The 102,640-nt window shown below is 42.3% G+C and overlaps 1 protein-coding gene across 3 annotated transcripts; it reads left to right on the forward strand.

Annotated features, from left to right (window-relative positions):
* Window positions 1-10,501: 10,501 nt before the first annotated feature.
* osbpl10a (oxysterol binding protein-like 10a) lies at window positions 10,502-102,158 on the forward strand. Of its 3 annotated transcripts, none has more exons than XM_080786758.1 (13): window positions 10,502-11,068; window positions 32,296-32,471; window positions 41,254-41,333; window positions 44,413-44,475; window positions 49,239-49,442; window positions 64,590-64,833; window positions 72,017-72,144; window positions 90,272-90,424; window positions 90,915-91,431; window positions 96,900-97,086; window positions 98,594-98,776; window positions 99,658-99,811; window positions 100,733-102,158. In XM_080786758.1, the coding sequence occupies exons 1-13, from the start codon at window positions 10,788-10,790 to the stop codon at window positions 100,775-100,777; spliced, it is 2,415 nt and encodes an 804-aa protein (XP_080642884.1). In that variant the 5' UTR covers window positions 10,502-10,787; the 3' UTR covers window positions 100,778-102,158. The 3 variants fall into 3 exon arrangements, with proteins under 3 accessions (XP_080642884.1, XP_080642885.1, XP_080642886.1); XM_080786759.1 differs by having other exon boundaries at window positions 90,275-90,424; XM_080786760.1 differs by lacking the exons at window positions 99,658-99,811; window positions 100,733-102,158 and having other exon boundaries at window positions 96,900-97,149; window positions 98,594-98,720.
* The last annotated feature ends 482 nt before the right edge of the window (window positions 102,159-102,640 follow it).

Genomic DNA, 102,640 nt, shown 5'->3' on the forward strand with positions numbered 1-102,640 from the left:
GTATTAGTCAGTGCTGTGGCGTGCTGGAGGCTGTGAGTGAACATGATAATATTCAATATTCACTCATTTACACAGATTCTGACATGTTTAAAGAATCCCACTTTGTCTTGCTCACCCTTGCACTCCATGCCTCTATTCTTCCTCTTTCTCTGTCTTACACTTTCACTATCTCTGACTTGTAGACACACCCTAGGCTGAGTGTGACACAAGTTCACACAACGCGCACTCGCACGCACAAACAAACACACACACACACACACACACACACACACACACACACACACACACACACACACACACACACACACACACACACACACGGTGCTGACCTTGTCAGTATGCTGGGTCAATAACCCTGCTCAGTCCATTAGGTACTTATTGGCTAGCGTGTTGTGAATAATGCAGTTTGTGCCATCCAGCTTCCTCACCAGATGCCATATCTTCTCTGGGCAAAACAATTCTGCAACTCTTAATGTGTCCTGATTTGACCTTTAAGTTGAGTTGTACTGACATTTAGAGCACATTGTGTTTTTTTTGTTTTGTTTTTTTGGCCAAAAGAAATAACTACATTTGATACATTTCTTCAGACTGCAATGGAGAGAGAGAGAGAGAGAGAGAGAGAGAGACACACACACACACACGCACGCACGCACGCACGCACGCACGCGCGCACGCACGCACGCGCGCACGCACGCACGCACGCACGCACGCGCGCACACACACACACACACACACACACACACACACACACACACACACACACACACACACACACACACACACAATATGGAGCCATTTTGTTTTAGTGCATATTAATAAGCAGATCAAATGTTCTCAAAACAAAACACTAGTGGTAATCTCTGTTCATGTTGCCAAGAACAATTAGATCAAGTCTAATCTGATCCAGCTGTTAACTTTAAATGCAGCATCAGGTCAACCTGTCTGTTTGTCCACTGAAACTGGTATTTACTCTGAGGGATCAGGTCAACCTGCAGTCTGTTTGTCCACTGAAACTGGTATTTACTCTGAGGGAAGAGAGGCAAAGTGAAATATTATAATTTAATCATATTACTGTATTTATTTATGAACACATCCAGCATAAACACTGATAGTAAATGAAGTATAGGCTAAGTAAGGCTACAAGCTTCTCTCTCCATGCTCTCTGTTTTATTAGTCCCAGTTATAAAGGACAAGGCTGGTAAAGTTAGTAGCGTTGTTGACAATTACAGACCTATAGCTTTATGCTTTGAAGGAAATTGTAAACAAATATAGAGGGCAAAACTCAACAGTCCTTATGTATTTTATTGATGTGTCGAGAGCCTTTGATCGTATTAATCATAGAAAGCTTTTTATCAAGCTAAGCCTAAGAGGGGTAACTGGGGGCATAGTTAGGATCTTGGCCTATTTGTATGCCAACCAAACCATGAGAGTCAAGTGGGGCAATAGTGAATCAGGCCCATTTGAGGTCACCAATGGGTTCAGACATGGAGGAATTTTGTCGCCTATTATTTTTAATTTATATATGGATGATCTGTCGAAACAGTTGAATGCTTGTAACACTGGTTGTATGCTGGGTAATGATCTTGTCAATCATTTGTATGCAGGTGATTTAGTCACATACTGAGCCCAAGTAGCGCTGGACTACAGCAGCTGCTCGACATATGTACTGAGTATGGCATCGAAAATGATATCAAATATAATGCCAGTAAGAGTGTTGTTCTTATTTGTAGAACAAAATAGGACAAAAGTCAAACATTTCCTGATTTTAAACTATCTTTTAACACTCTCTGTGTCTGTAGTAAAGTCAACATTTTATTACAGAACAGTTGACAGATGATGATGATATACACATGTGTCGTAGGATGTATGCACAGGCGAACACCCTTGCATGCAAGTTCAGTTAAGATTACTCTATTTAGAGCTTACTGTACACCACTCTACACTGCCCACTTGTGGTCAAGCTACAAAAAAGCAAGTATTCAGAAACTTCAAGTAGCATATAATGATGCCATGAGAATTTTACTCAAAAAGCCTAGATGGTGCAGTGCAAGTGAAATGTTTGTGGCTGCAAGAGTCAATACTTTTCAAGCTGTTCTCCGGAACTTAATGCATAGAGCATGTATCGCTTGGATGAGTCTGTGAATAGCATCATCGTCAGTATAAATAACCCTAAAATAATAAAGTTGCACTAGATACTCCTCTAGCCTTAGAAAGCATTGGCTTAAAAGCCTTTATTTATAACTGTCACAAATGCCTGTCTAACATGTACAATGCACATTTGGACTGTTTTTTTATTGGATGTATATTGTATTTTGTGTGTTTCTTATGGACCCTGAGTCTGCAATAAAGGCATTCATTCATTCATTAATTCATTCTTGTCTTAAAGGATGTACTGTATTGTATTATTGGGTAAGACTTTCAACGTCTATAATGCACACATACTTGAATAAAGGATTATAATCTGGTTCTTGAAGTACAGTACTTTAAGATATATCTAAAATACACTTTCATGTCCAACAAGTGTTGTTCAACAAAAATGTGTCACTTTGTACAAAGACAGGTTTTCAGTTGAGAGTTACATGAAGATGCAGAGTTGTAGACTAAATGCAATTTGAGAGGCAGTTTCTTCCGCAGTTTAGGTGACATATGGAGGGACATTCTTGGTCCTCTTTTAACAGCAGATTTACCCAAACATCACTGTTCACAGGGGGATACAAGTCAAGATATGGAGATTGCAATGAAACACATTTCTAAAATCAATAGGAAGCAAGCAAGTGTAAGGAGGCAAAAGATTATCTGATATAATGCTTGACAGCTAACAGTCTGGCCGCTGAGCTGAGTTCTGGACCAATTTAACATTAACAATATCTTTCACTAATAGTCTGAATGGAAGTCAGAGAAAGGTAATAAAATGAACAAACTATTACATAACTTGCACCTACTAGCTCGAATACAACATGTTTTTGGACTGAGGGCTTAACCACGTATAACCACAAGCCCTATTTTATCTTTCATCATTTTTTTTCATTCATCAAGAGTGTTGTGTACTCAACTGTATCTACGAGCTCACAATTTAAGATATGCAATTTCTTTCTATTTAGATTTTATTTTAAACTTTCACCTAATGGCATGCCCAAAAAAGGGAAGCCATGTTGAAAGTAGATAATATTGTTTACCTAACGGCCCTGATTCTCCAGGAGCTACATGAACCTCATGGTTGTATGAGTGATGTCATCCAGCTGGAACTGCTTCCTGCAGTAGTGAATTACCAAGCTGTTCCCTGGATTCTGTCTCAAGTGGCTTTTTGGAAGCATGATTGGGTCTGGTAGTAGAATCTATTACACGAGGCGAGCAGCAGGGGGTGTGCATCCCACCTAGGCCCCATTGCAGTCTGTGGGGGAGGATTGGTTGTCAAAACCCACTCCTTGGATCGTCCCACACAGGTAGAAGAAGCACCAGAAGGCACACATGGAGGGCAGCACATCGACATCATTAGGACAGAGTTGTACCACACCTTCTGCTCTCCTCTGTAGTGAACAATGTCTGTTGTCAAAACAACATCTGTAATCGATAATTGTCCTCATGAGGTTGCGCCAATAATCTATACAGATTATAATCTGATTTATTGCCAGGCATGGAGATTGACAGTTTGTGTCTTCTATTCCAAGCTCTGCTCTACAGGTTTAAACTTAAGGCTTTCAGGTTCACAGGATAAGTACCATCAGTGAGAATCCATTCTATGGGTGGAATGGAGGAGCATTACATCTTTATTGTGAGATGAGGAGCACATGTTACCTTGAAACTTCAGCCCTTCCACCCTCCTCCTCATTCCTGAACAAATTCACAACAGTTAAAATCCTGTGAGGTGTATAACAAACATTTCAAATTGTGCCATACAAATAAATATCCATCCACAACTAATTCACTTATATACTTATATTTAAGTATCAGATTTCTTTATTTTTGTGTCATGCACCAAAGGCGCCCAGCCCACATGGACTTACAGGACACACCATATCATTGCATTCAATATTGCATTGTGTACAATAAACAGATATGTTTTGTTAATATTCCTTTTTTTTCTTTTTTTTCCACAAACAAAACATTCTGCCTTATTTCCCACGCCCTGCATAAAAAGTCTGCCAAAGCAAAAGTACCTTTCCTAAAACAAAATTCCAGTTTTTCATAGTCCTCCAACCAGAAAAAGTCAGCACAGATGGTTGTCATTTTACAAAATAATACATGTCTTAATTCGTCATATAATGGGCAGTAAAACAAAAGATGAATTTCATTTTCAATTTCTTTTAAATCACACACTAGACAGACTCTGTCCTCCTCAGGAGTACCAATGAATCTACCCGTTTCTAAAGCTAATGGTAAGGTCCCAGAATGCAGCTGTGCACAAAAAGATCTCTGACTTTTGGATATATTTTGTGTAAGGCTGGCTAATGGTCAAGTTTCATAGGATCAAGGTCAGCTACCAGGTTCTCTTTGTGATATATTATGTTTAATCACAGTGCGAACATTTGGGAAATCTACATGCTCAAAACGACAACCATCTAGACTCACTCTACACATTTGCCTCAAGAACTAATAATGTCTGTCTGACTAGATTGTCGGTCGGTCATTTGAAAAACACATTTTTCAGTGGGTAATTATTGGACCAAACTTATCAAAACGGATGTACCGGTACCTAAATTAAGATTGAAGAGATTGACCAACACATCAAAAGGGCTTGGCTCAGCACATAAATAGACCAAAGTCAACAAACAACTGTCGTGCCAATCATCACATAACTTACAAGATATATGAGACATATCTGAAACATAACCTGAAAATGTTATCACAAAGTCACACTGCACATCAGTAAGATGCCTGATGGAATGTGACCACACTGGAATCCGTTTCCTTCAAAAAACAACATCCAAAGGTATGGTATGGTTGCACTGACATATCAAACAAACAACAACATGCAAAGGTATGGTATGGTTGCACTGATATCAAACAAAAGTCAAGAATCAATTTCCATCTGTCAAGCAGTGGTGGAAAAATACTCAATTGTTATACTTCAGTAAAAGTATCAATACTGCGCAATGTACCAAAAGTATTTTGACTTGTGTCTTAATCTGTGTTATACTTGATATGAGCAAAGTGCCAAAAGTGAAGAAAACCCCTCAAAATTGTACGTAGATATTTTTCTACCACTGCATTCAAGACACCCTGTGATTAAGTGATAGTCAGATTTGTTCTGACAGGTTATTCTGAGGAACGAACCCGCAGAACTCGCTTTCCTGCCAGTTATTATTGATACAATGCTACATTATGGAAATTGTGGTAGTCAGACTCAGTAATAAGAAAGACTTGCAGACCAAGAGGCTGTTCTTTTGAAGCTGTCTTTGATTGTTTACTTTGAGGCCTATAAGCCTCACGACATTTGAAAGACAGCCAATCAGAACACAAATGCAACACATGCAAATAGACATGCATAGCACAAAACTCTTCTGAGAGAAACTAGTTTTTCTCAAATTCCCTCACTTTATGCATTATTGTTTTAGTTGTACTTGTTTTAGTCCAAATCTGCCGGTTTCTTTTTGTATTTCCAACCAACCACCTATAATTCATTTCCGCTACTGAGATTTCACGTCATATAATGGTGCATTTATATAGCACCTTTATCCAAGGTGCTTTACATAGATTGTGCATTACATTCACCCAGTCACACACACATTCACACACCGATGGCGGCAGAAACCGTGCAAGGTACCAACCAGCACATCAGGAGCAATTAGGGGTTCAGTGTCTTGCTCAAGGACACTTCAACACTAACTCTGGGGGAGCCCGGGTTCGAACTGGCAACCTTGCGGTTACCATCCGGCCACTGAGCTACCGCCGCTCCCTTTATACTACAATGTGTGCAGATGTATGTACTTCACTACTGGCTCAATTCTTCATTTCAACTGATATGACACCTCGCTCTACCCTAGTGTACACCTAAGGTCCATATATAGTAAAGTACCAAGGTCCATCAGCAACTTGGCTTTTACAGATTGGCGTTTACAGATAGATAGAAATGTTGTTCTTTTTGTGCCCTGTCTGCACAAAAAGTCTGCCCTGCAGACTGCAGCTTTTTACAATAGAAGGAATCCTGAGGTCTGACCCCAGGAGAATATCTGAATAGCTGAATCAAAGCATCTCCTTCCGGTCATTGGTCAATGTTCAAACAGGCTGCTATCAGAAATGGTTTGTGAATGCAGAAGAAGAAAGCTGCCTCAGGCTAGCATTGGTACAATCCATCTGAATAGATTTAATAGAATAACAGACTCGTAGTGTGATTACAACTGTGCCAGTGACGACAGGAGTGGTGTGACGCAACGATCATGAGAAGGAGCTATTGGAAGCAGACTGGGTGGTGAAAAGAAAGAAGAGGGATCCCTGGTCAGGGCGCCTGTTCAGGGGGGGAGGAGGTAGCATGTACCTCCATGTGCGTTATGCCCCCCCCTAGTGAGACCCGTCACTGTCAGCTGGAAAGACGTTGGTTTGACGGCCCGGGTATCGGAGGAGACCCGATGCTTCCCCCCCCCCCCCCCCAATGACTGATTGTGGGGGTTAGCAGAGATGGTGTACTTGTAGAGAGGCTGGGGAATTTGGAATTGGCTTTACTAAATTGGGAATTGGGAAGGGGAGAAAATGTTTTGTTTTTTTTTATCTTGAAGGGACATGTTTTGCGCAATAGCATAGTCTTTTCATTATGTCTTCCCTATGATCTCTGACATTTATATTTTGTTTACCTCTCTGAGTGACTGATACTTAAGAGTGGTGAGCGGTCTAACCTATTCCTTATGTGTAACTGACTACACTTGACCACTGAAGGCTGTACTCTTGTGTAAAATCTGATGCTTTATTTGAACCTGTGACTTGATGACATTCATACTTGCCCTTGGGCTTCTGTTATAAAAGCTAAATAAAAATATTTTGAAAAGAAAGAAAGAAAGAAAGAAAGAATAGGAATATAGTTTAGCCCCATATACCCTAGCTTCCACAATTGTGGTCATGTCATAATAGGTGAATATTTGGCAAAGATTTCAGGAATATTCGCTGAAGATAGCCGATCCACAAGCTCACAATGTGTCACAACGCCACGTGTTTCTACTTTCAAGATTGGTTATTTTCACTGAAGAGATTTGATATAAGGAGGGAAAGATTTAGGACCAGACTCAAATAACTGATCTCTGAGGGACCCCGGTCAACAAAGTCTAAAGCTTATAATTTATACTTGATCAGTCTCATTTGCTCAAAATACTTTTATTTGTTTGTTTTTTCAGCAAGCATTTGTTTTGTTTCTTAGTAATAAACATGGAGGGAATGAGGTTGCCCGGAAGATATTTTGGGTCAAAGTGTACAAAGACCAAGGTCACAATCATGGTCAAGGTCTGACAAGGTCTGACAAAAATAACTCAATTAAGAATCAATATTTAATTAAACTTGTTGAGAATGATCAGTATAGGCTGTTCTGCACTGCAGAGATTATGTTTTTGGTTGAAAAGGTCATAAATCAAGGTCAAGATCAAGATGGGCAGATCTTCATGAAACTTGTTGGGAACGATCAGTAGGCTGCCTTATGTGATTGTCTCCACCAGGCCGAACGCATGTGGAGAGAGTATGTTTTGCACTCCGTGTGTGTGTGTGTGTGTGTGTGTGTGTGTGTGTGTGTGTGTCCGTCCGTCCGTCTGTGTACAGCTAATCTCCGGCACCGTTAACCCGGTCGATGCCAAATTTTGCACACACTCTCTGGATGCCAACATGAACCTCTGCCCCACATTTTCCAGAATGGCCTGTTATAGAGCCACCAGGAGGCCAACTTTTGAAAAACAAAAGCCGGATCTGTCCTATATTTCATATTCCATGATCCTAATTGGCTAACATTGGCTTTCAAAGTTTGCAAGATTGGCCCGTTTGGAACAAAAAGCCTCAAATCCTACTAGGTTTAGGAATATATCCCACCCTTTTCACATTGGCCTGTGGATTTTTGCAAAACACATTTTTGGAACAAAATGCCTCAAATAATCCAATTGCCATCCAAGGCGTAAGGAGAAATGGCACCCTTTTCACATTGGCCTATTATAGCGCCACCAGGAGGCCACAACCTGACCTGCCCTGTTGGAGACCTGTGCCCAGAGGGGCACTTTATCTAGTTCACTTTTGGGTCTTTCAAAGGTCAAGGTCACAGTTAAGATATAGGTACAAAATATGTTTGTGCTGTAGGGTTTGTTTAATGTACTGTACATTTGTGGATTAGGCCTTCAAAATGGAGCTTCATTCGAAAAGCCACAAAGTAAAATCCTCACTGTTCATTTAACTCTGGGTTCAAATAAAATGAATAGGTTTTTGCTGTGCCACATAGCAAAATTGGAATGTTCTCTCATAATGAAATGCAGCTGACCCTAGCATGAATTTAAGCAAACCATTGAGTCGCTCTCACCTGCTTATATTTGCCTGCTCTCTCGTAATAATCCTTGCTTTGTGCCGCAAAAGATAAGAGACAGGAATATTTGCTGCTGAGATTCATCAAGGCATTCGTTCCTTGGCTCAGCACAATATCAGCATCCTGATTATGAGTCCATTGACCAGATGACCATTCCTATTCTGGGTCCATTCGTCAAAAATAGCAGACGTACAAGCTCACATGACACTTTGCAACGTGAGTTTGTTAAAAGTGGACCTAGAATAGAGCACAGGGGGACCCCGGACAAATAGGAGCTTTAGTGGTTAATATTTCTTTGCTATCTTTCTTATGGATGACCTGATATTAACAATATATATTGTGTGTGTGTGTGTGTGTGTGTGTGGGTGTGTACGTACGTACGTGCATGCGTGCGTGTCTAAGACGCCCTCACATTTCCAGTCATCTCCAGAACGTTCCCCGCCTCTGCACCTGTCTTTAGTCCGTCCCAGAGTGTAGAGTAGGAGAGTAGTGACACGCTTTGATCTCACCGCAAAGCGGGTGCCTATGGGCTATAGATCTAAACATTGCTCCTATGGCTGGAACTATCCCATTGAGATAGACTGAGCACTTTCGCATTCCATTGTTATAATGGGAGTCAACACTAGTGTCGCCACTCTCGTATTATATTACTCTGGTCCGTCCACGGTCCACGTATGGTAGGTGTGGGATGACTTTGTGTGTTGGCAGAGCTCCCACAGTAGAGCATGCTGGATGGGAGCTCCCGCGGTGTCTGGCAGTGATTGACCAGCCTCATTCTCCTGCCAGTTACCCTTGGTAACCCCCCATCAGTGGACACTGCGGACAGTAACGAAGAACATTTTTTTTACTTGTACTTTACTTGGGTATTTGTATTTTTAGATGCTTACAATTTTCACACCACTGCATACTTTTACTCAAGTAGCTACTGGGTCTGAGTAGGCCTACTTTGTCCACTATACGGCCTCATACATACTAGATGCTTGTTGCTGCTGGTATACAACGCAGGCTGCTCCATCCTGCAGATCACACATCCAGTAAAAACGGCTGGGTTTCCGAGGCCAGAGTGGAATAGTATGAGAGTGGCGACACTATAGCGTTGACTCCCATTGTAACAATGGAATGCGGAAATGCTCATTCTATCTCAATGGGATAGTCCCATGCAGGATAGTTCCAATGTTTGGAACTATAGCCCATAGGCACCCGCTGTGCGGCGAGATCAAAGCGTGTCGCCACTCTCTTACTATTCCACTCTGCCCGAGGCTAACCATCCAGGGACTTCTGCAGGGCAGGTTTCCAGGGTCCAGCATAGCAGAAAGGAACTTGATATATGTCATGGGAGGTTGACAATTCCACACTGACACAGGCCATGCCATTCAGAGCCATCAGCCCTCCATGCATCCTTTGCTGTTGAACAAAATAAATAAATAAAACAATAACATCTTGCTAAGCAGGCCTACTTCACTCTCCATTAGCGTTCTTTGAATGATATTTTATTGCATTGTATTCTATCTGTTGTATAGGCTAGGCTGTATAGGTATGTCAGAGTCCATGCCAAAGGGAAATGTCCATTTTATGTCAAATGTAATGGATTATAAAGTTTTGTTCATCTTTATTCTCATAATAGTAGGCCTACTATACTATTATGTTTAATTGTATTAATTTTGGGGAAGTCTGGTGAATATGAAGAGAGCCGATTGTGTGCACTAATGGCCCAAATAATGATTGTTGGTAAATAAATACATTTTGAACACGTGCAAGGGCTGTGCAGTTTTTATGCTGTCATTGCTGTGCAATGCATTATTATATTTTTGTGGTGATGTAGCCTGTCTATAATAATAATAGACTAGGCCTACTACTACTACTACTACTGCTAGTAAAAGTAAAACATAATAATATCGATTCATATTATATTGTATTCTATTCTATAAGCTCGCGGGGGTGGCCGAGAGCGGAGTGGGAGTGCCTGAACTGAGCTGTGTGTGCTGCTCTCCTCACAGGAAAACGCTGAAGTGACACACACGACCGCAGTAACGGTGGGAAGAAGAAGTCCTTGACAGATAAACGGGGGAATATGCCAGCGCTGTCACGCATTGAGAGACGCTCAGAGTCAGACCACAGTAGGAACATGGATTCTACATATTTTATGCTCCTGATTTAGGTCAGCTGTCAGCAGACGCAAAAAACAAACAAAAAACAAACACGCACGCCACGCACACAGCCGCCCTGTTTACCACTTATGCGCTTGTGAAAAATCTTCGTGCCTGCCTGGCCGCTGCTGCTCCATCCACGCTGTCCCGTCTCCAGAATGGACAAGGCGCTCTGCAGTCCGCATCCCGGGACCACCACCACCAACAACAACAACCCCAGCCCCGGGTCCGTGTCCTCGGAAAGAGACCGGGGAAATCCTGCCTGGAGGGTCGGCGGCAGGACCCCCGGTTCTCACAGTCCCGGTTCGGCGTCGCTCGGCGGCTCGGGTCGGGGGACCGTGTTGGGGAACAGCATGAATTTGCAGCAAGCGCACACAAAACGTCAGCTGGAAGGAGTGCTGAGCAAATACACCAATCTGATTCAAGGCTGGCAGAACAGGTAAGCAGCTGTACGTGGAACGATCCGAGAAAACGACCACGTACACAGACAGTGTGTAATGCTCTTGGTGTCGTCCACAGTTAACAGTTTTTGTGAGTTATGCTCGAAATGTACCTGTTCGGCATGCTGTTAATAAATACTTCAATCAATCAAACAAACAGACTACAGTAGCCTAGATCATCATATATCGTCACATGAGATAGCCTATATGCATCGTGTTATTTGGCTCGTCCCCGACCCGTTGCACTTCTTCTGAGCACGTCACAAGTGTATGTGTGTGTGTGTGTGTGTGTGGGTTAGGGTTAGGGGGGGATCCATAGGGGGGGAATCCATAGGCTGCTGCACGAATTCTTATCGTGGGCCCTTCAGTGTTTACATCATGCACTGGATAGTATACATACAGTATGTGATTCTGGTATTGAGAAGCTTGTTGTGCAATGCACTAATGATGTTACTTTGCTCCTTGTGGAAAAGTGTCTTGTAGGGCCTATAGAAGCTAGGACAGGTTTCATCTGCATACATGATGTGATTTGTTGTGCAATACCATGCATCATTTATATGTTCCCTGTTATATATAATTAAGCAAGTTATAAATTGTATTGCACAACCTTTGGATATGTTCCAATACAGAGCTGTGTGTGTGTGTGTGTGTGTGTGTGTGTGTGTGTGGGTGGGTGTGTGGGGGGGGGGTCTTGAAGTCTTATTTAGCAATGCAGATGACTGCAATGTCTGCTTGTTGGTTTTGGGGCCATCTGTGAAACATCTGGGATAGTTTACCAAACTGTTTATTGAGGTTTGAAGTCCTCATTGTTGCCATTTCCTGCCAGCCACCAAATGTAGTTATTCAATCATGAATGATACAAACTTTGTGTATCTTTTGGAGGTCCATTGTACAGTATAAGCAAACAGCATGTTGACAACAAATAACCAAGGCACATTGACCACACACACACACACACACACACACACACACACACACACACACACACACACACACACACACACACACACACACACACAAGCTGTATTATGTTACTTCTGGAGATACTGATGAAATGGTTCTCTGTTTAGCATTCCAAAAACACATCCCTTGTCCTCAATGTCCTATATCTATCAGAAGTGTGGTACACAAAACCGCACACAGTTTGTGGCCTTGGTTTGGGAGAGAACCTCTGTGAGAGTCTGTCACATATTTACAGGATGTGACATTGTGAGTGCCTTTGCTGGTCATGGAGTGTTACTGAAGAAGAACTCAGATTTTCAGGAGACATTCAAACAACTTGGCCAGACTTTGGATGTTTCAACAGAGCTCTTTGACCAAGTGCAGCAGCTCACTTGTAGCTGGTACCTGTCTGGGACCCCCTCCAGTGACCTGAACGGGATCCGCTACCAGGTTTTCTCTGCCAGGAGAAGGGAGGCTGATTCCAGTCAACTTCCACCATGTAGAGAATGTCTATTTCTCCATGCCCAATGTGCCAATGCCAGACTCTAATATGGAGATGCTCTCTGCAGACTGACCCATCTGCACCAGATCCCATACAGAGTGGATGGACAACTGTTGATGGTGGAAAGTTAGCAATTCAATGGATGCACACAGCCCCTGTACCAGATGTAGACCTTGAGGTTTTGGCTTGTAAATGTGCACGAGTATGCAAGCTTCCTAATTGCAGTTGTCTCAGCAATGGGTTGAGATGTACAGACCTCTGCAAACTCCAGAACTGTACAAACCAAGCACCTGAGGAGGATTCAATGCCTATACAGTTGAACAGGACAGTTCTGATGAGGAAGAGGTTGCATAGTTTGGTGTTTTCAGTCTTTACGATAGAGGACGCTCTTCCACAACCTGTGCAACGTTAATCTAAACGGTTTCCGAATCAGAGGTAGACAGGAGAAAATGTGATCAAAACCAATCCAAGACATGTGTAGTATTATAGGACATATTAGGATCAAAAATGACCTTGACATTGACCTTTGAGGCTTTGACACATGACCCTGAACTTGAATTGCTTCAGTTACCTCTTAAATCAACTCAGCACCCCAGAAATGTAAAAAGGTGACAGATGCACAACGGAACGCTTGTTTCACCTGGCCGTTAAAGATACGTGTGCCATTCTTTGTTTGACATAACAGCGAGGAGAAGCTTCTGAAGCATGATGTCATATCTTTATCCATCTAGAGACCAGTGGTTCTATTTCCTGGTGAGCCCTCACAAATTATTAATGTATATTTGGCTGTGCATGGACACTCATCTGAAAATACTTTGTACCAGGGACCCTCATACAAGATTTGTGTCGTTAAAATGTTGCACGTAATATTTCACATAATTTTTTTTATCTGAGATGTAAAAACAAATTGCAAGAATACACTGCGATGCATTGTGAGCTTGTAGATCAGCTATTTTCAAACAGCCAAATGTGTATAGGTGTAAAGTGCTCAAACTGATTTTGATGCTGTGTGCCGCCCAGTATGAACTCATTTCGCTGGCAGTGCGACGTCCTGGAAACTCCACAAAGACCCCTGGTTGTCTTGGACGACACTGAACCACTGATATAGACAAAGCGGGTGGAATTGAACCTGATGTGACATAAGCTGGTATATTAGTCCCCACCTTCCCCAAGTAGGGCAGTGTCATGTTTCTTTCTTTTTTTTCCTTCTTTTTTCCCAGCGATGCATTGTAATCCTATCCTATCCATAAGTAATGTGATCTTATTTATACTTGGTTGTGCATCCTGTATTGTAGCACCAAAAATAGCAGATCTACAAGCTCACAACTTGTAGTGCTGTGGGGGGGGGGGGGTATTTTGTAGGGTTTGCACCCCTGAATACACCTTGACAATTCTGAAACATCCCCTTGGCATCACATTCACTTTATTATCATGATGAATGCTTGTGCCTTATTGAAAAAGTGCTTTTACTTCCCTGTGCCAAACGAGATCTTCATGTGCCAATATGAGATTGAAACGCAATTGTCCTGTTGTAGATACAATGTACAACATCTAGTACTGTACCTGCAGATGGCTTTAGTCCAGTTATGCTAATCGTTAGAGTGATTGACAGGCAGAGAGAGACACAATTGGGTATGGCCGAGAGCGAGACTGAGACAGAGACAGACTATTTATTGTGTATGGCAGATGGAGAGAGAGAGGGAGAGAGACTGAGGTTTTGTCATGGTCAGCTCAGCTTGGCTCAAACAAGCCATTTTTGCAGTACAGCAAAGTAGAGCAGCAGGTTTCTGTACGGTCACTCGCAGATTGTTTCCAAGGTGATAGCACACACTAATTTAGCCTGTTATGTTAGTAAGGCAGTAATGGGGAAATAACGTTTTCCCATTGCATATACAGTCAGCAAGATTATTTTTCAAATTGCGAGAAGAAAAATGCATTGGGTGTGTACTGCACAAGTCTGTCTTCAGCTATCCCTTAAATGCTGTGATCTGGTACTCAAACACAAGCTAAAGTACTATGCTCATAGTTTCAGCTCAATTCTTGGCGGGAACCCCTTTTGGTGTTTTAAGCATTATGTTATACTTTAGCTATTGAAAAATAGCACATCTACAAGCTCATGAACTTGTAGATCTGCAATTTTTTGAAAAATCTTGAATATATATATTATTTCAGAGCAAACGTTTTTAACGCAAATCTTTGCTTCGGGGGAGGGGGGCGGTCCCTGGAACAACATATTTTCAGATGGTGGTCGGTGGCCAATTACATATATTTTTCGGGGGTCCTTGACATGAAATAGTTTGAGAACCACTGACATACAGTAGAAAGTTTTCAGAAAACTACAGCAGTGCCCGTTTAGGGCATTACAGCCGCTCGTACTCTAACCTCAGGCTCAACACAGCACTTCCACCTGCCAATTGTGAAGTAAATCAGATGAGCTGGTATCGAGTTATGCTCACCCGCTGAAAGCGGGACAGTTCTGGAGAACCATCATCATTCTATCAATTTCCCACTTGACACTGCATTTCATTGGATGCTCTGCAATATACCCACCAACTGTGAAGTCGATCGGATAAACATTTTCTTTGAGGGGCGCCAGCCGCTCCAATGCATCCGATCATCCATCCATCTTCAACCGCTTATCCGGAGTCGGGTCGTGGGGGAAACATCTCCACCAGAGAGCTCCAGACTTCCCTCTCCAGAGCAAGTAACTTAATTCTGGGGAATCCCGAGGCATTCCCGGCAGAATTTGGAGATATAGGGCTCTATTTTCAGCCATGCTAAACACCTTATCCCTAAACTACTTAGCCTTTTTTTTTAGTGGTGTAAACACTCCAAGGAACAGCTATGTCCCTATGTCCACGTGTCCCTATGTTTAGAGTACCAGTAGGGGCAAAAGTGGCACTGTTGTGCTAGAAAAAGAGAGAGAGAGAGATAGTGTTGCACTGTTGCCTGCTAATTACAGAGCGAGAGAGGGGGGGGAGGGGTAGAGGGAGAGGGAGAGGTGTCTGCTAATTCCCCCACACAGTAACTCTGTCATTTCTCGACCGTTTCGGACGTGGGGCAGCTTGCCGGAACCGGGCTGGCACCCTGGGCGCGTTCCTGTGGGTCTGGAAGTTCCTGACCCGTTGCACTTCTTCTGAGCACGTCACATGTGTATGTGTGTGTGGGGGGGGGGGATCCCACACGGACCACTCAGTTCACACGGGTGTGATTTTTACTCTTTTGAATAGTTCAAATACCCAATCTACAAGCTCACAACGTGTCGATGTAGATGGCTATTTTAACTATTTAATTATGTTTTTCAAAATCCTTGGTCTGCCCGGGGGTCTCCTTCCAGCGGGACGTGCATCGAGGACCTCCCCTAGAGAGACTCTCGAGAGGCATCCTCCTAACCTGATGCCGAACCACCTAAGGCTACCTCCACATTGCGCGGACGGTCAGTTTGAAAGTGTCGCGAAGTTGTCGGCAGGAGACTCCCGACGAGAAGCTCCCGTCGCTTGCCGTTTGTTTGTTTAGGGCACTAAATTGTGATGTCAAACGCCATGTATAAATACATCTTGTGACATATACAGTATCCTAGGATATGTATCACTCCTTTCATACAACTAGATCACGAGTGCCTCGTGGAATAGCACATATAAGCACATATGGGCGACACATAATAGCACGCACACACGCACGTCACTTTCCCATTCAATGGTAGAAGAGCTGACTGTGTACACCGCAGATATCTTCTCTCCGCCTACAGGAAATACGTTGGCTGCTACCAGGGGACCTGTCTCTGAATGTGTCTATAATATAAAGTGGCAGTGAATCTGCAATGAATTAATGCCCCCGTCACGTCACGTGGCAGCCACAGTGGGCGCCCCACACTTCACACGAGTGGAGTCAGACATACATACAGACTAGGGATGGGTATCGTTAGGATTTTTGAGTCCGGTACCGATTCCAGTTCTGCTTATCGATTCCATTTACTAACGGTTCCCTATTTCGGTTCCAAAATACTGTAGGCCTACTTGATTATTTTTGGAAAACATCTTTGAGAAATGACCGTTACTGTGTTACCGTGTGGGGGTCCCCAGAACATCCAGACCCCCAGGAACGCGACCAGGGGGCCGGCCCGGTTCCGGCGAGCCTTCCTGCGTCCGTAAAGGTCGAGAAATGACGGAGGTAATGTGTTGCAGCTTTCCGTGCTCGGACAGACACAGGGACACGCATAGGGATACACATAGCAGCGTAATGGAGCGGAGGCACTGCTCAATAATTTAAATTATAGTTATGTTAAGCCTTTCATTTAAGACATGAATTGACCAACATCCTCTCCTTTATTTAACAGTGGAGCCATTTGTCGATACTGAGCTGCATGTTTTCTTTTTTTCATTATCTATCCTGTATTTACCTCTTACTACTACTGACAATAAATAAAAAATATATGCCTGAGACTCTGAACAGGGGCCTGTTCCACGAAACTTGGATGAACTAATCCAGGATTTAGGCCAAAACCAGGCTTTTAAAATCCTGGTCTTTACAGCCTGGTTTATTCCGTTCCACTAAAGCCAAGCAAGGCTTAGAATGGGCGGATTTAGCGAGCCAGGATCATAAAGCTGATACAAGGACTTCTAAAATAAATACTGCTGCTGTAATTAAAGAGAGAACATACTCTCAATACAATAGTGGATAGACTGAATGATTAACTACCCCAAAAATATAGTTTACATTTTACCACTACTATTAACTTAAAACAGATAATGATATTGTAGCATCGTGATATTTGGCCATAACTCCCTCCTCTGAGGGAGCTACCTTTGGGGAAGATGGTTGTTGTCCAGAAAGGGGCCAAACTGATGAACTGTGGGTCATGGGTTCAATAGTGGGTGAAACGTTACAATGGTAATATGTTGGAAAACAATGAGTAATGGTAATATTTAGTGGTTTTCACTTTTACAAAAATATAATATAATATAATATAATAATTCTTCTTAACCGTGCACTTGCACGACAGCAAACCTATTCTGGGGAACATTCACCAAAAGCAGCTGATCTACAAGCAGCCTATATATTTTGGTTATTTGATTTTATATAGTGCTTAAATTAGTCCTTTAATCAAATGCACACCGATGAAAATAAGGCAACATAAACCCATATTAATTGAATAAGTGTGGAAAACATAATTGGTTTGTGATCAGTTTGACTGCTTAATGAACAGTAAAGACATCAGGATTAGGTTAAACCTGGCTGTTAGCCTGGTCCGGAGCAGGCTAAATCCAAAGCATTATTTTCCATGGTAACTAATGTAGCATCACTTTCATGAAACCGAATCAAGCCTCAACATATCCAGGTTAACTGGTTAAATTAATCTGGCAAGATTAACCAGTTTTCATGAAACCGGTTAATCGCTGATCCAGGATTTAAAACAGGATATCTGTTAAATCCCGGTTTAATCTCTAATCCAAGTTTCGTGGAACGGGCCCCAGGTCTACAGTAAACAACAACAAGGATAGGATAAAAAGGGAAGAAAATTTATAAATACTGCGCACGTCTGTATAGGAACCCGTAGGGAGAACTGAAATGTATTTAATAACCCAAGCATGTTTGGTACCCGGTACCCAAGCATGTTCGGTTTGGTACCTGCTTGGTTCGGGACCCACCCAGAGACAGAGAGATTTGTGGAATATATAGTTTTTAGATGTACCCAGAGCAGCAGAGCTATGACATGAAATATGCACTTTAGAGACTATTTTGAGGATTAATGGTTTGCCTCTACATTATACCGCCTTTAGGCTCCCATACCCCACACAATTAATCGGCACATGCACCAGCACACACACACACACACACACACACACACACACACACACACACACACACACACGTTGGCATCACATGCGCCCTATTATCAGCATGATAAATGCTTGTGCCTTATTGAAAAGGTGCTGTGCTTCCCTGTGCCAAACACCTGCAGACCACCGCATCTACAGAGATCTTCATGTGGCATTAACCCTGTAAAACCCGGATTAATTTCTCCTTGCAAAAAAGAGATTTCAACCGTATTACTACTTTTTACTACTAGGACTTATCTTTTATAATTATGTATAAAAAAAGAAAAGAAAAAAGTTTTTTTTTTTTTTTGCAAAATTTATAATAATTATTAAAATAATAATAATAATTTACATTTGGGGGATATCTTTCACAATAATAATTAAAACATGTTCTAGAGTAGACATTCTAATGATCACAAAAAACCATATATTACGGTTATTTTAATTACTTTTATCAGGGTTAAAGGTCAAAGGTCATAGGTTAAAATTGTTCAAAATTCTGTCCATAGATTTTTAATTTGTGTGAATTTCAGCCTCTGTGGGGAGTATTTATATGCAAATATCATGACCAATGGCATTGCAATGAGAATCAATGATGACATTTAGGTGAAAAAATAACATTTAAAAATATATATTAATTAAAATATGTTGTATTATTATAACGCTGGGTGTTACTGGGTTAAGAGGTTGTAACAGATATGTTTGTATTGTCTATGAGGGTACACATGTATGCACATGTCTTATTTTTCATATCAGAAATGTTTTTTAGAATTGATAGTGATGTTGTTTCTGTCCTCGGAGTGTCGTGTAGTCATCAGCCTTGTCAGTTATTATTTTATTGTTTTTGTCTTTTTCTTTGAGTTATGTTTTGTCTCCTTTTATTGTAAGTCTCTTGTTTGTATGTTTTTTGCTATTTTTTGTCCGATCTGTAATTTTCTGGTTAATCACTACTGAAATGCTTTTAACAGCATTCAGTACTATTGTACGTGCAGATTGCTTTGGTCTAGAAAGCGAGATATACCATTGGGTATATTGTGGGTATATTGCAGAGAGAGAGAGAGAGACTCTGGAATTGACAGAGAGAGATAGAGCATTTACTTTGAAATTCTCTATTAGGAGTAATCCCTTGAGATGAACTATCTCGTTTTCAAGGGAGTCCACAGATGACAGATTTGTGTTTTTGTGTATTGCTTAAGAGAAAGAGATTGCCCAGAGACTGTTATCTTTGAGAGAGAGAGAGAGAGAGAGAGGTTTTGCCATGGTCAGCTCGGCTCAAAGTTGACATTTTAGCTGGAGTCAAACTAGAGCAGCAGGTTTCTCACAGATTGTTTCCAAGGTGATGACAGAGACATACTTAGCCTAGTCTTTGAGGCAGTAATGGGGAAAGTATGTTTTTCCATTGCAACATTCTTTTCAAATTGCGAGAAGAGATATGTTGTGTGTGTTTTATAGATGGTTCTAGAACGGTTAGTCCCGATACTTGATTCTGACTGGCTGGTTTTTGATTAGATGGTCCATGGACCACTGGTGGTCCTTGAGAGTGTTCCAGGTGGTCCTCAGCTAAATGATGGAGAGTTGGTAACCAAATGGACCCTTATTAGATATTTAACTCTTGAGAGTGTACAATGAAACCACATTTTACGCATTTATTTACAAACCCTGGCCGTGCGGACGTCTAAGCACCGCCCGCGCTCATAGGATTGTGAATGAGTGGCCTTGTAAAGACAGGAAGAGCCTCCTATTCCCTGGTCACTGAGAACAGCTGTTAGATAAGTCGCTATGCTACCATTTTTGACGTGATGTTCACAGACATATCAGCTAAATCTGCATTCAGAATATACATTGAATATGTTAGGTACCATGGGACTGACCTAACACATAAGTTGTTTTTCTCTATGTGTTTGTATGGCACAGCCTGGCTCGACTGGCTGAGTAAACAAGGAAGTGGCTCTCTCTGATGGCCGCAAAGTGTAACTATTTTTGTGAATTAGGCAGTTTTATAATGTTAGTATTACGATGTTTGTACAGTTTTAGAAAAACAACGAGGTCCGAGCTTACCGTGTATTTTATAATGTCTGAGAGGGTTGGAGAGCAATGGAGACACTCTGCTGCATGTCGTGTGTCACCTCTCAGCCATTATAAAATACAAGGTAACCTGAGACCTCTTGTGGCTTATAGTAGTACTACTAATCATGCCTTTGAGGTACATTTGTACAATCTATTCTGTACCCAGAGAAGGGGAATTCCACCCAAAACAAAACCGTTTTTCTGATGTTATTATATCCCCTACTGACTACTAGTACAATTCCGGGTCCTAGGACCGGAAGTCTCACGAGACGAGACAACACTTCGCCTGTGATTTGAGACCAAGCCCTCGTAATCAACAATACGCCAAGTCAGTGGACTGCATGCAGAGATGCTGTGGAACATATAGCTGCGAAGAAATGCATTTTTTAAACCGATTTAATAGGCGATAAATCGATTCACCTACCGCTCCCGTTCTAAGCTGTGGTGGGACTTGGGACCAATATGAAAAATATCAATTGTACTAGTCAGTACAGTTTTGGGCAGAATTCCCTATGTTCATATCCTGAACACTCACATTATACCTTTTGGCTCTATCTCTTAATTTTCTTTGGCTTCTGCTGTATTTATGGTGGTAGTCTGGGAGAGGATGGTCTTCGCCACTCATGATGATTCTATATTTAAGTCTCTCGAAGCAGCCTGCCAGCCAGGGAGTGAGTATTTTATGAAGGATGAATAATTTCTTGTGCAGCTGTGCATTGGGGAATGGATGGAGGAGCTGGTACGGCGTCTGTGCTCCATTGATCAAAGCATGTACTCGTCTGGGTCATGCACGGCTGCCTGTGGGTGTCTGATTTGGCAGAGTGTGGACCTACAGGATCCCTAGAGCTCTGCTTTTCCTCAGAAAACAACATACGTCACGATGGCCAATTTGGCTTTTTCTCAAGTCAAGTAGGCCTGTCACAAGTATTGCATTTGCCTTAAGTTTGATAGTAGGCTATATATATTATATGTATAATATTATTATTAGTTTGACAATTATTCTTCAAGTCGATTTTCATGATATCATTATAGGCAGCAATTTTAAATAAATAGCCAACATAGCTTGTAGATCGCTGTTTTAGCTTTTTTGAAATTGGGCTCAAGTGATTGAGCAATATTACATGAAGGGTTGTGCATGACCATCATTATTAGCATGACAGTGATGCAGTCAGGAATGAGGCGCTTGTGCTGAGTTTCTTTTATTTTTGTGTGGTGCAACCACTCCAAGGAACAGCAATGTCCGTGTTCACCTATGTGTCCGCCTATGTGTTGGTTCACCTATGTGACGTTAATGAGCACCAGTATGACTATGAGTACCAGTAGGGGCGCTGTTGTGCCAGAAACAGAGAGAGAGAGACAGTGCTGCACTGTTGCCTGCTAATATGAGAGAGAGAGAGAGAGAGAGAGAGAGAGTTGCACCACTCAGTTCACACGGGTGTGATTCTTTTTTAACGGACAGATTTATGTCTGTGAACTTCAAACTTGTACTGGCCGAGCGTATTGAGGAGCATCAGGTAAAGTCAAGGATGAACAGTCAGAGATTAAAATAGGTTGCATTTTGCATCCCGAAACGCAGTTTATATCAATCAAATCAATCAAACTTTATTGACAGCCGTAGCCAATGGAAGACACTAGCACTGCCACCCTATAGGCTTCTTCAGGAGAATCCTGAGAGCATCATTATAAGCCACCTTAAGCTTGCGCATACTCTCTTTTTTATTATTCACCCATAAGGGGGCTGTATACAGCGGGGTGCACTACGCTCTAAATAGATTCACCTTGACCTCAACTGAGCAATAGTGCAATTTCCTGGCTAACATATTAGCTTGGGCATACAGCATTCAGCATCATCTTCCATTTTATCAGTAATGATGTGCCCCAATATTTGGTGCATACAGAGAGGGTTTGATCCGACAAGTAGAACACTGGAAGATTTGCTGTTTCTGATCCTCCTTGGTCCTGCAAATCACTACCACACTCTTTTTGGCATTGTATTTGACATCATACGTAACCCCATATTCAGAACATATGTTCAGTAGCTGTTGGAACCCAGCACTACACAGGGATACAATGGCCAAATCATCGGCATACATAAAATGGTTGATCAAGGTGTTACCTATCATGCAGCCAGTCCTACACCCTCCCAGCAGCCTTGACAGGTCATCCATATACAGATTGAGGAGGGCGGGGGCCGTACCCCATTGCCTACACTGAAGGGGGAGGATAGGCTGTTCCCCCATTTTACCTGCATACTCTGCTTGGCATACCAGTATGCCAGGATGCGTGTACAAGTCTGTGCCGTATTTAGCCTTAAAGCCAAATTGATTGTCTGTGGTGTAGATAAAATCACTTGGTTGGTAGTAACCTTTCAAGAACTTTAGACAGTATACTGGCTGGGGCGATTGGTCTATAGTTGTCCATACTCCTTACCTTGCCAGCCTTGTCCTTAATGACAGGCACTAGAACCACTGTAAGCAAGGAGTCTGGCAGTACACCTACTACACCATGTGTTAGCAGTCCTGTAAAGCAGATGGACAGCAGCGCTGCTACTCTAGGGCTGGCCAACTTAAGATGCTCAGCAGAAATATTATCCATGCCAAGCTTTATTATCAGCTAGTTGCCTTATAGCTTGGCCTATGGGCCACCTTGGCTTCTTCATGGTGGCCAGCAACGTGCATGTTCCAGCCCGGCTTGATTTTATTAGCCCTTCTAGGGTGAGAAAGTAGGGGTCTACTGGCCTCAGAGAGAGCACTTAAAGTATTTACATACATAGCATTACAGTGAGAGGTCATTGCATAGTATAGCATCCATTGGTAGCTGAACTTGGCTTAAGAGAGCGTCTGTTCTCCCACAGTAAAATATTGCATCCTCAGCGGAAAGCTTTGCCCAGTCTATCTTAGCCACATATTCACCATTACTGTCATTAGTTAACTTGGGGAATGGGGAGCCTACCAGTGTCAAACGTCATTTCCAGGGGGCTTCATAGAGTATATTCATAGACCCAAGCGTTGCATGAGCATCAGCAGTATGCTTGAGCTGTGGGCTTCACTATAGTATGTAAAGCTGTCAGCAGGTAGAAGCTCTTGATTGGACAGGACAACATTATTATCTTGATTCTTTACAGAACCTAACCATATGCTTAGCAAAGTAAGAATCATTATCAGATATATCGGCATTCATGTCTCCCACAACATAGATGCGTGTGCACTGCTGATCAGAAATAAAATAGCTAATAAATAATAAAGTAAATTTACATATTCATCATCATTTTGTCTTGCCTCATATATAAATGTTCAAAATAATAAACTCTCTATTATTCAACTTTATCCTAACACCAATGCACCAGTCTGCTTCGAGTCGCACAACACTAAACACTGGGTCAAGCTTCTTTTGTGCCACAAGATGGCCACGCCCCCAGGAATCCTCCATCTTAACTTAAGATGCGCTGAGAGAGATCAGTAGTTGACTCTCCAGCGCCATGAAAGTTATCGTGAACAGAGTTCAGCCCCCCCAGCTCCTGTTTGGAGAGGAATGTCTCCTGCAGACATAAGATGTCACAGTTTTGCAGCAGGTTATCCACCTCTACACGTCGGGCTCTGTCCCCTATACTGTTGCCTATAGGCGCAGCCCATGAGAGTTATAGGATGTAACCCACATTAAAAAGTTAGGGGTTTAAAGCTGCAGCTTCGCGAATCGCTACTCTCACGGCACAACAGGTCATTTCTCCCCACTAGAGCATTGTTAGACGAGGCTCTGGGCACACAGGGCTCATACTAACGCCGGACATAGACAACGGCTGGCAATATATCGGGACTGAACATGTCAGACACTTTGCAGTTCGCAGTGATATGAAACGATTACTGCCGGTCGCTTCAATCTTCTGCCAAATTTCACAGTCAGATAGTTATTTATCAGGGGCGAATCTGGTGGCAAACCAGGGGGGCAGTCAGACAGATATTTTGTGAAGCCACTAAGGAAATGAAAGTTCATATAATGGCCTGTTGTGGCGCTGTCATTGGACCCAGAAAAACCCATAACCCCATAGAAGTCCATGTATTTGGACCCAACTTCACCTAGACTGTATTACCTTAATAAACATGGTCATGAATACTTTCTTCTTCCAGTCACTAGTTTAAAGTCTCATTTCTAATGTCATAATATTCTTTTTGGAAAATTATGGTCCCATTAATTAAAAAAATGACCATAAAGTCGCGTATGTTCTGAGGGGCGTGGCTACCGTTACAGTCTATGATAGGGATTCCCCTCCCACTCGAGTCAAAATAAAAACCAACGGAGAAGAAGGGGGGAAGTCCCGCCTCGTTGTCTGGGCCAGCCAATGGCCAGCTGGGCCAAAACGGATCTAGAAAGACTTCCATTGCAAGGACTGACAGGCTTCAATTTACGTTCATGTTAGACCCGGGGAACGCTTTGTCCATATTTTTTACAGTCTATGTGGAAAACACACTCACCCTCTTAGTCGTAATAACTGAAATGCTGCTCTCTGTGCCGGTGCCAATAATCCCCGTATTCTTCTGCTCACGTTTGCCCCGAGTTGACCCGGGAGTACGGCGGGGCTGTCGCTTCTTGGGCGATGGCTTTTTAGGGCCGTTGTTCACCACAAAACTCCATATCTGGGACCTAGGTGTGCGGGGCTGAGTGCTCCCTGCAGCCGCCTCATTCAGAGGTAGTATTGTCACCACCTCCAGCTGCCCGGGATCTGACAGCCTCTGCTCCTCTCCCTCCAGCAGGACTTCTGTAGCACGGCTAACGCTCTCCTCGAACGCTGTCACCCGGTGATTCACAGCCACAGTAGCCGTCGCCAGGTTCTCATTAACTGTCGCCTGTGCTTCAAAGTTCCTCCTCAGACCGGCTACTTCACTGCTTAGTTGCTCAACTCTTTGAAGTAGAGCATACTGCCAAAGCCAACTGGCGGGAACTTGTCCAAAAAGTGGGAGACAAACAGGGGCATGTTTTCCCCAAATTAATTAAACGGGCTCAGACATACTTTTACCTTTTTAGTGTCCTTGTCTCGACCAGTGTGGTTAATTTTGCGTAGCACGGGATGCACTACTGTACTACTGTACTGTTTTTGATTCTAGTTTATTTTGCTAGCTTTAGTTATAATAATCATTTCTTCTTCTGTTTTCTACTTGAATATAACCACATTATAACCATATAAAATTAAATGGGAGTTAAATGCAGCTATTTGTAAAAATATGACTCCTAACGTCGTTGAAGTGGGACTCATACAATGTCCCTGGGACTCATCTGAAAGACCATCCCTGCATCCCGGGACTCATTACATTGAAAACCTATTTACAAATTACAACACACAGTGGGCTATATTTCTTATCATGGTGGAGTATTATTTATAGACATGGGGCGGTTGTGAACTTACTCACAGAGTATAATGAGGAGCATCAGGTAAAGTCGAGGCTGAACAGTGGGCTATATTTCTTATCATGGTATATCATCAGTATTATTTATAGCAGGGGTTCTCAACGTTTTTGGCTAGGGACCCCCGGAAATGCTTTGGCCATGTCTCGCGACCCTCGTCCCACTCTCCTCCCCACCCCCCATACAAATTGACCTCTACAATAACCTTAATAATAGAGAAAATACATCATAAATAAATACTGAAACCAGATGTGTACTATGTAAACTCTTAATTTCCATTTTCCAGCCATTCAGAGGACCCCCCAAAATAAATTGGCGACCCCCCCGGGGGGGTCACGACTCACTGGTTGAGAACCCCTGATGTATAGACATGGGGCGGTTATGAACTAGTCTCACATAGCCAGACAAACCGATATCGATTTCGCGCTGCACTGTGGCGACATGGACATAAGGGGCGCTTATGCGGGCCCTTTGTCTAAGACAAATTTCTTCCTCGGGAGACAAATAATAAAGAACCTTGAACCTTGAACCTTGATACACCTTGGGGACTGTATTGAAACAATTCAGAGATTTAAAACTTTACTGCTTTGCAGAACAAGGCAGTCCTTCATAGTGGGACTTGTGATTGGCCCAATGTGGGCCAGGTCAGCTGGAAATGTGTCTGAACCTCACTTGTAGATAGGCTATTTTCAGCATGCAACCAAGTGGAAAATAACTTTTACCGGTACTTATACTGGATCTCTTGTCCACTAGTCCTTCCCTAACATTTTTGTCTAGTTTGTATTCGTTGACATCCGAAAGTTGTCAATAGTCTTAGTTTTAGTCATCATAGCTTAGTTCTCATTTAGTTTTTGTCATTTTTCGTCATATTTTCTGTCGACGAAATCAACACTGCTACCCTGGCTCTGTGCATTTCAAATCAAACCAATCCCACTCAGCTAAACCATCCAAGGTTACAAAGCACATTCTCTAATCCATATTACCTGCCAGTCACTGTTGTGATTCAGTTAGGTTGTCTTATTGCCTTTTATGTTGCTCCTGGCAGATCAGCGTCACATGGCAACATCCCAGGGAGAGTTGACTTGAATTGTGCTGACAAATGTTTTCATGCAGCAGTCAATGTTAAAACCATTAGGAAATGGCAACATCTGTTGCTGTGGACAATAACACTGCGCCATGCACATTTAACAGAGCTTTATTACAGAGGTGATGTTATTGATAGTAGATTATAGAAAGAAATGTGTCTTCATGGCCAAATGGTGTTTGTCAAAGTGGATCATACCGGAGTTGGATGAATGAGGGAGGTGTTGGGCTGTCAGAACCTGTGACTGTGAAGGATTGTGCTTTCCATGCCTGGAAACTTTGTGGTGTCATGGAAATTCTAACTAATGTATTAAGCACTTTCAACTTGGCGTCCCTATTTAGGGTACGTAATCTGCCTAGGCATAGATTTACACAGAAATGTCAAATTTCTTTTAAAAAAATTCCACATTTTAGAAACAATATCGACAATAGCCGATCTACAACATATTTTGACTATTCATCTTAAGTGTTTGGCTTACTGTAAGACAGTGGATAACTGATGTGAACTTGTTAGCTCATTCCCATAAGATTGAATCAGAATGTGGTGAATGAAACTGTTGGTTTATTGAAAGTTTCCAGAGAACTCAGACAAACAGAACATCAGCTGAGATCTACCAAAACACAGTTCACTGTCTTTTTATATTTAGTTGGTGGGCATTAATAACCTTACAGTATCTTTATTGGAACACATGGGACACGCGATGTGCCATTGTCGGCTGACCTGGTAGTCGACCTCTGACTGCCAAGCCTGACCTTATCTCTAGTACTTTTCATCATGACAGAGCAATATCCCCATTTCTTAGCACCACACAGAAAAGAATAGTCTGCTGCTCAGAACACAAACATTACACCACAAAATATTCGGACAAATTTATATACCACTATTTATTTACGTCACAGTGGTAAATTATACCAGAGATTTTTTTTTAATGTTAAGGTTAATCTATCTTAATTTAATTTTAATTTCTACTGAAACACACCTCTAGGGAAACAATAACTGTGTGTGTGTGTGTGTGTGTGTGTGTGTGTGTGTGTGTGTGTGTGTGTGTGTGTGTGTGTGTGTGTGTGTGTGTGTGTGTGTGTGTGTGTGTGTGTGTGTGTGTGTGTGTGTGTGTGTGTGTGTGTGTGTGTGTGTGTGTGTGTGTGTGTGTGTGGTGTCCATCTGTGCAATGTAGTACTAGGATTCCACTACACTCCAAGTAAGAGGTGAGAGGACAAACAAGGAAGTCAGTCGTTCACATCTGACATTTTCCCATGAACCCTCAGGATCTCCCTTGAGAGAGGGGGGTTGAGAGAGAGAGAGAGATAGAGAAAGAGAGAGGGGGGGTAGAGAGAGAGAGTAATTGATCTTCTCCTACATTACAACAACGGTGGGTGATTCATGTTGGCCAGTGTCAGGGAACTTTGTGCCTGAGTCAGTCCTTATCGCCTCTCTCTCTCTCTCTCTCTCTCTCTCTCTCTCTCTCTCTCTCTCTCACACACACTACAATAACTCTTTCCCCCCTCTCCCCCCTGACACACACACACACACACACACACACACACACACACACACACACACACACACACACACTGCATAGTTGGGGACTGTGGTCACCCTAGTGTCTGTGTTTCCTCTGTTCAACCTACATAGATCTACTGTACATATCAGTCTATGGACATTGGAATGTTTTATGTTGTTTTATATGTTGGATATGTTTTCCACCTTCACAAGAACCAGTTCTTTCTGCCTTCAGTAGTGCCATCCATCCATCACATTTAAACATTTTTAATCATGCATGATACACCGTCTTTATCCTGCACTTTGTATATTTGATTTGACTCTTCGTTCCTATTATTTTTGTTCCGTGTTCCTTTCTTCTCTCTTTCCCCATTTGTCTATTTCCATAACTCTAATGCTGTGAGCTTGCACACATAAATTGAGAAATAAAACCCACCCCTGTAATTGTGTGATGTGACTGACAATAAAATGTATTCTGATTCTGGACTACTACAAAATGTGATGGGATTTACAAAAATATAGTTCAGGTTAAGGAGGACAAAATAATCACAGTTTCGCAGAGAGCCGTAAATGTGAGAATTAGTCCTCCTTGACCTGATATTTGAGATGTGAGCCTCCTTTTTCATATTTTATTCATTGGTTTTTGATTTGGGGTTTAGAAAAGCACGCTCCTCTGAACACAGGTCTCAGCCAGGTTGGTTTGCCAACCCAGGCTTACCCTCTGTAAGTCGTTGGATGCAGCCGCTAGTACACAAGGAAAATTGAAAGCAGTTTTGGAGGTGTGATGTTGCATTAAAGATACTAGAGCGGTGCACTGGCCTACTTGGAACGATGCAGGTTGGAAATTCATGCCCCACCCAGTTATGATGTTCCCTTTTATGCCCATATATCAGTGTGATGGCGACATAGGGTTTATTTGGTCAGGAGCCCTGGCAGAGGCTTTTGTGCTGGTTCTGGACAACCGGCTATCCGACAGACTGTACACCACGTACTGCACTCCCTGTGGGGTGCGGCATGTGTCGAATTTGAAGTCGGTGGGGCGAACGGTTCTTGAGTTACGTGGATTACAGACATACAGGCGTACAGACACACAGAGACCGTTTTTGCCTAATTTGGTTGGTAAGAATCACGTTTTGGCAACAGTGACATTTGTGGTGCCCCCTATGGGTGGAAGTAAAATCCCTTTTGGCTCTGCGTTGTTTTGAATGGACTACTCCTGCAACGTCCACTATGCTGCTGGACTCGCTGGTGGGACTCTCAAGCGTCTGCTAATCCAAAACACTGCTGCCAGGCTTGTGACAGGCACGAAGTTAAGAGAGCACATCTCACCTGTCCTCGCCTCTCTCCATTGGCTCCCAGTGAAGCATAGAGTGACATTTAAGATTCTTCTGTTTGTGTTCAAAGCCCTTAACGGTCTTGCACCTGCACCTCATGTTGTGAAACGTTAGGACCAATCTTCCAGCTCCTGGTCACTCAGATCTGACAGTCTGTTGTATTTGAGGTCACCAGTCCACGCCGGTCTAACACAAGGCACCGAAGTTGTGGAACAAACTCCCCTTGAGTATTAAATCTGCCCCAACCTTTTCACTATTGATGCGCCGAAACTGAATACTGAATATAGGATTCAGGAAACAGGAGAAAATGTTTTGTAGAGCTACATGATAATGACAAAAGACATGATTACATTTTGATCACGTCATCACAGCAAATGGGTAGGTTACAAAAGGTAACCCTGGTTCTTTGACTATTCGGTTTCGGCTCTAAAATCAACCGAACCGAATACCGAATATGCATTTTTTGCCACTATCCGGCCGAATAGTTTCCGTGACCGAATATTTAGTGCATCCCTGCTCTTCACTGTAATGTAGAGGACTGCTAGGTTCACTTGTTGTCTTGTGTTCTTTATGTGGTTTGTGTGTGTTTGGTTATATATTCTAGTACTCCCTAATGTGACTGGCTGACAGTGTTCTTGTTGTCCTAGTTTAGTCTTCTTGTTTTGTCTTACTCTTTCCTCATGCTTCACCGTGGGCCAGTGTAATTACTCGATGGGGGGGTGCACTATAAGTATAAATACTGAACCTATAAACCTAGAGGCCCCTCAATGTGTGATACACATCTGGGGCAGATTACATCAGTTCATGATTTGTGGCTGTAGTTGCTAAACGGACCCTGCCCTCAAATGTTATAAAATGGGATTGTGTGGTTCGACGTGACCTGTTATAGCACCATCATGAGGCCGATTTGGAAAAATCGGGGGTGTCGGTTCTACCGTGACCTACCTAGGAGTGTGCATGCAAAGCTTGCGTCACAAACAAAATAGTATAGCTAATCGGAATGAAATCTGAAAAATCTGACCACATGATTGCTGCAGATATTGTGTAAATTGTGTGTGGGGTGGGGAGGTTCTTCCTTGGCCTTTGTCAGTGTGGGTACAAAATTTGTACGCTGAGCGGTCCAGCGTCGCTGGAGATTAGCTGTTCACAGACAGACAAACAAACAAACAGATTAAACAGATACTAAACTTAACTAAACTTAAGAGTAATAATAATTGAAGCACAACCTCATTTTCCAATGTACAGTGCGTCCTCGCAGGCGGCGAAAGTAGCCGATCTGTGTGAGGAAATGTGGCGCTCTCGCCCGGGGGGGAGGTGACAGCACAAACATGCGTATTGTGTATGGCAACCAAATGGTCAGCGACGTCCCTGATATGCATTGTTCTTCTCGAATCAGACACAGGGAGAATTGAGGAGGTTGTAATCAGTGAAACGCGTACGGATGGACTTTTTCTGGTGTCTGAGGTGTAATTATTCAGCCATGTATAACCACTGACTGGGTCAATACTGAAGCCTCTCTCATCACACATGGAAAAGGGCATTGATCTTTCACATGTCGAAATCCCTAGAATGGTGCTTCAGGAGGAGAGAAAAACAGAATAAAACATAGGCACGTCCATAATCCTATGATGTCTGTGTAGGTAAATGATACCATCCACAACAAAACTAACTGAACCATATAGGATACGGCCAAGCCCAATTAAGGCCTAACACCACTTCATAAAATATATTGTAGCCTACAGTATAACATTGTGTTGCATATACTTGGACTGCCTATTGAATAGGCCCTACCTACAGTATGCTTCAGTTTAGAATCATTGCACATTAACACTGTAAAGTTTAGAGAGCCAATATGTGAACGTGCTTGCATGGGTGCAATGCATGCAGTTATATTTACGCACGTGTCTTTGCATTGCAGAGCAGGACGTGAGAGGCGCAGGAATTCAATTGGGTTCAGTGATTGAATGTGCTTCAATAATGACACAGCACAACAGAGCAGGGTTTAATTTTCACGCTGCGTGTTCTGCACAAGATGGCCACGCTGATCGCCACCTTGACTGATCAGGAAATGAGCCTCAGAGAGGGTGATATAAATGAAGTGCAAGCTGAGAGTGGTTTAGAGGGGGATTTTCCGTGTTGACGGCGTTAATGAAGGTTATCCCACACATTGCCTCTTTGCACGCGATGGAAGACATTTAAGTGTGCCATATATTCCTGATGAAGCTCTCTCATTACCTTTCTCAGTCAAATTATTCATTCACCCACCTTCCTCTCTCATGTTCTTTCACACAGAAATGCACAGTCTGGAAAGGTTATGCAATTACAGCAACATTATAAGAAAGTTTCATCAGTGATAATGAACATGATAATGAGAACATAACACAAAATGATGACATTAATGCTGTTTTTCCTCTCTTCTGCCATACCTTCTTCTGTTTCCCTTTCACTCTCTTCCCTTCATTCTCTCTACATGTATCTCATCATACTATATCCTCTATTCCCCTCATCTCTCTCTCTCTCTCTCTCTCTCTCTCTCTCTCTCTCCATGTCTTGCTTTGTCCCCCTCCCCCCTTCTCTGCAGATACTTTGTTTTAGATCCAGAACTGGGACAGTTGCAGTATTTTGTCAATGAGCAGGGAAAGAGCCAGAAGCCCCGCGGTTCCCTGCCCCTGATTGGTGCCTCAGTAACCCAGAGCGACGAGGCTCCGCACATGTTTGTCGTAAACTCTGTCAACGGAGAGCTGTACAAACTCAGAGGTATGACCTCATGATGGCCTCGACTGCCCTTATTTGGCAACCGAGCAACACATGCTGAACATAACGCGTCACAGATGGACCAAATACAAAGATAACCATGTGTGTACTGTAAACACTGCAGTTATTATTACGCACTGCTGCTGATTATTGGCTGTTTTGGTTGCAGTAGCACAGTAATCCCAAAAGCAGCTTAAACAGCACTCTCACCTCTTTATGGAAAATGGATTACTAGAACGAATCACGTGCGTGCATGTGTGTGTGTGGAAAAGCCAGTGTTACTGAAAGTCTAAAAATATACCCTTTCAAAGGTACATTAACACTCTGGGATTGTGTCATTGATTCTTGGAGCATTGTGGAAGATTATGTGAGTCACAGTTGAGTCAGATTCTTGCTTTCATTACAACTGTAGATTAATGTTTTCCCCGTGCTGTGAATCTATTCGTGCGGATACAAACACTGCCGGGTCTGAATGAACCGCTGAAATGTGTGAATTTACTGGTTCCAGCCCACGGCCACGATGACTCTTGATTCACAAGATGGGGGTCCAATTATATTGGTGTAGCTTCCATGGATCTCAGACTTCATGTGGACAGTCTATTACAGTACTATGACCTACAGTAGGTCAGTTGTTTTTGCCGCCGTTGACTTCCATAATAGAATAGATGTTTTAAAACCTTTGTTTTATTTTTTTATAAGCGTGGAATAAAAAAAATCAGGAGATACTTCCATGGCCTCCTGGCAGCAAGAAATGTGCACGGTCAGTCGATCGGTCGGGTGGAGTGGTTTGCGAGTGGTTTAGAAATAGAATGTACAGTAGGCCTCATGATTACAGATGACCTATTTTGTGTCCAAAATTGTACAAGGCTATTACAGGGTTACTAAAATGGGAAGTAATTTGTAAGAGCTGGTCCCAGGCCGTCAGACTGGAGCTGGTCACTGTGCTACAGGCCTACTGCACCTTGGCACTGACCTGTATTCACTGAGGCAAGAAAGGTTCCTTGAACCTGCTTGAGTCTCTGGAATGTCCCTTACACTTACACTCCCAAAGCGGGATATCAGAATAACGTGGCCTATATTCCATGAATAACTCAGCCATCCGTGTATGAGCTAAGAGGAAAGAAAATAATCGCACAGAGATGGAGGTGGGAGGCATAGCCTCTAGGCACAGGGGAGGATTTGCACAGTTCACTGGAGAGGTATGACTTGTTGTTACTGACGGGAGCAAGTCAAAGAACTTCTAAGTGTCCTGGAGTCCCATTGAGGTATGGTGCATGCAAAAACACAGCTCTTTCCAAACCTTGTTTGTTAGGAACCTTTCTCACTTGTGGAGATTCTGGAAGTGGAGTATTTCTCAAACAGCACAGGGGTGGAACAAAGCCCCTTCACGGGGTCGGTTATTTAGATTAGTACCTAGGCTCAGATTTAACATTGGTTATTTGGTTACCATGGTGACCCCTAGAAAGGCCTTCCTCGTGGGGAAAGATAAAAGTTCAATGTTCAAGTGGCGGTCGGTATCCAGTTTACCTCTCAGTGTTGATACTGTCTGAAAACCAGCTTTTTCAGTTGTGGAAAAAGTATGGTCTGGTTGCACTCACCAACTTTGACAATGGTTTTGGACACCAAACAAAACTCAAGAATCAATTTACTTCAGTCTTCCTAGCAGTGGTGGAAAAAGTAACTGACTCACATGTTTTACTTAGGTAAAAGTATCAATCCTGCAATGTAGAAAGAAATACTGTTAAAACAAGTAAAAGTCCCGTAATCAAAATTAACTTGAGCAAAAGTGCAAAAGCTCATAAGGTACCAAATCAAATACCAAAAGTACTCATTATGCAGAATGTCCCGTTTCACAAGTTATCATATTATGTGTAAAATATATTTAAAATATATATTTTGTGCTGTATGCAAATTGCCAAAGTTTAAATATGCTTGTGGTAGCGTAAATGTACAATATTTGCCTCTGAAATGTAGTGGAGTAGAAGTAAATGTACAGAAATTTTGAAATACTCCAGTAGAGTAAAAGTACCTGGAAATCATACTTAAGTACAGTACTTAAATGTACTTTCCACTTTTTTTTTCACCCCTTCAAAGTTCAGACCACCAGTAGCTTAGTAACTCACTGTGTTACATTTCTGTGATTCAGAAGAAGCCTTTAGATTTGTAGACTGTGATCGTGACTCAGTTATTTGTTTCTGTGTGAAACTGTGGATCTAAAAATCACTATTCATCTCCGTTTTGACCGGGGACAGTTGTGAAGCTGAGGTGGATCGAGCCTGCTGAACATTGACTGAGCTGTCTATGCTATATCATCATGCATCATCCATAATGGCCAATCAGAAAGAATGCCTGTTGCCTGCTGCCACAAATTTACATCATATTTGGCGGACATTTGACCTAATTTCTCCTTTCATTGTCAATGGCAAATATTGAGACGTGTGGGGTCAAAAGCTGTATATAGGAGGGGCTAGCGCCCCTCAAAAATACAACTGCAGAATTGTATTATTACCTGGTGCAGTAAAAATGGTTGGCCTTGTATTTACTGTTGGTCAAGAGAAGAGAAGAGCAGGGAGAGGGACGAGAGGATTTAAATCATGGTGCCAGTCTATCTGGGGTCAGTATACAAGTATTTTCAAAGATTGATGAACATTTTCAAGCTGCTATTTTGTAATGTTGTTTTTAAGCCATTTTACAGTATGGGGGGGGGGGGGTTTCATGTCAATCAAGTCGCCTTAATTCAAGTTTAAAAACAAGAGGGTTGCGCAATGCGCACATCCAGTCCCTCGCTGGTGCTAAGCTGGACAAGATAAGATCCCAAGTCCGAGAGTGTGTCCACGGGCCAACTCAGCCCCAGCAACACCAAATGGATTTAGCTGGGCATTTCTTTCCTTTAAAAAAATAAATCAGTAGCCGTACTGAAATGAGAAACCTCAACTGAAAATGTTTAGTATGAAGACGGTGAAGAAGGAAGGGAGGTCTTCTGCTCCACAGTGCTCTTATTGCATATCGTTTTCTCTTATTGCTTAGTGCATTCCTTACCACCTGTATCGCTGCTTGCAGCTATAGAATTTTTCTTTTCCAGAAATGCTAAGAATGTTAGTTATATACCGTAGCATGTTATGTAGACAGATGCTACTGTAGATTTGATGTTTACCTGCTATTTGTTTCCTTAAAACACTACCTTGTTCTCTTTGCACTACCGTGTTCTTTTTGCACTATAATTATGTGACCATTTACTCAGTTGTTTGTTGTTACCGTGCCATTTTTGAGGGCCTCCTAGCTATGCCCAGCTTTCCGGGTTTGTGTGAACACAAACATTGGCTTGTGATTGGCTGTTCACCCCATAGCGATGATGTGATTGGCTGAGCAAAGTACATATTGAAGATAAAAGTGAGGGTAGGAAAGGGAAGACGGAAAAGTGAGGATGCAAATTGTGATTGGCCAGAATGGGATCATCTATGATGCTGTATGATAAGAGCGCCCCTCACTTCACACAGGTGTGTTTTTTTGTGATCTTGTGAGTCGTTCTGGACAAGATCGTCTTCTAAATGCCTAAACTGTAAATTGTAGATGTTCTCATCACTGTAATCAACAGCAGTGTGATTATGTGCTGATGATGGTGGTACTACAATTAACTAGTAATTAAGTGGTAGTAGTTATGTCTCTCTCTCTCTGTCCCATTCTCTTTATCTCCCTTTGTATAGCATTCAGCCACCATCCAAGAACCTCCTACTAGAATTAGTTTTTGGCATTTAAATGCAAATCATCGACCAGGAAAGGGAGTCTATCTACTGGTGAATGGACAGATGCAGAACAGGCCCTCGTTTGTACTTTCTCATTTATACCTTTTAATTGCGACAGAGGCATTCATCAAATGGAATTGAAGCTCACTTCCGAGTCTGTGTCGTCTTGTGATAGTTCTTTTTCTCGACACCAAATAGAAAATATGCTGAATGTTTACCTATTTCCGCTAACTGTTCGCCTATGACCTAGAATAGGGATAATTATTACTGTATATGAGGTACGTGTACTGTACTGTATGTATAGTAGTATTAGACCTGACGACGTGTCTGTGACACCTTATCGCTTTTAACCACTTTAACCATTATTTTAAACTTTACCTGTTGAAAAATAGCAGATCTACGAGCTTGTAGCTCTGCTATCGGGGAAATGAGGCGAAAATCTTTGAATACCTCTAGGAGGTCACTGGTACAAAATATTTTTAGATGGGTGTCGGCGGCCAATTACATATACTAGAATTTCACTCACTCACTTGCGCACTTCTCAATTGAAGTCCCCCCGGCCTCCACAGTCTACTGTGAAGTTGTGAACCCGTGGCACTGATACGAGGTCCATGTTGTACGGCGATAGGCGAGAGATGTCTTTTTCGAGTTGTTGCCGGCGTGTTGTTGCTGGCCGTCATGGGTCCTTATTAGTGTAGTCTAGTCAACACGACGTGGTGTTTTTGGACATTGATCGGGTTGGAAATCATCCCGGTCGCGTGGTTTATGTAACGCGTGTGTCACTGTGAAGGCCGTAGACTACAATGCGCCATTGGACTGGCCCCATGAAGTGAACGGAGTTGGCGTAACTCGGCAAAGTGGTGATGATTATGACGTAGGCTGGTGGTCTTGCGCAAGAATGTGTTCTTTCATAGAAATGGGTATTGTACTGTAAATATGACAGTTGCATGAATGCAAAGTACATAGTGCGTGATGTCTGGACAGGCATGCTGTTGGTGTTGTGCATGGTGAGATGTGTGCAAACGGTGTGGTTTGGTAGGAGAAGGCGGACAAAGGATGGGGTGTTGCGCTGGCTATTAGTGTGGCAGGATTTGTTGGGGTCCTTGACATGAAATAGTTTGAGAACCACTGACATAGAAAAACAGGCTTTTTTCAGAAAATGTCATGATTTAGAAGACATTTGTTAATTGAGCTTAAAACAAACAAAAAAAAGATGAAAGGAATTTGATGTCATGGAACCTTTAAGGAATAGTTCACCCAAGATATGTCTTTATTTCTATTGTTTACCTACCCAGTGGTGTTTGAAAGTTAAAATAATAATGAACACCACGAACGCCCGGGGGTATTTATGACCATTAAATCAGAGCGCCCAGTGATTTGCAGCAACGGAGCACATTTAGCGATGCACCAGGCACCATCTCGGATGTAGCTGAAGTAGCTAGATGTAGCCAAAACACCCGCGAGGCGATCGAAGGGAGGTATGATTAATTCTAACGCGACTAGCGATGGGACCGCGATGAGCCGTCAAAAACATAATCTTTGATTAGAATTTGACGGATTGATTTAGATCAAGAGTTATTCACGTTTTAAGATTTTCGGTCTCATCCACTAAAATGGGGGCTGAACATTTTGGATGATGTCCCAACCGGAAATGACATCGAATGTTGCCCAACAGGCACTCCCAGCCTGTAGAGCGATGCGCTCTGATGATATCAATACATTTTCGTCGTTTATGCCGCTCAGGGTGTTAAGTGTACCCGCGTCAGCATGTACATCACATGCACGTCAGATTAAAAAAATAATAAATAATAATAATCTCGTGTTTCTTGTGTTTGGCACACTGTGGTAAAGCTCGAGATATCTCGTGAATGGTACCGAATTTAGCCTGTGGGATTAATAAAGGTCTACATTACGTAGTAAATGCGTTGTTATTGGTGACTCACTGACTCCTGTTGGACTACACCATACAATGCAATCAGTGGCTTAGGATAGATAACCTTGTATGAAAAGGTATTAAATACACCTGTCCAAAATGTAATTTTAATGGCCCCTTTGTCCATAACAATATTACACTACCTTCCCCCCATCTTTTATTGCGGAGATAAAACCTGCCCACTGTGTTACTTGATGGCACAGCTTATTGGCATGCTCCCCATGTTCATAAATATTATGATGTGTTTTTTCATGAAGATTCTCTCCCTGCATTAGAGAACAGGACCAACATGGCTGACCTAAACCCTAATGAACCCGTTGCATTCGTTCAGAGATTTGTTGAGAGATATTATACAGAACCAACCCTTAAGGTCCCTGAACGCGGCCAGTGTTCAACCACCTTTACTGTTGGATTATAAAGCAATCCCAAAAAGTTTTAGTTTTATTATTCTGCCCCTTGTGATGTCATGTGGGTCAATACATCATCATCACTTAGCAATTACACTTGCAATTTCCCAGATTTGCGATTTTTGCCAGACACACAAAGTTTGTTGCCCAGCCTTGTGTGTCTGTGTGAGTGTGTACCACGGAAATGATTTGATTGGCTGAGCACAGAATGTGCTGTATGATGATGTATGATGATGAGAGCGCCCCTCACTTCACACAAGTGTGATTATTAGTGTGGACCAGACTATAGTTATTGTCACAATTTATTATTCTTCTGGAGTAACCTACCTAACTTCCGCTGTGATTGGACGAGCTTTGCATAACTTTTGTATTAGCTAATTGCCTGTTTTTGGTTACGTAACCAATCTGTTTTACAATCGTTTATAAAGACATAAATTCCCTTGCAGGGGCAGAAGACCAAACTATTCAAGCGTTATAGAAAATTTCAAATTACTTTTCAAGAGTCAAGGATTCACGTGACATTTTAATTGGCTGACAATATTAGTGGGAGTGGCCTATGTAAGTGACTGCGGCAATTTTTCTAAATTGCGACTTTTCTAGTTCTAATTACAATTGCTATTCAAAATTCTGTTCTGTGGTAGATAGTCGTGATATGCTAATGAAGTGATATGCTAATGAAGTGTGCCAGGTAGCATCTGCTCTCTCCACTCAGCTTGTAGCCTTTACCCTTTTGCACTGCAGTAATCTGACCCTATATATATCAGCATATTCATCACATACAAGTTAAACAGCACTACATGCTGTTCTCTCCTGATCATCAGTCTTTGTGGATCCATTCACGTTATGCATAATGATCAACAGACCTGGGGAACAAGGTAATATAATCTGAACCGACCTGGACCCATCCATCTTCAACCGCTTATCCAGAATCGGGTCGCAGGGGGCAACGGTTCCAATAGAGATTCCCTATCCAGAGCAACATTAGCAACTTCCTCGTGGGGGATCCCAAGGCGTTCCCAGGCCAGTGTGGAGATATAATATCCTTCTGGTCCTTGGTCTGCAATCGACCATAATAAATCATGGATGTGAACCCTCGGGTATTGTCAGATAATTTCAGTTGGGGTGGATCCGTGTCAATTTTAATTGGTTAACCACTTTAATTATGTCCATCAATTTTGCAGCCCCTTTGGTTTCCTTTATACAAGTAGGCTTCTTCATTCTGGAACATGACAATACGTATGCTTGTCTCTTGCATGGACACTTCTAGTCAATCCCCTCTCGTAAACTGCTTACCATTGAGTACCACAGAGATACTATACAAAACGTATAATAGGGATGTTGAAGGAGTGTGAATCCAGGCAGGGGGTCTTTGCAAATGACAGCTGGGTACAGGTGTTCCTGTATGAATACCTCCCCGACACCTGCTCCCCTCAGAGACAAAAGCAGCCGACCTCGGTGGTTGAGCACAGCGTGTGCACCGCACTCATCAAAGACCTTTCACTGAATGTCTCATTTTCTGTGAATTTCCTTATCTCTTAAGATTTTTATATAAGCTTTTATATATAAGTTCACACTGGTGCTGCACTGTAGATGTGGGCAACGTGGCAAGTATGAATATTTTCACCTATGGTGACGTAAGTCCTATCTCTAGTCTAAATAATGTCATGATGGAATAGATACAAATGTACCTCCTCCCGGAAATGATTAAGCGTTCAATCCATGTGTAGTTTTTCTTGTAGCAATATTGCCTTCAGGCACTTGAGGACAACGTTATATTCAGTTCCTAATTAATAAGGATTATGTCACTTCACTTCTCTCTTATGAGTTTCCATGGAGACGGGGTCTCTTGTGTTGCTGGATCTGTGTAACTCTACGAGGCGGCTGAGTCCTCAGGCAGTCCTTAAGTGTCCAATCTTGAAAATAAGTTTAGAAGATGTACCACAATGCTGTCTGGTATAATCGGTTTCATAATGGACGGAGATCTAACGCAGGCTCGTGCCATTGACTGAAACGTTAAAGGCCAACTAAAACAGTGATTTAGGATGCCGTAAAGCAGCTTTATAGATCAGGGCATTTCATTGCCTCCGGCAGCCCTTGACTTAACCGTACATATTTATGTCGGCTGACGTCTCTCGGACTGACTTGACCTTCGGTGATATCAGAGCTGTTGGCGAAAACCTATCTGAACTCATCATCAATCAGAGAAATGGATGGAATGGATAGTGTTGCCTGGAGCAAGCAGCCCTGGTCTATGTCTGGTTAAAGTACAGTTCTCTGTCAGTCCTCTTGCTTGGCCTGCTGTATGTGGATTAGAGAACCAAACAGTATTTTCACAAAACAATTTGGTCACAAAGTTTATTCACAGACTAATTTGTGTGTGTGTGTGTGTGTGTGTGTGTGTGTGTGTGTGTGTGTGTGTGTGTGTGTGTGTATGCGTGCGCTCATGCACGTGGATCTCAAATCAGACATGCCACAGGCATGTCTGTCAGGTTGTCAAGTCAGTTTATTTGTTTGGCACATTTAGTAGGTGGTAGACTCAATGTGCTTCACATTAAGAACACACGCACGCGCAGACAATATGTGATGTAATAATAGTGTTGTACTCGAGTGATATAGTGTTCTATACCGTAGTGGTATTTCTCATTGTTTGTATCATGTAAGGTTCCTTATATTGTGTTGTGTTGCATTGTGTGTCCCTGCAGCCTCTGATGCCAAGGAACAACAGTTTTGGATCAATCAACTCCAAGCCTGCGCCAGACGCCACTCTGACTGCAGTGCCAAGGTGTGTGCACGCACGCACGCACGCACGCACGCACACACGCACAGAGTTGACAGTTCAAAACACTGGCCACAGCCAGGAATGGTTCACTCAGGAAGGAAGGTGTTTGACATTTCACTGAAGATACATGTTTCTCTGTCTGTTTATAGATGCCATTGTGACGCTTGTGTAAACCCAAGTGAGGTTCAGTGAGTTGCATACTTGACCTAACCGGATCTCATTTTGTTTTCGTTTTAAGTTCTGCTGTAGAGACACTGTCTTCTTCACTCTAGCCATCTTAAAGTTTCCAGGCTTTCAGCTCAGATGTTTAAACCATATTTGCAACGTTTCATACACTCAACTCAAGCTTGTTGTTCTTTGTCATGCTAATATTTTGAAGACACGGTCACGCTAAGTAACCTCTTCCACTCAGCTGTGATCGGTGCAACCGAATTGCAACTGAATCCGTTTCAGTGGCGGTTTCAATTTGCAAACCAAACCACAGATTGGTGGCAGCCCGAAGCCCCATATTAATTCAAAGTTTGTTCCTAGAAATGTAATGGTAATACTGAAATGACAAGTGGGTCATTTAGCATAATCCTATCCTATAGCATAGCCTACAATAATTAAGTGTTCTCACTGTTCTGACCTCAATTTAATCTCAATTATTTTAAGTACTAGTAAGTACTAGGGGTGTAACGATATAGTAACATGCATCGAAAATCATTTTAATTTCAAGAATCTACCGGTATATCGAAATGGAAATTCAACATATCATATAATTTGACTTTGTATCGTATCGTTTTGAAATGCAAATAATCAGTATCAAATCATTTTGCAATGCAAATAATCAATTGTATTTAGCAATTTTAATTACTTTTCCATTCCATATAGCTACACTTGGTCTATCGATATTTGTGTGTGTTCTCTGTATGTGTTTATGTCAAGGGTTTGTCCATATGTGTTCAAATATAATGTCCAGCCAGAGAATCACTGCATGTGTTTACATTTACATTATATCCATAATAATAAATGTTTCCCTTAAAAAAACAGCTATATCAACAGGTTTCACACAGTATAAAAATATTCACTAAATGGTGTCAAATTAGATTATTGAAGCTAGTATCCTACTCATGTATATTGACAGATGCTGGACAGATACCTAATTAATGTAGTCTGTCTATTCAGACTTCATGGCCCTCATTTATCAATGCGGCGTACGTCCAAAAATGGGCGTACGCCGTAATCACCGCAACTTCCAGCATTTATGATTCCAGTGTGACTTTGAACTTGGGCATACGCCATACCAAATATCATGTTATGGCCTACAACAGCTCCCGACCTGTCGTAGGCTGGACCTGTTTTTCTGTCGTAGACAAGCGGAGCAGCATTGACTGACCAGCTGACAGGCTGTACAGGCATCTAAACATAATGTATTCACTCCTAAAATGTATATAAAACTAATAAATATTATACATGTGAAAAAATAAATAATTGTAAAGGCATGTCATATGAAATTGGTAGGATATTTCCAAGTGTACAAGCAATTAAAATCGCGCAATTAAAAACAATGTTGCAAGTTAGATGCTTATGCCATTTAAACAGTGTTTTGGATGAGCGCATACATGCAAGGATTTTGGAAGACCCTTGCTCAGCCTGTGCTGTCTATTTTCATGACATGGAGAGTTTGGAGACGCATTTGAGAGAATGCTGCAGGTGTCTCCCAACGTGGGTAGCCTACTGTAATCTACAGTAGGCCCATGTCTTTCTGGAGTTAGGTGCAATCTCCTCGTCTCGTCCTCGTTTAAGGATAAACCCGAGGCGACGCTCGCATGTCAACTGTGCCAATCGGGCGATCGATCGGCGTTAACGCCTTCCGTCACTCGCAAACGAGTGGCGGATGGCGGATGGCGTTACCGCCGTGAGATATAAGTTAACCCACGACCACACACCAGTTTATTCATATATTAATCAGTCACTCCATAAACGTTCATATAAATTGACAGCCACCACTGGCTATCTATCTGTCATGACTCGTGATTCACTCCTTTATTTTATTTTTTGCAAAACAGCAGCATGCTTGCGGCTGTGCGCGTCCAAACTTCCACATCTTTTCATGGCGATGGGATGTGATGGTGTTCAACAACGATGGGAATAGGCAATGCGTAGTCCTGCAGCTATTTATTATTTAATTCATGGTTCAGGTGTTCGTTCACTAATATATCTTTATGTATTTAATAGTTAGGCTTGCAGCCTTGCCAGTTGCGTGTGTGCGTGCATACGTCGTCTGTGTGTGGGACATGACAGTCAGCGAGGCGAGAGGTGTTTGACTTGGAAACACTTTTCTTAATTCTTATTGGCTTTCTATCTTCTTTCCCTATGTTGTTTGGTCGTATTCCAGTTATTCATGTCGCAAAAACGAGCCAGATTGATTTAATCCGTCACATTTATCAACGCTAAGACCGACATTTTGCAAGGATCAGCTGTTTACGATCACTTCATAAATGCCGTGCCGATGTGAACGTATTGGCAAAACCCACGCTCGACTTTAAGGCAGAATTAATTCCATTGAGAAATGAGGGCCCATGTGTGCTACGCTACCAACTGCACTGTAACTCCCAGAAATACTGGGTTTAGAAATGTGCAATATGTCATATGAATGCTTCAGCACCTCACCCACATTAGAGTTAGACACTAATAGGCTGCTTCCTTCTATGAGGAGACAGCACGACTGTACATTCTCCATTGGTATATCAGCTCATTTTGGAGAATGCCTTCTTTGGCTGTAACCATGGATACGTGGATACAAGCCATTTGACTGCTTTATCCCAGTGCTAATAGCCAAGTGAACACTATGATGTTGTATGTGTGTTGACTAGAGCAGTGGTTCTCAATTTCCAACCCTGCGACTCAATAAAAAAACAAACATGAAACCATAGTTTATTAAAACTCAATTTTCAGGTCGCTACACAGCCTTCAAATCTAGTCCTACTGCATGTTGTCGATCAGAGCAATGGTCAAAGAGTTATGGTAATTTGAAGTGTTAATAGTTCAATAGTAAATGTGTGTGTGTGTGTGTGTGTGTGTGTGTGTGTGTTTTCAGGTGAGGAAACTAAAGGGATCAGATGAACACCTCAGTGTGGAGAGAATGGGTCAGGATGGGCTGGTGAGTTACCGCACGCACGCACGCACGCACGCACGCACGCACGCACGCACACACACACACACACACACACACACACACACACACACACACACACACACACACACACACACACACACACGGCAGTGACTCAGTGGTAGAGTGGCTTCCCCAGAGTCCTCCTTGAGCAAGTGTCCTCCTTGAGCAAGATCACTGAACCCCCCCTAATTGCTCCCGATGTGCAGGTCAGTGTATGAATGTGTGTGGGAATGGGTGAATGTACTGCACAATCTGCACAAATGTAAAGCGATTTGGATAAAATCGCTAATATAAATGCACCATTTAGACACGCACAGAGCTGTACAGTTGGCTTCATGTACAGTACAATACAAACATACTGTACACCATGATCCGAAAAGGCAAAGCAAATAATATTGTTTGCTCTCCACACTTCAGCCGTTCGTATTAGTGTGTGTATTTTCTCACTGTTACTATTCAGTCGAGCAGCACTGTTTCATTTGTCTCAATAAAATGTGTACACTGCTTCATTACCAACCGGCTCCTCACTGCAACACACAAAAAGGAACAATTTTACCCAAGTAGAGCCTATACATCATCCAAAGATTTCCCAAAAATCTAAGCTATTTTAGAGAACATACTGTATTATGGGAAAATAGTATGTTTTGAGTTAACAAAAGTTTATTGTGAAAATATATTTCCAGGATACAAATTGTTTGACTGCCAAAGTTTGTATAATATAAGCTTGTGGGTATATTTTGAATAATGTATACTAGGTAAAGTATTTTTGAATACAGCTAGGCAGCTACTGTACTGTATATAACTTTTTCTGTTTTAACACAGGGCTATGCCATGACAACATTTATTACTGTATCACAGATTAATCCTTTTCTAAGCCTCAGGTCTCTGTGGTGACAGAGCTGCTTGGGTTCAGGGGTTAGCATTATCTGAGCAGGGACACTCGCAGCCCATTATGCAATGAACGTATACTGTATGATATGGAATGGAAAACTTTAATTTTATCCCTGAGACTGTTAAGCTGAAGGAAAGTGACTGAAAGTTGGCTAACCACAGTTTACAGATGTGGTTAAATGAGTTGATGGAGTAAACGCAAGTTCATCCGAGGTTGTGTTTCTCTGAGTTGAGTTTCTGCACTGAGTTAGTTGATACATTACCTATAGAGACCATTTATTGTCAAGCCGTATTTGAATAGAGGGTATGCACATAAAGTGAATGGTAAAGTGAGTGGCAAAGTGAGTTTAACGTTGTTTAACATCGTTTAATGCAATCAGATAGGACTTTAATGTTTGGATATATGGGCTGTCAAGGCCAGAAAGTAGTTTTTAGCCACTCAGTAGGCGTTCCGGTTATGATGATGATGTCACGCGCATACCCTCTATAAATTATACCATTCATACAATGGGTGTCCCATGAAAACCAGAAATTGCACATCAAGTGCATATCGGGTAAATCCCACAATCCCTATCAGAACATGCACGTAGAAATGTCAGCATTTGTATGTCAGTCGGTTTAACACAAGATATTATCCGACTTATTCATGCACTCAAGAATGTCCCTGCCCTCCTGCTCTATCCCTGTGAGACGTCTTCTCTCTGTTCCAGTTTGTTGAAGAGTCTGGAGCTTCTTTCTTTGACAAGTTTAGAGGACAAAGCATGAGTACAGTTTCTGTGTTCACTGCTAAATGTTGGTTTACTTTTCTGCTTACTCACGACTCGTACAGTAGCTTAAAGGTGATTCATATACTTTATTTTTCATTAATGTTTTTGATTTTGACTGAGAAGTGAGTGGGGAAAAAACCGAAACGCTGAAAGTAGCGATCCAGTCTGGGATTCTAGGCTGGTAAGAAGCAGCACAGGCTCATGTAGCCCTTCTAATCATAATGAAGACTAGCGTCACTATTCTGGGGGCGTGTCATAATAGGTGAACATTCTGCGAAAATACGTGAACAATCGATGAAAATAGGTCTATAACACAATCAGAGGGGCGGCAGTGGCTCAGGGGTAGAGTGTCCGTTAGAATGGCTGGATGGGAACCGTGAAGTTCCCAGTTCGATCCCGGGCTCCCCCAGAGTTGGTGTCCAAGTGTCCTTGAAGCAACACACTGAACCCCGAATTGCTCCTGATGTGCAGGTTGGTGCCTTGCATGGTTTCCACCGCCATCGGTGTATGAATGGGTTAATGTATTAAATGCACAATCTATGTAAAGTGCTATATAAATGCACCATTTACCAGTTTATATTATCTAAACAATGCCTAAAACAATGCCTTACGAGGGCCAAACTCATTTGGTCCTTTTCAATGTGTATAACAAATTATGCAGAAATGTGCCAAAACCACCAGTTATGAGCAGTCTTCTTCCATTAAAGCATGAGAAATTCAAGTGTCAGTGGGTGTTTCCCTGCTGCTAACAGGGCCTTTCAGTTAGATGCACTATCCTCTGTTTTTCTTTTTGTTATCCTGTTCTAGAATTTTTTCTAAAACAGTAACCTGGTTGTTTCTCTGTCGGAGAGCAGATCTGTGGGAGGGAGACGATTTGTTTCATCGATTGGATTTTTGTTTCCTGTGTCTATGTGTTCTTTACTCTACTCATGACCAGACCTACTGGTGTCAATGAACACTGGCCTAGAATAATAACAGGGCTAGATTTTCCTCCTATGACAGATGTATTTTAAAGAATGATAAAAAAAAAGAAAAATCCATATTGAGACACTTAAGAATCTTATTTTCTTATTATTCTTATTCAATTATCTAATCATCAAATTCACCCTAGTCATCCTCTCTTATCTTTCACTTACCCCTTTAAAGTGTCATGATTCACAGGCAAGTAAATAAAGACGGAACAAAATGGAGACCTATTGAATATCAATATTTGACCTATAAATAGCATGATAACATTTTAATGTAATTTCCCCCGGCTTCAGAGTGTACAGAGGGAGTGGGAGGATAGCAAATGAAATTGAGATTCTGTCTGATGGTGCAGCCAGTGTAGTGTGACTAGTGTTTAAATACACTGGCTTTATTCATTAAAAGTACTGGAAACACTTCAATGATCGTGGACAACCAAGGCTTCGAGATGAAGAGGCTTTACACTAGGCATAAGCAGAAAATAGACCTTGGGCTCCCTTATCCCTAAACGTATTTGCCATTTTTACTATTTTGAAAAACATAAAATAGTTCAACTAGCCGATCTACATCGAGACATTGTGAGCTTGTAGATCGGCTATTTTAACTATTTTAGAAGGTTTTTTAAATGGCAAATTAGTTTAGGGATAAGGGTTAAGGGGTGGCGCAAGATATAGCCCCTTGTTTGAAAAAAGTTTTAAATGGCAACTTTGAAGACTTCAGACACACAGTACCCTATAGTACTAGGATGCATTGGGAATTGTTATTGCGACTGTAGGTCGCATTTACTTTGAAAACCGGCATCTCCTGTCTGTCTGTCCGTCCGTCCGTCAGTTAGTTTCTTTAATTCAGCAGTCTATGACAGACTGTCTAAAGCAGGGGTTCCCAAACTTTTTTGGACCAGGTACCCCTTTTGGGGTAGATATTTTTCCAGGTACCCTCTCATCCTCGCAACACGGATAACAATATATTTACAACCACAAGCAGTGTTTCCTGCAGGAAAAAGCTTTGGCATGGTGCTGGGCACAGGCCGCAATTTTGATTAATTAATTAATTAATTTGATTAATTAATTAATAAGATTAATACATTAAGATTAATTTGTATTATTGCTATTGGAGACACTGGGGGGACACTGGGGGACACTGGGCAGGCACTGAGGAGGCACTGGGGAGACACTGGGGAGGCACTCAGGGGGACACTGGGGAGGCACTCAGGGGGACACTGTCTAAATGTAGACGTCTAAATGTAGACGTCTTCTCTTATGGGGGTCCCTGGCATATCTTTTCAAATGGGGGTCCCTGGCATATCTTTTCAAATGGGGGTCCACGGGCTAAGTAGTGTCAATTTGGGGGTCCTTGACATGAAAAAGTTTGGGAACCACTGCTTTAAACACTTTAGCACTTTATGAACATGAACAAAATAGATGGGTCCCCCCTGGAACTCCCTCAGGTACCCCTGGGGGTCCCCGGACCCCACTTTGGGAACCACTGGTCTAAAGCATTCAGTCACTGACTGGTTCAGACACATGTCTCCATTTTGTTTGTATGACTGGTTCAGACACATGTCTCCATTTTGTTTGTATGCCTGGCCTGCATTGTCGACAATCTGCTCAGCTGCCTGGAAAATTTCAAGGTGCTATCTATTTCACCTGTTTCATAAATGACCCATTTTATTTGTTTGGAGTTTTCTATCTCTGTGATGGATGACTCACTGGGCTTTGACTCAGTTATACCCCCCTCTACTCACCCGTTCTGTCCTTTGTGCCTCTTTCACTCAACCCATTTAGACCTGAGGACGCATCTGTGTCACCTTATTAGCTTTTAATCACCTTAACCATTATTTTTAAACTGTAGTTGTTAAAAAAATCGTGAAAATGTGGTGCAAATCTTTGATTATTCTTTCATAGCAAAGGTTTTTAACTCAAATCTTTGCTTCTGGGGTCCCTGAAACAACATATTTTGAGACGTGGGTCCGGCGGCCAAATTCATATAATATTTGGGGTCCTTGACATGAAATAGTCTGAGAATCACTGACATAGAAATATAGGCTTTTCTGTTTTAGAAGACATTTTGTAGAATCTGGTCACAGGTCTTAGTGGGCTAATCCTCCATCTCTCTCACCTATAGGGTTCGTCGTCCTCTGGTGGTCGTACCCGGAGTTTCTCCCTCCTTCCACACCTTCCTCCGTCGTCCTCGCCCGGATCCCAGAGACACTCTGCTCACCCGGCGGCCGCGCCCAGCAACATCGTCACCATCACGCACCACAAGTCTCCCGCAGCTGGCCGGCGAGCCAAGAACCAGTACCCAGGAAGTCTCTTGGAGGTCAAAGAGGTGAGTGGTGGTGTTGGCTGATGAAGTCACGTATGTTCACTCTCCACAAAAAGGCACATTTAAACGAGGTTTATTATTTTACGATTGCTTATTATCTGTTACTATTGAGGTCATCTTGTTATTCTGTTGTTGTATTTAATGTTATAGATTAATTGCAATTATGTATTTTCATGTATTTAATCTTGTGGAATGTATTGTAATTATGTATTTATGTATTTTTGTATGCATTTTATATTGAGGAAGATTAGCGGTCGCCCTGGCGTCAGCTAATGGGGATCCAATTATTTCACCGCTCAAAATAATTGTAAAATCCACCCCCATTTACCATTCAAGTCAATGGCAAAATAAACTAGAAATCTACTCTGTCGAGATGCCAATTTGCGCCTTGCACACAACAAGTAGGCCATGTATGGCCTACTTATGCACAAGCAGAGTGCGCCATGAGGTGCGCTCACCACTGCTGGTACGACTGCTGCTCTGAGTCCTATAAAGCTCTCTGCTGCTGTCTGGGTACGATTGCTGCTCTGAGTCATAGAGCTTTCTGCTATTCTAAATCCTTTAGATATACACATATACGTACATATATGTATGTATGTAGCCTACAGTATGTATATATGTATGTATGACGTATGTGGGTGTCCTCCAGTATGTGACACGTCATGTACTTGATAGTGGGTGCAGCAGATCAACTCATCAAAGGCGTCACTCACTTAGTTTATTAGTTTGTTTTTTCTTTCCATACAAAACATTCTTAGTTCATCAGTTTTTTCTTTTTCTTATTCTGGAAAAAAAAGGGTATAGACTGAAGCCTAGGCTTATTACGTCTACCCTTTTGTCCATTAAATTAAAATAATACAAATGTAAATATATATGTACATCCCTTTTACAGGTCCTCAAACAACATTTCTACTGAACAGTGCAACATTCATGTTTCTTTTCCTTTTCTTTTTTCTCTTCTTTATGAATAACAAGCAAAAACAAAAACAAAAAAAGAACAATATGCTAATAAAAGTCACAGTAGTAACATGAAGTAGTAGTTCCTTTACTCTGTATAGCTATTTAATACTTTTTTTTTTTAATACCTTCTTAAATTTATCCTTAGCTACACAGTCTTTCAATTCATCATCACATCTGTTCCACACCTTCACTCCCTTTATCGTTATACAATTACTTCTCACGTTGATCCTTTCTTTTTTTTGTTTAAACATACATTTACCTCTGAGTGAATAACAGCTCTCTCTCATTGTTTAATAAATAATTCATTGGTGGGGTGAATATAATCAACCCCATTTATGATCCTTATGACTTTTTTTTGCAGTAGGGTGATACAGTTTGTATTGGTTGTATAGGTGTTGCCCCAGACTTCAGCGCAGTATGTAATATATGGGGTAATGAATGAGCAGTACAGGATATATAATGATTTCTGGTCCAGGATATGTTTAGTTTTGTGCAGTATTGCAATAGATTTAGATATTTTTGCTTTTATATACTTTATATGAGGTTTCCAATTTAGTTTATTGTCAATGATTACTCCCAAGAATTTGTTCTCCCACACTCTTTCTATTTCTACTTCACACTGGGGTGTGATTTTTGAGCAGTGCCAACCGCTCCAACGCGTGTCTTTGTGTGTATGTATGTCTGTCCCCCTGTGACGTCATGTGGCACATCATCGTCATGATAAAAGGCACCACTCACTTCACACAAGTGTGATTTTTCGCTAGCCCCTCCAATGCATAGCTTTCCGAAATTACGTCATGTGGCAGTCAAGTCTCTGGACTTTTAAACATTGAATGCCATTGACAATGAATGGACAGTTTTGAGTGTTTGTGTAAACACATTACACAAACATTGTGTGAATTGTAAACACAAACATTAGATTGAAGACGAAGGTGAGGACACATTGTGATTGGCCGGAATGAGATGATGTATGATGATAAGAGCGCCCCTCACTGTTTGTCACATGACGCACGTGGGGGCGCACACAAAGGGGCTGGCGCACCTCAAAGATGGATTTGATGAGTAATCGTCAATAAAGAATGTTAACCACTGACATGCCCAAAATTCCAGGGACAATGTGGTTTAACTGGAACCAGTGGAACCTGTGATAATCTCTACGTACCTGTGATAATCTCTACGTACCCCGGATGAATGGCTGGATGTCGGAGTCACTCTCAGACTCTTACCATGGGGCTTGCATTGCATTTTCCATGGCCTTTGTGCTCAGTGTTTGCCTATAGTGTCAGGTGGGTCGCTGGTGCAGTGAGTTCAGCAAATATTTCGGGCCTGCTGTACACTGCAGTACATTCAATGTCTCTCAGTAACTTCAGCTTGGTTAGCATTTTCCTGTATATAGTCTCTAATCTATCTATAGTAGAGTACAGCATGGCAGAGCAGATCTGGCAGAGGATGTATTATTTATGTATCTTCTGATATACCTGACTGTTTGAGATAAACTGATAGGCTACTGTACAAACGCAACAACTACCGATTGCCAAGAACATAAACTGTACCCTGGGTGACTCTAAAAACTCTAATTGATGAAGGAGACACGACAGCTATACCTTTTTGAATCACTTTACTTAAAGTAGACTGACTGTAGTATCCCGGTTTTCTGAAGGTGGCATACATACATTCTGGTGTCCCCATAGCTTCCCCATAGCTTTGCTTGATTGGTGAGGCAGCAGATTTAACCTGGGAACATGTATGACTGTTTAGTGTTTATGGTTGAAAACTGGTGCTGCTGCACCAATAAGGATTATTGGAGCTACGTGAAACTGAATTGGAAACCCTCAGGAAAAGACTACAGTTATGCACAGAACCTATTTGATTACTATTTTGATTGGTTGGTTGATTGATTGATTGATTGATTGATTGATTGAATACTCTATTAACAGTTTGCAGAAAAAAGCACAGTAATGTATAGTTCAATACAAGGCCTGCTAAGAGGATTTAAAACCCAAGAAAGCCGGTGGCTTGTTTCCATCGGGGTCCTTCATATACGGTAATTCAATTAATTGGAACTACGACTGAGGAGTGCATGGATGGAGGCCTGTTTATGTGTATGGTTTCTCTGCCTTAACCGTGAGACATTTAAAACCCCTCCTTTCTGAATTCCCCACTTGTCAGTCAAGTCAGACTGACAGATATTAATTCTCTTCACTTACTGAACCTGTCAATTCAGATTAGCACAAAGTCCTCATCTACTAGCCTACATGTTCATACACCAATGTAGCCATTCACTGATGCCCCCCCCCCCCCCTTAACTAATTGCCTGTCAGAAGTTTACTTCTAATGATTAACTGAAAAAGATTAGATTAGATGTGATGCAGGGCTTGTGCGTGAATGACTGATTAAAGGCTTGATTGTATGCCTGCCATTCGCGCTGAAGGCAGGACGGCTTCCATATGATTATAATCATTCTGTTTAGTCATGGACTTGTTTGGAATATTGTCAATGAACTATGTAGATAAGACGAATAATTATTTTGCTGATGGAAAGACTTTCAGAGGTGATGATGACCAAGCTTATTGTGGCGGGGAAGAGACAGAATGAAAGGGATAAAACTTGCTTTGCAAGTATTGCAATACAGTAGGCCTATGTACTCACTGCAGAGAGGACAACATTGTAATGTTAAAGACAATGTTGTATGCAGGTTATTATAATTGCAAAGACAGTTTTTTCTGCAAACAAATAGTTATTTTTGGAGAAGTAAAGAGTTTGAGGACTGAGGAGTAGAGTGCTTTGGGTTTTGGGGTAAGCAGATAAATAGTGATAGCAGACTCAGGAAATGCCTCTAATATACTGAATAAGCTCTACAGATCCAAATGAATGAAACGGTTTCTCCATCCTAGAGAAACACCGGTTGTTTCAGTACTGACCTTGGCTCTGTTGCTAAAGGTCACAGCAGTCAGAAGGAATCCTTTCTCCTATTTCTACCTGACACTGGCTGTTCTCATGCACACAGCACTGCAACAACGACGGCTCTTGTTCAGGGGGCTATGTTTGGGACAAAGCAGCTTTGTATGCACTATGCATTCCACCAAACAGCATTTCAATAGGGCACTGGCGAATAGGTTGCAGCTAAGCTAATAACCTATCATGTAATCAGACCCCCACAATGGGATCATCAGTGTTGATTTTGGCAGAATGTTTTTATTTTACATTTTTACATTTTAGTCACCTGGAATGTTGTAGTGTTAGTCTAGTTTTAGTCGTCTAAATATCACAAGGTTTTTTTTCACAAGGTCGACTAGATCTACAGTTGATTTAGTCGACTAAAATGTATTTTGGCGGGCCTTGATGCCGTCGTTATGGCTGATTTTACACTTGCTGAAAATAGCCCATCTACAAGCTCACAATGCATGCAACCAAGTGTAAAATGACTTGTCTTTTACTTATACTTGTCCACTAGTCCCTTCCTAACATCTAGTTTTTATTTGTTGATGAAATTGTCAATATATTTAGACTTAGTTTTAGTCTTCATAGTTTTCATTTCATTTCCATTTAGTTTTCATCAGTGAAAAAAGGTAGTCGACAAATATTTTTTGTTATAGCATTAGTCGGCGAAATCAACACTGAGTACCATGAATCAACTCAAGAACTGGCACTGCAGAGCGTGATACTGAGAAAACAAGCTATCACATTGATTGTCATACTTCCCCAGTAGATTTTCTTTATTTAGATTTATATTATAGAGAGAGTTATCCATGTAGGGCTGTTCAATTATGTTCTTCAATTATTACCCCTAGCCCTGACGACCTTGCAGGCTTATACAAAGGTTCAAATGTAATTTACCGGTAGGTAGCATGTTATTAGACAGCTTCATTTGTTGAGTTGGCATCCCATAGTTTTTATCAATGTACAGATTATATATGTCCTTAATATATTATACTGTTTAGACTGATGATAGGGTCTTGATTTACCTATGATCCTAGATTACTCTGGGTCAGAACTCCCCTGCCGTGCCTGTGCCTTGTCAAGTTGTCATGCTAAGAATAACTTGATGAGCAAGCCTCAGACAGAGAGAGGACAAACCAGAGAGTAGTGGGCGAGGAGAAACATTTCTCACCTTCAGGAGCAGAAAGCCAGTTTTCCTGAAACGAAACCCAGGACAATTAGTGTAAATATTGCGCAGATGGTGTGGTCATTAAGCAAAACAAACACTTTTTTTTTTTTGCTTCTCTCTTTTTCCAAGCAATTTCTCTACAGATGGACTCCCGAAGTAGAGCAAACAAGGTCCCCTTTGAAGTGTGATTCATTTTTCCATTGCTTTCATGTTGTTCTAACTCTGCCTCTGTCAGATCTAATGACGGAGTGTTCTGTTGTGCGACCCGACCCCACACATCATCTGCACTCTGTTTTCCTCTTTGTACTTCTCTCTCTCTACCCTTCCCCTTTTCCACCTGTTGTGGGTTGGTTTAGTGTCTGGCTACCACACCACGTTCATCATGAGTCATAAAGTCCATAAAACATGGCTGGCTGGAATGGGGCCAGCTGAGTGTATTTGCTTCTGCCTGGAGGCTGAGTTAAGTGCTGCCGTACTTACTGGAACAGCATGTTCGGACGTCGCCGTGTGTAGCTCATGGGAGGATTTATGACAGAGATGTTCGTATTGCACATCCCTTGATTAAATTACGAATGTTAGTATCATGACGTTAGCCATTATGATATTGATGATTATATGTTCCAGTGATAGCTCGTGTTGAATCACCTTACACGCTTACAGACTTCAAAGACCGTTGCCTTTGAATAGTTTATTTTGGTGCAACATAATTCAGCTGGAAACCTCACCCGAGGAACAGAACTCGTCTTTTCGTTTGGGCTTTTTCATTCTTTCTCTCTCCTTACCACCAGGAGGGCGAACACGCTATCCGGTCTAGTTCCTCACCCTTGCTGAAGTGAGCAGGTGGCCTGACTATCGTCCTCCCTGCCCCGACTTACCGCCCATGAACACAGCCAATTATTGGCTGTGTTCATGGGCTGGTAAGTCGAGTATTGTGTTCACTGGATTCTTCAGTGATGGAAGATGTACTCACATGTTTAAAATACATGTAAAAATATCAATACTGCAATGTAGAAGTTCTATATTAAAAAAATATTTGACTATAAGTAGAAAAGTATTAAATTTGCATCAAAATATTAAAGTACCAAAAGTGAAAGTACCCACAAGTTCAAAATGTATTAAAAAAATGTAAGACTGGTGAAATGGTTAATTTGGCCATTTTATTTTGACGTTTCAGCCTGAAACGGCAGGCTCTGAGTTTCTGAACCAACCAGAGCATCGCATCCCTTCAGCACGACCACGCACGACGCATGGACTTTGTTTGTTTAAAGGCAGACAGTCGGCCAGCTCTACAGTATCTAGCGCAATGTGGCATATTTCTAACCTATAATGTTTTCAGATACATATTTTAGCATGATGATTAAGTTTAAAATTAGTTGATACTGTCTGGATGTCATCTTGAATGAGACTAAAAACGGAGTAGTTCTGTAATCAAAACCACCTGTTTGGACGGACGCGCAGCAATGGGATAATACATGTGAATGAAATCAAGCTTCATTTTTATTCATGTGAGCCTCGGTCTACATGTCATCACGCATCACGTTTTCGTTCAAAGGAAGTAGTTAAAATTAGATTTGAAATTACACAAACATGGACATTTTCACTAGGTCTTTAAAAGCTTATAGATCTGCTATTTTTCAAATATCCAATAGATACGGCTGAAGTGGTAAAATGTTTAAAAAAATTACAGTTAAGATATAGGCTATTAGGCTACTACCGTAGGCCTAGAGTAAATTGCCATTGATTTATTGTCACTCAAAAAGTAAATGGTAAAATAGTGCGAATATTCGAAAATTTTCACCAGGGCTGTAGAATATTAGAATATTCAAGTTAGACTTTTCTCAGCTTCTGGGCAGGAGCTTGTTCCCTGTCTGTTGGTCTTTGGTCCTGCATTTGACTGATGTCACAGAAGAGTAATATCTATCCAGTCATGTCCCAGAAGGTTGCAGTGTTCTTTACACTCCATGGTTTACCTTGATCTTGCCTGTCCATCCACGAAAAGGTGCATTTAGCTGAGCTAACGTGTGTGTGTGTGTGTGTGTGTGTGTGTGTGTGCGCGCAGCTGTGGCTCAGGAGGTAGAGCAGGTCGTCCAATGATCCCTGGGTCGGCGGTTCGAATCCCGGCTCCTCCTGTCCACATGTCAACCCGACATTGCCTCCAATGAGTCAGTCGGTGTGAGCTTGCCACCATTGGTGTGTGAATGTAGTAAGTGAGGACGCTGTTCGCCGCTTCACCTCCCAATGTATGAATGAATGAACCATTGTAAACCGCTTTGAGCACTTGGAAAAGCGCTATAAAAATGCAATTCATTATTTATTTATGTTGCTGGCTCAGGCACCCTAGCTAAATCATTAGAGCATGCCCTGGGCTACATCTGGGCAAAATTTGGCACTTTTACACAAATTAGCGCAACATTTCCCTAAGCTCCTCAACTAAAGTACCAATGACTCTAAATCCATATTGTATTGCATTTAATTATAACATGATTAAAGTTATTATTTTTGTTTATAAACCATGCACTGGGCGGGCGCCGGGCACTGTACAATATTTTAGTCTAGTTTTTATTTGTTGACGAAATTGACAATATATTTAGTCTTAGTTTTAGTCATCATAGCTTAGTTTCCATTTAGTGAAAAAGTCGACGAGCATTTTTTGTCATTAGTCGACCGAATCAACATAAAGCAGCTGCTTGTGGCTGCTACTGTATTGTGCACATCAAACACAAAATACTATGTAAAAATATAATGACCAGAGAAGGGCATTACTCTGAGCCGACTGACGGGATATCAAGGAGATCACATTTCACTGACTGATGCAATAAAACCTGTTGTTTACAAATCATAACATCCAAACATCTGATCACAGCAGCTGCTGTTGTAATCGTCAAGGTTTATCTGATCCAGTGTCTGTAGTCTGTTCATCCGTGGTACATGAAATGACTGAACGAACATGGTCAGCAGTAGCACCACAAATGGTGATCAATGGAAGATAGTCACTGTAGAAATGAGTCACTGCCGGTCCGGCCCGGCCTAGCGGTCCGTAGCCATAGGCTCAATATGTCCGTTTGTCACCTCCCCCTTCACATTCAATAGATCATGTGAGCTCATGTGGTTAACCCATTTAGACCCAAGAAAAGATTCTACTAAATCCTGACAGTTTTCTGAAAAACCCATGTTTCTATGTGAGTCGCTCAAACATTTTCATGTCATGGACCCCCAAAAATATATGTAATTGGCCACCAACCCCCATCTGAAAATACCAGGTGTCCAGGGACCTCCCCCAGAAGCAAAGATTTTAGTAAAAAACGCTCTCTCTGAAAGAATATATATTCAAAGATTTGCAACACATTTTCACGATTTAAAAAAAATAGCAGACCTACAAGCTCATATAGTGCGGTACTTGGTGCTGTGCTATGAGCTTGTAGAGCTGCTATTTTTCAATAGCTAAAGTATAACATAATGCTTAAAACACCAAAAGGGGTTCCCGCCCAAATTGAGTTAAATTCACATACTGTACTGTAGTAGTCGATCTGTGAGTAGGTCCCAGTCCCATTTATCCATGCATTCAATTATCCATCCGTCAGAGTGTTGATTTTGACAGGAAATTTAGATTTTTGTTTTAGTCATATAGTCCTTTGAATAGTTTTCATTTAGTTTTTGTCACATTTTTGTCACCTGGAATGTTTTAGTGTTAGTATAGTTTTAGTCGACCAAATCTTCAGTTGATTTAGTCGACTAAATGTAATTTGGCGGGCTTTGATGCCGTCGTAATGGCTGATTTTACTCTTGCTGAAAATAGCAGATCTACAAGCTCACAACGTGTCATGCTGCAATGCATTGTGAGCTTGTAGATCTGCTATTTTCAGCATGCAATCAAAGTGTAAAAAGACTAATACTGGATCTCTTGTCCACTAGTGTGTGGACCCCAGGAAGATTAGCTGCTGCTATGCACCAGCTAATGGGGAGCTAATGGGGATCCTAATAAAACTCTAGTCCCTTCCTAACATTTTAGTCTAGTTTTTATTTGTTGACGAAATTGTCAATATATTAAGTCTTGGTTTTAGTCATCATAGCATCATCAGTGAAAAAAGGTAGTCGACGAACATTTGTTGTCATAGTATTAGTCAACGAAATCAACGCTGAATCCATTCACCCAATTATCCATCCGTCCACAATCGAACCATCCTGGAAGTGGTGGTGGAGTGGGACACGTCTCTCCCATCCGGCTGCCTCGTATCTGATGTGTCAAATGAGACCTCTCTGTCTCTCGGTGAGTCATACCCGGGCCGTGGCTGTGTGAGACCTCTGAGGTCTCAAGCTATTTCTGGACATCTCAACTGGGGCTGTTTACCCCTGTGACTGATGAGAGAAGAGTGGACATTTCATCCTTTCATGTTTCAGCGCCCTTAGCCCTCATCGGATTCCTGTGAAAGTCTGATGGTTATCTTGCTGTGGTGTCGGTCGGGTCGCAGTATGAAGATAAGAAGAAATTGTCTGCCTGTTTTCTTGTCATTGTATTTGTTTGTTAATGTGTTATTGTCATTTATTTATTGTATTGTTACAAAAACAATTGTGTTTGATGTTGTCATTTTCTGTATGTGTGTGTGGCGTGCTGTCAGTTGTGTTAGTATGTGTGTTGTTGTCCTTGTGCTTGTTTGTACAGTGTGGTAATTGTGTGTGTATTTTTGTCATTGTGTTTGTGTCTATTTACTATTTAGTAAAATAACAGATTTTGGGGAAAAAGGTCACGGTCAAAATGACATAATGAGCCATATGTCGAGAATGAACGGATTTAGACTTAGAGAGATGATGTTTGATGCGTTGTATTCCTCGTACAAATTGTGTTGATCTGATCCACTGATTTTGCAACCCATTTTTTCACCCAGTGTCAATTACCGGTATCTAATTAATGTAATCCTGGGCGCTACACTTCCTCTGCCAACCTGGGGGGGCATCGGACTGACCTCATGCTTCCTTCTGTGCATGAGGAGTCCAAGCTGCTTCTTTTCACCTGACAGGGGGGAGTTTCCCCGGCCGGACGTAGTGCGTGGAAGGAACACGTTATTCCGACCAGTCCACTGGCAATTTTCGAATCTTGATTTAGTAGTCTAAAATATTATGATATTTAGTCGACTAAAACTAGACTATCACAAAAAAATTCCAGGTGACAAAAATATGACTAAAACTAATCCAAAGACTACTGCATGACTAAACTAAAATAGAAATTTGCTGCGAAAAACAACACTGGACTGCATAGGGGCCATTATTGGATCTGGTCTTCTTCTCCCTGTCCTTCTGCTTTCAGAGTTTTCATTAGTACTCTGCCCTGACTGAGAGTGCAGAACCCGTTTGTGTCTCGTTCGCATTGGGGAAGGGAGGCGTTTTACTGTCATCGTGAAACAGACGAGCTATGAGGGATTCTCACAAGCAGGGCAGACATAGACGGGTGCTCCGCTTTAAAACCCATTTTGACCTGAGATCAGATTCTAAAAATATCTTCTACATCCTGACAGTTTTCTGAAAAGGCTATGTTTGTATGTCAGTCGTTCTTCGATTTTTCAAAAATAGCAGACCTACAAGCAATTGCAGATCTACAAGCTCATAGCTTGTAGAGCTAATAACACCAAAAGGGGTTCCCGCCCAAAATGGGTTAACTAACACTTTGGCAAAAAGCATCACAGGTAGACCACTTTGTTTGTTATGCTTATGCTTTCCTAGTTCAAATAGGTTACAAGTTAAATGTTTCATAAAAAACCGGAAAGCTTTTAGTGTAATTAGCCTGTCAGAGTCATATTATAGGGCCAGCAGCTTTTCTTTTCTGTTATTCTATTATACATTGTTTTCATTGTTTTCTCTGTGTGCTTTTGTACATGCCTTGGGGTTGGCTCTGTATTGTGTACCTTGTGTTCATCACCATTGTTATAGTAGCAGAGTCGCCTCTAAAATTAGTATAGCAGTACAACTCATTAGTATAGCAGTACAACTCATTAGTATAGCAGTACAACTCATTAGTATAGCAGTACAACTCATAGAGGATGGCGCAAATCCACGGGTTCATGTACCTTTTATTTGAATTGTAATCCCCATAGGGGGATTTCAGATTGCCGTAAGAACTGTGTTTGAAAAATAATCATAAATAATCATCCAGGCCATTTCGCTCATATGGATATGAAGAATCAACTGACTGAGAGAAAATGCTAATGTTACTGCTGCTGAATTAGAACTTTTTTTTTTCTAGAAACAGACTGTATTGTGACTAAATTTGACTGAGGGACTGCCATTTTCATATGAAAGCAGGGAATCATAGCTTCAAATTGACATATTGGTTGTTCAGTTTGACCCACCAGTTTTGGAGATATGGCTTATAGAGTAATGTCTTGCATAAAACAGCGAGTTGGAAAAAAAAGGCTTGAAAGGTTCACTTCTGTGGTCTCTAACATTACACCTAGTAGCTACATGTTTAAGCATTTATTTCATATTTACATGTCGATTTCAGCTCTGACACTTATTTCAGACATGCTCTAGTTAGTATATGTGAAGAGTCTGCCTGTGCTATTATCTCTGGTGAAAAGCTGGAGTTTGCGCGATGGCAGGCTCTCAGTCAAATCTGGTCACATATACGACTGTATGAGTGACTGACTGTCGCAAGCGATACAGAGACACCTTCCTGACAATAACGCAGAGACAGCTTGTTTATTTTTGGACCACAATGCTTCCGTGAACCTAGGGGAATCGAGGGGATGAGCGAGTGACGTCAGGACTTCTTCGCTCTATTATGAGTGTTTTTTCGTCTTTTTCACTTGACTTTTATGATGGTGTAAACCTGATGTCCTGTCATGTGTCCCAGTTGATTGGTTAAACTTTAAAATTAAATGTATTTGGTTCACTTGTTTTTCTTTCGTTATTTATTTATATGATGTACGTATAGTGATATATGGTGTATATGAATACTGGGTTTTTCTGTCCTTTCAGTCATCATGAAGGACATCTTTGTATGTTTACATTTTTGAATTGATTGACGGTGTTATGAGCACCAGCTGTGTGAGGTATATGTAGGTGCTTGTTTGTGATGTGCATTGTCTGATGAAGAGATGTGAGGCTCGAAACGTCATGTCCACTGTGGTGAGAAAATCAATTATTGAGTTTGGGGTGCGGAGCTTTTTCTCTTCTCTATTATTTACCTCGGCCCAGCACCTGGCGATTTAGTTAGTGATGTGCATGCTCTATTATCTTTTTTTACGGTAACTAAACCACCCAAGCCTCTACTAAAGTATACATTAATGACGCGAGGCAACAGTCTGTCTTGAGAGACTAGTCTGTACTCTGTATGCAATCTGAGAATCCCATCGTCAAATATTCGGGAAAACGGCGACCCCTGTTGTTCGCGAGGCAACAGTCTGTCTTGAGAGACTAGTCTGTATGAAGCGCACTGAGATGCGTGTCTTTCATCATGAGTGGGTCATACGAGTGTCCTTCATGAGTGGGTCATAGGAGTGTCCTTCACCAGGGTTTAGTAGTTGGTAAAATGGATTATTGTGTGAAACGATCCATCCCCCCCTTCACCCAACATTCCACCATTTAACATCGATTGAGTCTTCGGAAGACTGCATGGTCTGCCTGCAGTGACAAATTATGTTGTAGTTCACAATCACCAAGCCTTTCATCTGCCAAGTGGGACATTTAACCCACAGCATTAAAAGTAACGTGTTAAAAAAAGCTATGTTGAACAAGAAAGAGGGTACAGTGTGGAGAGGTGCGAGTGTGGAGTCCCAGAGGCTACAGAATGGTTTATTTGTTGTTTAATGTATTTAATTGTCAAAACACTTGCACATACCTACCTGTAGCATGTGTATTTGGAGCAGTGTGCAGCCACAGATGACTACAACAATCCTGGAGAAAAGTTGTTTACCCTGGGATCCTCGAACTTCCCACTCAAATCAATTACTGAATGATTGGACAAACTTCTCTTCTCTTCTCCTGTCTGTCTGTCTTAAATGTTCCAATACCATTTCTATAGGATTATGAAATTCCTATAAGAATCCTAATCTCTAATAGGAACCTATAGGATTCAAAAATCCTATTAGAATCATATAGGATTTTATCATTTTAAAATGTTCCAATAGAATAGAAACTCAGTGTATGAGTAACACGGCTTGTGTGTGTGTGTGTGTGTGTGTGTGTGTGTGTGTGTGTGTGTGTGTGTGTATAATCCAATCGGATTTGTTCCAAATTCTGATCGGGTAAAAAATAATCAGATAAAAAAAATCCTATTAGAATTTGGAAGAAATCCCATTGGATTTTCTTATGACAATACTCCTTTGTTCCAAATTAGGATTTGTAATAGGAATCAGAAATCAGAAACCTAGCGTATAATGGTGTAGGCAAACCTATAAATACAGCATGAATCATAGAACTAAATACAGTAGAAACATCAATGGACCGTTTAGTAAACTATTGAATTTACAAGCCGAAGCTTAAAAGATGATTTAACAGCTATAACTGGCTGGTCGTTTCAGGGATCCCTGAGGGCAAAGGAGCGATTAGCCTTGGTAAGCAGCCGGGACCTGGGAACAACCAGCAGGACTCCTCCCTCAGAGGGGGGTCAGATATTCATTCAATTATTGCCTCTGATGATAGCTACATAGCCTATTACAACATCAATACCCTTGTTTGTTGATCTTCACTCCTTTGTGTTTCCAAGTGCAATGTGGAGAACACCAGAGAGTGAGGAGGAAATGCAAATCCCTCTACAACAGTGGTTTTCAACCCTTTTCATATCAAGGACCATTATTTACCGGTTTTTGGTATTTGAACCACGGACCACCAATTGGCCTCAGACCCAAACTAAAGAATATTTAGTTGTCATTGGATAAGATTTTGTTTGTTGAAGATGTTGGTAGCATAGGAGAGACAACAGATAACAATTCTTCGACATTATCTAATTGTGACTTCTTGAGGCCGTAAAATGAAACCAAATGGTAAGTGTCCATTTGGTTTCATTTTACAAGAGTTTCAAGAGTTAAAGATCTATAAGGGTCCATTTGATTACCAACTCTCGATCATTTAGCTGGGGACCACCTGGAACCCCCTCAAGGACCATTGGTGGTCGCCGGACCACTGGTTGAAACCTCTTCTTAAACTAGTGCATTAAATACACTCGCTACATACATTTTATGTATGAAATTCACACGGGGAGTGATTGAGGCACCTAGTAATTCATTTTCAATGAGAGGCGAGCGGGCAGGTACTGTAGGGAGGTGCAGGCAATCTGACAGACATTGTCATGACAAGTGGTCGCACACCCGTGAAGCTGTTTGTTCCAGGCTGGTTGGGGTGAAGGTTTTGGCACCGTCTGTGATTGCAGAGGCTGTGGCAGAAAGGGTACAATATTGTAAGCACAGCTGGTCTCTCTCTCTCTCTCTCTCTCTCTCTCTCTCCATCTCCCTACCCCCCCTGCCCTCTCTCTCTCTCTCTCTCTCTCTCTGTCTCTCTCTCTGTCTCTCCTCAAAAGGATGTGGACTGGAGCCTCAGGTTCTCTTTCAGTTTTTGCTTTGGATTATATACTCTGGTCTTTCAAACTGACAAGACAAAGGCAATCAGCTAATGTGACCTAAACATTTATGATAATGTACACTAAATGTCAGGGTGCTTTGAAATGCCCCCAGAAGAACCCATGACTTCTATCGAGTAGCTGCCTGTACCAGGAGGAACAAACAGTCCTTGTCAATCCGGTGTCCCTCACTGTCTCCCGGCTTACTGTATGTAAAAGATAGCTTAGTGGAATCAGTATTAGTCATTCATCTCTGCCTACTGATATGTCTGTGGACATCTACATCCATTATGGGATGTATAACAATCCGCACCACACTATTCAGGGATCTGAATAGTGCCCCCACCCTGGGGGCCACAGGTACACAGTTGCACCATTGAGTCTGCCGTGACAATCAATAGACCTCTGAGATCTCTTGATTGTCTGGACACACAAGACTAGAGTACCCGTCTATAATCAATCAATAACAGACTGCTATCTGTCCCAAAGTATCCTTGTCTCCTGACTCCTTGTCATCTCTGTCCTCCACTTAAAGGTGATGTCTCAGGCTGAGGGTCAGCAGAAGTCCTTGGTCCAGTCAATCGACTCCCTGCCCACCAGAGGGCCCGTCTCCTGCCTTGACCACGACCTGCTGCTCCTCAAAGCCACGTCCGCTGCCACCCTCAGCTGCCTGGGAGAGTGCCTGAACATCCTGCAGCAGTCTCAGAGCCACAGCCAGAGCAGGCCTCCGTCCCAGTCCTCCCACGCCAACCACACTGACCACCACGAGGACCCCTCCGGTGAGTTCCAGCAGGTCCCGGGCCTCCCGGTTCCAACCCTGCTGCTGGAGCCCCCGACCCCTTCGTCTCCCTCTTCTCCTCCTCTATCTTCTTCCCCGTCCCCGTCTCCTTCGCCAGAGTCGGCCGCTGCTGGTGACAAGGGCCACCTGGCGGAGCTAGACTGTGGCCCTTGTCCCTACCTGATGGGGGCCTTGAACTTGAATGTTTGTAGTAAATGTTGTTGAATGTTGCATCCGGATGTTTGTTTGAATTTCTTTTCCTCCATTATCTTTTTTCTTCCATAATTTATAGTTGTTACTAGTGTGGTTTCTTTATTGTGTTGTGCTGTCCCCCCCATTCATTGTTGTTCCTTAATGTCTTGTCATCAGTTTTGCATTGAAATCCTAATATTTATTTCTTAAAGTGGTAACTTCACCAGGGCCCAACTCTATGCAAGTGTGTGAAAGTCTATTTGGTCAATATTGTTTACATGGTTTATGAAGAAGCATTTCGGACAATGTGCTAAGTGCATGTAAGAAAAACAATTGGGGTTTTAATGTGTGTACTGTATGTGTGAATGAGACAACCTTAACCACTAACTCTGGCATCCCGGTTTCGGGCATACAGTAGCATTATAGCCGAGAATGTTAAAAAAGAAAAATCGCAGAAATACAGTACAAGCTCACAACGCCTCGCATTGTTTGTGGTGAGCTTGTAGATTGGCTTCTTTTTTATATACTGTATATATAATTTAAGATTATTTTTGTGGTCAAATCATAATGACACTTTGATAGAGGTTTTTCTTGTGTAGTTACCTTACCGTGATGCAATTCCATATATTGGCGAGATGAAGATATCTGATTATTACTTGTAGTTACATCATGGCAAGCTGTCTAGTGTACTGTCTACACAACCCAAACCTTTACCGAGGCGGCATTGTGCATCTGTGGTTAAGTGGTGAATAACTAATACTATGCACTTCTAACTTCTCTCTGCGGATTAGGCCTGATAAGTCTTTGCCAAAGAAATCCACATTGGTGCCTAAAACCCTCAGATCTCTCTGCCATGTTTAATCATCTCTGTGCCAGATCCAAATGGAGCCAATAAAGATATTTCAATGCAAACCCTTTTCAGCCTGCGGGCTCTTACTCTTATATGTGTTTCTATGCCCCTCTATTGATAATATTTGGGAGCCTGACCAGTGGATACTGGATAGTAGAGCATAAGTCTGGATGAGGTCCTGTACTTTAGCTCTCATAGATTTATGGTCTGTAAGGGTTCATTCAGACCTTTGGGAATTTGCTCTGCATCACTTTACAGTGTCGCATGGCAAAAATGCATCAGCAATTTTCTGCGTGTAACACCATTGTAAGACAAAGTATACATCGTGGTTAAAACGGTTGTACTGTATCTCGTCACAAAGCTTAGGTCTGAACACTGCTTTTGTTGTGATAATGACTAACCTCTGTACATGGTTCTGTTTTCCAGCAGAGTGGAGTCAACTCTGTCTCTAATGCTTAATGGAGTGGTTTCATTGGCTGGGGCTCTTGAGTGGGTTCTGACTCGGGTCGGAGTTGCTGTGGTGGTGCTGTCCGTCCTTCCTCACGCCTTGTGGGTCTTCTGTTCCCTTTTGTGCCAACAGCCAGCCGGCCCTGTACCTGTTCATCAGACAGGGCCTGGTGCGGTGTAGGACCACCGGGCTGCAAGTACAAACCTCCGTCCGTCCGCTGCCTGGCTGACAAGTCTTGTGGGGGTCCAGCTACGCCTCGCCTACGGCATGTACCCCCCGACGCCCCCGTACCAGGGCTTTAGGGTGCTCGGTGTTGTCTGGCACACTTGGCAGGGGGAGGTGTTGTGGCTGACAACGGGGGAGGGTTGTTTCGGGTTGGTTGGTTGGTCGGTCGGTCCCACACAGGACAGGCCACGGTGCCACTGTGCTGCCACTGCATGGGGCGCAAAAGGTTGTGAGCTCCAGTTGTGAGCCAAGCATGAGGTGGGACCAGGTTTTGGCTGGCACAGTGGTCCCTCCGGGCTCAGGACTGATGCAAAACGACCCGACGACCCGACGAGGTGACGTGGTTGAGTCTCTGCGTACGAGGGGCGAGCGCGTCGGGAGACGCTGTGACGTATAGTTGTGTCGGCCGGGCTGCTTATACCTACCGTGTGCGTCCTGGTTGAACTCCCACGACAAAACACCATGCACACCCCGCCGCCGGTCACGAGTCGGATTGCTCACTCTGAGCTGCTGTCATGGAGGAGATTGGCTGCTCTTGGATCTCCTCCCACCACCCCACCACCACCCCTTCCTCCCACGCCTCCTGCTTCTACTCCTCTTCCTCCACCTCCAAAAAACTCTGCTTGCTGAAGGCCCCCCTCCACATGTGGAGCACTTTCCTTTCATGAGATGAAAATCCATAAAGGAATGGATGGTTTGCATTGCCACCGTCTTTGTTCCCCAACAGTCTGATGTGAGAAAAAAACCATTCAGTGCCTTGAGTCGTGCATTATGGAGCTGAGAAGTCAATGGCATGTCAAATGTAACGAGAGGATGGTAGTGTGTGCACCATACTGTATGTGGGCACGTGTGTGTGTGTGTGTGTGTGTGTGTGTGTGTGTGTGTGTGTGTGTGTGTGCGTGTGAGAGCGAGCGAGAGAAAGATAGAGAGAGATTGGAGTTGGGCAGGACGTGGATGTTCGGTCAGAATTGGGCAGCACAAAATGCGGAGCATTGATGTCACAGCCCAGAACTGGAAGGTAATGCCATTGGAAACACACACACACTGCATGATGTCATGTTGTCAGTTCACTGCCTTTCTGTTGGCCTGCATGCTCCTCCCGCAGTACCCCGCGGTACACATTCAGTACCCCGCGGTACACATCCAATGGCACAGAAACTCTTTCTTAAAAAGAGTCTTCCTGTTTCTGGTGCATTGTTGTGACATCTCAGAATAATGTGCCAGTTACCTTAACCACTTGAACCCTGAGTATCCCTATTCTGGGGCAAAGACATCCTCTAGTATTGGGTAAATGAAAAGGGGTTTAAGTGGTTTAAGCGTACCTTGGCCGATTTTTGTTTTTAAACCTAAATCCCTCTAGTTCTGTTGTGAGGATGTGCACATTTTGCAAAACACTTTCCAATGCTTGTTGAGAGCTTGCTCTCAATGCCACTGAAAAATTGCCTATACATAAAATGTGTCAAAACAGTGAAAACACGAAAGCTAGCAAATATTTTCTATGGCCTAGAGAGCAAACTTTTGACCCACAGAACATAGTGGTAAGAAGTTGCACTTTAAAAGCACTCACAATGCAGAGTATATTTTTGTATTTTTTGAGAAGCTGTGCTAGAAGAACCTACTTGTGATTATTCTTCTTCTTATTTATTATTATTATTATTATTATTATTATTATTTATTAATTATTATTCTGTAATAAAATATCCTCACTATTCCGATATCCTTTCTGAAATATATCCACTTTTTGGAATGCATCAACTAAGGGTCCCTTTATTCCTGAAGGAGTACCTCTCAAATAAACAATCATCAAATCAATTAATCGTTTACAGTATACCGGTATTTACAATTTAAGCATTTGGCAGACGCTCTTAATCCAGAGTGAAGCAAGAACAAAAACATGGTAATTCATCAAATACATAAAAAATTGTCATCATGAATCATACGTAAGCTAAGAATCTAGCGGAATATCTATATAATGAAAATATACGTATACACTATAGAGTGCTATGTCTACATAAAATGCTATCTATGTTTACAGATGCAGAGTATTTCTGGAGACTGTTAGCTAACAGACACTGCTAAAGTTCCTGTCAGTTGACCATCCCGCCTGGTCTGTTTTAGAGACTAGAGACACTGTTAGCTAACAGACACTGCTAAAGTTCCTGTCAGTTGACCATCCCGCCTGGTCTGTTTTAGAGACTAGAGACACTGTTAGCTAACAGACACTGCTAAAGTTCCTGTCAGTTGACCATCCCGCCTGGTCTGTTTTAGAGACTAGAGACACTGTTAGCTAACAGACACTGCTAAAGTTCCTGTCAGTTGACCATCCCGCCTGGTCTGTTTTAGAGACTAGAGACACGTCTTCAAGCAAACTCAGGACTGGCATTGCTTTCCACTATATAACATCATAGGCTGTGGCTGCTCGCCATTCATACTTTCATTAAAGGTTTCATGACATTCATTTTCATAGTTTTTTTATTTTTCATTTAGGTTTTATGACCTAAATTACACCCAAACAACCTGAACTTTGAACAGTGGATTTTCTGTGGTCTAGTTTTCTCTGTGTGTTCTGAAGCCTTTTGAGCTGCAATGAAAAAAGGCAAAATCCCTCAACAGTGCTAGAAAATCCTTATGTAATATATGGGATTTGTACCTCACAGTCCACAGGCAAATCAGAGCACTTGTTTGAGCCAGAAAACCCCAGACCACAGAAAATATACTGAATATTAAAAGTTCAGGTTTTTTTGGGTGCAATTAAGCTCAGAAAAAAACACGATCCCTTTAAAGATCTATTTTTAGGCCATTCTTTGCTTCATTTATACATGGCAGTGTAGTCAAGGAAAGAGATGTGTGTAACCTTTGACCTTAAGGATGCTGTCATGATAGCCATGGGTATCACTATCTCTTCATTAATAGTAGACTATACTGCCCTACAATATTGATGCCTCTACACTAATAGCCATATAATTGTGTAAGATATGAGCTGCTTTAATTGTTAGCATGACTATGGCATGGTCCTATGGTCACTATAAAGCCATAAGTGTTTGAACTACTAAAAATACAATAAGATATTGCAATACATGGTTTTGAATCAGAAGGTCTTACATGTCTTAGTCCCGTATTTTACTTGTGTGGAAATATGGGGGAACACATTTAAAACTAACACAAACCCAATATTTATATTACAGAAGAGAACTATAAGAACAATAACTAGAACAGATTATTATGAATCAACTAATGAGAGACAGCGAGATCCATGCTCGACTGCGACGAGTCGTCGCGGCATAACGGGACTCGTCGCGGCATAACGGGAACTAATACACTTTTTATTAAATTAAATTTCCTCACCTTTCCAATATTGTTAATAGCCATAGCATGTCTGTGATCTTACATACATTTCATGAATTCCAAATTCACAGCCAAAGAACAGTTAGCAGTCTGAGCACATTGGCATTTAAACTTGTAGCACTGCCACTGCGTGTGTACTCGCCCAGTAATTCATTCCTAAGACTTGGAGTCAGATATTGTCCTCTAGTTCCATATACATTTAAAAGTTCTGGCAGAAAACTTATGTTAAGTAAAAGTAAAATTTCCACAGGGAATAGCACGAGGAATAACTTGACTGAAAATATGAAGCACAAACGTATGGGGCACACAATTGACAGGGGTGTTGCGATTAGTGTGGGGTAATTGATCACACCACCTATTTTGTGTGCCCAATACATTTGTGCTTCCTAAAGGAAGTTTTGATATGTTCAGTCCTGCACTCATTCCGGGCCCCTCGCCGGAGAGAATGTTGTGAATGTGGAGATATTTTAATAAATACACATTTTCTGCCAGAACTTTCAAACTAGTCCCCAAAACGACTCCAAGTCTTAGGAATTCATTATTAGGTGAGTGGACAGTGGACACGGAGTGCTACAAGTTTAAATGCCGACGAGGTCAGTCTGCTAACCGTGCACGGATAGGACCGACCCATGACTGTGTATTTGGAATACATGAAATGTATGTAAAATCACAGAGGCTATTCACTTCACTAAAACCAACTTACCGTTTGTTGATTTAAAAAGTATTTGCGTGTCCGTGTGCGGACAAGTGACTTTTGTGCCCGGACAAGTGAATGGGAGATGTACTTGTTCGAAGGACAAGTGCCTCAAAAAGTAAATGTTAAGGCCTGTAGCTTATTTTAAGTAAGAAGGGTAGGTACTATTTAAGCTAAACCTTCAGCCTACAACTTTTCGGTCTAGCGGTCTTGCTGCTTTGTTTTTGTTTTTATTGTTTTCATTGTATGAAATGTCATATTTGTATATGGCTTATGACCGAAATAAACTATAACTAGCTAACTAACTTATAAACATATAGTCTTGTAGTCAGCCGACGGGGGAGCTACCGAAACGTCTTAACGGGTTTCTGATCTGCCCACAGACGGGAAGCACCCTATGATCCGACGGACCATTGCTCCAAAGGAGCATTGGTCCGAGGTGCGCTGGGGGTCGGGAGAGGGTGGGTGGTTAGGTTTAGGTGTCTGCCCCGGGGGAGGTTAGGGTTAGGGTGAGGGTTTGAGGTAGGTTGTCGAAAATTGTGGTATTTTATTATTAACATTAGTGAGGACCAATTATATGAAGATAGGTTGAACAGTGGTGAAGTGGTCCTTTAATTCTGTGGTTGAATGATGCCTTTCCTGACCTTTTTGCCAAAGTGTGAGTAACATTCTGTCTGATAATAATGGACAAGTACTGTAGCTCACGCACGCACGCACAATTTCCGGTTGTCTCGTCTATTCACATCACAGTAGGCTGTCTCAGCCAGGCCTCATATCTGTGAAATTTAATATCTTCTATCTTTGCCATCAGAAAACAACACCATATGAATCCCCACTAGAACACAACGTTTTCTCCCCGGGCCCTTTCTGTCACTCTGTTGTTCTTCTTCCGAAACATTTCTCAGTGATCGTCTTGTCCTCCTTTGACCAAAAGAACAAGAGTACTTTACTGTAATTGTACCGTCAATACACAGGCTTTATTGTTGCTCAATACAGTATGTCTCAGTGGTTCTCAAAATGGGAGTCTGAACAGTTTAACCACTTAAACCCTTTTACAGTATATGAGCTTGTAGATCTGCTATTTTAGAAAAATCGTGAAAATGTGGCACACATCTTTTAATATATATTCTTTCACAGCGAACGTCCACGGCCAAATACAGATTCTGTCGGTCTTTGACATAAAAAAGCTTGAGCACCACTGAAAACCTTTCAGAAAACTGTCAGGATTTAGAAGACATTTTGTAGAATAATATGGTCTCAGGTCTTAATGGGTTAAAACAGCACAAATATTCTTCTTTGGCGGATCCCTGGCAGAAAATCTTTAAAAATAATGAGCGGTTTCAATTTGGGCGGGTCCCTGACTGAGAGGAACCACTGGTATATTGCAACCTGCGTTCTGTTTGTGACGGCGCAGTGTTGTCCCGTTGCAGATGGCGTCCCTGCATGGACCGTGCCCAGGTCTCCGTCAGCGGGGGAGCGTCTGAAGAACGGGGCTCTGCGGTCAGCCGAGCCGTCGCCGACCCTCAGGAAAAAGAGTCTGTCCCATCATGCTGCTGAGGTGAGAGACCCACCGTTCAACATTTACATTTGAAATCTAACTTTAATAAGACGGCGCCATTTCTCTCTACATTCTCGCTCTGTGTCTCAGAGGACGGCTTTGGATTGTTTCCGAAACCTGTATACCAGTGTGCAGATTTGGTCATTTCAAATAATTTATTATTTTAAGAACAATGTTTTTTATATTATTTTAGCATGCTAACTTTCCATTTCCATGGTCCCATTTGTACGTAAAACTATCAGTTATTCATCTGGGGAAACCCTGGAACCCCCTTAATCACACACACACACACACACACACACACACAGTCACACACACACACACAGTCACACACACACACACACACACACACACACACACACACACACACAGTCACACACACACACACACACACACACACACACACACACACACACACACACAGACACACACACAGTCACACACACACACACACACACAGTCACACACACACACACACACACACACACACATGGCTGTGGTTATTGTTGCAGGTTTTGTCTTTGTTTTGTTCCTATTGGCTGTTGTTAAGCTCTGTTGTGGTTTTATCCCCTCAGCCTGTTTGTTCCTAGTGTTCTACAGTCTCTATTGTTGCTATTTGACGTGTGTAAAATGTGCTTTAAACTAATTTGATTCAGTTTGATGTGTAATTGTATTTGAATGATCTGGGGCCAAATGTCTGGCGTTATGACACAAACCCCATTGTAGTTTAAACAGCAATTTGACTGCAGATCATGATCTGAGAGCAGTTATTTGGTTCTGTCGGGCCAAGGGTTTCCACCCATACATCACAGCATTCAAGATTCACAGAGGGTTATGATGGATGCATATTCTATGGTATTTCATCCCAAATTTAGCACATCTGTGGTAATGACGACGATGGTGACATGATTTGTGTTGCCCCGTCTTACACGCTCATCTGTTCTTCTTGAGCGACTCAAGCCTGTTAAAAGTTTGAACGGCGGTGCTGTCAGATAAGTGGGTCACACAGAGACACAGCGAGGGACGCCAAAGAGCCGTGGCCCAGGAGGAAGGCTTTATAATGTCTATCTGCTTCCCTCCTTGCCTGGCTGACTGACAGACTTGACAACTGAACAATGTCTGCCTTGATGGCTCTCGCTGATCCTCTGTATCAGTGGCAGGAAATAAGGCAGGCCGCCGTAAATGGGGTGTGCTTTGTGTTTCCAAAAGGAACATAATATGGGTTCGGGGTTGTGTGTTGTTGCAGGAATGGGATGTTATCATGTTACTAGTTTCTGGTGAGGTTGCAAAAGTATGTATGTTCACAACAAGTCACAGTTCACAACACGTCACATTGTGAGGTTAAGATGGGCCAATTTGGGAGAAGAGATTTGGTGTAGAGGGGAAAAGGAGTGATCAAAGTATAGAGCACCAGGCCTGAAGGACCCTGGTCAACTGAATGTATAGGCGGGTTAAAGGAGAATTCCATGCTAGAAGGCTTTCTTACCTTTATTTGTAGTTGTTACGTCCCCACCAAAGAGGTCCAGGTGTTATTTTGTGCAAAACCTCCTTATTGGCTATTTCCCCTGTTTCATAATGTAAATAATATCCCAAGCGGCACACTTTACTACTTATTTCGATGGAAATAAGTGAATTAGCACAACATCCCATGGCACCATTCAATTCAATGCTTATGGTAGGGGAAATAGCCATTGAGGAGTTTTTGCACAAATGAACACCTGGACCTCTTTGGTGGGGACGTAACAACTATAAAGAAAGGTAAGAAAGTATTTTAGCATGGAATTCTCCTTTAACCAGTCTGTAGGGTAAAGTGTCTTAATACAATATAGCTATATAGCACATCTGCAGTGGTACATTTCTTCTGTAAGAAATGTATAGTTGTATACCCTGGTGTCGTGATCGAGTAGGAAGAAAAGTATGAATGGTATGTAAGTATAAATGGTTGAAAAGTAGTGCTGCCTGAAGATCATGAGCTCAGTATATCCACTAGCCAAGAAGGAATTCGTGTTGATGTGCAGCAGACTTTTAGTCTCTCACGTAGGAGGCCATGCAGGGTTCAAATCCAGGGTAGGACATAAAAGTTACGTATTGCAGCTTTGAGCTTGAACATTAAGCTTGAATTGACCTGTGATTGTAAGCCAGCTGCTATCTGGAACTCTATCATCGATCATCATTGATCTTGTTGGCAGCTTGCCCCAAAAGAAACGGGAGCATTGAGCAGAGGTGTGTGTGTGTGTGTGTGTGTGTGTGTGTGTGTGTGTGTGTGTGTGTGTGTGTGTGTGTGTGTGTGTGTGTGTGTGTGTGTGTGTGTGTGTGTGTGTGTGTGTGTGTGTGTGTGTGTGTGTGTGTGTGTGTGTGTGTGTGTGTGTGTGTGTGTGTGTGTGTGTGTGTGTGTGTGTGTGTGTGTGTGTGTGTGTGTGTGCGTCGTTTCACGGTTCCATTTGTGACAGTTCATTTGAATCATTGACTGTGTTGTCTTAATATTCAAACATCCTTCACAATGAATAACCATGTTAAGATTAATGGCACCACTTCGTCAGCTGTGTTTTCACGTCTTCTAACTATACCCTCGTTGTACAAAATGTTTGACTTCCGTCGTTCCTTCTCATGAGGCCTGGAATGTTAAATATGGCGTTAAAACGTCCCTGTCGGGTCATATTGAAATGCAGCCACTCCACCGTTTCCTTTGAGCCTTGGAGGGAGGAAGGTGACATTTTGTCCCTGATACGTGCACTGAATGAACAAACATAAGCCAGCATAAGTTCCCCACCAGGGTTACCAAGACAGCACATCCTGCCGTGCCCAGCAGACGTGTTCTTTAGAGACCGGGAGAGATGTTAATGATAATTTTCCTGTCGACTTATAATATGACTTACGGAATGGTTACTTATATGTATTTGCAGTCAACAGCAGTGAAGAGTTATTCACAGCTAATTGTCAAGCTGTTCGTTGTGTACTTATGTGCAGAATTCATGAAGAGAGGAAGCGTGACTTTCCTCTGTTAATTTGGCTCCTGTAATGATGATATTGTATAAAGTAATAATAATAATAATAATAAACTTTATTTGTATAGCACCTTTCATACATAAATGTAGCTCAAAGTGCTTCACAGGGCAAAAATAAAATACAATAAAACATAAGTAGTTAAAATGATAAAAAAATGGCAAAGGACAAAATTGAGTATAAGAACATAAAATAAATTAAAAAAGTATGGTGAGTTAATTCAGTAGACAGCCGCTGCCATCAGGACTCGGGTAGACAGCTTCCTACCAATTAGTGCTGAATGCTTCCAGTAGTTGTACGTTGTCACGGTAATCGAAACCAATTATTTTAATGGTTTTAAAATATAAATATGGTTTTATATATTTCTATATTATGTAGTTTGAGTTGTGTATCTAATTTCATTTTCATAGGAAGAAAACTAATTTGAAGTCTGGTTCTGTACGCACGCACGCACGCACCCACCCACCCACCCACCCATGCACGCACAAACAGCTGTTTAACCCTGTCTAACATACTAATAGGCTGGCTGCTGGCTTTGCTGCTACCATTACTTACCTACAGAAATGGCAGAGAGAACAGCCTTACAGCCGCTGAGTTAATATGAGTGTGTTAAATAGGATTTATTGTGCAATGTGTTGCAAAGCAACAAACTGACCAGACTTCTGATTCAAGACCTGTAGTCTGTTATTCCCATCCAGATGGCTGCAGAAATATCCTCAGTAATTAACAAGTTGACATAGTCTCAGTGGGTTGCACCTAATTAAATAATAATAACAATAATAATAATAATATAAAGTAGGGATGTCCCGATCACGTTTTTTTGCTCCCGATCCGATCATTTGATTTTGAGTATCTGCCGATACGGATTTTTCCCGATCCGATATTTATATTTTATAAAACACGTTTATGCCATATCACAATAGTACAATATCCCAAATCACAGACAATATCCAGTCTAGTATCATGATATGGATATAATATTGATACTAGGGATGTCTCAATCATGTTTTTTGGCTCCCGATTGGCCCCGATTTCCGCTCACCCGATCCGATCTGGACAACCCTAATATAAAGCTCTCCTTCCATTTCTATTTTGGTTCTTGTTCTTGTAGTCCATCTGTCATTCTGTAAAATTTAAGAGCATCTGTTATCTTAATGATATTTCACTCTTTCAAATTGTGGCCATCTTCTTCTGGTACCAAGCCCTCCTCCTGTAGCTGTAGTTAAGCCGTGGGTCTTTGATGACACTGCGACTCCAAACATGCACGCACGCACGCACGCACACACACACACACACACACACACACACACACACACACACACACACACACACACACACACACACACACACACTCACATAGACTCAAATAGACATAGTGCTGCTGAATCATGTTTGAGATTGTTTCAGACTGGCTGAGCCCCTGCTGCTTGTGTTGTTGTGTGCTAGCTAGCTGTGGGGCTGCATGGACAGATGTCATTAGTGCCTTTGGAAGCGAGGGCCTATGCCCTTCGTCTGAAGACGAAAGGATAAACATTCGGTTACAGTCTGACGAAGCTCATTAGTCTAGTCATTAGTTAGCTCGGCATTTGGACCGTTATTTATCTTCTAATGACGCTTATCTTAATTATTCTCGGCCCAATCACTGTAGATGGCCGCCCACGTACCCTAGAGTCGGGTTCTGCTTGACGTTTCTTCCTAAGGGGGAGTTGTTCGTTGCCACTGTCGCAATATTGCTTGCTCTGGGTGGTTTTCTGCTCTATAGACGAATTCAGAAACGGGTCTCATGGTCGCAGCTTATGCATTTCCTGTAGGCAGAGCAGACATAACTGCGGGGTAAACCTGCCTCTTAAAAAACCTCTTCTACTAAGGTGAATGGTAGAGTGACTGATGTATACAGTCTGCCTCAAACGTTACTCTTTTACCTGCTTTTTACTAACACTAACATTATATAAAGATGCTCAGAACATCGAGATGAACCTGTGTAGTTTATGGCTCATACTTTAAATGCTTAGTATGAGGTATAAAGTACAGCAGCCTTGTGTTCATAAAACAGAAAGATTGGGTATTGGGTAAGACTGACGTTCTGTATCTTTCAGGACCTTTCACTGCTTCGTCTCAACCATTACTCAATGGCTCTGGTCTCGGTGGATATTTTGACATTCCGTTTTTTTTTTGTGGGAATGTTGCCACTACTGTTGGAGCAGCTATAAACTACACAGGTTCATCTCGATGTTCTGGGCATCTTTGTAGTGTTAGTGTTAGTAAAAAGCAGGTAAAAGAGTAACGTTTGAGGCAGACTAACATCAGTCACTCTGCCGTTCACTGTAGTAGAGGTGTGCCTGGTGAGGGTTTAAACCCCGCAGCTACGTCGAGTCCGCCTACAGGAAATACGTAAGCTGCGACCATGAGACCCGTTTCTGAATTCGTCTATATGTAAAGTGCCTTGAGACAACTTGTTCATCTCAGTGTGATGAGTTGAGGATGTTTTGGGGTTTTGCTCACATTTCTTTACTTAAAAGTAAAAGTACACTACCCTATTGTAAAAATAGTCTGTTACAAGTAGGCCTACACGTTTGTACAAACTTTGTACAAAAGTACACAGAGCATCCGTTTTTTTACCCTGGGCAGAATTTTCTATGGCTGCCAATGCAACTTTTTCCAATCCTTAATCACATACGGACATGCCGATAATATCTAACTTGCAGAGGTAACGTGCCTTGTCCACGGGCAACAGATCTTTCAACGTATGGCATTGCAAATACGTTTGATAATCGCTACTCTGCGCAATATTGTTTTGGAAATGCCGCAAATTGCATTGCAGTGAACGAGAGCAAATCACAACTTACCCTGGGGGTGGTGACTCCGCCCTGAATACGCGTTGTCGTGTCAGTGTATAAGCAAAAAAATATATCATTATACAGAAGGTCACAAAAATGATATAGGTCTGACTGAAGTGGTTTGTTTAATAATAATAATAATAATAATAATGGTTTGTAACAATAATCAAAATCTTTAAATTAACTATAACTAAAAATACTTATAGTGGAGTAAAAAAATACCTCTGAGATGTAGTGGGGGGTAAAATAAAAGGTACAAATACCTCAAAATTACAGTGAAAGTACAGTATTGAGTAAATGTACTTAGTTACTTTCCACCACTGGTTGTTGGCAGAGGTGGACAGTAACATACTTAAGCACTTACTTAAGTACAGAATCTGTACTTAAGTACTGTACTTAAGTACAGAATCTGTACTTAAGTAGTGTACTTAAGTACAGAATCTGTACTTGGTTACCTTCCACCACTGGTTGTTGGGATGATATGCCAGGAGGACGTGAACTTTGTACTGTAGAATGAGAATAATGGACAGGGTGCCCCCTTGTGGCGTCAAAATGTAACACAGGCATAACCTTTGTCGACTTGAGTTGCACTGAAATATCGATGCATGTGATATATTTATTTCCATACCTGGAGACGAGCTTAAAATAAGCATATTGAGTTTTGTGCTGTTAGCACATTGCTTACGGGGCTACGCACTACGTAGTAGTAGCCCATTATAAAACAGCAATGATTGTTAGTATACCACCCATAGATATACCACCTTGTTTGCAGTCTCTTGAGCACATGGAGGAAAAATATCAAACACTAGCATAATCAATTTTTCTGTTTGAATTGCTGCACCACAGCAGAGGTCATGTACCTCACAGCAGAACGAGCTGTTTGATATTCAGTTATTGCGACACACTTCACCAGCTCGTTGCTATGAGAAACTACAGTAGGCCTAAGTGAATACGGAAAAGTGCTTGTGTTTGCAGAAACCAGGCGGGTTTTATGCATTTAATATCACCAGCGCATTCCCTGTCCTGCCAAGGGAAGTGGGGGGTTAATGACAGGCATTCAGCAGTGCTCTCATTTAGAATTTTACAAATTAATATTTTTCTTTGCTTCTTTTGTTGTAGTGTCAGGTGTACAAACCGTAAGTCTCACCTGTGCCAGGGGATTATCATATAAACCAGTCTAAACAAAATGTTACTTGTTGTCTTCTCTGTGACAGAGTTGGCATTCTTCAGTTCAATGGTGGCTCTCCTATATAGATTTCTTAAATCTTAAATCCCTTTATTTTAGATTGTTTTGTAGTAATCGTACAACATAAACATTACAGAGACTTTAGCTGTTACTGTACAATACTTTAAAACAGTTGTCATGTTGCACACATGCCTAAAATTGCTCTTATTTGCGCCGCCCTCGTTGAAAACAATGTATTTCAAACTCCAGCTTGTCCCCCTTTCAGGCTGCATGAACAGCGCTCTGTTTCTGCCCCCTCAATATCGTAACTCTTCTATTAGATGGCTCTGGTGTGTACCACATAGTGATGATGTGATAAGAGCGCCCCTCACTTCAAACCAGTGTGATTTCTTTTTAAATAGTAGTAGTAGTAGTTGCTGCGAGAGTGAGGTCTAGCCAACACCAACTCGGGATTCCTGGATCGCTGCCCTCCACAAATTCCTATCCAACATCAGGTTCTTGAGCTCTGCAGTGTTGTCGTGCGCCGCAGCACGTCTACATAGGTGGTACGCTTCTTTCCCCTCCTGGCTTTGCCCTGGGTTGGCTCCCATATAGGGTCAATTTACTTGCCTCAAGTTCTGGGTGCCTGACGCAGTGCCCTGCCAGCCTCATCCTTCTCTCTCTGACTTTGTCCGTGGCGCGTGGTAGGTCCCCATAGAGGTCCACATTTCTGATGCGGTTTTAAATAATAAAAGTTCTTCACCGATCCATAGTTCACCCATCTATTTCTCTTTTTTTTTTTGTGAAAAGTCTAGATGAATTATTAAAGAAGAGTACCTCAAGGCAATGTATTAGGCTGTACTTCAATATATTTTGTATTTTTTGTGGAATATTTTACATTGGGTAAAATATACCCATGTTTAGTGATGGTGTGAAATAATGCATGTTTTAGTGTTCTATGGTCAATGCTAATGTTGGAAGATAACTCTAACTCAAGATAGTCTTCACTCCATGTGGGCACACCATGTCTGCACATTCTGGTGATAAGACTTGCAAATGGCAGCATCAGAGTAATAACTAGAAATGCACTCTGTCGAGCTGCCAACTTGCGCCCTGCACACAAGTAGGCCATGGCATGCATGACCTACCGTAGGTCATACTGTACAAGCAAAGCACGCCATGTGGTGCGCTCACCACTGGCTCCGAGTCCTAGAGCTCTGCTGTCTGGGTACGACTGCTGCTCTGAGTCCTAGAGCTCTGCTGTCTGGGTACGACTGCTGCTCTGAGTCCTAGAGCTCTGCTGTCTGGGTACGACTGCTGCTCTGAGTCCTAGAGCTCTGCTGTCTGGGTACGACTGCTGCTCTGAGTCCTAGAGCTCTGCTGTCTGGGTACGACTGCTGCTCTGAGTCCTAGAGCTTTCTGCAGTCTGTCTGGGTACGACTGCTGCTCTGAGTCCTAGAGCTCTGCTGTCTGGGTACGACTGCTGCTCTGAGTCCTAGAGCTTTCTGCAGTCTGTCTGGGTACGACTGCTGCTCTGAGTCCCTAAAGAGTCCCTATAAGCTACTTTGAAGTACAGTGTACAGTACAGTTTTTATATAGCACATTTTAACACAACCGGAGTTGACCAAAGTGATTCACAACAAAAGATCAAATTAAAGCAAAATACATCAAGCAGAGCGAAGAAAAACAGCATATAAAAACCAAGTGTAGTAGTGTCTACTTACTGCCTGGTACAACTGCTTTTCTAAATCCTCTACTTTGAGTGCTACTAACTAATGTCTAATACAACTGCTGTTCTAAAACCTTTAGACCCGTTATTGACCTTATACCATCCTTGAAACGTACCTTAATTACTTCACCAAGAATGGTGGACCCTTATTGGCTGAGGGAGGACACCGACATACATACCCCGACATTGATTAAAACAACCATGTGAGAACAAAACATCTAAAATAAGCTCAACCAACCAACCAAAGCTGAATAAATGCACTTACAGCTTGCCTGTGTGAAATCCATGGAAAACACCTTTGATGATTTAAAATTCCCTCCAGCAGAGGGCAGCAGAATTCTGTATTCAGTGTATTGTGTATGTGTATGTGTATGTGTATGTGTATGTTCCAGGTTTGATTTTGACAGCGATTTTAGTTTTAGTCATTATAGTTTCTTGAATAGTTTTCATTTAGTTTTAGTCACATTTTAGTCACCTGGAATGTCTTAGTGTTTAGTTAGTGTTTTAGTGTCTAGTTTTAGTCGACTTAATATCATAAGATTTTATATTCTGATAGTAATCATTGCCATAGAGTGTTTGTTCAGTAAGATGAGTCCCCGTGTCTCTCCAGCTCTTTAATAAAGAAAGAAATAAAGAAAAAATATTAGGCAACAAGCCGACAACATTTCAACCAATCCAGGAGAGAGTAGCCATTTATCAGGTACATTTTTAGCATAATTCGCAACACCAAAAGGGTTGCGTAAAGACCCGCCCCCCGCCTGCCTCTGATTGGCCCCCCTCCTACTAGTAGTAGGGAGGACTTTTAAAAAGGCATTGAATTCAAGAGTATGATTATGAAATAATCATATTAATAATTGTATTGTGTTGTTTACTTATTATGCTGACAGCCACCATTATCCAGGTGTGCTTGTGTTTTCTTTGGGTAACTGACCATGATACTGACATAATACTGACATGATACTGACCTTGATACTGAAATGATACTGACAATGACCATGATAGTGACATGATACTGACCATGATTTTTCTCCCCCTGAAGAAATGATTGAAGGCTGCGAAGCAGCCATTGTGTTGCAATGTTGCAAACGACATGATTGCTGCTTTATTTGATAAGGCGTTGTGAGCGAAAGGTAGCCTATAAAGGAGAAATCTGACTGACTTGAGTTGAAGAAGCCATGTGCACATCAAAGGAATGCTGATAAGAAAGGGAGCAATAAGAAGGAAAGGGAGAGAGAAGGGATGACAGAATGGCTGTGCATAACGGTTTTTGAAGAGAGAGAGAGTTTATGTATGACGGGAGAGATGAGGTCCTAAAGGTTAGCCTGGCCAACGTCAAGAGGAAAGAAGAAGCGAAGAGGTAGCCTTTAAATTGTCTGCCCTCCTATATCTGAGCTGCTCACGTACACTCTCCTCTTGACACTGTCTGGGACACAGAAAGACAAGAGTGAGAGCAGTGTTGATATCGTCGACTAATACCATGACAACAAATGTTCGTCGACTACCTTTTTTCACTGACGAAAACTAAATGGAAACTAAATTAAAACTAAGCTATGATGAATAAGACTAAATATATTGGCAACTTCTTCAACAAATAACAACTAGACTGAAATGTTAGGAAGGGACTGGTGGACAAGAGATCCAGTATAAGTCATTTTGCTCTTGGTTGCATGCTGAAAATAGCCGATCTACAAGCTCACAACGCGTCGCGTGCGACGCCTTGTCGACTACAGTCGACTAAATCAACTGTAGATTTAGTCGACTAAAACTAGACAAACACTAAAACATTCCAGGTGACTGAAATGTGACAAAAACTAAATTAAAACTTTCCAAGAGACTATGACTAAAACTAAAATCTAAATTTGCTGTCAAAATCAACACTGAGTGAGAGACAGCAAGGGAAAGGATGTTGTACAGTAAGCTATAGGGTGAATGAAAAGGAAGAAAGAACATAACAGGTTTAATGAAAGAGGACAACCAGGGAGGGAAGACGAATCAAGAGGCAGACAGAGAATGAGTTTGAGGAGTGGGAGAAAGAAGTGGAGAGAGGAGGATGATGGGAAATTGAGGAGTACTCCACTTTAATTACCTCCCTGTTTGTTCAGGGTGGGTGGAGGGTTAGAGATGCTTTCTCTCACTTCTTGTTTTCTCTCTCTCTAATACAGTCTGTATCTATATCTTTCTCATATCCATGCTCTCATATTTTCTCTCTTTTTCTTTCTCTCTCTCTCTCTCTCTCTCTCTCTCTCTCTCTCTTAGCCAGTCACGCACTCAGTCACATCACATGTCTCTCTCTCAGAGGAGTCAGAACCACAGGAAGCTGCTCACTCACTCAGAAAACTACCAGATGAAAAATTGTTCTCTTCTCGCCTTGTTTTCTTTCTCAGCTCTCTGCTTAATCTGTGGAGTATTTATTTTTATTTTTTTGGAGCATGAAAAGATTGTGTGAAATTATTTGATATTGGTCTACCTGAAGAGTTCAGTAGTGTCTTTGTTCTGTTGTGGAAGTTACTCTCTAAAACAACAGTGATAACTTGAGATGAGGTCTAGTTCCACGGAGGGCAAACCTGTCGCTTCTCAACAATGCAACGTGAGTGAAAATACGACGATTTGTTCCATTCACGCATTCACGCATTTGTTTTTAAGTATGTATGTGTTTTTCAAGATAATTTATTGCCCTCTGTGATTGTGAGCTTTATTGTGACTTTGATGACTTCATAAACATTGTACAACCCAGAGATGAAGGCAGTATTTCTGTTACATGTAAGATTTAAGTATTTGCATTACTTTTGAGTATTTTATCATTTGCATAATTTGACAGGCCTATTGAAAGTCTCTTGTTGGTATATTGTTGTTTTTCAAAATATACAAACTTAAAGAACCAAAGGCAAATCACAGTTACACTAACATCTACCCCAAATAGCATGGCAGCAATAGTATTTAGTGTTTACCACTTAAACTCTAGGCTATACTGTATATCAGTTGAATTGGAACCTCAGGGGTCCATACCTCCCATTTTTTCCTTCTTTGCCAAAGATAGCTTACAGTATGACGTGACATGTTGTGAGTTTGTAGAATGGCTAATTTCACCAAATGTTTGCCTTTTTTTGCAGAAATGGTAGGATAATGTTAATGTTAATATTGGTAATTTCGGTGTGTGAGAACCTTAACACGTTCATAGTCTTAGGAACGGAGTCTGTATCTTTGTAGCTTGTTGTGCATGAGGAGGTTCTGGGCTACTTATGAAATGAACCCACTCCAGCTCACATCACCTGACAAGAGATTAAAATATCCAGTTGAGCACATTGAGTACATCAGTGGTTGTAGATCACTGTTTCCCAAACAATGGGATTTTGGGACCCATTTGTGGGTCGCGGACACATTTTTGTGAGTCGCTATATTTTTGGTTTTCTATATTTTTATTATTTTATTATTATCCAAAATCATTCCCCCCAAAAAGCATTTAATTCAAAACCAATGCAAAGAAAAATCTAAGAAATTCCATACATTTGAAAGTTTAAGAAGTGGTGAAAATAGCTCACATCGCGCCGCGATCTCATTTCTCTTTTGGGTCACGGGCTAAAAAGTTTGGGAACCACCGTGTAGAGTATACGACCCCACATGCAGGGGGGCCCCCAGCCAGGGGACCATTACTTAGCCCACCAATTACCACCAGGGTTCTCTTTCGTAACATGCATTTATTATTGTTATTTTCATCGCTGTGTAAGTGGACACGCGTCCAAATTTAATCTCACATAATGCAATCACCTAATGTAATCAAAAATGGTTAAGAACATTAATGATGAAACGATGTCCCAGATTTTTGGAATGTGTAGCGCTACAGGTCATTTTTTCCATTCACTGCAGTTGCAGATAGATTTGTCTGAGAGCTTGGGAATCCAAAGGTTCATGTGTTTGATCCCTGGCTGCCCCATAGGTTAGTGTAAAGTGTCCCTGAGCAAGATACTCAACCCCTAACTGCTCCTGATGAGCATTTTGGTGTCTTCTTGCATGGTTTCCTCCGCCGTCGGTGCGTGAATGGGTGGATTAACGCATGTTTTAAAGTGCTTTGGATAAAGGTGCTATAGAAATGTACCATTGACGTACAGCAAAGGTGTATTTGAATTAAATACATTCCTTTGTGTAGTTTGGTGTGTTTTTGAGGACCTATTGTACAGGTGCTTGCTAACAGGTCACATGAGCTGCAGAGATATTCGGCTCATTTTCCAGTTCCCTTAATTTCAGAAAACAATTCAAAGTTCCTGACCAGTTTTATTTAGAGGCCTTTTTTAATTTGTAGTACAGTGCATTCTGTAAATATCACTTTTCTCATGAAGCTGTTATTATGCTTTACTATAATCTAATATAGATCAATAGCTAAATAAGTCTCCACCACGTCGTAGATGCTGCTACAGGATGTTTGCACTTTAATAAAATGAGATGAGACATATGGTCTGATTGAACAGTGCATACGACCAGATCTGGCATATTCATAGAAGACAGACTACTAGGGACAGGCGGTTTCACCACCTGTCGCAGACTCACGGCACATACTAGGAGGTAGCAGAGAGCACATTAGAGGTTTGGTTTATGATGCTGTATTATACAGTGCAACCAGGTCTGTGAAACCATGATGTAAAGCTATGAATGAATGAATCTTTATTTTTGTGTCTTGTCGTTAAGACCCATCCCTTACGGGATTATAAGACACCAAACACATAAATAAACAATATCACATTCACTTCCCACACAGAAGCTACACAAAGTATTTAATTAAAACAAAAACGGAACAGAAATAAGTGGGTCCCTCTACTGTATACTGTCACTGTACTGTCACACCTGAAAGCATGTTTGTTTGTTTGTGTGTGTTAGGCTGCACAACAGTGACACTTCGTTTTGAAAACCAACCAAATGCTATTTTTGTGCTCGGACAGACCCAGGCAGCCAGGGATAGACCCAGGCAGCCAGAGACACACAAAGCTCCATAATGAAGTGGTTGCACCACTTAAAATTACATAACATATATGTTTTCTTTGTCCGTATGTCCCAAGCTTTCTCTATATATTACTGCTAATGCAAATATCTTATGTTCAAAAATCCATCTGAGTCGCTCTGCATCACTTAACCACATCAGATCTATATTTTTACATCTGTTAAATAACTTTTTATGTAGCTCATGATACAACGGGCAATAGAAAACAAAATGGAATTCATTCTCAATATCGTTTATATCACAATAGGTGCAATCTTCTGTAACTCCTCTATACCTACCAGTCTCAAGGTGCAAGGCCAAGATCCCAGTATGTGTTCAAATGGTTCTCAGGGTCACAGGTAGCCTGGTAAACCAGCCCTCATTTCAATCCCATTTACCAGGCTATAGGTTACAGGCCCATACAAGTAAAAAATGGGTTCCTCCGGCCTGGGCTGTGGCTCAGCGGTCTCGGACACCTTGGCTGGTAATCCAGTTTGGTAGTGTGCCGCGGGTTCGACTCCCGATCCCGGCGGCTTCACACACACCTCTCTCCCCATTTCATGTCAGCCTACTGTTTATCCCTCTATAAAAAATAAATAAATGCGAAAGCTATTCATCCATCTTGTTGCTGTATAACATTCGATAATGAGTTTGCGAAGAGGAGCAAAAAAAGATCTTTCGAAACGAACTTGATATAATAACACACACAGTATCTGCTTTACCAAAAGATGTGCCAATGTTTTTTGCCGACAGCATCATTGGAGAAAAATCTTACAGTGTGTAGTAGCCCTTATAGGGTCAGGTAAAAGTCCTCTCCAGCAAGACCTCTCCAGCAGTAATTTCCTGTTCTTATCAAAATCCATTTAATTAGCTTTTACAACACTCCCCTCTCTGCCTCCCTCTCGTTGTTTTCACTGCTATTTATATCTCACTCACTCCCGCTGTGAGCCTCCCTGCTTCTGGGAGTCCACTGAGTTCATGTGGATGGGGTTGTCTTTGCATTCATGCATTTGTGCGTGCGTGCGTGCGTGCGAGGGCCAAATGTCCCCACAAGTATAGTAGAATTTGAGAAATACTGTGAGGACAATTTTCCTGGTCCTCATAAGAGAAATTATTGATTTGTGGATACAAATAGCCGATCTACACCAAACTTCTAAATGCCTAAGCCTGAATCCTTAACTTTTCGGGTTTTGGCCATCCTAAAATGTTGACGTCTTCCTAAGTATAGAAATACAAGCATGTGTGTCTGCTATACACAATGACAGCCAGACACCAAGATATACACAACAGGTCATCAGCAGATGACCGATACACACCAGGTACTCTGGTCCCAGCAGATCAGGCACAATTTGCTATTTTATTTAACTGATTATGTATATAGTATACGTATGACTAGCTCTAAATGATGACATAAGACATACGTATACATATACATATACTATATAGAGTATGTAGTTGTAAGTTGATTAGCGGTATACTGTGGTTACTTTGCGCCAAAAACCGTGCCAGCCAACCCGCCACTTGATGTGTATGCAAATAAAACAGCAGATTTGTGCTGCTCGCTCTCCTCCAGCAGGACGGCCTGCTCGTCCGAGCTCAGTGCGTCGTCGTACTCCTCGCGAGCCTCCCGTTTCTCACATCCCATAGTGTCCAAATCAGCCATACTGTTCATATACCCCGGTGAGAACCTAACTGGGATGTCTGGATTTATGACACAACAATATCTGGGTTAAAGGCCAAATATTCTAACCTGACTCTGCCAGCTGGGGGCGGTATTGGGTAACCATGTTCCCCAACACAGCATCCATCTGGGATCTCTCAGGGAGTTGTGCTAACGCCGAACCACTCGTGGTTCGAACCAATCAGCGTGAGCTAAGGGCGGGACATGTGCGAAACCGGATGTGGCGCTATATAGACACGTCAATATGATTGGTTGTGTTTGCACGCCCACACGGTGATAGACAGACGGTCCATCCAATCATCTACCAAGTATCTTGAAAAAAAGGAACAGCCCTGTCATCGAATTTGCTCCCGAGATCCCAGATCCCAATAAGCTGTGAAACAAATTTGTGTAGCAAGCTTCTTGGATCTGGCAGCGTCAGGTTACAAATATATTATTCTGCCTCGTATGCAAGGCGTTGGAGTCTCTTGTGAGGAAAGACAACTAGTAAATAATGCTTGGATCTTTGTGTAAATGGAAAAAACACTCTTTATATAGGGCTTGGCTGGATGCTTGTCACGATGACGAGGCCAGTCGTCTATATCCATATATGGAGTTCTATATTGACCTGATGTCAACACTAGATGTCTCCACCATCTCCAAATATGGAGCTCTAGGTCAGTAAACAACAAGTAGAGGTTAAGGTAATAAATTATTATTTTTCAGGGTGTAAAGGATAGATGGGCGCTGAACATACAGTATGGTGACTGTAAACCAAAGCTCCGCACATACTGTGAGATAAAACAGGTCTACGAGACAGAAAACTATGTACAGTAAGTGATTAGTGAGTTAGTGAGTGAGTGGGATTATCCGTGTGCATGTGAAGCCTGACTTATTCTGTCGTATGACGGTTTCACGTCACAGACATGCGATGGACTATAAATTAAACATGAGCGTCCTCGTGCACTGAGTGCCTGTGGAGCGTGGCTGCCGTGCCAACGGAATTGCATAAATCCACATAAATATTCCATTCAATATTTATGTCCCAGACTCTTTCCTACTGTATACTGGAAATCTCACGTTATTTAATCCTCCTTTGTTGCTCTCTTTCCTCACTTTGGTGGCAATCCATTTTACTGAAGACATCATGACTTTAGCTGCACGCACGCGCGCGCACATACACACACACACACACACACGTGCACGAGCTGCGCGCACATGCACGCGCACACACACACACACACACACACACACACACACACACACACACACACACACACACACACACACACACACACACACACACACACACACTATGTTTTCTATTTTCTACCTTTCTCAACAGAAGTAGGTCACTCGGCCTCGTCACATGCACAACAGATAGCATTTTCTGCTTATTATGAATTTGCTTGCTAAATAGTTTTGGTGACATTCTCTCTTGTGCATATACAGCAATTCTCTAGAACAGTGGTTTTCAACCTTTTTCATATCAAGGTCCATCATTTATTCTGCATTTGATCCACGGACCACCATTTGATGAGTTTTAGCCGATGTCTAACAATAATGTAACTGTTGAGAGCTTAAAATGACATTTAATTTTGCACTGTCAAGAGTTAAAGATCTATAATGGTCCATTTGGTTAACAACTCTCCATCATTTTTGTTGGGGACCACTGGTCGACCTTGGACTACTGGTTGAGAACCTCTGCTCTAGTCTAGAATTTGACTGCACTGTACTTGATGGAGAGAGAGAGTGAGACAGAGAGGGGGAATGTATAGATAGTTTTTATTGCCACAGTGGGGGAGCTTTATGTATCATTTTCTTTCTCTCTCTCTCTCTCTCTCTCTCTCTCTCTCTCTCTCTCTCTCTCTCTCTCTCTCTCTCTCTCTCTCTTGCTGTCCTTGCCCATCCAAGCTACTTCGGCAGATATCTGAAGCATTAGCCCTCATAACACAGATTCGTTATGATATGCTTCCAGCTGAGTGCTGGAATACAAATGGAGGTCATGGCCCTGGTTCCTTTGAAACATGCACTGCTGTGTTATGAAGGCCTGCTGTCTATAGACTGACTGAGAGAGCCACTTCAGCTACAAAAACACCATCAATGTTCATCCCTGGCTGATTCATTAATAATATGTACAGTATGCAGTCATGTTCAATATGAAAGGTTTTCACAGATTTACACGCTCACAATGCATGTCGATGCAACAATGTGAAGAGTGGGAGGGTGTGAAGAGCGTGGAAGACAGAAAGTAAGAAAGCTGTCAGTGTCCGAACATAAATCATTGCAGTTTGTTCATTAGCAGAGTTCAACCTAGCGGTATTTAGGCCACGTATTTAAAGACTTCCATAAGTCCACAAGATGGTCACATATTTCACCATAATTTTCCATGCTGCAGTGACCGTGACGGTGTTGGGTGAAATCAACCCTCAACGTCTTCTGACAGACAGATATGGGAGGGGATGGGGAGGGGTTTTTCCTTACTGGGCGGGGTTTTTCCTTTTCTTTTACATGACTTGGGCGAGACTCTAGAATAGCATGCCTTGTTAGGCAATAGACTTTCAATCCATACCTCCTGGGTTATGTGGGTTCGAATTCAGCTCATATCATTTTTGTGTCCACCACAAACAAAAAAAAGTTGTGGATGAAGTGAAATTTGTGTTGTGACGTGCTTGCGGTTATGTTTAGGTTTGGGGTAGGGTTAGTAATAGTAATGTTTGACATACAGTACATGTCTATGTTTCACAAGTTTGTCTTTCACCAGCAGCATCCTGCAGGGTTGGAGGACATCAGCCCCAGTGAGGAGGCGACAGACACAGAGGACAACGAGGAGGAAGATCTGGGAGTCCAGGATGACCAGCGGAGTATCATCCTGCATCTGCTCTCCCAGCTCAAACTGGGCATGGACCTCACACGGGTGAGGCAGCTATTAGGGTGTGGGGGGACTCAGTTAGCACTGTTTCTGCACAGCAAGAAGGTCCTGGGTCAGTATAGTACAGTACAGTACAGTACAGAATGTCAGAACAGGTCAGCTCTATATATGGAGATGCAAGGGTGGCAGTGGGGGCAGTGTATTGAATGTACAGGGTTTGATGAGGGCCCAGGTAGGGCCGGGGCTGTTGAGAACTGTAGTTTTCGCTGGCTGCCAGGCGTGGCTATGCAAAAAACAACTTTTATACAACAAATCAAGGTGAAATAATTCTAATAGTTCCTCTATACTCCTTTTAATCAATTCATCCTTTTTATACTGAACAATTGTGTCATACAATGGGGTGGTGCAAAAATAGTGAAACGGATTTTTATTAAAATCAATGATGTTTTAGTTAGTTCAACTGTTGCGCCCCTACTACTAAGTTGTACAGTTCGTCTTGCAAATGTACTTCAATTCCGTGCTTTGTGTCTAAAAGGTGGTGCTGCCTACCTTCATCCTGGAGAAGCGCTCCCTGCTGGAGATGTACGCCAACTTCATGGCCCACCCAGACATGTTTCTGTCCATCACCGCCGGCGCCACGGCCGAGGAGCGCATCGTCCGCTTCGTGGAGTATTACCTGACCGCGTTCCACGAGGGTCGCAAGGGAGCCGTGGCCAAGAAGCCCTACAACCCCGTGCTCGGAGAGACATTCCACTGTTCCTGGGAAGTGTCTCGGGACAGAGTGAAGCCCTCCTCGTCAGCCAGGTCCAACCAGGGGTCCGCCAGGGAGCCGGACAGGGGCCCCCCCAACAACGACTCCCCGCAGGGCGAGAGAGGCGACCCCCCAGGGGGGTGCTACAGGGTGTGCTTTGTGGGGGAGCAGGTGTCTCACCACCCACCCGTCTCTGGCTTCTACTGCGAGTGCAAGGAGAGGAGCATGTGTGTCAACGCTCATGTTTGGACCAAGAGCAAGTTCATGGGAATGTCTATAGGAGTGTCCATGGTGGGAGAAGGTAAGCCGAGAGACGCAGCACACAAGGCCACCAAACTAATCATGATAACAGCATCCATTAAGGTGTCCAAAGGTAACCATGCCCTTGGTTATGGGGAGGAGGCTTTCCGGATTCTGTTCATGCAAAACTGCACAATTCACATACTTGTTGGTTCTTTGTGATATTGGTGTGTGTGTGTGTGTGTGTGTGTGTGTGTGTGTGTGTGTGTGTGTGTGTGTGTGTGTGTGTGTGTGTGTGTGTGTGTGTGTGTGTGTGTGTGTGTGTGTGTGTGTGTGTGTGTGTGTGTGTGTGTGTGTGTGAGATGTTTTTACGCCTTATTATTCATGTACATACACAATGTTATTATTGTGTGACTGGCACACAATAATAACCCCATCACACACCCTTTTTCAATGTATCTTTTTTCGGGCAATCTTCTTCTGGCAAATAGTTCAATCTGACCTGTACTTGCCCATGGGCAAGTGCTTTTTAGACCTTATAGTGTCAACCTCATCCTACTTGATCTAAATGCTTCATTTTGAGCCCTGAAGGCAGTCACTATCAGCATGTTGTACAGTACATGTAGCAAGCTGTCAGCTGCATTTTGTAAAAGGAGCTCAAAGAATCCACTGAACAAACGTTTTCTGACTGTTAATAGGATTTGTACTCCTCCCGGCTAAGGTTTGAGTTGCAGTCTGGGTAGAGCTGACTGGCACAGTGTGCTCTATCTATGAGACGTCTCTGGTGGCGATCAATAAGCCAGCCTTCTCAATCATCAGTGTTTGGGCGGCTGTAGCTGAGTTGTTAAAGAGGCCATCTGGGAATGGGAAGGTCACTGGTTCAACAGACCCTCGCCTCGGCTGACCCAGCCGCTGGGTTGAAGTGTCCCTGAACAAGACACTTAAACCCTAACTGCTCCCTGGAGGCTGTATTAACAGCCCTACAGGAACGTGCCCAGGGGTCCGGGCCGGTTCCGGCGTGCCGCCCCACGTCCGAAACGGTTGAGAAATGACAGTTAACGTGTGGGGGTCCCTCTACTGTACCCTGGCCTCTACTGTATTGTATTGTACTGTACTGTCACTGTACTGTACTGGCACACCCGAAATCATCATATATACAGTTAATACGTGCATGTGTGTTTGTGTGTGCGTTAGGTTGCGCACAGGTGATGAAAAACAACCATACTATTTTCGTGCTCAGACCCACCCAGCCACCCAGCCAGCCGCCCAGCCAGCCACCCACCCACACACACAGCTCCATAAGGGAGTGGTTGCACCACTCAAAAACATCCTGTGTAGACGGCCCTCCGCTGTCCAGTCGCTAGTCTCGTTAGATTTAGTAGTAGTAGATAGTGTTGTGGCTATTGTTAGCTGCTAACCACGCGTGATTTCTTTCTACGTCTACCGCCTGCCTCTGATTGGCCTACCGACACTGCCCGTCTTGCCTGTCCTCCGAGATGCAAGAGTACTCCGTGGTGGGAAATAATACAACTACAAGAGAATGGCAACACGCGACAGTAACTTGTAACTTGTAGAAGAGCTCATACGGACTTTTGAAACAGAGACCAGGCTTTCCTCCGAGGTGGTGTATCGTATATTAGATTAATACACGATAATCAACACTAACACTTTAATTTAGAACACAGCCAAATCAAATCATAGTTTTTCAATCAATTATTCAATCAAACCAAACGGCACAAACAATATTAGTTTGCCTCTTCTACAAAAAAATCCCACCACGGAGTAGCCTTGCATCTCGGAGGACAGGCAAGACGTCGGCAGTGTCGGTAGGCCAATCAGAGGCAGGCGGGGCGTTACCATGTCTATGCTCGGACGTAGAAAGAAATCACGCGCTAACCACACATTCACAACAACATCCGGTCCGTCGGTAAAAGTGGTCCGGGCACTATAAACGATGGGAACACTTTTTATGAATGGATTAAATAACCCCGGGCCCTTAAGGTGTTAATGGTGTGTGCAAAATGTACTCGGCAAATACCGCCGTAGGCAGGCACGATTATTATTCTAGACTGCTACTGTATGTACACTATTCTGAGCTGAGATACATAGTTCATGAACTTGATTGAACCTGCATGTACAGACTGGTCTTACAATATCTCTGACTGTTGGTTGGTGTCTCATGGCGCAGCATTCATGGCCAATTTAGCTGATATATATATATATATATATAGGTGCTATAAACACTATTGAATGAGCGACGAGAGCAGTAATGGAAAGTGGGTACGGTTACTACGGTACATGGTGCAGGCTGACAGATCAATGTGGATGTATTCTCTCCAGACTGACTGTTTCAATTCAAAGGAAAAGAGGGCACTGTTTTTGAGGAGCACTAGCCCCTCCTATGCCCAGCTTTGTGTGCGCGCTTAAAAAGTGAACATACCTGTAAAAAGTGATGACAGGAAAGTGAGGACGCCAAAAGTGATTGGCCGGAATGTGATGATGTATGATGATAAGAGCGCCCCTCACTTCACACAAGTGTGATTTCTCCTTTATTTTTTGACGATGGGTTCTCACTCAGATTGATGTGGATGTTACCTAATATTGAGGGGCCTCCTATGTCCAGCTTTTGGTGTGCGAAACACAAACATTGTCCTAACACAAACATTAAATGCCATTGACAATGAATGGCAAGTTTTAAGTGTTTGTATAAACACAAACATTGCATAACACTAACATTGACGACGAATGTGAACAAATTCTGATTGGCAGGCATGTCCCGATCACGTTTTTTTGTTCCCGATCCGATTCCGATCATTTGAAAATGACGTGATCGGCCCCCGATTTCAGATCACATGATCGGGACAACCCTATAGCCGGAATGAGATGTATGATGATGTACCATGATAAGAGCGCCCCCTGCACTTCACACGGGTGTGATTTTTGTTGTTATATAATATATAACAACAAGATCCCAGAGAAACAGCAAAACAACAATAAAGGTTCATATTATGAACCTTTATTGTTGTTTTGCTGTTTCTCTGGGATCTGCTGAGACAGGCTCGTTGTATAAATAAAATCAGTGAGGGGCGCTCTTATCATCTTACATCATCATACATCATCTCATTCCGGCCAATCACAATTTGCGTCCTCCCCTTCGCCTTCAATGTTTGTGTTTATGCAATGTTTGTGTTTACACAAATACTCAAAACTGGCCATTCGTTATCAATGGCATTTCATGTTTGTGTTTGGACAAAGTTTGTGCTTACACGCACCCTCAAAGCTGGACATAGGAAGGGCTAGCGCCCCACAAAAATGGTTGGAATCCAAATTGTAATGCGTGCACTATAGCAGACATGTGATGTCCACCCTCATGACTCTTACTAGGATTCAACTTGCCCACTCAGTAATCCCAGCACACAGAGAGGCTCATTCAATGAGATTATGCCTGCTTCACATGAAAGCTACATAAAGACATGGGACTACTTAACATTATATGACAATGAATGACTGCAGCTCTTAATATCCATGTATTCCATCTATTATAATGGTCTACAATGGTGCTCGATCGGTCGCCCCGCAGGCCTTTTGCAGTGGTTGTGTTGTGAACGTGGTTCGATGTACAATACGAATGAACATGAGCAGTTATGGTGTAAACATGGAATGAAGCAAAATAAAATCTCAAGACTGGAACATGTAATGATGATGTTTTATGCCAACCAGCTGAGGAAATCAAAGATTTGAGGCATTAAAGGTTGCCTTTATGACATTTGTGAGACCATTCGTGTTTCTACACACAAAGGAGACACCAGTGGCCTCCTATACGATCTGCACATTCTATACTGCTTATGCGCTTTTAGTGTGCATCACAAGAAAGCACTCGTTCCAAATGGGTGGTGGTCCTTCATATTTAATGACTGTAAATAATGTGCATTGGGTGACAACCGCATTACACAGAGTTTATTTTTATCAAGAGGGAATGTTGCATGCTGTAATGTGCTGTTCACTATAGAGCCCGTCAGGTTGTCGCAGACCCACCGGTTACCGATGTTTTGACCCATATTTAGTCAGAAAGTGCACCATTTTCGGATCAATTTCAAAACTATTTATTTTCTACCATCCATAACTTGTGGGTTATTTGAACCAATTTATATTGGTTGACAAGAGGCATTGGCAGTGCTATCTAATATCTGGCCTGCCCAAACATGCTTTCCGTGTTAGCCCAGCAGTCGAAATTTCGGGCCTGGTGCGTGACACCAGGGTTCATATCCCAGGTAGGTCATACATCTTATGGATCGCAGTTTAACAATTTAAAGCCTATTTACTATGTTGACCAGGGTCCCCCAGGGGTCTATATTAGGCCCCCTCCCCACTAAATCTCTCCTGCGACAATAGCCGACCTACAAGCTCACAACGATCATATTGCGATGCGCTGTGAGCTTGTAGATTGGCTATATTTGCCAAATGTCTGCCTCCAGGATAGGGATGCTATAGGGTTCATGCTATATGGTTAAATTAAAAACTAAAAGAAAAATGTAAAGAATGTAGTGTCCTACACAGTATGTCAATAACAGTGAATTTGTTTTGCTTGTTTCAATACACTTCTCCCACATGAGCTTGTCTCTGTTTGCACGCCTGCTGTGTTTTACAAGCTAATACTGATCATTTCTAACCGCCATTAGTCCCATAACCAACTTAGAAGCAGAATGCCAGACCCAATCAACTAATTGAATTATACTGTGTGCGACTGCAACAGTTGGTACATTCATAGATGTGCAGACAAACGGCAGCAGTGTGCTGTAGCCTCAGATATACACACCGTGGTAGAAGTAGGTCAGTGGAGCTCTGCCTGATGTCTCTCACCTGATCCGTCTCAGGGGTGAGAAATATAAAAAAATGTTGTTCTTTTCAGTTTTCATCCACATGATTTGATTCTCCACTATAGGGCTTTTTCAACGCTCCTCTTCAAATGATTCAGGACAAGAATGGACTTTTCGTTCTAGTGTCTATCACAGTTCAACACTATTTTAGATTGGCCATTGCTTATATGTATACATACATACATACATACATACAGTATACGTACGGTATGTATACAAATGTATACTGTATATGTACTCTAGTCATGGCCATAGCTGAATGGGTAGAGGGGAGGCCTGGGAAACAGAAGGTCCCAGGTTCGACTCCTGACCCCGGAAATTTGCTGAGGTGTCCCTGAGAAACACTAAACCGCTAACATTATGCCATTATTGGTTAGTACGATGGTCAATATCATGGTCATGTCAGTGTCATGTCAGCATCAAGGTCAGTATCATGAAAAGCCTTGACAAACCTTGAAAGACTGTGAAAACTCTTCTCTGATGGGAGTCTGCTGCCAAATACATAACAATGTGGTTGTCCTTACCGAGTCACCGCGGTATACACAGGTCTCAAACTGAACTGCGGATGTTGCTATTATGTGATCAACGCTGTGCTTCCGCTCCAAACATGACGTGACATGTAGTATGTCCTTGTGCCCCTGTCTCCTCCTAGGAGTCCTGTGTCTTCTGGAACATGATGAGGAGTACGTGTTCACGTTACCCTGTGCCTACGCGCGATCCATCCTCACCGTGCCCTGGGTGGAGCTGGGGGGGAAGGTCTCCATTAACTGTGTGAAGAGCGGATACTCTGCCACAGTCACCTTCCACACCAAGCCTTTCTACGGAGGGAAGGTCCACAGGTCGGTCTGTCTCTCGACTATGGTACCGACTATGGACGACTATGGTACTGACTACTGACTATGGTACTGACTATGGATCTAACTAATGTGTGAATTACTTAAAAACTCCCATGGCCACATTATCACCTGAAAAACGCTATTTGAAGTCAATATTCTTGCTGCCCCCAGCCCCAGGTAGCGCATGTGTCAGATGCGCTACCTCGGATGGTTAGTAGATGGTATATATGATATTTTCCACGTTTTGGCGGATTTTTTGGTGAAAAACTAGACGGGCCCAACAGGAATATTCCCGAACTTCCCATAGCTTAGTCGGTAGGGAGACTGTCTGGTTAGCAGTTGTTCGCCTACTGGCCTTTGTCTCTACGTGTTGATGTGTCCCTGAGCAAGACACCTGTACTAATAAACCCTAACAGCTTCCCATCTGGGCAGCCAGCAGCTGGGTGAAGACGAAAGTCTTTCACGTGTTTATGAGGTGACAAATGAGCTGCTGGGGGAAATTGAAATACTGGTAAACAAGAATCCTATTGGATACAAAGTGAGTGCTGGTATTCTTATGGACTGTCTCTACCTGAACCGTGCACCTGATACATTATTGTTGAACTACTCAACTGAGTGCTTGCTTCTTCTCTTTTCTGCAAACTACTTTATTCGACCCCTTGGTGTGGTAGTTATGTGCAATGATGTCTTCCCTTTGTATTTTGGGTTTCTTCCTGGAGGCTGAAACCTTGATAGTCAAAAGTTTTTAAAAAGAAAGAAAAAAACAGTGATATACAGCAGGGGTTCTCAACGTTTTTGGCTGGGGACCACCGGAAATGCTTTGGCCATGTGATTAAGGAAAGTTTATGCATGCACTATGTAGTATGCAAACTCTTCATTTCCATTTTCCAGCCATTCAGTAGCATTCAGTAGCAAAAAAAAAGAAAAATCTTCCTCCTTATATTGACTGCCATCCAGTGGTGGCTTAGGTGTAGGGCTTGTCCCATTAATAATACCTGATGATCATCTTTTAGGGTGGGAAACAACAAAGGTCTCCCTTTCCACACCTGCTTGACAGTCCTTACCTCTTTGCAGGGACGTGCACACATAGGCATCAAAGGGGGCTTCAGCCCCTGCCCTTTTACCCGTCTGTAAAACAACTGCCCTTTCCATACCACGGATGTAGGGTGAAAGAAATGCAAATGCTACTCCTTTCCATGCCATACCGGAAGGCAGCATTCAGGAGAATTGCTTTTTTCCGAAGTCTCCTGAACTTGAACACAGTATTTTGCGTCAAACACATTTGTTTAGAAATCCATGTCGTACACCGCATCTCCACTAGCTAAACAGTGCTGGGTTGCCCCCCGAAAATAGCTGATCTACAAGCTCTCAACGCGTCACAGTGCGACGCATTGTGAGCTTGTAGATCTGCTTTTTTTGCTATTTTTGTCCAAAAGTGCCCCCTCTTACAGGATTTTAGCCCCTGCCCCTCTAACACTCTCTGCACGTCCCTGCCTCTTTGTCTCTTTAGAGTGACGGCGGAGGTGAAGCACACCCCGACCAGTACCATAGTGTGTAAGGCCCAAGGGGAGTGGAACGGTACCTTGGAGTTCACCTACAGCAGCGGAGAGACCAAAGTGATCGACACAACCAAACTGCCAGTCATCAGGAAGAAACTGAGGCCTGTCGAGAAGCAGGGTCGGACAGAAGCCAGGTAAAACATTATGGTCTATGTACCTCATACTGTATAGACGTATATAATTTGTAGGACCCCCGGTTTTTGATATGCATAATTTAGGCCATGGACCCCAATCAATTCTACACTGTAAAATCCTGTAACAATCCTGATTGTTAATTGAACTCTGAGATTGTACAAAACAAAATGGAACCACATTTTTGTTCCATTAGGACACTCTTGGAGTTACGGATACGTAAGGGTCCATTTGGTTCACTCAACTATCAATAATATAGCTTTGGAGCCCTGGAACCACCATGGGAGTCCCCTGATGTCACATTGAGAACCAGTGCTATACATGGTTTCATTCTATAAACAGTAACCACTCTCTCTTCAGTATTCCAACCTCCTTTTAAATTTGATTACATAGATACATAAACATTTTAACTACCAACTATTGCACCTCACTATAAACTTTTCAGCAAGAAACACTGTCGTACAATGGAGTATAAATTAGGCTTCAGTAGCCGACATGCTCCCACGTGTACAAACCCTATTAAAAAAGCCAATCTTCCGTCAACATCGCAATACAAAACGTGCATCTACACACAATTCAGAAACGACTCATTTGACTGCAGAGTAAATGAAAATTTCAGATCGTGCCCAAGGTCTGTTGTCGATCGGCCGTTTTGCTCGACGGAGCATAAATTAGGCATTTGACTGAATGTTAATATGTACCTGATATCCACATGGTGTGTGTGTGTGTGTGTGTGTGTGTGTGTGTGTGTGTGTGTGTGTGTGTGTGTGTGTGTGTGTGTGTGTGTGTGTGTGTGTGTGTGTGTGTGTGTGTGTGTGTGTGTGTGTGTGTGTGTGTGTGTGTGTGTGTGTGTGTGTGTGTGTGTGCGTGCGTGCGTGCGTAGACGGCTATGGCAGCACGTCACCAAGTCCCTGAAGGAGGGGAACATTGACGACGCCACTGAGCACAAACATCACCTGGAGGAACGCCAAAGAGCAGAGGAGAGGCAGAGAGTGAAGGACAACTCACCCTGGATGCCCAAATACTTCACCAAAGAGGTACAGTACAGTACCTCACAAACTACAACTAATGCAGTGCCAGTAATACAAACAGAAAGAATGCATGAATAGGTCTTTCGCTTGTTATTGTACGCCGTCATTAATTATGGCAACGTTTTACCATGTACAATATCAAGTGTTATTTTCCTTGACGGCAACATTGGGATATCAACATCTGCAAATGCGCGTTCATTCCGAAATCTGTGTTCCCAAATTAAACACAATGTCAATTTTAATGTTTAGTTCATTGACTATGACTCATGGTGTACTACTGGATATTTCTAAAGTGCACCAGTTTGTTTGATTTTTATAGTAATTACAAGATTTGCTATTTATTTATTCATTCTATTTTGGCTTTCAGGTGATAAACTCACCTTAAAATACTCATAAATGGATCTTTTCCCTAGGGAGGTATTTCGGCTAGATCTTTCTAACCAGTCTGTGCATTGAAATACATGAACCCCTTAACAGCCTGACACTGTCGTTTGACGGAAATAGCCAATCTATAAGCTCATGCGATCACGATGCAATAAGTTATGAATAACTTATTATGAATAACTTATGAATAAGTTACGAATAACTTATTGCATCGTGATTCATTGTGAGCTTGTAGATCTGCTATCTTTGCTGCAAGATGTCATTGTAAGAAGTATATAAATTAATCATACATACAATGTAATGGGCCTAGGCTATTTCTGCCTATAAACATATGCCCAAAATAGAACTGTGTTGGATTACCTATTTCAAGTGTTCAAGATTTCATACCATGGCCGGCAGTACTCAAGTAGGCTATACAGTGGGCTGAACCATTCTGTGATAAGCGTACAACTGTACAATGTAAATGTACAGATACGTTTGTTGTGCGTTCTGCAGGATAATGAAAACACAAGCCATGTATCTGTTCCCTTCTGTTTGTTAAAGGGAGAGGTCTGGATGTATAACAACCCACTGTGGAAGACTCCCTGACCCATGGACACTGAGCACACTGGTCTGATGGGAACGTACCCCAGGACCCATAGGACTGAGCAGAGGAGGCCCTAATCCACAGACCTCAGATCAGCGCTATAGACTCTGACACCAGAGATCCACCGTGAGGAACAATGTGCCAAAGAGCGCCTCCACTGTAAAGAAAAGATTTAGGGGGGTTATTGGGACAATTATACATTTTCTATAATAGTATTACTATACAAGTAGAGTTTTTCTATTTTTCACCTTGCCAAGGCCTTTTTTGCACATGCACAGTTATGACACCGGTGTTTCCCCATTTCTTACAACTTGTTTTCAAACAGTTTATTTTTGGTAGTGATCAATCAGGTCACACAGTATTATACTTTGTCGTACAAATCTTTCGCTCCAACGACCCCCGTCCCAAGGATTGTTCGCCTAAGTATAATTAAGCGGCTCATTTATGCTCAAATTATGCCGAGCCCTGTCAGTACTCAGACTTAATTCCGTCCGTATTTGTGCACGTTTTGCAGATATAGGGGCGGCCAAACTCTTTGTGGCTCTGCTATTTTGGACAGACACTACACTAAGCGGTGCTACCGGAAAATCTGAAGGCATTTTTAGACCCACAGTCTAGATGTAGTTCAAGCAAGACATGACAAAGACTTTCTTTCAATAGTGAAAATCATCCTCTGTCCACATGTCACAATGTTTTAATGGCCTCACAGACAACACTCCCTTTGCTTTTACCTCTTTCTTAACAGTACATACAACCTCTTCGACCTCCTCCACCATCGCCATGTTTGTTATTGACTCTGAACTGCCTTCGAGTGAATGTATTTAGGGCTGCAACAGTTAATTTAACTAATCAATTTAGTAGATTATAAAAAACAATTGCTAATTGATAATTAAATAAAATTATTGATTAATAGTCAATCCCTATTTTGAGCAAGTCTCAAAGCTATTGAAAAGCTCACAAGTTGCACCGTGATGCTTTGTGAGTTTGTAGATCAGATAGTCACTATTTGTTTACAGCATTGTTGTGCGACGAAATATAAAACTGTTAGTTGTAATTCGGTTCGTTGATATATTAAAATAAATATATGTGTGCTTCTCGGTTATTAAATTAATCGAAAAAGGAACCAATAGAATAATCGCCAAGAAAAGAATGCATAGTTGCAGCTCTGGAGATCCATGCCAACGTAAAGGAGGCAGGGAAGTATGTGGACGGTTAGGCTACATCGTAACGGACCAGGGTTAGGCTACATCGTAATGGACCAGGGTTAGGCTACATCGTAACGGACCAGGGTTAGGCTACATCGTAACGGACCAGGGTTAGGCTACATCGTAATGGACCAGGGTTAGGCTACATCGTAACGGACCAGGGTTAGGCTACATCGTAACGGACCAGGGTTAGGCTACATCGTAACGGACCAGGGTTAGGCTACATCGTAACGGACCAGGGTTAGGCTACATCGTAATGGACCAGGGTTAGGCTACATCGTAATGGACCAGGGTTAGGCTACATCGTAACGGACCAGGGTTAGGCTACATCGTAATGGACCATGGTTAGGCTACATCGTAACGGACCAGGGTTAGGCTACATCGTAACGGACCAGGGTTAGGCTACATCGTAATGGACCAGGGTTAGGCTACATCGTAACGGACCAGGGTTAGGCTACATCGTAATGGACCATGGTTAGGCTACATCGTAACGGACCAGGGTTAGGCTACATCGTAACGGACCAGGGTTAGGCTACATCGTAACGGACATGGGTTAGGCTACATCGTAATGGACCAGGGTTGGGCTACATCGTAATGGACCAGGGTTAGGCTACATCGTAACGGACCAGGGTTAGGCTACATCGTAATGGACCAGGGTTA

The sequence above is a fragment of the Protomyctophum bolini genome (assembly GCF_963924005.1).
Source record: "Protomyctophum bolini genome assembly, chromosome: 17".
Classification (NCBI taxonomy): Eukaryota; Metazoa; Chordata; class Actinopteri; order Myctophiformes; family Myctophidae; genus Protomyctophum; species Protomyctophum bolini.

Excerpts from the sequence above, each read along its gene's own strand:
- osbpl10a (XM_080786758.1), top strand. The coding sequence starts at position 10,788 with ATGGACAAGGCGCTCTGCAGTCCGCATCCCGGGACCACCACCACCAAC. Across the intron at positions 32,472-41,253 it reads AGAGCTGTACAAACTCAGAG|CCTCTGATGCCAAGGAACAA; the intron begins GTATGACCTCAT and ends GTGTCCCTGCAG. Across the intron at positions 90,425-90,914 it reads TGGGCATGGACCTCACACGG|GTGGTGCTGCCTACCTTCAT; the intron begins GTGAGGCAGCTA and ends TGTGTCTAAAAG.